The sequence below is a fragment of the Nannobrachium achirus genome (genome assembly GCF_963921795.1).
Source record: "Nannobrachium achirus genome assembly, chromosome: 13".
NCBI classification, from domain to species: Eukaryota; Metazoa; Chordata; class Actinopteri; order Myctophiformes; family Myctophidae; genus Nannobrachium; species Nannobrachium achirus.
Window position 1 is genome coordinate 25,216,222 of NC_137833.1, and position 136,129 is coordinate 25,352,350.

General features: G+C 41.7%; 4 protein-coding genes across 4 annotated transcripts; 1 reads left to right on the forward strand and 3 right to left on the reverse strand.

The window, feature by feature from the left end:
- Positions 1 to 4,825: 4,825 nt before the first annotated feature.
- Positions 4,826 to 22,151, reverse strand: actr2b (actin related protein 2b). The gene is made up of 9 exons (XM_080740349.1): positions 22,011 to 22,151; positions 18,580 to 18,690; positions 15,432 to 15,647; positions 15,178 to 15,250; positions 14,390 to 14,526; positions 13,722 to 13,871; positions 9,935 to 10,080; positions 8,374 to 8,506; positions 4,826 to 7,020 (listed from the first exon to the last, which is right to left on the reverse strand). Exons 1-9 carry the CDS (start codon positions 22,056 to 22,058, stop codon positions 6,850 to 6,852), a joined length of 1,185 nt encoding a protein of 394 aa, XP_080596475.1. The 5' UTR covers positions 22,059 to 22,151; the 3' UTR covers positions 4,826 to 6,849.
- Positions 22,152 to 29,739: 7,588 nt separating this feature from the next.
- LOC308297228 (uncharacterized protein) lies at positions 29,740 to 45,340 on the reverse strand (the record flags this gene model as incomplete). Its single annotated transcript, XM_080740644.1, has 9 exons — positions 29,740 to 29,887; positions 32,499 to 32,622; positions 33,717 to 33,803; positions 40,005 to 40,062; positions 40,728 to 40,853; positions 41,631 to 41,687; positions 43,149 to 43,272; positions 43,463 to 43,626; positions 43,778 to 45,340. 9 exons carry the CDS (start codon positions 45,338 to 45,340, stop codon positions 29,740 to 29,742), a joined length of 2,451 nt encoding a protein of 816 aa, XP_080596770.1.
- Positions 45,341 to 67,105: 21,765 nt separating this feature from the next.
- On the reverse strand, positions 67,106 to 74,518 carry lgalslb (lectin, galactoside-binding-like b; the record flags this gene model as incomplete). The annotated part of the gene is made up of 5 exons (XM_080740156.1): positions 67,106 to 67,249; positions 72,108 to 72,297; positions 73,605 to 73,693; positions 73,803 to 73,886; positions 74,486 to 74,518. 5 exons carry the CDS (start codon positions 74,516 to 74,518, stop codon positions 67,106 to 67,108), a joined length of 540 nt encoding a protein of 179 aa, XP_080596282.1.
- An 8,598-nt stretch (positions 74,519 to 83,116) lies between these two features.
- Positions 83,117 to 131,155, forward strand: abch1 (ATP-binding cassette, sub-family H, member 1). The gene is made up of 20 exons (XM_080741053.1): positions 83,117 to 83,270; positions 84,719 to 84,870; positions 87,665 to 87,824; positions 90,351 to 90,505; positions 97,910 to 98,017; positions 98,621 to 98,714; positions 106,871 to 106,945; positions 107,080 to 107,272; positions 109,188 to 109,284; positions 110,013 to 110,181; positions 111,388 to 111,488; positions 114,626 to 114,696; positions 115,291 to 115,340; positions 115,619 to 115,675; positions 115,769 to 115,839; positions 116,080 to 116,168; positions 118,148 to 118,251; positions 123,901 to 124,060; positions 124,724 to 124,828; positions 126,899 to 131,155. The coding sequence occupies exons 2-20, from the start codon at positions 84,731 to 84,733 to the stop codon at positions 127,003 to 127,005; spliced, it is 2,106 nt and encodes a 701-aa protein (XP_080597179.1). The 5' UTR covers positions 83,117 to 83,270; positions 84,719 to 84,730; the 3' UTR covers positions 127,006 to 131,155.
- Positions 131,156 to 136,129: the final 4,974 nt, after the last annotated feature.

Consider the following 136,129-nt stretch of genomic DNA (forward strand, 5'->3'; position numbering starts at 1 on the left):
CTCTTTAGCAGTGATTCCCAACCATTTTAATTTCAAGGAACACCCTGTTTGACATGCATTAGGCTACGGACCCACATTTAATGGCATTTCTATCTCGGAGACCGTTGGGGTCCATTTGGTTCCATTTGTACACTCTGAGTTACAGACCCATAAGGGTCCAATTGGTTCCTAACCATCATTTGGCTGTGGACCCCCTGGAAATCCCTAAAGAACCCCTGGGGTTCCCCGGACCCCACTTTGAGAACCAATGAGCGAGGCATCCGTGAGTATCGGGGTTGGGATGCATTAATTTACCAAAGACGTCTAAAATGGAAAACCAAAACAATACGTTCATACTCATACACACTGGGTTCATTTCAGTGAATCCATATTGCTTCGCTCAAATACAGTCATAACTACCAACAACATGGACGACAGAGACAACAGGAGACTTGATGCATAACAACGCACATTCTGTTTAATTTCACCGTTAGTCTATCATCACATTCAAAGGTAAAAATTGCAATCCACTTCTCCGTCACAGACATGCTCCCTCAGCAAAGCCTCAAATCTTAAAAAAAAAAAAACACATTACAGGATATGAAATATGTTGGATATGAAAATAGCTGTTGTAAGCTCATAACACATCTCATCGCAACACATTGTGAGCTTGTAAATCGGCTATTTAAGTATAAATCGGGCTATGCTTACATTCATCCATTGTGTACTCACTTGTCTAAAGGTGTAGTAAAAATTATTTTCTATCAATTACACACCCCCTTGAATTCATGGAGATGTTTTTGTTTTTATCGGTTATCGCATTCCTAAGCTAATAATTTGATGACCAGCTTTGACTCGATAGGAGACAACCGAGTTTCCTATTTACCGATGATCAAATTATAGTCTTAGGAATGCGACAAAGAATCGCCATGAATTCAAGACTTCGTGGGCTGTGTAACTGATAGAAAATAAGTATTTTTTTGTGTGAACTGACAATTTGACATCTGACAGACACTTCTGAAATGTCTTCATAGAAGAGAATGTACTGCACCTTGCATGATGATGGTGTTGTTTTCTGAATTCAGGATAAATGTCCCAACGAGTTCTTGTTTGTAGAATAGCGCAAATAATTGGGTACATTTGTGAGGAATTCTCTTGATGCCTCCTGATCCTATTTCCAATGTCCTTCGAGCTGGCATAAGAGACTTGACACAAGGAAAAAAAATGGCTGACCGAATTCTACTTGCTCTAGGAGCTATAGGATAGATCAGAATAAGGACCTGAGAGGCAGTACACCTTCATGATGTCACTGATTACATGATCCCACAATCAATCCTCCAGTTCTAGGCAACACAGAAGGGGGGAACCTTTTTCTTATTTCCAACAACTCCCTAAGGTATATTAATGACATTGTTCAATGTTGAAAATGAGTGGTTTTCCCCTTTAAAGGTGGCGTTATTTTATGGACTCTTAAAGCTAAGATTTCACACTGTGCCATAAAACAGACTGAGTTGAGGACTCAATAGATAAAATAACTCAAAACTACAGCATAAAATCTGTTCTTTGTGACCCGGTCAGAACATCCTGTATCCAGAGCCATTAGATGAGAATTGTAATTTTGTGCCATCAATCATACTGTACAAGCCAATATCCCTTTCTCTTCTTTTTTTCATTCACACACTGGATGTCTAAAATGACACTTCATATGCTGATAAATCAGTGGAAGGACTGTCTGTTGGAGGAAAAAAAGACAAAATACAGCCTAGAACACACTGTCTTGTTCTTGCCTTTCCCCATTCCCTCCCTCTCCCCCCCTGTCGACAGTAACATGTGATAGCTATCGAGGACGCTGAGGCGTTTCACTCAGGATGTCTCTGGAAAAGCATGTGGGCGATAATGATGGAGAGAGCGAGGGGGGGTTTAGAGGGAGAGAAAGAGAAGAAAAAGAAGGTCCCCCGAGGGCTTTGGGGGCCTGCTAAGCAGCTTGCAAACAGCATCACGGTCCACATGTGCAAACATTTAAGATAGCTCCTCTTTGTAATGGGGTCACCACACAGCCTCTCTCTCTGGAATCATACAGAACTTCCTCTGCATTCTGCACAGCTGCATTAGGTAGAACTTCCCAGCACTATGGCCCTAAACTCAGGGAGGATTCTTTTAATGTTATAATAGTGTATTGTTCTCATTCCTTCCCTGTGTCCACAAGGTACTTGATACCTACAGTATACTACTTTAGCAGCAGTTATGTCAGCGCTGATTTAAGGCAGGAGAAGGGCTCCATCATCCTTAATATGCTTATTTGGTAATTAATGACAGCTACTGACCCCTTTGTCAGTGCATGTGACTAAATGAATTATATGACATTTTTTAATCTGCATTGCTCTTCTCACATAGATGTATCCTGTTCTACACCACTGGTAATGTTGGGGTCATTGTCAGGTAACCCATGATGTACAATATAGCCATGCTTCTATATTAGTGGTGGTTTCTCTACTCTAGTAGGGCCAAGAGTAGGCTACTGCTCACTGTCTTTTCAGTCATCTAATTGGGGGCTGCCCTATTATAAATCTAGACCAGTATATTGAAAATAATTGTATTTTTCAAGACAACACTATATTCGGGCGGCCGAGCTTCTAGTTTTGATAATGCCTGACACATTGACTAGAAAAGCTCTGTATTGGGAGTTGTTTTGTTTGTTTTCCTCCCTTTATTCTGTGCTGCTTTATCGAATAATTCTTTATTCTTTATGAGAAGACCAGCTCTGTTTGGAAAGTGCATATTCTTTGTATGTATTGTGTATAGTCAATGTTAATTGTGTGGTAAACATGTTTTACCACACTGACCATTTCCAAGAGTTCTCATTTTTTGGGAACATGGAGTAGGTCAGCTAGTTTACATGAAAGTTGTCAAACCATGGGATCATCCCTTAAGACTTTGGGACACCAGTGGAATGCAGTTAGCTTACCTGGTATTAGAAAACTAGCACTAGTCTGTCTGGGTGGGTGCCTGACAACCACAGCACAGACCATAATACTGGAATGTATCTCTCTACTCCCACCATGTGGATAACACCAACACATCTGTCTCTGTGTGTGTGTGTGTGCACGTGCGCTGTAAGGCCTTTATAACACATTCACCTCCCATATGCCTGTACATGTGCATCAGTGGGGAAAAGTTGAGCTTTGTCAGACCCGTTAAGGATGGCGGAGGGGCTATAGGAGGAAGTGACAAGAGTCTAGGGACTAAAATGGAAGGAGGGCCGGAAGAGTCTGGGTGAGATCTTTTATTTCAGGCACGGAAAGAGAGCCTCTTCCTTTGGTGGCGCCAGCGCTCTCTGCCACTGTTCCATTTCCTCTTCCTCCTGAAGACTCTGGGCTCCAGACTGGGGACTCTTCATCCGTTTGTCCTCACGGTCAGGGGTGTCGCACCAAATTCTAGGGCCCTGGGAACACAAGGATTCACTGCGGGGCCCCCATGAATGTTCTTTCATAGGGGTAGGGGGGTGTTTTACCCATTTAGACTGGGAACGCATTATTTTGTGCTTTAACTATTGAAGAATAGCAGATATACACGCTCACAGCTTGTATATCTGCTCACTGCGAGCTTGTAGGTCTGCTATTTTTGAGGAATCTTGAAAATGTGTGCAAGTCTGAATATTTCAAATCCTTCTAAGATTTTATTTTTTAAAAACCTGTTTCTATGTCAGTGGTGCTCAAACGTTTTCATGTGAAGGACCCCCAAAATGATATGTATTTGGTGATATGAACTTTTCATATCGTCCCATCCCTAGCTGTGAAAGGAATGATACTGACAGGACACTGACGCCAGTATCCTGGTCAGTATACCGTCAGTATCAAGTCACATGATATAAACCCCCACCCCCAGAGCACCTCAGTGCCCCCCTACCCCCTTTAAATAATACTGCTTCCAGCACCCTGGCCACTTCTCAGTATGCCCCCTTGGGGGCTGTACTGCACCCATTGAGATCACATCTACATACAATAGATGGATATACTGTAGATCAGAGATAGCCATGTTAGATGTTACCGTTGTATTCTATACCACTTCTGACAATGCGGCACTCTGTCAACGTCACGTCACTAGGATTAACAAAAAGATTGTTTTGCCACTAAAATGTCTTCCATACCGCACTTTTGTGCAATCCCCAACTTAACACGGGGAAATAATCAAGTTCACTTATCCCTACTTTTCCAGACCAGTGCAGGAACATTGTAATTAAGTAATTCTTTTTTTTTTTTTTTTTCAAAATTTTTATCCCACGATTTTTGTAACCCATTTTTTCACCCGGTGCCAATTGCCTAAGCTGTGATCCTGGGCTCTACTCTCCCTCTGCCAACCTGGGGAGGGCCCCGAACTGAGCTCATGCTTCCTTCAATGCATGAGGAGTGAGCAGGCCGCTTCTTATCACCTGACAGGGGGAGCTTCCCCGGTTGGACGTAGCGCATGGAAGGAACACGTTATTCCAACCAGTTCCATTCCCCTCCATCAGGCGCCCCGGCTGGCCAGGGGGAGGCTTTATAGAGACCAGGATTACTGCATGTTTTTGTGAGGGTATCTACCCTAGGAGACACGGGGAGAACATGCAAACTCCACACAGAAAGGCCCTTTTGCCAACCCCACCTAGGGTGTGGGCACTGATGACGCGGAGGAGGGAACACGCCCCCAGCACCCACAGTGTCCCCCGGCGGGAATCGAACCCAGGACCTTCTAGCTGTGAGGCGACAGCACTACTGACTGCGCCACCGTGCCCCCTTAATTAAGTAATTCAATCGGAATGTTACCTGTGGGTTCAAAAACAACATGCCACACACACGCGCGCGGTTCCTTATAAATCACTTTTCTTTATTTAAATCAGCGTTAGGCAGTTATGCTATGAACAATAAAGGAAAATAAAACAAAAAGACAGCAACAGAGGAAAATAAAAACACATTAAACATGAGAGATCCAGTTAACAATAATTGCGCTTGGCACTGGATAGAAGTTCATGAAAAAAAAAAAAAGATTTTTTTAAAACAAAAAAATATACATATATCAGACTGAATAGAAGTGCCTCCAATATACATTATGCCAAACCGTTGTGAATAAAGACCAGGCAAACTTAAATACTAGTCTCAACAGCATCTCCACATCAATAAAATACCTTAATTTCTCTCCATGATGTGGTACTATAATCGACTTCCTGATCCATCGAACCTCCCTCGCTCTCTACACGTCAGTAGATCTTAAAGAATATAATAGGTGAAGTCCTATAGCATACCAGACTCCATAAAGTTGCTACAACTGCTTACAACAGTCTCATTCAGTTGAAGATCTGCAAACGGTAGCGCAAACGAGACCCAAAATAGCCCTCCGGTCCCCCTACCCCTGAACTCTTATATACTGTACCTCAAAGTACCGTCACACAAGCGATGTTCACACGAGCTTGCGTGCATGTTTGTGTGTGTGTTTATCTTATCTGTCCCTTATAAACCATCATCGCCATAATTAATTCTTCATAAAAACATGGAGGAACTTCTTTTTACCACAATGTATTGTACTCCATTTACAATGGTAGTAGTGCACAGCAACGAACAATAAAGAAAAGGTAAAAATAAAAAAAAGAATTAAATTAAAGACATCTTGAACACATATGTCCAACAGAAGGAAAAAGAAAAAGATTCCTCTCCCTGGGGAAAAAAGAAAAGAAACGATCATGATATCCTATATAAAAAGAAACGGCATATCACTCCTCATTCAATTGGAATCTGTTCTTATGCAAGTGAAAGCGGCCTGTGGCTGTTTGTGGTGCACCCTGATTGTGATACTGTGGAGGGTTACAAGCAGGACAGGAAGCTTACTTCTTTTGTCTAAGCCACAGAGGCACTGGGGAGTGGGGACATCCCAAACGTCACCAGCAAACCAAAAGGGAATAGATTAATAAGCGTAGAATACAGCCTCTGAATAACGGCTGATTAGAGTAGCTAACTAGAGTTGACTAACTCAGTGTTTCTCAAACTTTTAGATTTCAAGGAATTCTTAACCAAAGGGACCCTAACGGGTCCATTTGTTTCCATGTGAATACTGTCAAGCCAATTTATACCCCCATAAAGGAACACACAAAGTCCCTGGAATCCACTTTGAGAACCACTGGACTAACTGACCAAACAGGTAGGGTTTTAGAACCTAAAATGAAGCCAGAATCATATCTTAGCTTACCAAAGAATACAATGTCACAGCCACAGCTAAAATGTACCTGCCTTTGGCTTGCTGGCTGGCGTCTGTTTCCCACCCTGATTTATAACCCAATCAACCTGTAGTAAAAGTGAAATATGAATAGAGTGTATAGAAGACATCTCCCTTCAACGCCTAGTATCAAGGGAGGGAGGGGCTTGCACGCAACCTGCAAAGAGGATTGCTTCTCACAGGCTGGCGTGCAGGACGTCAGCCAACCTGGAACCAGGTGAGATAAGACATGGCTAAACTACACTCCATCAGAAAGGACAGAAAGAGTCAAGAGAAGGAGAGGGAGAAGAGGAGGGCAGTGATTGCATTACTTCACTGTCACCCCCCCTTCTCATGTTTTGGTAGCTACTGAGAAGTGAATAAAAGGAAAGATGGATAAGTTGATATATTCTGCGATAGGGAGAGGAGAGAATGTGTGTACTGTATATGTTGGTGTATGTGAGTGTGCATCTGTCAAAGCGTGATTTACACTTCGCTGCACGCCAGTGTCGCGCCCCGGAAATCTCAGAGCTCACAACGCGTCAGACTCGGAGTGTGACATGTTGCGAGCTTGTAGATTAGATATTTCTGGTGCGCAGCGCCTGCATGCAACCAAGAATAACTCAGGCTTCAGAGCCAGGTGGTGCTTTATCTGACAGTAACTCCTAGCTTCTCCAGCACGCGGACTCCCTTCTCCTCGTATTCCTCTCTGGTAAGCCAGAAGTTGTCCTTGTCCTTCATGATGTCCGCGAGCACTGCTCCGCCCAGGAATACCATGTGTTTACGCCTGGGAGGGTCCTCGATGCGGATCTTGAATTTCTGCAACATGGAGAGATGAAGACTTTGAGTTGATTAAAGAGAAAAGACAGAAAGGCAGTCACACAATTCTTCATTTCAAAACCACCATTTCATATTGACTCAACATCTATGCTTTCTTAATCTTGTATAAAACAAAACAAAAAATGTACGCAAACTGAAATGAATCATTTACAGTAATATAGAAAACGTTGACTTCTTTTCTAAAGCCCCATCCCTTTTAATTTGGGCTATTAATTACTTCTTAGGAGCATTTGAACTTTCCCCAAAAGGACAGTTGTCACACCAATTGTAGACCCATGTCCTTAGCGCCATCTGGTGGCTGTATGACCATGCCACATTGATTAAGGCCCACATTCAGAGGACATTGGCCATAAACAAGTTTATTTGCCTTTGCAAAGTTATGAGGATCAGGGATAACTGTGATACAGTATTCTAGTCAAGTTAATCAACTAAACAATTTCTTTAAGAGTGATCCCAAATAGCGTTAATATCCAATATTGATTAAAAAGAACCAAACAACATTAGTATTCGCTTCCAAATTAGCCAGAAGAATGAAAGTGTAGAGGTGGTGAGAGGATGGAATTGCATCCACACCATGGCAAGACCTTTGTTGGACACATGGTTCTACATTGTGATTATCATATGTGCATGGAATAAAGCTAAGTCAAATCTCACGACTGAAACATTTTGTCAGGCCAAGTTGTAATCTATTTGTGAAACAGCATGAAAGGAGTCGCCCCACACACTAGAGCTCTGTTTCTTAAACAATTGGCACAGTATGTAGAATGATTATCATGCTAAATCAGTATGTTCCTGCTGTTCTCATCCAATTGAAGAAATTGAGGCTTCAACCTTTGCTTTTATGAAATAAAACACTCTTTTATCTATTCTATTGCTAGTTTGACAACTCCTCATCTTTAATCTAAAAATAGCTATTAACCGAAAATAGGTGTGCGACATGTAATCCAAATGACTGAAATCAGTCGTGGTGACTGAGAACTTTAATTGATGTACCGGTATGTGTTTTGAAGCAGTCTATACTTATCCATTTGTGGGTCGCGGGTCCCTTAATTCTTTGTTTCCTACATTTTGTTTTGAATTATTATTATTATTATTATTATTTCAAGACATAAAAAAATGACCCCCCCAGTAAATGTAAAAAAATGATATTACATAAATCAGAAAACAAATGTTTAAGTAGTGAAAATAGATGATTTACAAGTTCACAACGCGGCACGAAGCGTCGCAAGCTTGTAGATCTCCCATTTTCACTAGTTTGGGTCCGGGGCAAAAGTCTAATTTCCCTTCTGGGTCTTGAGCTAAAAGGTTTGGGGACCTCTGCTTTGGACTCACCGAGAGCTTATCCACATCTCCTTTGAGAACCCGCTCCAGGTAGAGCTGCTTTAGTTCCCTCTCCAGCCGAGACGGCAGGCCAGGGTACATGGTGGAGCCCCCCGACAACACTATGTGTTTATAGAACTCAGACCTGAGAGAGAGAGAGCACAGATGATAAGATTATACATTCAAATACCCAAATGTAATAGTATTTTGTGTCTAAAGTGGGATGTGTGGCTGCAGGTAAAGTACATGTGTATCAGAGTACCCTGAGTGCCTTTCTGTGTCTCTATGCTAATGCTTACTGCTTAGTGGTATTTGTGTATTTGCATCGGTATTGCAGACCGCAGGCGATACAGGGGCTTCCTCCCCTGTTTTTTTGTTAACGTTTATCATTATCCAACGTAATCATGTTACAGCAATTGAAAGGATACACCATCATACAATTTCAATTAAACATCACGTATGTTAGTTGGACTCCTAAAAATATGAGTTGAAATACATACTGTATGGCTGCCACAACGAGGACGCTAATGTCACACACACACACACACACACACACACACACACACACACACACACACACACACACACACACACACACACACACACACACACACACACACACACACACACACACACACACACACACACACACACACACACACACACACACACACACACACACACACACACACACACACACACACACACACACCCCAGAAAAGGTTTGCACCAACCAAATGACTTTATGCAAATTTGAAAGAAAAGAGAGAAGTCAAATGAAATAGCCAGGAAGCTTAGATCTCATTTCTTCATTCTCTCCATCTCTCTCTCCATTTTGCCCTACCACTGTCTGGCTTTGTAAAAAATAAGTTAGAAAAGTTAAACAATGATTTGCCGTTAGTCTAGACTCCAACAACAAAATTTAGCCTGGATTTTAACTAGAAACAATCCATATAATCATTGCTGATACGACTACTCTGACAAAGCTCACTCACTACGCTGAGGAAGCTAGCACATGCTTTTATGCATTTAATGTTATCTGAATATGCTCCACGGAAATTACCCATTTTAGCACACCCTTCAGATGTCTAAACTAGAGTCTTCAATTAAAAGAACCATTGTTGTACATGGTTTCACTGTTGGGGAATCTCCCGGGCCAAAAAATAGCCGATCTACAAGCTCACAACGCGTCACGTTGCGTTGTGAGCTTGTAGATCTGCTATTTTTTTGGCAAATGTTCTGCCCCAGGATAATGGATTTTGATTATCGCGATAATATCGTAAATCGCGATTTCTTTTGTCACAATAATCGTGATATGACATTTTCATATCGTCCCACCCCTACTCTTGACCAGAGTGTGGAAAGGGAACAAACGGAGGCCACTGCGAGTTCCATCGCCAAACCACAATTTCAAACAGACTCCCACTTAGGGAGACCATTAGAGAATATTTTTAGCATGGCGTGGCTGTGGACCGCTGCTATATTAAAATATACATAGAGCAAACATTGATATGCATGTTTCTGTGCCTTATTGCCTTTGATCTGTATGTGTGTGTATGTGTGTGTGGGTTACCTGGTGTCTATGTCAGCTGCGTGGATGGTGTTGAATAGCAGTTCGGCCACGCCGACCCCTTCCACGTTGATGAGGTGGGGCTGGAACAGAGCCTCAGGCGCCTCAAAGCGCTCCCCTCCTACCTTTATCAGCCTACCATCAGGAAGCTGGAGATTGAGGTCGAGAGCAGAGGAAGGGAGGAGACAGAGGATGTGTCAGTGTAAGAGGTTAAGTTAGTGGACCATGGTTATTATAGTCAACTCAATTTAACCAATAATGAATACTAGATGTGAATTATAATTATTTTATATTACTCAATAACAATAACTAAGTGAAACTATTTTTTTACAAAACCAAATAAGATTATACAGACAATGTCCTTAGTTTTCATCGTTGTCATTTTATTTCAGGCATACATCTAGTATTTTGGGTGCACCTGACAAATACCTCATATTAAAACCAAACCTAAATGAAAGTGTAACTAGTGAAACATGCTAAGCTATTAAACATGGACTGTATTTATATCACTAACGTGCAATTCAAGGATTGAACAGGGAACCTTCTAACTAGCAAAAAGAGCGATAAAATGAGAGTTCATGTCAATAACAGAGTTAGAAAATTAAGGATCAGTACATCGTCTACTGGAATGGTTGGTTCTCAGGTCAAATGAACTCCTCCCAGAACATTTGGAAACTTTGGTCAATTATTTCTCCCCTTCAATAATATACCAATGGGTATTGTATTTTATATCACTATCATTGTCGTTGATTAGTCACCTTTACAACGACGTATAACTTTTAAGGAATGTGCAATTGTGTATGTGTAATGAGCAACACAGATAAACATGACGTGTGGGTAGCAGCCCTGGTTCCATTTCCAAACTTAGGACCGGGTCCTGTGTGGCTGGTGAAGTCAACAACCCAAGAAGACCGGTTCCTCAACCCATGTTTCACAGAGGAACCATAGGTCGTTCTTCCTGAGATTTACAGCCAAGATTTGCACAACGGTACCACAGACAGATCTCTGTCAAAGTTTCAGGACCCATTCGTAGGTGCCAGACAGTCACACACCTGTGACTGGTACACAGACTACACACCTGTAGGTGTGTGCTGGCAGGTCGCCTAAAGTGAGAGCGAATACGAACAGAAGCATATTGAGGGATTTTGCACGATTCCACGATTCCATCATTCCACGACTGCACGAGCCTTAGAAGTTATACCTCGTTGTAATTAAGGTGACTGAGCAACGATAACTATATAAAATACAATACCAATTGGTATTATTGAAGGGGGAAAATCATCTTAAAAAGTTACGTTTCCGTACTTTTTTTGAGGAGTTTATAATACACATGAGGGATCATCTAGGTGTAGCCTATATATTAAGTAGAGGCAGTGCATGTGTGTGTGTGTTTCCATAAAAAGGCTTCATTCAGCTGTGGCCAGAGGGAGGAAGTGGAAGGCAGCCCAGCCTCCACCGCACTGTGGCCACACAGGAAATGATGTCAAACTCAGTTCAGGCCCCTTCGGCCAGAGTCACATTGCCCTCCTTGTTTCACCACGCGCACCAGCGTGCACACGCTCTCACTCAAACACCCACAAATATACGCATGCACAGTACACTTCCCACCTACTCAAATGTGCAGCAGTATGACACACAGTGCAATTAGACATTATGCATTCGACAAGAGGCCAATTTATGTGCGTTGTCGAATGACCGCTTCGGGGTGACTGTGTCGATGCCACTCACATTGATACATTTTCAGTTAAAGATACATCTTTAACTTAAACCCAAGCATAAATTAGGCTTAAGCTTAAGGCAGTGACATACACAGGTGTTAGGAATTGACATTCCTCAGTCTCCTCTAGAGATAGGTATGTGCGTTTGTGAATGTGTGTGTGTGTGTGTGTGTGTCTGTGGGGGGGGGGGGGGGGGTGTAAAGAAAAAAGCAACCCTATGGAACAGAAATTCACCCTTGTTATGTTTCGGTAACAGCAAAACAGCTAGTCAGCACAGCTGTCCTGTCCTAACTCAGCAGCTTACAGAGTCAACACAGGACATGTGGTTTTCTTAACCCCCTCCCCACCCCCTCCCTCACAAATTGTCAGGTTTGGTTACTTAAAAAATACTGCCACTTTTCAAATAAAAGCCCTGAGGGAGGAGTTGGAGGAGGGGTCATTTTCCATCATGATTCTATTTTGAGCTCAACATGAATCATAATAAAAAGCCTTTTGGAAATTAAAATCCCCCTCAGGCTTGATATTGGAAATGGATTGCAATTCTTGGTAAGGAGGGGGAAAAAAGCATATCCAACCCCCAAAACAGCTGCTGAACACATCTGACCATATATGGAGGTTTCCCCTTTTCACTGGGTAAATGGGGAAGGAGAAATCTTGTGAAAAACCAAGCTGAGACATGTCATCTACAGAATGTCCATGAGAGGGCAGCAACGCAGCCTCTGCAATGGCAGAACAAACACTGTCTGATTACACCTTATCTTGTGCTTGTGCAGTGTCTAATCTTCTAAGAGGTGCTTTGGAAATACTTTTATCCAATAATTATGCATCTCTGTGTGTGTGTGTGTGTGTGTGTGTGTGTCTGTGTGTGTGTGTGTGTGTGTGTGTGTGTGTGTGTGTGTGTGTGTGTGTGTGTGTGTGTGTGTGTGCGTGTGTGTGTGCGTGTGTGTCTCAATGTAAGATGATATGCATGAATCCAAAAAGTCAGACTAACCCACACTTGCAAACTGGGCTGGCAATGGCAGACTTAAAGGAGTCATCCAGACCAAAACACATATAGGGTTAAATCTGCCTTTTATCATACCCCTTCATACCTGCTTTAGTCGATTTTTTTCATAGCTGCCCCTGTTGCTAGATTTCGGCTGCCCCTGTTGCTAGATTTCGCGGGCTCTCTCATAACTAACACAGTGGATTGTCCTTAGGCTAGTGCGGTTATTTCTTTAGCTTCAAAGTTAGTATTTTTTATTGGATTGTGTTTACACAACGTCCTGAGACCAACCACACCGCTGGTTTGACCTCACAGGCACCCTTACTTGTCAAACAGACCCCTCCCTCCCCTCCCTTTCAAGCCTCTCCTCTCCCTGCTCTGGTACAGAGCAGAAGCCGTTTGACAAGTAAGGGTGCCTGTGAGGTCAAAACAGCGGTTTGTTTGGTCTCAGGACTTTGTGTAAACACAATCCAATAAAAAAATACTAACTTTGAAGCTAAAGAAATAACTGCACTAGCCTAAGGACAATCCACTGTGTTAGTTATGAGAGAGCCCACGAAATCTAGCAACAGGGGCAGCCGAAATCTAGCAACAGGGGCAGCTATGAAAAAAATCGACTAAAGCAGGTATGAAGGGGTATGATAAAAGGCAGATTTAACCCTATATGTGTTTTGGTCTGGATGACTCCTTTAACAGGAATGTTTCTTTAAGTCCAGATTCATCAAGTCTGTAAGGGATCTAATGCAGACTAACGACTTCCAGAGAGTCAGTTTGGGTGCAGACTTGGATTTTAAGCAAAACATGATATTGTATTGACACATCCTAACTATTGGTAAAAAAAAAAAAAGAAGGCAAGGAAAAAACATTTTATGCTAACACACTAGCAATTGCAGTGACACTTAAATTGGTTATAATCAAGTGTGGTATTAAAATCATTGTACCAGTGAACTGTACGGTCATGAAACTGTACCTTTTCCTATGTAAACTTCTAATAAAGTTTTCAATCAATCAAAGTCTAGACTAGTCTAGACATTTGGATTGACATGTGCGGCTTGATGAGTGTGAGTGTTGGTGTGTGCATGCCTACCGTGTAGGACTCCACCAACACAGTGGTCTCCAGGGCAAGTTTCTGTTCCTGTTCGATGTTGTATCCTACATAGCACAGCTTCTCCTTCATCATACGCACTGTCTCAAAGTCTGCCGAGTGGTTGAAGGCGTAGCCCCTCAATAACAGTAACTGTACCAAGAGATGAGATGGCGATTAGCAGATTAATCTAACAGATCATCTAATATGCCATTACATTTGTATAAGTTAAGCAGCATTATAAACCTTCGCTAAATTTCATCAACAGTGTATAAGGGTCAGAGCAACAGTGTTCCTGTGTTCCCCGATCACATAAGAAGAAGAACAAGAAAGGCATTCTCTCGAGACAGAGTCTGTAGCTAAGAAAAAGGATCGACCTTTTCTTTGACGATGTCTAGCCAGATTGCAAGAAAGGTGACAGCAGCTAATAGAAGAGATGGAAGGAGATTTTTCTTTTCACTACTACCCAACAGATTCTTCGGATGTACCTCAAATTGATGGAGAGGTTTCTAAGAGCCAGGCCTGGTTTTAGCAGTTATAATCAACATATAAATGATTTGTTGCCACATCCCAGAGTTGGCTTGGCTCTGATATAGGCAGGCACATTGGGATTAACTGGTTGGCACGTTGGGGTGCCCCAAATTGAGTTTCATGCCTTTTGACCTTGTTACCTTGATGAGGTAGCGGGTGATGTCCCTGCCTGCGATGTCTAAACGTCGTGTCAGATGGGGAAGGCTGAAGCCTTCGTACACTGGACAGATATGCGTCACGCCGTCGCCTGAATCTACTACCACACCAGTTAGAAGACCTGAAAAGTACATTTACAATGTACACGTAAATGAGTATATTATACACACAGACAGATAGTCCCCTCAACACAAGATACGCATTTATACATGCATACAAGACAGACACACACACACACACACACACACACACACACATAAGCGCAAGCACACACATTAATATTATACACATGAACAGGTACAACAATATATACACATATACAAGTTCAATCTCAAACACCAACTAGGTGTTGGCCAGGTTGGGTGGGTAAATAAAACGTAGAAGCAAAGATAAGCTATCTAATGTAATAATTAACCAGACAGCATAAAGACATTCCAAATGATATTCAGTGTTTGTTTTATCCTACTGGAAGTGGCAAATTGGGGGTCAATAAGATGTGGAGCACAAGGAGTTTCACATAATTTGTAAAGCAGAAACATATCTTACGATAATATGAATTTTATGTAATTGTATTGTTTCATGTTATTGTCCTACAGTATGTGGCAAACCCCACCCATGTGGCACCAAGAGTAAGTTGAGACAATACAAAAAACCTTCTGATCACAAGCAATCTTGCATTGCAAAAAGAAAAAAAGAAAAATAATAATCTGATCATTGTTGTTAATAGGTCAAAGCGCTAAACATACAGCCATAAATTCATGTGTAGGCTTACCTTGAGCATACAACGTGAGCACAGCTTGTATAGCAATGTAGACGCCTGCAAACTGGTAGGTCTCGAACATCACCTGCAGAACAATGGATTTTCAAAACCAGACTGGAAAAACAATCTCTGTATTGAAACAGAGAGGGGGAATGCATAAGGAATAGACTAGATCTAAATCTCAAGTGGTATTTAATCCTTGTCCAGCAGAGCTACTATGTGAATGCAGAGATAATGAGCGTCTTACCAACTATAAGCGAACTCACCTCAATGATCTTCTCTCGGTTCTTGGTGGGGTTCATGGGCGGCTCAGTCAGCAGAATCTTGCAGTTGCGGGAGTCAATGTTGAGCTTCTCTGGGCCGAAGGTGTAGTCCCAAAGATGCTTCATGTCATCCCAGTTCCTGACAATACCGTTCTCCATTGGGTAGTTTACCTCCAGCATGGAGCGCAGCTCACTGGCCTCATCACCCACCATCAGGTCCTGGGAGTGGACAGAGCACAGCAGAGACAAGTTGGATTGATTATTGTAAAACCTTTTGGCACATTAGCCACCCTTTATACTTCATTTAGAACAACAGGGTTCTATACTATGTCTGATCCTTTCTTCCATCTACAGCCAAAGCAGTTGTCAGCCAAGGAGGGAAAGATATAGCTTAATTTGAAGTAAGTAACTTTATCCCCTTTAGCCTAATGTACACATTTAACAGGTGAAATTAATCTGAATGATTCCTCTGAAAAAAAAAAAAAAAAAAAACGTTCCCTTTTATATGAAATTACCCAGCATGCACAAGGCAGCGATTTCCATGCAGCTGACTTCAGGTGATCCATCAACTCTTGATCCTCTAGCTATAGCACAAGATTGTTTTAGCACCACCATTCAGACAGAAAAACAACAAAACAAACCAGCAACCGGCCATGCAAAACCTGGCAATGTGAACCAGCTGCAACGTAAACCATGTACACCAATTGATTAGCAGAGTGTTAGCCAGACAGCCAAGCATCTCACGTTCCACTGGGAGACATCAAAAGCCTACAGACGCCGGCCATTTTATGGGTTCACCCTGTGGGCTTTGGCACTGATAGAGTCCCAGTAACAGGCAACACGTCTGTGTGTTTTCAATAAAGGGAAGGGATGAAAAAAAAAAGGGAAAAAAACATGTGGTTTTGTCTCCTGCCTAGTGCCTTCAGATGTCTGTCTTGTATCCTGATGATGCGGACACCTCTGCTACAGTTTTAGCAGAAAACACTTTCTGAACATTTTGATTGAAAATATTATTATATTAATCTACGGTAGTTCCATTTAGGAACCTAATCAATAATGCAATGTAGTCTTAATGCATATAGTTCTTACTTGCTTAATAACCCAAGATGTAGCTAACCTGGCTTCAGTTTCCGCTACCTGAGGTCTGTGGAAGTGTAAAGTGTTATGATTATGAGGCCTAAAATAGCGTCAGCACAGAGGAAGGGGTGGTCCAGTATGTTAACAGAATGGCTAGAAGCGGCTAGAAGAGTGGAACTCATCCAAATTCTCTTTTAGCCCCTCCATCAATAACAGCTGGTCGACAATTCATCGCAGCTATTTCTGCCACACTCGCAGCCAGAGAAGAGGAAGTGCATTAGTGCAGTGTGTGTGTGTATTTCATGTCTTTATTTATGTCAGAGAAACATGAACACAGGTCTGTCAACAGGTCTGAAAGCATGATTTGTACATCTGGTACGCCCGTGTCCTGTCCACTGAATATAGCTGATCTACAAGCTCACAACGCATTCCAGCATTGTGAGCTTGTAGATCGACTATATTCGGTGCATAACTCAGGGTTGTTAAAACTTCTAGGAAAGGGTTAGCTCAAAACTAACAACACCCAAAACTTTATTCCTCCTAATTCAAACCAAAGCCGAGCTGTTGAACAAAAACAATGTGAGTGGGGGGGGAAAAAAACAGGTTACAAAAAAAGGGAAAACAACGATGGAAAGAGAGAAAGAGAGAAAGAAAGAGAGAAAGGAAGAAAGAAAGAAAGAAAGAAAGAAAGAAAGAAAGAAAGAAAAAAAAAACAGACAGACAGACAGACAAAAAATTAAAACTTTGGTAGAGGTTCAAACATGATATCAGGCAACCCGGGCATGGACAGGAGGCGCACACCAACCTGCACTTACCATCTTCTGGGGGTTCTACTTCATCATGGGGGGGTGGGGGGGAGGGGGAGGTGGACAGATATAGATAAAAATATAAAAACACAACAGAAGTAAAAGAAAAGATTGAACAGGGAGGAGACAGAGATAGGACGCATTCAAACTAAAAGGCCCCACAATAACCTCTGGTGGTGGTCCGTAGATATTGCAGGTGGTCCATGGCCATGCATTCAGAAAATCTTTTACTATTATTTTTATATCTTTTATTTATTTTTTTAACAAAATTGTAATAATTTTAATTAATTTTTTTAATTTATATTTGCTACTCTTTTTTGTTTGCATGTGAATAATATTTTTAGAGAGGACTTGGGCAGTCTTGCTTGGTCCAGAGAAATGTGTCTATATCCTACAACAATGTTGTGCTTCTTGGCAAATTATATCCCTGCTCTGCTTTGTAAACGGACACTATTGTGTCGGGCGGGTCTAAAATGGACCCACCCGACGATATAGTGGTGGTCCCCACCCAGGTTGGTGGTCCCTGGGTCAGAATCAGTTGAAAACCCCTGACCTATGCTATACTGATCAACAAGAAAACTACCAAGTCAACAATGAGCGGATCCGATGTGGGCCAAGGCCATCTCTAAAGCCCATTTCAAATGTAGTTACATGACAGTGTCACTTGTCAAATATAAATGATTTTCGGCGAGTGATATTGCCGTGCAACAAAGTAAAGATCAGGATAACTAGCAGTCCTTCACTCTTATATCGGATACCATCTGGTGAAGACTAGGGCTTCCCAATAAATCCCAAAATTACAATGTTGACTTGCATTTTCCAGAACAAAAGGCTGCATTTCTTTTTTTTTATCAAAAGGAAAGGTGGTCCCGATGACCTCCTGAACTTAAAGTTAACACTTAAAGTTACACTTCACCCATGTTCAACATTATGTTCGTATAATTGCTCCTTACTAATGCCATTTAAGATTTTAAACGTTTTATTTTCTATTGTTGCAAGAACAATGGCTTCCATTTCAGCATGCTAACTTTCCAGGAAAAGAAAGGCTGTATCTTCCATTTGCTTGGAATCCCCAATGATGATGTGCTAGGCAAATTACTGAACAATTATACTGAGATCAAGGTTGAAAATGGGTGAAGTGTTCCCTTAAGCTCCATTTAAAACTTTGTGCTACTAACTATGGCAGCAAAAATAGCCAATCTTCTACTCACAAAGAGTTTCTGTTACTGTATATCCACCAGAGTAAAATTACGGGGACCAGGCCTTACCTTGATCTCAATGTTTCCCACTTTGGCTGTGGAGCGAATGATGGGCCTCCCAACCAGCGCAGGGAAGATGTGCTCTGGGAAGTTGGAGCCTGCATAGCCACACTTGACAAACTAAGATGGAAGAGAGAATCAAACAGACAAGACATGAGGACACATGTTATGCTGTACGCTGATGAAATGCAGATTATATCAAGCTTGGGTTATCTTTTTTGTATCTGTCAAGTCTTTGTTTCATAAAAACTCACCCTAGACATTTTATTATGACCTACTTTCAATAAATTCCATGCAGGTGATTACTAAGTGTTTGAGTTTGGAAGCGCTTGTTGGAAATCACTCAACAGTCCTGCACACGGTAACTGGAACGCTCACCCCAAACCACAGTCGCCTCCGTTCTTTTTGCAGACCGCTCACCCTCAGCGGTTCTTGTATCCTTCTACCAGTAAGACTCACTAATCGGGAGATAAGCAACCGCCAGGTCGCATGTACAGTATATTGTATACACAAATTGGCCTTAGCAACCTCATCATGGTGGCGCTAGAAGAGGGGCATGTGAGAAATCAGGGGCAGAGGTTGTGGTTTGCCAGCCAAGGAGTGCGTGTGCAAAGTTTGGCATGGATAGGGGCAACGGTGCCGGAGATAAGAGTAGGGCCAAAAGTGTGACGTGACGTGACTGACAGACGGAGGGACTGACTGACTGGCGGAGGGACAGGCATAGTTTTATTGAGGATTACGTTTAGCAATACCTGGTGGCGACCGTTCTGAGGTTGGCGGATTTGACCCGGGGTGAGCGTGTTTTTGGGCGAGCGTCCTTGTATTCCTGTGTAACACCCGTTTCTAAATTGCACATAATTTAGGATGCAGCAGGAGGTTACGTTATTGAAAACGAGTGCTTCCAAACTCGAACACGTAGAAAAATAATCACCTGCATGGAATTCATTGACATAAAGTAGCTCATAGTCATAACAAGTCTACGCCTACGGTGGATTTTTATAAACTAAGATACCTTTTGGCCATGTATACTATATGTAAGGTCCTGTTTTCTTTGTATATTGTCTGACTATGTGAAGGTTCCCTAAAACTGTCAACACATCTCTCCACTACGGTCACCAATACCACTTCCTTCCTGTACAATAACCTGTATTTAAAAAGCTGCCCCCATGCACATACCTGATATGATACTTGTACGAGCCTGTTATGAATAAAACCTCTTGAATCTCAGTGGGCTTTGAATAACATTCTAGGGGCATAATCCAACAAATAACATAACCAAGTCAACTTTATTTTCAAGCAGAGAATAATAATAGAGCTGTGGGTTTTATTTAACTGCTGACTAAGGTTAATGTTTTAGTCCCCCTTACAGCACTGATTTTCTGTGAGTCAGTCACTAAATATAAACACGGGACGGTGCAAGGCTTGGACATTGGAATGACATCATTACTGATTCATTCCAATTGCTGAGAGATACAAAAATTCTTAATCTTAAAGGACACTTTACACCAGTGGTGGAAAAAGTAACTTTTACTTTTTTAAGTATCAATACTGCAATACAGAGAACGAAATACTCTGTTAAGTAAAAGTCTGGAATTCAAAATGTACTTGAGTAAAAGCACAAAGATATTGGTACCAAAATGTACTTAAAGTACCAAAAGCAAAAGTACTCATTATAGGCAGAATGTCCTATTTCAAGTAGGCCTATTCAAATGTATAAAAATCTACACGCTCACAATGCGTCGCATAGATCGGCTATTTTCAAAAGGTCGAAATGTATGTTTTGTGGTAATAATAAAAAATCTACAAAGTAACTAGGAGTAACTAAAGTTTTCATATAAATTGTAGTGGAGTAAAAGTACAATATTGGGATCCGAGATGTAGTGGGGTAGAAGTAAAATTACAATTGGAAGAAATACTCAATTAAAGTACAATTACCTCAAAACTGTACTTGAGTAAATGTATTTATAATTTACACCACTGCTTTCCACGACCCTAGTTTAATATATTCAACTTCCGTTTGCCGAGTCCAAATATTCAAGTTTTGCCACAGGGGGCATCTCATTCATTCAGAGCACTCAAGCAGAAGCGTCAATTGGGTATGGCAAGCTATGGCAGCTGCCATACCTTGGCTACAGGGGGAAATAATAAAATGTACTTTTCATTGTGCCTGTTGCTAAGGTATGGCAACATGACTGGTGTCTTGCACGGGGCGCGCGTGCAAGACACCAGTCATGTTGCCATACCTTAAACTGACGCCACTGCACTCAAGGAAGTGCTGTCTGTGTGCCTGTACACTACTTCATTGTGCTTTTCATTTAGTATGTATATCGAAATCATGCAGATCAAGGCCGTCAGTCAAAAGTCTGCAGTGACTTTGGTTATTATACAATAATAACTGACTCTGTGACCGTGAGATACGTTTGTATCAGTGCAGTTCTCACGTCGCCTTTCCTCTCCAGTTCAATATAGTGAAAGCAGTGTGCATCAAATGAAATCATAATTCTGAATGACACCGGATACGGATATGCAATGAATGGAGCACAGGAGAGCGATTGTACGTTGCTCAAATACGTGTTTCTATCACCACGTTCCATTTTTCACATTGACTACGGTCTTTAAATGTGTCTGTCTGGACATTTCGCAAACTGTGGGCTTGGTTGATAGCAGCCAGCTAGCTACCGTTAGCTACCGTGCTGTCAGCTAGCTATAGCACCGTTAACAGAACTGTCCTTACACCATCTCCACATTAATAAGCAGTTATTGCCAGTCAGGCATCAGCAGTGTGTTCTGTCTTCATCACATGGTTTAGAGTAGACTTTTTAGAGGCTGCTTAGCAAAACATCAGTTTAGTCCCTGAATGAGTGAACGTTACTCTGCTAAGCCAGTGGTTTTCAACCAGTGGTCCCCAGCTAAATGATGGAGAGTTGGTAACCAAATGGACCCCTTATAGATCTTTAACTCTTGAGTGTAAAATGAAACCAAATGTCATTTTAGGCTCTCAAGAGTTCAATTATTGTTAAATATCTGCATTACTCAATTAACATAAAATCAACACTATAGGCTATGTCTCTCCTATGCTATGGTACCAACATCATTACAGGATACAGCTTGGAATTGTGGATAGAATCTTAACCAAAGATGACAAAATAATACTACGTTTTGGGTCTGAGAGGCTAAATCTCATCGAATGGTGGTCCGTGGCTCAAATGCCGAATAAATAGTGGACCCCGACATGAAAAAAGGTTGAAAACCACTGTGCTAAAGATATAGCCACCCATTGACGCTAGCTTATAGCGTTAATGCTGACAGCATAGCTGCCGTAACACTTCCTGTTTCAGCGAAACGTTCAACAGAGCTGCACCAGTGGAAGAAAAAAACAACAACCGTTCAATATAGGGACTTTAGTGTCAGAATGTAACGGTTTATACGAATCTACTCACCCCGGTTCCGTTGTCGCAGACCACCACTTTCCTTCCCTGGCTGTCCATTTTTGCAAAAACCCAGTGGCCACCGACCGAACCTCCCTCAACTTTCTTCAGGCAAGCCGGAAGACACACCTACCCTACCAGCCACCAACAACCCTGCCGAACCGAAGGAAGGGAGGGGAGCTTTTTCGTTTCGGCAGTCTATTATAGATCCCATGGGCCAAAGGGACGGTCACGCTGTGATTGGGTTGTTGGTTGTCGCCGGGCAACCAGATCCTGAGTTCGATGGGATCAGACATCAACAAGTATGGGTTGGTGGGTTGGTTGGTTGTTGGTTGATTGATTGATTGATTGATTGATTGATTAATTGATTGATTTTCCATTATGGTCATGGGTATTCAATTCATCAACATAGCATTTTAAAAAGAAATAACATACTACAAACTAATACCATGGGAATGCCCATTGCCCATATTTGGTAATGCCCATATATGGGCATGTTTTGACAGAACATTGTTGACTATCATGCAGGGGTCTCCATATATGGGTAACTGGTCCAATATACATCACTGGCCAGATGGCCAAGAATTGGCGCAACCTCGCCCTTTAGGGAGAGGTCGCATGTCGCCCTGAGGTGTCTTACTAGCGTTATAGACCACCTTAGAGACTCACACAATATGTCCATATAATATTGATGACATCAGGGATCTCCATATTTATGGGGCATACAAGGGACAAGGACGGAATGTGATGTCATAATGTGATGTCACAACTATGTGATGTCATAGGTCAGCTACAGACATTGAGGCTACCCTCTGAGTCTGAGGTGACGGTTTTCATTGTTACCTGCAACCTACGATCGCAACAAAACACTAAAGGAGAAAGGGAAAAACGTCAGCAGTGACTTACCTCCTTAGCTCCTTTCTACTGTATATGGGAAATTGCCTCCCCTCAGGCTAGTTTTGAAAGAAACAAGTGATTACATTTTTTTAATGAATGGTGTCAGGGGGCATTCCACATTTTGGTGGCAGATTAGTAGAATATATTTTCCTATGTTTGTTCTATTTGTGTAGTAGTACCAGATCGTCACTCCCTCTAGTATTGTGGTTCTGGGTGTCACTCACTTTAGAGAAGTGAAGTCAGGTAGGCCTCTGAGGGTATTGAGGGCACTGCCCCTTTGACTATCAAACTAGCAAAGTGTGTTGGGATTAAGTGGGTCATGGGCTTTAGGCCGAGAAGTAGTCGGATCAATCATTTGTTTGTTTCGGGAGGTCTGAACTGAAGCTCAGTTGTTATAGTGACATTGAGATAGATGTTAGAGAACCAAGAGGTGCATTGTCAAAGTGGCATTGAATGAGGACAGAGGAGGCAAATTCCATTATGAAATTGAAATATATACTGTACATGTATGCATGCAACACACTTGATTTAATTGACTGTGTATAACCAATGAATTAACAAGACTATACGTCTACGGCCCCTTGCGGCTGTGCTACTCCTTACACCCAACCAGATTAAAGTGCCATTAACCAACCAAATGCCACCCTGGCACCTGGTGGGGTAGCCTGGCACCTGGGTGGGGTAGCCTAGAGGAAAAGCCTAAATCACATCATTGTCCAGGAGCATGAAGGTGCACAGCAAATTAACCGTGTTCCTTTGAATTCCAGATCCTGTGACCAGACATCCTTATCAATTAAACAGGCAATCACTTAGAAAAGCCTTTTATTTAACTTTATATCTCTAAAAGTCTAAATCATTGAGGTTAAGATTTCTAGACATGCTTAATCATTTAAAGACCAAGCAGTCCATCTGCTTATGTTTACCCAGGTGTTTTTGAGTCAGGTTTATGGTTGCCTTATGTTCAGTAAGTTCTCAAGTGTTACACCATTGCACCCTCTTCTGGCCCAATGCAGTGTCTGCACAATAAAAAGGAGCTCAATCAAGGTATTTCAGAACCAGCATTGAGATAATTGTTTAGATCTCTCAATGGTTTGGTGCATTTCTTATGACTTATAGACTGAAGTTTCACATTATTACTCGGGTCCAAGGGGAGAACATGCAATCAACATTTTTGTGTTAACCCCAACCCATGACACTTTACATATGCAATTTCTTCCATGAAGTACATTTTCATCAGGAAATGCAATGCACAATTCAAAATAGTTAATTTTCTTATGCATTTTAAGTAGGTTTGATCATATCCCAAATTGTAATATGGTAGAAATATTGTGATATCACAGAAGTATCATGCATCTCAATATTATGGGAAATCAGCCCATGGCAGCTTAAGATACAGTTACAGTTTCTCAGTTTTTCAATTAAATTGAATTGAAGCCGACTGATGGACATACCGTTATTGTTTTTAGTTTTAGTTTGAGGTATACAGTAGTTACAACACATCCAGTTTGTTTTTAAAGTGTCTTTTTATGGTGTTGTTCATTTGTGGTGCAAGGTGAGCAGCAAAGTCCAACAGTCTGTTATCAAGGACCAGGTTTTCTTTGTCTGTATCATGGTCTGGTTCTTCTACCTGCATTATCCTGCAAACATTGGGTGGGATGTCTACCGTTTTCCCATAGCTCTTTGTAACCTCATAGCTGGCGGTCTGGTCAACCATCCTGGGGTTGATGATTAGCTTGTGGATACGGTAGTCATACTCCAGAAGAGGCACCCTGTAGACTTGCCTGAAGATGTCCACTCCCGGCATGTGGCTCCTTTCTGGCCTGTTGGACTGGCTTGCGTTTCTGGGTCCATCGTCAAACAACAAAAAGAGATGGGTCTCCACTTGAAACACAGAGGCTTCTGGATGCTTACCCTGCAGTTCCTCCATGAGCGTCCGCAGAGAAGTGTGGTTGTAGGGGATTAGCAACTGGTCCACATCAGCCAGAAGGACATACTGAGAAGTGTACCTGTTCCGGTAAATGCACTCATTCATGACACTCAGCTCACCATTGAGGTTAATCTCCCCACGCAATACCTGTGACCACCATGGCACAATCTCCAGAGTTCCCTCATCCACATAGTGCTGGAGAACCTTGTAGAAGTCCTGGCCACAGGTGGTGAGATAGAGAACAACCTTCTGTACTCCCAAAAGTTTGTACACCTCCATTGTCTGGATGAACTGAATGGCGTTGTTGTAGTCTCCATACACAGAGTTCATGCAGACGGTGAAGAAGACAGGGAAGTCCTTCTCCCTTGTCTCCTGGTGCTGTATTGCCAGAAATGGTCCTCCCACCACATGTCCATCATGGTGGTGGGTGGCCAGCAGCACATGCGTGGCGTTGCACTGCGGCACCGTAGGGCAAAGCACATCCCCAGCGATGTACTTGAAACCATAGTCAACACTATGCTTCCTGACGGCTCCTTTACAAATCTGTAATTCACGCTCCGGGCAACAGAACACACAATCAAGTCTCATTGGCTCCTCCGTGTTGATGACAGCAAGGACACGTGTGGATCCACCCATTCTGTGATCTCTGTAGGCAGCCATCATTAGATGTTCTGAACCCTCAACCTGTGTTAGGAGATCCTGCGTTGTATGGCCAGGGCAGTCATAGAGGTGCTGTGGAAACCCATGTGCAAGTTCATAGAACAGATATACTGCCGAGATGCATAGGGAGAAGACCAGAGTGGCTTTAAAGTTTGTCCACATCTCCTGTGTAGGTGAGTCCATGTTTACTGGATCTGGATTAGCCCCTTGTACTCTATAACAAGAGAGAAAACAAAATATGAAATCTCTGGCTCTGATGTTGGCTGTTAAGGACTTGCTTTAATGCATGAACTTATCTCACATGAAAGGAAAAAAAAATCTAAAAGAAAGTGTACCGTTATTACCTTCCCTAAAGCATTAAGCATTATTTGATTGTCATGTACAACCATAGCTATTGGACTTGGTTCTTACATTCTGCCAGTACTACGAATCATTTTCCCAGTCAGTCTCCACTTGGTCTGTCAGCACCAGATGACACTTATCCTCACCATCTATCAGAGATTTAGGGACAACAGCAAATAATGGTTGCTGTTGCCCAAAATCTCTGACTAAAAAATCTAAAAATCAATGAAGAAAAAAAAAAGGCTAGGAAAATCAGTTTGGGTAAATTGGGGAATTATACAAATACAGGGCATAACTAAATACATACATGTAAACTGGATGCCCATGGATTGAATGGATGTCATGTCATTGATTGTTTGAACATGAACATATCTGTTAAATGTATTAAGTCTGCACAATTGTAATATGCTCCCACTTGCTTTTTGGAGCTGTGTGCAGCTCCCTATACGTGGCTGTGTGGGTCTGTCTGTGTGTGTGTGTGTGTGTGTGTATGTAGCCTGACTTCGGCGCGTAACTAGTGCCGCACCATTTACGCCACTCGTGCAATATATACATCAAAATGTGCGGCTCGGCCGGGAATGGTGTTCTATTACCTTTCGTTCCGATCCGCCTTACCATGCCGACGTAATCGGCAAAAAACGACGCTTAATTGTCCCCATTGACTTATAATGGGACAATGCAAGAAATCACTTTCAAGTATTTTTCTCTCGTAAACCATAGGAGCTACAGTTTCAAACCTCGGAGAGGAGATTCATAATGATTTTAAGAATTAATCGAAAAATAATTACATCACTCGGCCTCATGGTGGCGCTATAACGGCCCACTTTACGTTTTGCCCCGTAACTCTTGAACCGTAGATCGGAAAATTAAAATTCTTTTTTCCCTGGATTCCTTGGGTCAAGACCCCATATAGGCCACGCCCATTTGCGCCAGGATAGATTTTCCGCCATCTTGAATTTTCTCCAAAACACACTTTTTGCTCCTTTTCCTACATATTTTCTTCAAATGTCACAAAAATCGGTACACATGATCTACACACACACACACACACACACACACACACACACACACACACACAGCTCCACTTCACACGGGTGTGATTTTTTCTTATGTTTCACAGATACATTTCAAAACATCAAATCTTAGCATATTACAAGTGTGCAAACTTTATAACTGTGTTGATCTTCTGTTTGCCCTGCACATGGAAAGTTAGTTGGATGTGCATGACTACCTCCCTTATCTCATCTATTTCTGCTCTGTATGAATCTGTGAATACTGGTTTTTGTTTCTGTTATATATCAGTGGTGTGTGTGTGTGTGTGTGTGTGTGTGTGTGCGTGTGTGTGTGTGTGTGTGTGTGTGTGTGTGTGTGTGTGCGTGCGTGTGTGTGCGTGTGTGTGTGTGTGTGTGGTTGTGTAGTAGAACAAAAAAATCACACCCGTGTGAAGTGGAGCTGTGTGCGTGTGTGTGTGTGTGTGTGTGTGTGTGTGTGTGTGTGTGTGTGTGTGTGTGTGTGTGTAGATCATGTGTACCGATTTTTGTGACATTTGAAGAAAATATGTAGGAAAAGGAGCAAAAAGTGTGTTTTGGAGAAAATTCAAGATGGCGGAAAATCTATCCTGGCGCAAATGGGCGTGGCCTATATGGGGAGATGCGTCTTGACCCAAGGAATCCAGGGAAAAAAGAATTTTAATTCTCCGATCTACGGTTCAAGAGTTACGGGGCAAAACGTAAAGTGGGCCGTTATAGCACCACCATGAGGCCGAGTGATGTAATTATTTTTCGATTCATTCTTAAAATCATTATGAATCTCCTCTCTGAGGTTTGAAACTGTAGCTCCTATGGTTTACGAGAGAAAAATACTTGAAAGTGATTTCTTTCATTGTCCCATTATAAGTTTTGCCGATTACGTCGGCATGGTAAGGCGGATCGGAACGAAAGGTATAATAGAACACCATTCCCGGCCGAGCCGCACATTTTGATGTATATATTGCGCGAGTGGCGTAAATGGTGCGGCACTAGTTACGCGCCGAAGTCAGGCTAGTCAGGCTACATACAGACACACAGACAGACACACACACACACACACACACACAGACCCACACAGCCACGTATAGGGAGCTGCACACAGCTCCAAAAAGTATCTGTGTAGAGCTGTGAGACTATGGTACCCCTAACTACTGTAGCTTACAGTAAGTCAAATAGCGGAACACAGGACTTTCTTAAGTAGACAGTTATTAAATGACCTTACCTGTTATATCTTCCTCATCAAATCCAAAACCTTCTTTTAAATTCAGCAAGTAAACAACAAGAACAGTTATGTTTCAAAGAGATAGAAACTTGACAGTTGGTACTGATTTGCCCCTCAACTCTCACTGTCTGGAGCACAGTAACAATCTGGTTTAGTCACTAAAGTGAGATAAAATATTGTTATTTAACACATTATGCATCTTCACGTCACTCCACCACCTACAGTATGCAGAATTCCTGTCCTAGTGTAAAACTCAAGGTGAAATACTACTGTATATATGTGCACACATCCTATTCAGATATCCTGCTCAACCTGTTGAGCTAGGTGTCATTGTGTTTAGGCTGAAGGCACTGAAGGATTTTTCTTTCTTCGAAAGTCATGTTTTGCTACTCATACGCGGTTTCCTTTAATCCAGATTTTAACAGATTGCCCAAATAAGATTCAACAAGCAAAACACATTTATCAATGGAAAAATATGAAGGATATGGTAATAGTCCTCTATACCAAAATAGACTGAACTCCAATTCTTAATTCAACTAGATACTAAAACAGCTCTATTATTTACTTTTGCAGACTAGAGTATGAAGCTATGAACACTGCTCACCTAGCTGGTTGAAGCCTATGCTGCGTGAAGGGCCCGTTAGGCACCACTTTTGTTGGCTTAACCACAGCGACTTACGCAAGGAAATCACATACATCAAATGTAGAGAGACTTTGTACTGTAGTGCCTCAGTAAACTAGCATCGCGACTTCGCGAGTAAACCAAGAACCTAGCATCTGTCTAAATAACCATGTCTTTGTCCCTTTTAAAAGATTGTCTAGAAATTGAATATAACTTAAATTGTTCAAAACAAAAACATTCATTTGAAATCTCCTTTACCAGTAAGTTAAGATAATGTTTTTTGTTGTTTTCTTTTTTTGTTCCCATTATATTTGACAATAAGTTGAACATTTCTAAATGTGTAACATTTCTAAATGGCTTTAGATCTACAGTATATGTTTTGGTATGACTCCATCGATCTGTTCAGCCGATGAACTTCAAACTTGTCATGTGTATTACAAAGGACCCGAGGATGTCGCAGCGCGAGCTCGTAGATCTACTATTTTTGGCTAATGTTGATGGAAGCCATTCACCTTCATTTTGCTTATTGTTCAAGTGAAGAAGGGGGACTATTGCTAATTGGGATCAGATCTAACTTTTTAAATTTCATGTTTTGCCAAGGCATGAGAGAGAACATTATTTGCACAAAAACAGTCACATGTCCAAGAGAGAGAAGAAATTACAGACTATAATTATTTCCTGTGTCTTCAATGGTGCTCCAGTATTACCAGTTTAATAAATGAGAGTAAGTAGTAGTAAGTACATTCCATTAACCATTAAAATGATCATATAATGACTGTAAATCAGTAAGCTATACATAATAAATAAATACAATAATTTAATAAATATAATACAATAAATAAAACAGCTAGCTGTACAGAAAGACAGACAGATCGATACATACATTCAAATTCAGTATATGATATTATTGTAGGTATTCCATGTGACCAATATATCTAACCGCAAAGCCTTGACGTTATAGGTCAGATAACTCTACAAAGAGATTTTTTTGGAGAAAAAAAAAGTAATATTTGAATTGTGTGTATGAGCATGCACGTACAGTATCAAACTAATGTCTGAGTACTGAGTTCCTTGGACACAATGAAAACACTGGGAAACGTGAGGACCTTGGCCCGCATGAAGGACAGGTTAGGCAGGACGTGGACCACCTTGACAGCCTCTTCACTCAGCTCTTTATCCTGCTGAGATTTCCTGCCACCACGACACGCACGCACACGCACACACACACACACACACACACACACACACACACACACACACACACACACACACACACACACACACACACACACACACACACACACACGTTGTGAGCTAAATGCTGACAGTCCTCGTCATAAACTGCATGCATGGCGAGCGAGTATCAAACACAGGGCGGAAATAATGCTCTCATTTGACTCAATGAGGCTGTCCTAATCAACTGCAAGCGCCTCTTTCACCCAGTGCATTGATAGAGCCTTGACTCCTTTAATACAGCACCCAATGGTTGTCTCTTCTAGTGTTGTAGTCGAGTTGACCTAAAGCGAGTCCAAGTCAAGGCCAAGTTCGATGGGGGTCGAGACCAAGTCGAGACCGCGAGACCAGATAAATAATTAAAATAAAATAAAATAAAAATAAAATCCTCATTTCATAGGTATTGTGGAGACAGACACGGAACACACAGGGAGATGGCATGTAGCAAATGGTCTGGTTGGCCATTAATCTAATCTAATCTGACCTTGTGTTGAGATTATAGAGTTGAAGTGGAATCAGATGGCTTGAGATGTTGGGGGGGTGGTCAGACCTAGTGGTCAGTGGGTATTATCCCTTGCATTTGTATGTTAAATATTACTCTGATGCACTTTGAAAGCAAAATGAAGAAAATAGATCTATATAATGTCATGGGGTTCTCAGGAGACAATTTGAAAAGTTTACCGTTACTGCTATTATTTGCCAGATTTACACATTTTCCGGGCTATTGCTTTACTTACTAAACCATTTACACACATAATCCAGTCATTAATTCATGAAAAGCGCCAGACAGCTCTCTTATAATGTTAGTGTGAATGGGCTCCTCATAATATGGGTATAATACAATTATTTCATTGCATTGTAGTGACTCTTGACTCAAGTGGGGAAGAGTCCAGAGTCCCTTAGTCCGAGACCAAGTCAAGGCAGAGTAAAATCATGGGCGAGACCAAGACGAGACCAAGTCAATGAAAATTCTGACTTGAGACCTGACTCGAGTCGAGTCATTGACTCGAGCACTACAGTACAACACTAAATGTCAGAGAAGTCTACAGTATATGGAAACTAAAAGCTCTGCTAACTACACCCAACTGGGCCAAAGTAGTTTGAACTGACCTACTTTGCCTTCCTAACAGCCACACTCCTGCTAGTGGGGCTAAAACAAGTATTTCTTTATACTTATTATTAGTGCAGATGTTTATATTTATATTATATATTTACCATTAACATTACATTATGTGTACCATCATTTTAAAACTGGACTAGAGTAAAGGCCATTGGCTGATCAAAAGCGGTTGGGTCCTTCTGTTGGGGAGCATGAATATGCTCAAATATTTTGGGATGTTGAAAACCAGGCAGTGTGGCATCCACCCACTAATTTTTAGATGTCTTGTGTGAAACGGCCTAAAGGTGGTGCTAGAGGAAAGGCCATGCACTAGCCTTCATGTGTAAACCCAATGGTAATCCAACCTACAGATTTTCAGATGTTGTTTGGGAGCTCTTATAGTACAAATAAATAAACGTTTTAATTTGGTTACAAACAAGTGTACCCAAAATGAAAACAGACACATCGACAGTGATCTCGACTGGTCTGTCCATTTTTACTTGATGCAATGCCTCGACGGCAGACAGCCTCAACGCACAGCGATATTCCATTTTTACAGACAGATGCTGTTAGGACAAGGTGTACAATGTTAAGTCTGTACAGGACACCCATTAAGACCTGAGGCTGATTCTACAAATGTCTTCTAAACCAGGGGTTTTCAAAGAGGGGTGCCGTGACGGCAGTCTAGGGGTGCCGCGAGATAATTTGACACTTGAAAAAAGAAATAGTATCATTTTAAACTTTACAAGTACAAAGTTATTTTCAGTCAGTTCTAACCAAAATGGCTATTATCTCAATGTTTTCCTCGCAACATAATCACTAAAATATCGTCACTGTCGTGCAGAAACCTCGTATCTCCAAGTTTCAAATGTGTTTTGGTAAAGCAAAGACCTGCTACATCATACAAGACTGTCGCACAAAACTAGTGAAAACAGCCGATCTACAAGCACACAACGCCTCAGATGCGAGGCGTTGTGTGCTTATAGATCTGCTGTTTTCACTAGTTTAGTACATTTTATAGATGATAAATACAAAACAAACGGTTTTGGACACAAGGTTTACACCCGACAACGACGATATGTTATAAATATAAGGTGCTGGGAGTGAAAATTACAATGTAGGGGTGCCTTGAATTAAAAAAGAATATTTATGGGGTTCCCTGAGACAAAAAAGTTTGGAAACCCCTGCTCTAAACAGTTTTCTGAAAAAAAACATATGTTGCTATATTAGTGGTTCTTAAACTTTTCATGTATTTGACTGTGGACCCCTCAAAATATTTGTGTTCCAGGGACCCCGCAGATGCAAAGATTTGAGTTGAAAATGTTCATTTAAAATAATATATATATATTCAAAGATTTGGTTAAAATCGAAAATGAAACAGATGCTTTACCGGTTTTAATGGGTTAAGAAAAGACTTAAATTAAAAGTTCAAATGAATAAACCACCTCTGTGAGCAGAATACAACCTCACCTCACTGAAGTGCATGTCTGTCCTGCGGTGGACATGAGACGATTGTAGGAGTCCTCGAGGTCACTGGTGCTGATGGTGGTTTCCAACTTGGAGATGGTCAGCTCATAGATTTCAGGGTCCACTCCTTCGTGTGTGCATGTAAAAACAAAGTGCAATCACTATATGTCAATCTGTATATGCCAACATGCTGCACATGCATTACATCCTTTTTCCCGACCAGCTCCAATGTTGCCATTACTGTGGAAGAAGAAATGCCTTAAAGGAGTAGTTCACCCCCAAAATGACCTTTATTTTCTATCGATTACTCACCCCATGGAGACTTGAGTTCAATAATTATTTTTGTGTTTTTGTCGCATTCCTATGCCAATAATTCATTTATAATAAAGATTTCCACCATTGATTCCGGGATGGAGACTGAAATGCATTTGGGTCTCCATCCGAAATCAATGGGCCTACAAAGAGTCTCCTCAGATTATCGGCTTAGGAATGCGACAAAAAAAAAAAAAAAAAAAAAAAGAGAAAGAAAACAAAGAAAGAAATTATATACATATACATTCATACAAACAAACACACACACACACACACACACACACACACACACACACACACACACACACACACACACACACACACACACACACACACACACACACACACACACACACACACACACACACACACACACACACACACACACACACACATTCAGAGTAAATATAATAATAAGATTAGAATACTTGGTAAGCTATACCTTTTAAAGGGATATCTCACCCCCCAAGAAACTTCTATCGATTACTCACCGCATGGAGACTTGAATTCATGGATATGTATTTTTATTTTTTGTCACATTCCTAAGCCAATGATTTGATGGCCAGCAGTGATTCCCTATAGAGACACAAATAAAAAGAGCCTGCTTTGTTCCTTATGGAGACACAAAGAGTCTCCTCAAATTATTGGCTTAGGAATGCTACAAAAACAAAGAAATATCCATGAATTCTAGTCTTCAAGGGGTGATTAATCGATCAAATGCATTGTGGGGGTGAACTATCCCCTTAAGGCTCAGTCATTTACAACTTTACAATTCTCAAAACAAGGTATTCTGTAAACGAAGGAATCTTTAGACAACACATAAAGCTGACAAATGGAATTCCAATTGGTTAAGGTCCAGAATAATTCCCGAAGACCAACGATTACACGTTGAAGTCCCCCAATGCTAACCTGGTGGAGGGCTGTTACTTCGGCTGCTGTTACTAGAACTGCTTTCCTCCGTCGGACCAAAGTAATCCAGGTTCAATGCAGGGCAGCCTGTGCTAGCAACAGTAGCAAGGAAGACAGGAGTGAGGAGAATCAATATGAAAAATGTCCCCGTATACCATGGGCAATCAACTCCACATAATAATTGAGTCTTTGTTTAGACAGCAGGAACAATAAGATGGAAACAAGTGAAGGGCAAACAGAGGAAAAAAGTTCTGGAAAGTTTAAATTCCAGTTCATCAGGCATTCATATGCATTCAGAACTGACCATCTCTGGGCATGAGTTTATTTAATTTGAGCTCACCCCTTAGTTAATCCCTTAAGAAACCCTAACAGTGGCTGTGTAGATAGAAAATATATAGAATCACACATTACTGGAATGGAAAATCTAAATAATGCACCAATGTAAAAAAACATACGTAGCATCTGTGCACAATGGACATGCAAACAGCATTCATTTATCTAAACAACGGTGCAATTTTCACTTGATGAACGAGGAGGTTGCAGCATTGGCCAGGGTGTTGTAAGCACAGGAGGATCAGACATCAGCCTGTGTTTGCTGCTCTAAGTGAATGAGAAGACGTGTAGGGCTGGATCATATCCTGCAGGCAGGGGGATGCCACACCCTTGGTTGCCGCGACCGCAGTTTTCCCGGTGAACCTGAGCGCAACGGTGGGGTGAGGCGAGGGGCAAGGAGGGTCGCGAGCTTATGAGAAACAACTTGACCTTAAAACCTGGTGAAAAGAGTTGCGTGCATTAGCGCAAGATGACTATAAAGGAAATCATTAAATGGAAAACATTAAATTTACTTTCTCAAAAGCCTACTAGGCCTTAAAACCTGTTGAAAATAGCTGCGTGCATTAGCGCAAGATTAGATGAGGATAAAGGAAATCATTAAATGGAAAACATTAAATTAACTTCAGAAAAGGCTTCTAAGCCTACACTATCCTACTAGTAAAGTGTAAAACTAGTGGAACCGCGATCTTGCTACACGTGAATAATTGTGGTTGTAAACAATAACACAGACAATATAAATCCTTAGTCATGGCCCCAAATAACTTTTAAATATCTTGCAATTGGCGACGAGTCTCTTATGAAATCGTGTCTCTCGTGCCTCTCATTCTCAATACATAAAGCTATATAACCTCACATCATCGGCAATAGTCAGTGGTGTGTGTTCCCCACACTCCCGCGCCCCCACTGTTGCGCTCAGGTTCACCGGGAAAACTGCGGTCGCTTGGCACCAGTACCATGTACTGGTACTGTAGATCCTCACCAGTGGAATGGGCACAGAAGTTTGGGAGGTTGAAGACGTGACATGAGGTGGCATTCTGGATCAGTAATCACGCTGGAGATGACTGACACTTGGATAAGGAGCTGAGCAGACTCATTGGAAGGGTACACCAGATATAAAATGTTAAATACTACTGTTGGATAGGGCCAAAATACATTTCTGATCTTGTACCATATCATGAACCATCCAGACCACTCAGGTCATCTGAGAAAGGCCTGCTTTCTGTCCCTAGAACCAAAAAGAAATTTGGGAAAGCAGCATTTTGTTTTTATGCACATAAAACATATCTGGGAAAAAAAAGAAAGAAAGAAACTGCAGGTCTGCTGCTCATTCCCTTTAAAACTAAAGACCTCTCTGTTTGCTGCTGCCTTCGAGTTATTTTTCATTTTCTCTTTTCTTTTCCGCACAGTAACTGCATCTATACATTTTTATTTTATGCATCTTAATGTCATTTTATAATTGTTTACTTTGCTTGATGTTCTCTGTAAAGCACATTGAATACACATTGAATAGCTTTGTTGTTTAAATGTGCCATAGAAATAAAACTGCCTTGCCTTGCCTACCTCCGGCTGCCATAATTTAGTTTAAGGATTTTATTCCCAAATTCTGTTCAAATAATCTAGTATTTCTAGTGTTTTGCAATTTGTAATAATGCAAACCAATCTGTTAAAATGACTCAAAATATCATAATAGCTAAACTCTAAGTACATTACTTTTATACCAGGAGTCATTTTGTAAGTAACTAACCCTGGTGCCTTTCAAGACGAGTACTTACTGTATCCACTAACTAATGGATCAAAAATGTTGTTTAGATGTTAGAGAGGAAGAGAGAGAAAGTTGGTTGCTGGGAATAAATGCACCATACCAAGTAAGAATCCTCCAATTGAACACTGACTTATACCAGATGTAACGTTTTGATGAATTTGTTTTCTTTTGACTTGATTCAACACAATGCAATGATATCATGTTAGTTAGCAGATCTATTGCAGACATACTGGCCATTTTACTGTTGGTAATACTGTATATCCTCCCACAACAAAGTAAATCCGGCATTATTAACCAGAGCAAATCTTAAGAGATGTTTCAGTTTTGTTTTGTCCAGGTCAGCATTAGTTCATTTCAAGGTTTTGGTTTCTTGTTGGACAGTTCCTCCTTGTGAAACAATGACCAGTGACAACTGCAAACATTATTATTTTCTTTTTCTTTTATTGCTACAATCACCAGTAGCAGAAGAGCAATCCACTGTTGTTCACCAAACATGTATTTATTCAATTTTGCAACTCTTGCATCCTTCTATTACATGCTCAGTGTTTTCCATGTAGATAATCTTTAAGGCTGATAGTTGTTTTGATGGAGTAAACAAGGAAAACTGTAAAGTTAATCAATATTAGCATTAATTAATCACCCGTTCAAATTTAGGAACAACGTGAAGCTGTAGGTCACAGTTGAAAAAGCAACCACAGGTCAAAAGAGAACAAGTCAATTTGCATTTGGAGGTAACAATATGAGTAATGGGGAAAACAGGGCTTTATAATCAGCAGTCTATAAAGAGAGTCAATTTAAGTGAAACATTAGTGCATTGGGCTGCCCATGTTTCACTGTGGATTCAGGTATACTGTATTACTAATTAGTAATTACTAAAAGTAAGAATGAACTGAAACTGACAGAGATAAATAAACAAACACATAGCTACGTTCTGCACTTTTATGCCATCAGTAAATAAATCAAAATGTTCCATATTAGAAGCAGTTGCCTTCAAGTGAAATAAATTCATACTGTAAAGGAAGATCTACAATGAGAACAATTCTCAGTGTGGTTATTGTAAAATAATTTACCATGTGGAGTGGACCTAGAAGGCATTCTACTGTATTTCCAATAACTGTTCAGTTATTCTGCTTATACTGTAACCACTTGCAAACAATTGAAATTCAAGTAGTTTTTATATATATTGGGGCAATATGCTCTATAAATATATAGAAATAGTGTTTCACAAGATTCTAATACATGTTACTTTACTACTCCTGCAAGTAAAGTGGTAGAAGCCATAGTTACCAAGATCATTCTAGAATAATACCGAGTCAGTCAGCTGACTAAAGGCCTGTCCATATTATCTACGTCGAAACCTCAGAAATGTTCGGAGAGTTGCGACTTTCCGACGTGCAAATTTCCGAACTCTTATTCGGTGTAATGCTTCTCAGAAGTCGCGAGTGACGTCATTTTGTAGTCGAACCGGACCTTTCTGCTGAAAAGTTCGGTTTCTGTGCTTCCCCTTACTCCCCAAAAAGGTTTAAAGTTATAATGAAATCTATGTTGTTTAAAGGACAGTTTGTGGCCAACATTAGCTTAAATAACTGATAGCTTAATACAACGTGTATATTAAAGTCATACTGCGTATCATTTGTTTCAGTAGTCTGTTTTAGCAGACTATGCCCTTGTCATTACAGTATTGTCTATAAAGAAGGAACACTGGGTAAGGAATGCTGTAGGGTCCTAGCGCCTGAGGATATTTTATATGTGTATGTTTGGATGTGTAACAACACATCATCAGAAAGAGTATTTACTGCATAAATACTGTAAAATACATAAACAATTGTACATTTCATAAATAAATACATTTGCTTCCAGCGCCCACATCGCTTTGGGTTGAGTGTCGGGGGCCGATATGCTCAAATAAAAATAATTTGTTTGTGTTTTTTGGAGAAGTTGTCAAAAAACACATTTATGTGGAATGGTTGCTGTGAAAACTATACCAGTGAAAGATTATATCAAAAATAACCTTTGTTTAATTGAAAAGGTTACACAGTGTGACTTAGAATGCATTAAAACTGAAATGATCAGAAAATAATGTTATCCCTCTGGCCATTCTCTGTGGCCGTGGTATAATACTCATTAATTGTGATGTTAATTTCTTTTCTCCAAGCTTCTTAGTTTATCTTTAACAAAAGGGGCCACAAACTCTAGAGGGCACTGTGTGAGGCTCGAGCAAGTAAATACATTAATACATTTCCTGAAACTTTCTATTGTAACAAAATAAAATCCAAACAATAAATAAATACATATCCAATAACTCAGCATTACACAAATTTCCTATGGCTTGACAATATATCTGGCAAACTGCCACCAATACTGAATGACCTTTGACCCTTGCTCTACAAGGTGAGAGAGAAGTCTCTGGTTTAAAAAAAATCACACTCGTGTGAACTGAGCGGTGGAGGCTGCGTGTGTGTGTGTGCATGCGTGCGTGCGTGCGTGTGTGTGTGTATGTCTGTGTGTGTGTGTGAATGTGAGTGTGAGTGTGTCTGGCCTGAACAACAGCACTAGCCTAGCTGAGCTAGACATCCCAGCCATGTTAAAACAAGGAGGGAATGATACTGCAGTTAGCTAGCTGCATTAGAATATAGGCTGGCCCCAGGCTACAACAGCGCCCCTCCCTTAACATGTGTGGTCAGAAAAGGTATTGCAGGCTACATACAGACAGACAGACAGACAGACACGCACGCATACCCACACACACGGCCACGTATAGGAGACGGTGTGACCACCGCTCAAAAAAAGACAAAGGAGAGGGAAATTAATGAAGAAAGGTCCTCTCCACAGTGTTTCTGCTTCTCCTTCTGAAAGACAGATGAGGTAGCAGGTATTTGTCTGAGGTTCTTCTCAACAGGATTATCTCCAGTGCATAAGCTTCCAAATGAATGCATGTACATCAGTGCTTCTGACGCACTGGGTTCAGACTGGGATCAGAATGTTGCAGCAACAATGAAGTAGGAGGAACCAATATGAAAGAAATTATCAATTTTAAGTTGTTCTTTGCCTGCGTCTGTGGCCTATCAACCTACTCTTTCGATCCCGACCCACCGGGTGAGAACAATGGCACAAAAGCACTTGCAAAGATGCATCGTTGTTATATTTTACTGGCAACGTGTCAGTATGCATACTGGGCACTTCCCAGTTCTGAGTAGGGCTGCCACGATTATCGATTATCTTATTATTATTGCTTCTTTTTTTCCCCTCCCGATTCATCAAATCATCAAGAAGCGCATTTTATATATTAGTCTGATTAACCCTCAATAGGTGATCTACACTACGTGTTGTGATCACATATACTTTTTTTGTGGTTAAATCGAATAGTTTGATTTTTGGATTCTTTATAAAGCAGCAACCAAAACACAGATACCCCAATAAAACTGGGAAATGATAAATATTTAGATAAATACAGAGATTTAAAAAATTAAGACCTGGAAGACTTTCATCACAGAGAAATGAAAGCGTGAAAAGAAAAAGAGGGAAGAAAACAATAATGTTTCCAGTTTCCTCCATCTTGGAGCAATGTTATGGGCACTGACTCTTTTGATTTTGGATTCCACGTGCATCTCCATTTCCTCCTAGTGTTGGTTCTTATGCTCAGTCCAGACTAAAGATTCACAAAAGCAATCAGTGCCAACCACTTACAACAGAACCCTAAAACTTTGCGATTGCCATTTCTGCAGCAAATATTAGCCTAAGTCGCTAAACAGTCTGGGCTGAGTGACACACAGTAAAAGACACAAGGAGCAGTTTACTGTTTCCATAGCACGTCAACCTGTTATAGTATATTGAATATACTGTATTATATGCTCAACATCTTGTATGACAATACAAGATGTACATTTTCCAAAGTACTAGGCCAACACATTTGTGCCTTTTGAGCTAGGCTGATCTAAACCTTAACAGTGGGGGGAACATTTTTCATCTCTGCTGTTTTCTTGCCTACACTGACTCACTAGGTGGGCTAAAAGGTACAAAAGACAGAAGTAGAGACAGAAATAGAGACAATTCCAGAGTCAAAGGGGGATTAAAGAAGAGCCCAGAGGAGAAGAGTCCAGAGCAGGCACCATCAAGTAGAGGAAACCAGGTTGGTGGTTGAAACAGAGTCTATTTCCACCCCCAGAAGAGAGGGGATCGGCGGGGGGACATACCGTCCTGAGAACTGCTAAGGCCAGGGCTGCTCAAGTTCAGCTGGCTGGAAGACAGCACCTGGGGTGGAATAAAAATTTGGATTTGAGTGTTTGAAGTTAAAACAGTTAATCATCAAGACAAATATATTTGATTAATTTTCATTAAACTATATCATATCTACCCAAAAGAAATTGCACAATTCGTTTAAGTTAACTCACAAACATTTGGAGTAACAGCAGCTTTGGGGTCAACACCCCATATGGGTCCTAATAACATTCTTAACCATGGATTTGATTCTGGACAATGAGCTGTGTCACAACAAGTCTATTAGATTATTTTGAATTAGTTTGACACCCTAGATTAATCTAACCTGTCTCTTCTGACTGTCTTCATCCAAGGGAATGATTTTATCTCCCTAACACTGTAGGACACCTTATTCATCTCCTTCATCATACAATATGTGCATGTGTGCGTCAGCCAAGAATTCTAGCACAATATCAGAAACAACTGTTAGCTTTCTCTGTGTATGTCATGGTAAGTTCCTTAAGCAACAAAATGGCTTGTGGTGTTATTTCAGACTGCCTTTCCGCTTCAGCTATGCAGATAAGCCAAAGATATAGCTTCAGGTTGCATTGATTGTCAGCTGCCTTATCAGAACAAGCTTATCAGCCCTTTTCTTCCTTTCATCACTCCTTTTACCCGGGTCAAATTAAATAAAGACTGGCAATCATAGGTCAAATTACCCGAGTTGATTCTGTTGAAATGCCTGGTCGGGCAGGGGACCCCAGGGGTTCTTGTCCCATGGCTGTGACTGCTGTGTGCAGTGACTCAGTAGCTGGTACAGAATCTTTGGTTGGCTCTAGCATTCCCTGATAAGAGATACAGAGAGTATTTTTTTGCTTTTATTGTGATGTATATATTGTTTTGAATGTAAAAATAAAAATAAACATATTGTTTAAAAAAAAAAGAGAGATACAGAGAGTTTAGTTTTGCTTGGCTCATTGGTTCTAATTTGCAGTCCTGGGGAATACATCAGTTTTCCATTTTATTTGGTTCTGTAGCTAAACTGCATTCATTTGAGGCCAGATCTCAATTAGTCCCAGATTAGATGGCTCGAATAGAAACTAGCAGTGCTGTGGGAGCCTAGAATTGAGAGTTGAGAACCACTTATGATTAAGCTGAAATTTATTTGGAACTTATTTCCTAGAGTTTGTTTTGTTTTCTACATATTTTTTCTTGTTATAAGGGCTTCAAAACTCAAAACCAGTTTAACACACATTCCCCTATCTTGGTGCGGATTGAAACTGCAAGGAAAAAGCGCAGTTTCGATCCTACACAGATAATCTTCTGGTTAAAAAGGTTCAGTTTTAACCTGAATAAGATCTATGTAGGAGAAGCATATTTAGATGTAATTGTAATCATGGCGCAATATAGATGGGAGTTGCAACCCCTTTCTTCATAGTAGTAGTAGTGTGCACACATAGCTGATCAGATACAACCACACAAATGCAATGTCCCTGGTTTGATTACAGCTGGAGACCTGATTCACCTCCATTGAGTCATTGTGCTGCCAGTGCAGCAGAATGATTCAAGTGCTGGGCATATAGTTAAATTTAGTCTACATTTCTGTAAGATCGCTTACTCACCAGGTTTGATGCAAAGGCAGGCACAATCAGCGGCTGCTTTTTCTCACCAGCAAATACCTGTCACAAGACAGAGGAGCACTCCATCAAAGCAACTTCTTAAAAAGCAATAACGTCAGCTGACTAGCGGTGGGCAAAACCGTTCATCAACGAATAATTTCATGTTCACGGTAATGATACGTTAAAAATGATTCGTTCACGTTCACCGTTCATAGCACGATCGTCCTGTGAAAAACAATATCACAGGAGTGTTTTTATTACGTCACGCGTACAGCCCGCCCTCCCGTCCTGTGTGCCGGGGGCTGTTAGGGGGAGGGGACGGGGGGTGTGAACAAAAGCGTGAACGTAACAGTTTAAGGAAATGAACAAATCGTTCAGGATTCATTTTTGTGATTCATTCTTATGAACGAATCACTTGGCCTGGAGAGGGAGTACACAACCACATGCCTGCTTAGATATACATCTGTCACAAGCTGCTTCTTTTCACCTGACCTGTGTTTGTAACGCAAGCAGGGGTACTTGCTATGTCTCTCGCTCTTTGCTCAACTGGCACCCGACCATTTACCCCTATGCTACTGGGATACCCCAAATCATTGCATTGGGGTTTTCATTTCTGTATTATTGCGACCGTAAGGTCGCAGTTTAGTATGAAAACCTCCACCGGCCGTCCGTCGGTCACACGTGCGGTCGACCGCACGTCACACGTGCGGTCGACGTGTGATGAGGTCACGATGAGTCATCTATGCCCAAATATAGATTTCTAGGTCAGATGGCCCATATAGTTTGTGATGTCAAACCTAGCAACCCAATATAAACAAACCTGATGTCAGACCTGAAGTATCCTTTTATACCCATATATGGAGATACAGAGATCTCCATATATGGGCATATTAGAAAGCCCATATATGGGCATATACGGATGACATCAGGGATATCCATATATGGGCATAAAAGGGACAAGGGCTTACAGTTAAGAGATCTCCATATATGGGCATATCAGAAAGCCCATATATGTTCATATACTGATGACATCAGGAATATCCATATATGGGCATAAAAGGGACAAGGACTTACAGTTAAGAGATCTCCATATATGGGCATAAAGGGACAAGGACTGTTACAGTAGATATAGAGATGTCCATATATGGGCATAAATGAACAAGGACTGACAAACACTGAGATCTCCATATAACCTATGGGAATATAAGGGACGAGGACTGTCAGCTTGTAGACCTATTTTCTAAATATTGTTGTACATTAAAAACTTGAAATGGGTCGTTCTGCATAGTACTTGGGATTTGTTGATGTAAATGTTCACATAGAGTGTAATAATTGGTAAAACAAACTTTTGGCCTATTTGTGGAGATAAGCGACCAACGGTCGCTTATCTCCCGATTAGGGAGTCTTACTGGTAGTAAAGAAACGTTACGACAAAATGGGGCAGATGTAATATCAGGTTTGATTGACAGTCTGCTGTACAGTCTACTGTAATAAGCCGTTTATATGTTGCACAACACTCACAATGTTCCTGGTTTCAACGCCCAGGCACCTGAGTAGAGTCCTATTACTATGGGAACCACCCCACTGGAACTTGAGGGCCAGGGCACTATGGACGTCCTGATGTTGACACACGCCCCATTGCACCCTGGGAAATTAAGGAATTGAGAGAGTATTTAAAAAATGGAAAGGCTAATAAACAAGTGTTTAAAGTTGTTTTACTTGGCTAACAAGAGAGTGCCCTTTACAAATTGGCACTCAGGCATAGTTGTGGTTGCACTGCATAGATTTTGAGTGTCAATTTAGCTCAGATTTAAATGAATACTGTGTTCCCTGACCTGCTCTGCTCCTCATCTTCAGATTGGCTGTCATGGGTCTGCAGCAGAATGCTGAGGCTGGGGACATCCTCCTCGTCCTCAACCCCACCCTCCTCTCCCACCAGGCCCAGTGCTTCTGGGAAACTGGCCTGTAGAAGTTTTTGTACACGACTGGACAGAGAGACCTTGGTAGAGATCAAACAAGAGCAGCAGTAGTAAAATACACAAAGCGAAGGCAATGCATTCAAATGATTACCAGCGGTGGCTCTCTCAACAATGCAGAACACTGACAAATTCAAAGGTTTGGCTAGTAGTTGAGTAGTCAACTTCTCCCACCTGCGAGCTATTCCTTCTGGAGGACACACCTCCTCCCTGTCCATCCTGCTCCACCTCAGTGGTCGTCTCAGACAGCGTGGGGGTGCCATCATCCTCAAACCGTGCCCACGTCTTGCCCTCCGTCTGAGCCCTCGGGTCTCTGAACTCTGCCCAGCATGCCTCTCCATCGCCTTCTGTGGGTGCAGAGCAGAAGTCCGCAAAGCTGTCGCTTGGCGGGATGTTTGCCTGAATCTGTTTCCCTGCACCAGCTGTTTCCACACGCTCCTGGTCCCTGCAACCCCCAGAAGAGCCCTCTTTGTCTGTCAAGACTGCATCCTCATCTGCCACAGTCTCTGATTGGTTGGGGTTGGCAGGGCTTTCCTGTCCCATGGATTCCGATGGGTCCAAATGAGGAAGATCCTGGACTGCCTCTGACTGGTTGGGTTTTGATGATTCGTGGCTGGAAAAGGAGACACTGCATCTAAAGTTTATTGCATCCTCGTAGTCCTCATCTTCATTTTCATCTTCTCCGTCCGTCTCCTGGGCGAGTGCCTCCCTCACCTGACGATCACACGCGGGAGACGAGAAGGCTGAGTGAAAGTCTTCTGGAGGACCCTCTGGTGACACAACATCACAGAACGAGGCAAAGTCTTCACTAACAGACTCACACAGGCTGGCTGTGGGAGGAAGGGTAGAGACACTCTCCTCTTCTTCTGTCCTCTCATCCCCTGACTCTGTCTCCTCCTCTGCCTCCTCCTCCTCCTGTGGATGGCTTAGAGAGAGGCTGAGGCTGGGCCTCCTCTCTCTGTTACTATCCCCTGGTTCAGCAAGCTCCTCCTCCTCAGTGGGTGGGGTGGGAACGGCAGTGGGGTCCTGAGGCTGGTGATCCTGAGATGATTGAACGGGCTTGGTATCCCTTTGCTCACAGTGCTTGGCCTTAGTGCAATCGTCTTCTTCTGGAGCTGCACAAAGAGACCCAGGGTCCTTTGCGACCTCCTGTCCTGTACCCCTTGGCAATTCACCACCCAAGTCTTCAGTGAGGTTTGTCCCTCCCGCCCTGCTTTTCCAGGGCTCTGTGCCACCTGCAGGAGAGAAGCCACAGCACCAGGGGTTCACCGCGTGCTCGGCAAAAGCAGTGAAGTCGGCAAAACCCGGATCTCCCTCCCCTGGGGAGCAGTCGTCTGGGAAAGAAGCTGTATCGCTCCCACTGTTTGAGTCGCCAGAGTCAGTTGAGTCCCTCTCAGGATAACCATTAGCGAGGCAGGGAGGAGGCTCTGCATCACAGTGCTGCACTCGAGTCCCCATCTGACCCCTGCCAATCGCAGAGACCACCGTGGATGCAGGTTGCGATTGTTCGACTGGGTGATTAAAGCTAGCATTGGGTGGATGGGTAGCGGGGCTTGTGGTCGATGGACGAGGTTGGCTGAGGCTGGAGGGAGAATTGGGTGAATCGACGAAGCAGGAAACCCCCAAAGAGAACCCCCCAAAGTCTCCAAACTCGTCCTCCTCTGCCCCAACCTCCTCATCGTCGTCATTCAGCGGAGGGGGAGAGGTGGAGTGCAGGGGCATGACATCAGGCTCCATGGGCTGTCCTCGCAGGGCACTGAGGCCTCACGCACCTGGCAGACGAAAACAACAGTCAGAGAGACACGCACGCACCTGGCAGACGAAAACAACAGTCAGAGAGACACGCATATATATATATATGTGTGTGTGTGTGTGTGTGTGTGTGTGTGTGTGTGTGTGTGTGTGTGTGTGTATAAACAGTAAACACACACACACACGCTTAGTTTTCATAGGTTGTGGGGACATTACATAGACTTCCATTCATTTCCTGTGGCCTTACCCTAACCTCTATCCCTAAACCTAACCCCTAACCCTAACCCTAACCGTAACCGTTGTGGGGACCTACTATTTTGGTCCCCACAATGTCTATTTCTCCAATTCTACTATACTTGTGGGGACATTTGGTCCTCACAAAGTAATATAAACCTGTCGACACACACACACACACACACACACACTGACAAGGGTAGTTAGGCACCTTGCAATGGAAAAAGTGCCCAGCGCTGCCCTACACCCCAGTAAACCGATCTAAGAAACATTATCTGCCTGCATTGTGCAGTTCAGGTAGACAACACAGCAAGTCCATTTAAGAAGACACTGGAATAACACCACCAACCGGTGACAAATGACGCATTTGATGCTGTCAATCCGCATACATTGTAGATAATATGATTATCCATGCATTATTACACAATAAATTAACGCTGCATATTTCATGATTGGTGATTAATCGGTAATTGATTTATTGATTGAATACTTTATTAGAAGTGTGCATAGGAATGGAACGCGCTACGTGAAGTTCAGCCTCGTCTTTAGGTTTCTAGACTCAGTCTACACCAGCCGATAAAACAACAACGGTAGCTTTAATTGAAAGTGACATTCAACCTGGCTGCCTAATTAAGAGTAGTTTAAGTTGATTCATGATAATTAACATTACACACGTGGAAAAAAAACAATACAACGTTATTATCTCGCGTTTAGAGAGCACTGGGATAACGTTAGCTAATGGTGTTAGCTCTACTATAGCTAGCTAGCTTAAATAGCCGCACACGTTATAGGCGATTATTCTTCAAGGGAAAAAGGTCATTTAAAAACGTCTGGCAAAACTTTGGAAGTTACCAACGCACATTGAGCTCGGCCGGCCGTCACCTCTTGTCACCGCTACAGTAGCTCGCTTTCCATCAGCTCACCTCATCCTCCAGCTGGGCTGGTTGCGTTACAGTTGACAAACAGCAGCAAGCACGTCACTAGGTTACAGCGAGCTTACATCCCATAGGCTGAACAGTGTGTGTGTGTGTGTGTGTGTGTGTGTGTGTGTGAGAGAGTAGAGAAAACTCATATTACAGCAGCGTTTCTCAAACTTTCCCCAGTCAAAAAAATCCTATAGGATATTGAAAATTTCCTATAAGAATCCTATTGATTTTTTCTTATAGGATTATAATCCTAAAAGAAAATATCCAATAGGATTTGTTCCAAAACTTTATAGGATTCTTAATGGGATTTTCAATAGGATTTTCGATCAGAATCCTATAGGATATTTTGGCCAGGGTTGTACATTTCAAGGTCTCCCCATAACTCTGACAGTGTACAATTTATGGAACAAAAAGGACCAGTTAGGGTTCATTTGGTTCCATTTCTGTCAGAATTACAGACTTGTGGGTCCATTTAGACCCCCACAAAAGTCCATGAAATCCACTTTGAGAAAAACTGTACTGTATTACACTAAATATGTGAAATTGGAAATGAGTCATGACGTAACCAAAACTAAAGATAAGCAGACAAAATAGAATAGAAAATGGGAATAGAACAAAAAATAAAATGTAAGCTGACAATATTGTCCTGACCAGAAAATGTATTATTACTGAGCAAACGTTTATCAGTTGCACTCCACCCCCAAATGAAACATGTATTGATTTGGGTTTATATCCCCTGATGGAAGGTCAGATGTGGATGTAGGTATAGGTGGCTCAGGGGTTGTCATGACTCATATCCAGTTCTGATGATGTTACGGGGCAAGAGGGTTTACTAAAGTGCTATCTATTGTTCATGATCTATTACCCATTTACTATTAACAAACATTTAACAAGTTATAACTGTTTATGAATTATATAACTATGAGTGATAGTAATTCTAAAGCTTTAAAAGTAAAGCTTTAAAAGTAAAGGAAGCTATCACATCAAGTGAGACTAAACTAAACTTCCAACAATGTAAATGTTTTTGTATGTTGTAAAAGATCATATTTTATTCAGTCAAATACTTAAATTGCAAGGTTGTAAGAATACTTTAGAAAACATGGAAAAGAGCAGCAGTACAAGCTTATAATGCTTGTCTTATATATTATTTTTACAAATAAATACGTGGATTTAAACAAAATAAATGAATAAAACGAAAACACTCACCTGTGAGATACGGATTCACTAAGCTCAAATGTCACTGATGAAGTTTTGCCAATTAAAAGCAACAACAAAACAATAGCCACTCGATAAAGAAAAACAAACAGTATTATCCCCAATTCATTTGGTGAATAATGTTCCCCCAAATTCATTTTACAAACAACATTGGCAAACAAATGCTGTAAGTACATTTTCAAAATCACCACTGAATACATTTCATACTTCATACCGCAGGTTTTGTTTCAGTCAACGAGATTCGTATTGTGATTCCAAGTCCAGTGTTAATTTAACTCGAGTGTATAAACGGATACATTAACTGAGTATTTTACTCTATATCAATAAACTATTGTACTGTAACAATAAAAGTAAACATATAGACACACAAAGAAGACACACCTAGTGTGAACTGTGAAGTAAGCGGTGCTATTTCATTACGCGTCCCGCTGGTCAATCACAGCACGTCCTGCGAAGCTTGGCCAATGGGAGAACAAACCTTTTCCATTTGAGCCTACATCTAGGCCAGATGTAGGCCACGCATCAGAGCCCAGACATTTTTTGGAAACCGGACAAAGCTTGAGCTTAGTTCCTTCCAGGAGCACCGCTCAAAAAAAAAACATCAATTATGTCAGATCGGGATCCACACAGGCATGGTTCAGGACATCAGCCATCTATGATGTCAGTCGTCTCGGACGTATCTATGATTTATGACTCCAAATGTGAGCATGGTTTCAGCACAATCGCAGACACAGACCCATTATTATAAGATTAAAGTTAAATATTTCAAAAAGCATAAAACATGTGAAACACAAGCATGAGGGTTCCTACAAAGTTTGGCACTGATGATTGGTCCAGTGATTTGTGAGATTAGCTTACCAGCAGCAGACACACACATTACCTCTTTTAGTCAGCTACCCTCTTGCAGAGCTTTGCCGTAAACATTAGTTCAAACATTATTTTAGTTCAGTGGTCCTCAACCTGTGGGTTGGGACCCCCAGAGGGTTCCCCAAATTATTTCGGGGGGGTCCCCAGATGTTTAGCTAAATGTTAACATTGTTTTCTCACTCAACAGTAAACATACCAACATACAGTACAGGGTATCTGCACATTTCTAAAGTGACAATTTAAGGCCTCTAAAGACCTTTTTAGTACCTCTGGTCAAACATTGGTCAAACTGTCAAATATTACAAGTAAAAATTGTAAAAATAGCAGATCTACATGCTCACAACGCCTCGCAACCTCTTTTCACAATGGAATAGATCGAGTCAAACTAAATGTAACGCCAACTCTGACAATTCCAAGTGCTTGTGCAGGGTGTGGGGTCCCCAGTTCAAATATGATTATTTTGGGGGTTCGCGGCCTGAAATGGTTGAGAACCACTGGGTTTAGTGCACTATCTTGCGTGTCCCCTCATGTGAACCTTAAGGTTTGAGGTGTTAGAAAACGATTTCCCGCAGACTAGGCAAGCGTGCGGTTTGACACCTGTGTGCAACCGCATGTGAACATTGCGGTTCGAGCGCTCGGAAAACAATTTGCCGCAAACAGGGCACGAGTGCGGCTTGACCCCGGTGTGAATTTTCATGTGAGCAGTGAGGCTGTGGCTGTGAGTGAACACTTTACCACAGACAGCACACGAGTGGGGTTTTACGCCAGTGTGGATTCTATAGTGTACGGTCCACTGGTCTCTACGAGCAAACTCCTTGACGCATTTGGGACATTTGAAGGGCTTCTTTGAAGGGTGACTCTCCTCCACGTGCTTCTTCAGGTCCGAGTCTCTGTGAAACTGCTTTCGGCAAAAACGGCAAACCTTTTGCTCCATGCAGAAAGCGTCGCTGTCAAATGTCACCAAGCTCTGTCCTTCACTCTCATTGCGTTTGTTTGCAACGTCACGGTTTGTGGCCACAGTTACAGAGGTATGAGGAGGGAACGCTTCGTTTGTTGCCGAGTTAACAAATCCATTTGTCACACTGTTGGAAATACTGTTCACAGAATCTGGAATTATGCTGAAGTCCACCTGTTCCTCTTTTACTTGTGAGGGCTGTTGAACAACCGTATCATCCTGACTGGACATCATCTCCTGCCAAGGGTTCAGCTGTTGTAAAGGAAGCAGCTCCTCAGCGACTGGCTGGGAATCTGACAGAGAGAGCAGTGAACAATTACTGATTATGAAGATATAATGTAACAACAACATCAACAAAAAACTGAGAACGTCACCATATTAGTCCAAAACACCAACTCATTCCATTCTTTGATCTGGAGTTTTTAAGTTTTAAAGCTGCAATCCAGAACTTGACTTAAATTAAATGAACGAAACGTTATTTCAACCAGTCTGTAGTAGTTGGTTAATGCAATAGTTGGAGGTTGTCTCCCAACTCTTCCAGTTATAGTGTTGGTTGGATAGGACACCTACTGGTTGACAAGTAGTAAGTATCATCATCAATAGTAAGTCCATATTTTGGAATACCCATATATGGGCATACTGTGTCAGTGAGTTCAAAGAGAAGCACGCACATCCCAAACAAAGTAGTAGGTCTACCGGGTGCTGGACAAAAATATGTACATAGGAAGGAGAGGATGTCCGCACACTGGTTAGTCGCTCCCAGGAGTAGTTCTTTATTTATAAAAAATAAAATCATGACAACGTTTCGACCCCCTTCGGGGTCTTCATCAGGTCTGAGCCCAGACCTGATGCTGGCTTCTTCCTTCTTCCCAAGCCGCAGGGAGCCCCTTAAAAAACCCTGAACAGAAGTACTGCCGCTCAATCTTCTATTTATTTATAAACATGTTTAAAAAAAGCAATGCACCAAATGATATCAGCACGTATTGGAGCGCTCGGTACGAGCGGACGATACGTGTACAACGTACGATTTGGGGCCGGCGACTTACATTCATGAAGCTGTAGGGAGAAGTCCTCCATTCATTTGCGTGGAGCCAAACGGGGGAAACAGCGATAAAAAAAAAGCACCCGAAAGTACATTACGTCCTCTATCCACGCACAGCGATCTAAACACATGTAATCCACTCATTGTGAAGCCTTGATTTCGTCTTTCGTCTGATCGAAAAAGACTCAGAGAAACGGTGGGCTAACGGCTCCAGCCAGTATACAAAGCCACGTAATGGCGCCTGTGCATTTCTGCTGGCACCAGTTGCAGATGACGTCACATGATCACTTCAACATTAACCCCTCACACGGAGCCTTAGAGAGACAGAGAACGACCCACGACCGTTTTTTTTTTAAATTATCATTAATTTCATTTTTAATGACCTAGTACGGGAAAAGACGGGCGGCTAATTGAGCCGACCGGACAAGTACGGGCAAGTACGGCCGGCTTGCAAAGTGTTAAAGGAGACGTTCACCCAAAGAAATACTTCTTTTGTATAAATTACACACACCATGAAGCCTTAAATTCATGGAGATTTTGTTTTTGTCCCATTCCTACCAATTACTGGCGGAATTCCTAGATTCCGCCAGTAATCAAATTATTGGCTTAAGAATGCGAGAAAAGAAATAGGCTTTATATGATGTGTAAATGACAGAAATAAGTCATTTTTGGGGTGAACTACTGGAAACAAGCACAGCTTTTCGTGTTATCCTTTAAGCATTACTTGCACTTGCTTTGATAATAAAGTAAAACAAACAACAACTAATTCCAGTGATCTGATAGGAAAATAATGTGTACTGTTAAATGCTTGTTTTACAGTACCTGTAAGCGGTTCCTCTTTAACTTGTTGTGGGGACTGTTGAATAGCTTTATCCTGATCATGACTGGGCATCAGCTGCTGCCTAGGGTTCAGCTGTTGTAAAGGAAGCATATCCTCATAGACAGGTGGATACTGGAAATCTGATGGAGAAAGAAATAATTACTGACTTATGGACATGTACTGTAATGCGGTAATATCATATTAGTCCATGAAACAACTAATTGCAGTAAAATCAAAAATGTAAAGTAAACTGAAATGGGTGTAATGTTTACAAGAGAGCCTTTCTAAACGGTTCTGGGCGATGTCTTTCATTTAGTTTAGTTTATTAGCACATTGTTATAAAAAAAAATGAACAATACATATCATGGAAACAAAATACTGACCAAAAATCAAACTCGCCAAATCACGAGCAGGGTTGTCAACATTTGACTTTTCAGTCAGGAAAATCCAGAAGATTTTTTTCTAGGGGGTGCGCGGAACTCCCAAGCCGGGGTCTGGTGGTCCTCCCCCCAAACTTTCTTAACAGATATATATATGTTCCTGTGTTCTGTTGAATTTTGTGCATGTTTGATACTTTTATCAGGCTTGCTTTACTAGCATGGGTACAATTTCAGCCTTAAAATGCCAAATGTAGGTGTACAGATTTGATGACTGAAGCAAAGTTAGACATCCTTAATTAATAATGACTTCTCATTTGGGGGTCCTCCCCCAGAAAATAATTAACATATCCTGGCAAAGCCAGGAGCATTGACAAGGCTGCCCAATGAGTGTGGACAATTTGGCGAGTTGGATCTTTGGCGAAGTGACCTGATAGTACCTAAAGGAAGAAGCCAGCAGGCTTATTTGGAATCCTTTCCTTATTGGAAGAGGTCATTAATTAACAGATTTAAAAGGTCAATAAGAACAATACAAAAGAATACAACAAGGGGAGCAACTGTGCAATAAATAAATAGAAACAGAGAAACTGCACATAAGTAAATAGACAAAAAACAAAACAATAACAATGATCCACTGGCCATCTATAATTGGCCCAGTCTATATCACGTAAACAAATGGATGAATAACCATTCAAATACCTGTTCTCCACATCTGTGCGTGAGGCTGTAATGTGCTCAGCTGTTGTATCTCTTGTTTCAGCAGGACGACCTCCCTCTTGGACTGAACTACTACGTCCTGATATTCAGAGATGGTTTTCTCAACCAGAACAAAGATCTCCTCAACGGCCGCTGTCAGCCGTTCCTGCATGAGCATCCTAAGTTGTTTTGTTCCTGACATTTTGCAGCAGCTACACCACTCTCAGATCAAATCTCAATTGCATTCGTGTTGGACTATATTCTAATCTAAACCGGACGATAAACACTTTGATTTGGTTTTGCTTCCGGTTATGCAAACCTGAAAACTTTGTCGCTACTGCCATCTGCTGGAATTAATGATTGTTCTTGCACCAGAAGATTAGAAAGCAACCTAGTAATGTTATTGTCACTATTTATCTTTATTAACCTAATATTAGACCTATAAAGCAAACAAAGCACTAACTACTAGTCCTTCACAATTTTAGCTAGAAACCCTGTTCCAACTCTACAATGTTTAGATTAGATTTTACATTTAGATTTTAGAACCTTTTGAGATATTTAACTTTCAATCGCAAACAATTAAAATACTCATTTCTATAAAGAAATATTTTAAATGACACATTTCCACTTCTAAAAATGGATAAAAACAACATCATCAAATTCCAACCACCTGATTTAAACTTTGTTTTGAAAGGACTTTTCCTCTAAAGGTTGACATGCAGTAGATCAATAATTGAGATTGTAATATGAAACAGTTTGGATATTGTAATATCATGGCATGTTATAACTTAAGTGTTATTTTTGAGGTTTTAAAGCAGCACTATGTAACTTTCCTTTCCTACCCCAGATTTGAACCTGCTTCATTGATTAATTGAAGCCTTTATAAGAGGTTTGATTGGGAGAAGGTACAGGACAGAACAGTTCACTGGTACAGGGTCAACTAAAAGGATAAACACCACAAGAAAGCTTTTGGGCTTGTTTCAGTTGGGGTCCCTTTTTACAACTCATACACATACAACATTAATAAAAAACAAAAAAAAACAAAAAAATAAAACACAGTACTATGCAAAACATATCATAAAATAAATGGTATTTTATTTACCATAAACCACCCCAATTGTATAAAAGATATTGTATTAACATACTCCACAATACAGATCACATCACACATTGACAGGGAAGAGAAAATAAAGGACAGACATAGAACAGAGAACAGGTCAAGTAAAAAAGTAAAGTCAAATCATCATATATAGTCATAAGTCCAAAATTCATATGTTTTGTGGAAAGCATCAATAGTCCCCACAATATCGGTTAGAGGTATTTTGTCAAATACATCATATTTGATTTTGTACAAACTGTATCTCCCAGCCCTACGTTTCACACCCTTTGAGATGATTGCTGCTGTGGGTAACCATTTTGCCACAATTCTTGCAAAAGTGCATTCTTCTAATGTGATGCTTAAGGGCTACATCAGTGGCAAACTTTTTCCCACACGTAGGGCAAGATGATTTGAAAACTTTGTGCACTTCCATGTGAACATTAAGGCTTGAGACCAGAGCAAACAATTTCCCGCAAACAGGGCAAGCATGAGGCTTGAAGCCAGGGTGAATTTTCATGTGAACAATGAGGCCTTGGCGTTGAGGGAACAATTTACCACAGACAGCACAGGAGTGAGGCCCTAAAGCAGAGTGAGAGTGGTAGTGCGCAGTCCACTGGTCCCTACGAGCAAATTCCCTGCCACATTTGGTACATTCATAGGGTTTCTGTTCTTTGTGACCCATCTTCACATGCTTTACCAGTTCTGAGTGTGTGCAAAACTGCTTTTGGCAAAACCGACAAATCCTTTTGCACAAAACATCACCGTCTAAGATCATCGAGCTCTGTTCTTCACACTCGTTGTTTTTATTTGCAACAGCATCATGGTTTGTGGCCACAGTTATAGAGGTATAAGGAGGGAACACCGCACTGTCACTGTTTGTTTCTGAGTTAACAAATCCATGTGTCACACTGTTGGAAATACTGGTCACAGAGTCTGGAATAATGCTGAAGTCCACCTGTTCCTCTTTTACTTGTGAGGGCTGTTGAACAACCGTATCATCCTGACTGGACATCATCTCCTGCAAAGGGTTCAGCTCCTCAGAGACTGGCTTGGAATCTGACAGAGAGATTAGTGAACAATTACTGACTATGAAGATGTAATGTAACAACAATCAACAAAAAATTGAAAACGTCATCATGATTACGACCGAAGGTCGCAGTTTACTGTGAGAAACGTCACAGCTTGCCAATATGGAGTTCCCTGATGTCATCATCAATATTAATGATGCTAGAGAGATCCTTGATGCCAGGGGGAACAAATCCCTTTTATGCCCACATATGGAGTTCCCTGATGTCATCAATATTAATGATGCCCTGTTAAGAGATCCCTGTGATGCCAGGGGGAACAAATCCCTTTTATGCCCATATGGAGATCCCTGTGATGCCAGGGGAACAAATCCTCTTTATGCCCATATATGGAGATCATTGATGTGTCACATCCCTGATGTCCACATCATTGTGGCGCGACCTCACCCTTTTTAAGGCGAGGTCGATGTTGCCCTGAGGCGTCTTAATTGTTAGTCCATTACACCAACTCATTCCAGTGATGGTAAAACTTCAAATGTGTTAAAGCGGAATTTATTTGAATGATAAAAATGTACAATTTTTAACTAATCTGTCTGGTAGCTTGTCTACACAGTGATACTCTTCTATTGAGATGTGTAAACACTAGTGTCTGTTGGGTAGGAGGAGTAGGTTGACAAGTAGTAGCCTGAAGCTCATGAGAAAGTTATAGATTGCAGCTGTTAAACGTTACGTGTATGTCTGTGATCATGTAAGCTTCTGTGTCCCTGTGTATAAGTTTGCACAATTCTCTCTGCTGGTGTCTGGAGCCAGATCCCAATATAACGTCCCTGCCTCAACACGAATGTAGTATCAATTTATCAGATTAAATGTTACTGTAGTGAAGTGTTAGCCTGGCGGAGCCCGACGTCATCTGCGTTCACTCACTCATTCCTTGTTATACTGTGGAAGGAATGAACACAGATAACGTCGGGCCCCGCCAGGCTAGTGAAGTGTCCCACTCCCAGTTACATTGTGCCTGGCTGCTCACGTCTTTCAGCTCCGTGGCTGTGTACAGGCGGTGCACACTAAAAGAGTTCTCTGCCCTCCTGAGGAAAATACAGAAAATGTATTTTCTGTTTTAAATAAAGAGCTTTAATTAATGAATGGATGAATAACCATTCATACCTATTTTGCATAGCTGTACGCGAGGCGTTAATGTACTCAGCTGTTGTATCTCTTGTTTCAGCAGGACGACCTCCCTCTTGGACTGAACTACTTCGTCCTGATATTCAGAGATGGTTTTCTCAACCAGAACAAAGATCTCCTCAACGGCCGCTGTCAGCCGTTCCTGCATGAGCATCCTAAGTTGTTTTGTTCCTGACATTTTGGAGCAGTTAGTTAGTTAGCTACTCTCAGTTGTACATTACCATATTCTAAACCAGACGATAAACAATTTGATTTGTTTTTTGCTTCCGGGTTATGCAAACCTGAAACGTTGTCGCTATTGCCATCTGCTGGAATGAATGATTGTTCTTGCGCCAGAAGATTCACCACAGACAAGTTCAGTACATAAAATGGATTTAACACAAAAGCAAATAATATTACAAACTCATCATAGCTCTTTGTACCGATAAAATAATAATAATAATAATGTTATTATTTTATCGTCAAGTATTATTATTGTGTGCTCACCAAGGTGAAATAGTCTTCAATCAATCAATCAATCAAACCGGTTTCCATTTAGTTCTAAATGTGTCCTGTCCAGGGAGGTGTTTTTTTAAGTTGCTGTATGTTTGTCAACTTTTTTTAATGTAGTCTACTATTCACACAGAGAATTATAGTTGTCTATTTCGTTTAATTTTAATACGTACTTCAAATGAACCTTTCATATCCTGAGGTTTTCTTGGGTGAACCTCTCCAACCAATTTACAATATTGCCGATTCTCAATGAATGTTGGTGGAGAAACAAAACTGAAGTGCAGTTACAGAAACGTTATTTTTAACAAGCTAGGAACATGTAACAGATACAATGCAAATTAAATAATATTACATTCAAGGTGAAGCCTTGATCAAACCTTTGCCATCAGGGTCTCAAGTCTTTGGAATGACTTGAGATCAGATTGGTGGTCTCTCCTAAAAACTCAGCTTTTATTTTGTTACTTTTCAAGAACTGGCTTGTTTTTATAGCAAAGTATTTTTCATCAAAAACATTGGACACCAGTTCCTTTGGTGTATTATTTGTTACTATACTTTTCCATGAGCATGATGTGCATGAAATGTGCATTTAACCTTTTTTAGGGAATCTAGTCTTATCAACAATGAATAAGCCTATTAAGTATCTCACATCAGTCATCCTCAACATGCATCTCTCAAGGTTCTGTATACATCCAATAGTATTATGCAAGTGTGCCAGAGAGTCAGTATTATAATCCAAAAGAACATACAGTGCCAGAGTCAAAGCAGGAGTCAGTAATCCAAGAGAACAGAACAGACGGTACAGGTCTTAAGCTCTCATATGGGGGTCAAGCATGGTTGTGGAGCCTGATGGCTACTGGCACAAACATAGATGGGCACAAAGGACTGCCCAAGTCACTGTGTGGTGTGTGGAGGGGGATGAGTCAGTGGCTCAATGTGCTCCTCAGCTACCATACCAGGGAAAAAAAGCAGGTTACGAAAAAGTATATTGCATGTTGAGAACAAATATATGTACTGTATATACTGTATACACACAGTACTGTATTTACTGAAATAAAAAACACTATTGTTTGTGATCTTGATTGGACAGGAAAAAAAGGAATTAACATTACTTTTAACACAATTGTCTCCTCTCTAATTGTTTGCAGACTATCCTTTTGAGACTATTCTGACATTTCACAAGTTTCCTCTTTATTGGGGTGTTGAAACATGTTTTATAGAACATGTAGATTTTAAAATGGAAAGGTTCTACTTACAACCTACTTGTAATATCACAGTTTCTGATCAGCTCAAAGGCGCACGTCTACAGGCTCACTACTCGTGGGCATGGTGACTGTTGTGGTATTGGTCTACAACTGCTTTGGCAAAATAGCAATTAGAAATAGTTAATTCTAAATAATAATCACTGGGAATTAATATAGAGCATTATTTATTTGTATAAATAGTTTTTCCGTCGACACACCCAACAGAATACCAGGTTTCGAATTGAGGATGAGATCAGCCCTACTGTATTTTGTATACTCTCGATAATTGGAGAAAGAGAGTCAGGATGCCTGATGGTCTGAACGACCGAAACGTTGTAATACATTTATTGTGAGTGAAGACTGTGTGCGGGACTCTTTCTCCAATTCTCAACGCCACTGTTCCACCAAGTCAACGCACCTGTCCTTGTAGGTGTGCAAAAGGCCTTCTCCTCCTCTAAGTATACTCTCGATATAAAGGTGGTCACAGTAACAGCGTGAGCAGATTGTGGCTGGGTCAGTGACCTTGATACACACTACTTCTCATATAACTCCTGGAAAGAGAGACAGTCTGGGTTGACACTAAGGTATCAGAGGCACTTGCCCGTCGGGCAAGTACAGGTCATGTTCTACTTGCCCAAAGGTCGTGCCCACTTGCTCGAAAAGTAAATCGTCCATTATAAAATGATAGGTACGATTTTAATTACCCCTCAATTCAAGTTAACACAAATTTCTTTACTTGCTGGGCTGTGCGATAAAAAATATCATACCTCAATACCTCAGGAAGAGAGATCTGACGAGGAGACAGATTAACCTGCATACCTCAATACCTCCAAATCCAAATAACTACACTACATGGCTATGATTGAATATGTCTATTGTTTCACACTTGTTATTTTATATTTTTAATTGTAGCAACAGTAAAAACAGCACATTATAGGTCAACGGGGCTCTTTTTTTAGATTTTAGATTCCACAGACCAGAAGATGCGCACTGGCCACGTTCAGGTGTTTAGACAGATATCTCGTATTGTGTTTATAGACGGTTGCGTCTCCTCTCAAATGAGTCGGGCAACCTGAAAGCAAACTTCACCTGCCCGAAAGTCAAAAGCCTTAGTGTCAATGCCAGTGGTCACCTCCCAAAATATGCTGGGCCGTCTCCACCGCTCTCTTTCCGTTCAAGAGCAGTGTCCAACAGGATGCTCTCCATGGTGTCATTTTATTGATGCTGAAATTCACGTGTCGTAGCAGCAACAGCAGTAAAAAAAAAAACACACACACACAAATTACAATATAAAATAAAATATAGAATATTAATATAGCCTATAGCCTAATACCTAATGTAATGTAATGTATAAACTTGACCTCTATGTTAGCACTATTCGTTGTAATTTGACAAATTTCCCTCAGGGCCAAATAAATTAATCTTGAATCTTGAACCTCCAGCTACATGTCATTGTTACACCTGTGCTCTCGCAAACAGTTATTTACAGACGCTCTTTTGCTATAACATTTGCCACACACCCTACAACAATAAGGCTTTTCGCCAGTGTGGACTCTCTTATGTATGGAAAGATATGAGCTTTGAGCAAATGATTTCCCACACAAAGGACAACCAAAGGGCCTTTCTCCTGTATGAATCCTTACGTGCATAACCAAGTTGTCCCTACGCAGAAACGCCTTACCACATTCGTGACACTTGAACGGTTTCTCACCCTCATGAGTCCCCTCCATGTGTCTTATGAGGTCAATGTCCTTCTTAAAACAAGCACAGCACACATGGCAAAACCTGACTTCTGGGTGCGTTTGTAGATGATCCGTTAAAACGTTTTTGGACCCACACTGCTTTCCGCACACGTCACAAATGGTATCCACGGACACCTTGGCGGATATAAGATATTCAAAGGCGGCTGGAACAGAACTGTCATCTTGATAAGAGCCAGCTTGACTTTGATGCAGTGGACTCGAAACCAGCTGAGATCCAAGTGCAGTGCTGGAATACTCTGAAGAGAGGGACTGATTGTCAGCAGTTACTACTGACTGGTCATAATGACTTTTCACGGTAGGGGCCTCATCCTCAACTCTTGGGATCATGACTTCCTTTATTTCCTCTTTGATCTGTTCTTGGAGTATGTGATCTCTTACCACCTGATGCTCCTCCAAGCAGGTATTCCAATTATCGTCTTCTTTGTTAATTAGTGCGATGATGGGACAGTCTGAAGATGGCGTCTGATTGTCAGCAGTTACTACTGTTTGGTCATGAGGACTATAAATGCTATGTGATGCCTCATATTCCAGTCTTGGGGTGATGACTTCCATTGCTTCCTCTTTGATCTGTGATTGACGTTGATGTTGCTTGTTTTGAAGTGGGAACAGGACATCTGTGTTGTGGTCTTGGTTTGGCTCTGATAAGAAATAGAAATTGGCATTATTTCAATTCAAGTACCTATTCATAATCTGGTCACCCTTGTCCCTAATGTAATGTTTTTCGTGGGTTGTGTTGGCATATATAACTAGCTTTCCGTTGCTTTTTTAGTTAAAAATCTGTGATTTGGGGCGGTGTATATACAAGTATAAAAAAACAAGGCTTCTGTCTCTAACTTTCTAACAATTACAAATTGTCCTCTCTTTGTGCCATTCTGAAACTAAATGTGCTGCTGCTATCTTACCCATGGTTGCCTTGTAAAAATCGGACACAAATAATTGTTGGTCTCAGCCACTTATTAGGAAGGCTTGAGAAGAGATGGGTATGGGTTCAATATAACTGTAGCCTATTATAGCCTACATACTACAGTAGGCCTACAGACATTTTAGGTCTGAAAATGTGATATAAATACATGATAGATATGCCTATACATTACAGACAGTATACCTAAAATCTAGATTGATAATGACACACACACACACACACACACACACACACACACACACACAGCCTATAAGCAAAATTTGCTTACAGGCTGCACATTATTCAATACAGACCTGTTGTGCACATATCAGTTTTCAGTGAATTCAGTTCCTCTCGTAACTCGATGATCTCACTCTTCAAACGAACAACTTCCTCTCGAAACTCCGCGATGGTTTGTTCAACAAGCCCAAAGATCTCATCAGCAGCCACGGCAAGTCGTTCAGTGACGAGCGCTCTCAGCAGCTGTACCTCAGACATTCTGAAGGATCAACAAGGAGACTGACAGGCACACACTCACAGATCTTTCTTTCCTGGTTGCTCTGAAGAAGGTGCTTCTCGCTTTACTTCGCCCAATCTTTAAGTAAACGGATCAGCATTTGTATTCCAGTCTTCCAGATTGCCGTTTAGGAACAGTTTGGATGAATATCTGAATAAGTTCTGCTTGTTTGTCTGTTTTCTCCACTGTTTTCATTGTGCACAATGTCTTCCGTAGTGCATTTTCCCTTTCCCACGTTGGACGTCCACCATTTTTGCACCACTGACACCTGCTGGATAGGATGTTCACTGCTCAAGTAGTAGTAGTGTAGCCTAATGAAATATCAATCCCCCCCCCCCCCCCCCAACTTAGTTAAAATCATTACTTATTTAAGTATCCTTCGTACACCACTGAGTTCACTGGTTAAATGGTTTGAACTTTTTAAAATCTGCCTTTATCACAGGAAATCAAAATACGTCTTTGCACACCTGTGGAGTAGCATACCGCTGCTCATCATACACTGCAAAAGCATCTTTATTGAGAAAGTGAAGACAGACGTTTTTATTGCCACAAGCACGGTCCTTCATAATGATTTAATTATAGATAAAGTGAACAATAAAAACTGCCAGGCACGTATGTATTACCAAGTCACCTATTTATTATACCTGGCCTCTTAATTTTTGTTGATGTGAGAGCATGCTTTGCTTTCATGCCAAAGATTTGGCATTCACAGGGTTCAGAAGGAAAGGCATTGAAAAGAAACCAATTCCAAGATGAGAAGTTTATTGGTCTGTAAAGTAGCTGTTTTTACAAAAGCACAAGAACAAAAAGGCTTTAGTAGCGATAACACAATCGTAGAATGGACTGCCTTCATTTAAACATCACATTAGTGCACAGTCAATGAGACCAAAACTATTTCAAAGTAACAGAACTGGAGCCCTTGTGGATCAATCTACATACCATAGTGATGTTTGGAGATTCAAATCAATTCCAATCAAAACCTGAATGTAAAAATAAGAAATAAAATAAAGATATGTTGTGAAGGTGAAAAAAAGGAAATAAAATGGAAAAGAGACTAATTTACACCAACCAAATCCGAACATTACTTAATCAGAAACACTTTTAAAAGTGATTTACCTAGATCAAAACCATGGGTTAGGCCTAATCATATCAAAGTCAATTCATAAACCGACAAAATCAGTGAGTCAATTTGGCAAGTGAAATTTTGGCCAAAATAAAGGAGGCACTGTCTTTCAAGAGAGGCTATTATAGGGCTACTGGACTTAGTAACTTGAGGGCTGGCCATTGGAAAACTAACATAATGAAAGCATATCTCATTATGTAAATGTTAGATGTGTTTACCAACTGTGAATTGCACACATGCCATCTGTTTTACTGAAGATAAAAACAGATGGCAGAATCAACTTCCTCCATAAAAAAGAAGATAGTTCGAAAGACCTTTTTAAGAAGCTAACATTTTTCATGCTTTGATAATGTTTGATTCATTGCCTCAAAGCCGAAATTTGAAAAAGATTCAATACCCAGCCCTATAAATTAATACATATGGAAATGATAGTGATATAATACAAATTACAAAGAGATCTACAGTACACAGAGGACACTTTATAGTTTTCTTTCCAAAGACATCATGGTGTACCCGCAATAACAGTGTGAGTAAGCACTTTTAAATATTAATTTAGCTGGTCCACTGGTTTAAGTACCTATGTATTCCTGTTCTGTATGTCAGCGTAGCAATATTCAAAGAATTTGCACAGGTTAATTAGTAAAATGTGGTACCTTAAGTAGGCTACTAATCTGTAATTACATTTGTACATATAGGAAAATAAGACCTAACCACAAAGAAACATTGGTGTTAAAATAAGGGAAGAGCACATGCTTGACTGAATAAAAAATGTCTATTTGATATTACAAAATGTCCAGGTAGTAGTTTCATAACACATGCATAACTAAATTAATTCTGTTACACCCAAACCACCCCAAGTAAAAACTGAGTTCAGAAATATGTACATCCAAAGTGAAGGCAAGATTAACAAAATTGACCAAGGCTTTCTCTCTGAATCAGTCTTTCCCACTAGCCGGTTGGAAGCCCAGTGGGTTGTGTAATGTTTTAGGTCATGAGCAAAGAACATAATAGTAAAAAAAAAAAAAATAGATTAATGTTCCAATCCAGACCCTAGAATTTTAAAAAGATGTGTTTCCAACACAACAGGTGGGAAGAAAGAAGTGTATCCAAATTAGCAAAAGAAGAGATGTCAATTTCACTGCCCAGGTCGTTTAAATATCAACTTACAATTGGGAACTAATAACATTCAGTTTTTCAGTTCTAAATAAGAAAACAATTACATTTTCTGGAGCAAATACATCCATCCATCAGAATGTCCTGGAAATGGGATCATGGGGAGATCAGGGGCTGTTTTTACATCATCTAAAGAATAATTACATTTTAAGAGGGTTTCCATTGCACAAATGCCATACTGTACCTACACTAGGCATACTATGGGTAAACATCTCATCATCCTTTCGCTTTCCATTGGAGACCGAAATAATTTCTTTAGAATAATTCTGAACATCATCATGCTTCTATTGAACTGTAACTGAATTGTTACCAGAAATAGTGCATAGATATGCCATACTGTGTAGGTAGGCTACAGTATAGCACAGTTATGTTCACAATGGAAAGAAATACACCACACATGCACCCACAATTCTCTACATTCTCCATATGAGAACCCTGCAAACAGGTCCTCTCTGGAACAAGCCTTTGGAATCAGGAAGTTGCCATGTGTTATCTCCCTCCCCCATTCTTCCTAACAGCACAAGTGCAAGACCATATGTTTTGACCTATTAACCACTATTAGCCAGCATTTAAATGGCACACAAACGGAAGCCAAAAAAAGAATTCTTTGCGACACAGAAATGGTATCATTGTCAATGTTAAACAATTTCCACTGCCAAGTGCCAAGTGCCAATGATACATGCAGGTAATTGAGTAGGTCTACAGGTTTTCAATGTGGGGGCCCCAGGAAAGTATAAAAATAAAAATATATATGTAGTTTCAATTCAAATTCAATTCATAGGATTATTGTGCCAGTTTAAACACTTTTGACCTGGAATCCCTATTTTGAGCATGTCATTATTGCAAAAAATCTAAAAGCATTTTCAAACATCATTTTTTAATTGTAACACATTGTGAACTTGTATTTGGGGGTCCTTAGCATGGAAATGTTTGTGAACCCCTTACATCATATAATGGCAACAGACATATGTTATTCAGCTGTCAATGGCAAGAACGGCAGCACAAGAGATAGCAGCCACAATACTGTTGTAGATGGCATTGGTCCACAAATGATCTAACTCGACTGCATCCTTTCCGTTTGTGTTCAAACTTTAAGTAAACAAGTGCCAGTCATGCAAAAAGGAGCACTCTTTAGTTTAGAAAGACCCTGTCTGACCAGTCCAGAAAACGAACAGTCAAGATGACTATATTGATATGTCAACAGTAACAAGTAAACATATAAAAACCTACTTCTACTTCTTAGTGAATATTGTAGTCATATCAATACCGGTAACAGGATGATAAAAACAATGTTCTCTGTAATAATTTGCTCAAATATCAAAAGCAGACTTCGTTAACATAAGTTATAGCACCCATCAGTCACAGAGTGCCCTGTGGCTGTCCGTCTGTTCTTTTCAGCGCTGAGGAGCTTACAGGGTCAAGTTCACAGGCAAAGCACCTCCATAGGAAAGCACATGTCTCTCAACAGAAATGGCTTAATCCAAACTTGCAGCAGCTACAAAGTGGTGAGCAACACTCACCAGCACATTGTGATCAGTACTACTGAGGCAATACTGGTGTAACACTGAAGATAAGCGGCCTTAAACATGAACCATACCATTTGCTCCCTTTTTCAAAAGCAAAATGTGAGTCATACCATATTGTCTCTATCTTCTAAATAGTTTCAGCACAACTGTTTGCCTCTTCGTTTGCAGTGACTGGGAATGGAAAGGTGGTGGGCACACATAAGTAAGCCTGCCCCGAACACAACAGAGGTCTTTGATGGGTCACAATAGCCCTCCTCCTGCTACAGCGCTTTGTTCAGCCTCTAAGGTTCTAGCGTGAGATTTTTAAGTGGGAAGAAGACACGAGACAGTGTCTGATGTTGGCACGAGACTGACCTTTGTAGGTGGCAGTTTTGCTTAGTCATGTTCTGGGGTCACTATCAGTATTGTTACTCACTGCTACTCGTTCATTCAAATCAGATTTTTTACACTCACGTGTCAAATGAACCCTCCGTATTTCTCTGATTGTGTAGCAGCACCAGAATTATCTTATTTGTTTGTCTTTTTTATTTTACTGGAGGTTAAATAAAATGTAAACACATTTAAAGCCACACATGAACATAAAATATAAACTTCACAGACACTCAATCTATAACACTAAACTGCAACTGTTGATGCTGTGTATCAATAAACTAGATAGAAAACCTGCCCAAAGTTTAGATAAATTTGAATTTAGGTAAAGTTTGGTGGCTGTCTATTGAACCCAAGTTCAATGGACAGGTGGCACCCTCTTGAGAGGTTTTCGCTATTCCGTTCAATGGGGTGACGTCGTGTTCTCTTTCTATATAGATGATTATAACCTCTGCAAAATCGTAACATAATTAACTCTAATTGCTACCTCATTTTGGTCTAGATACATAGGTACATTTGTGTGGAAAGGCTATGTAGACACAAATAACAGTATACATGAATAACAGGACTGAGACTGGACTACAACAGAAATAGCTTTGCAAACAAATATTAACACATAATATATTCGTGCATCACTATGAGTCTGCTAATAATACTTCCATGAAAACATGAATGTAAATTCAAAGTACCATCTGGGCCTCAACAGCTAGTACTGTTGTAAGAGCAATCTTTTCAAAATCGTGTTTTAGTTAGACATGAAGCTTTTGTGAAACTATTATAATGAGTCTTTTGGTTTGTGTTATCTTGCTCTGTCCACCAGGGACAGCTGAAAATGGCAAAACAAACTTGGTCAGAGACAACACTCCAAATGAAGCATCATGAGCCACACAGCTCAACTATGCACGCCTCTAGATGTAATTAATTAATAAGTAGCATATCTTCGGTACAGTTCTGATTAGGTTAAAAAGGACTGTGCAATGACCACAAATGTGGGCAACTTGTTAAAATGTCTGCACCACAAACAATTTTGATTCAGACCAATTGCTAACGCACACTGCTAACTTCTCCACTTTCCCTGCTTCTCAATGTAAACAAATCTCAAAACGTGCATCGTACATTCTATTTACTAGCTCTACATAAGTCAGTGCACAACACCTAACTAGCTACAGGGGAGGAATGGCTGCAATGAACAGTAAATGTTGTGCAAATGACAACAGTATACTCCACAAGACTGCTACATTGTCATGATTTCACAAATCCATTATATGTATTGAGGCTGTGGAGTCATGTTCGAAACGTGTTACTATGACAACTACAAACCCAAGCAAGGGATGCGAGGTGCATGGGGTCTGGTGGGAGACATGGCGATACCCCAGCATATAGAGAAGAGGGGGGTAAATAGCACCTGAATCATAATACTGCACTGACTTTTACAAGCCAAGAACAGTCATATGCATTTCCTATCTCAGGTGCAGTTAAGAGACATCTAAAGGCAAATGCAGAGCCTGTTACACTGCTACCCACATATTTTTATTTAATGGGAAAAGGTTTATGCTTTATCAGGTTCCATCAAATTATTGTTTTACAATTGTTGGGAGTACAAGTTATAATGTCCAATCTGCTGTTTTTGTTTTAAACTAATTTACATACATACTGTAGTTGCAGGTTATATGATTGCTTTTATGTTTCACACTTTTCCAATTTGAAAACTATTTCTCTGGCTTAAACTATATATTACTGTTGTAATACTACTTACTGTATTTGACAGCCTCTGTCTCAGTAAAACTCCACAAGTGAGTAAGGAACCCTAGATAAAAGAAAAATAGCCTGCTATTATTATATTGTGAGCTCCCTGGTCCAACAAAACTGTAACTAGACAAAGAAACTTCCAGCAACAAAGCAACATTTTGCGCTGCTGCAACAACAAATCAGGTCCAGACCTGTGAAAAAAATAACGAAAATAAATCTAACCCTGGTTAATAACAGAATTGAGCATGAAAGAAAAAAGGGAAAGAGGGGACGATTATTCAAACTTGTCAAACAGACCCAATGTGAACTGCTACTGTACGATTCTTTGTCGTAGTGTTGAGTGATGGGTAGTGGATGATGATGATGATGAGTTTATGTGTGAGTGTGTTCCAACTGTGGTTAAGTCCTTGCTTCTTTTTCCCACACACAGCCACAGCGGCAGCTGGATGTAGGGGTTAACCAAGCTTGGTGATGTGTAGTCCTCCGTCTATCCTTATTGTGTCGATAGACACCAAAGATTTTACTTTGTGATAAAAGTCAAAGAGCTGGTGTCCGTCAACAAATATTCGAAACCTCGTGTGCTCGCAGTGGATCTCAATCTGGAAGGAGGAGGGAGGGAGTGTGAGAGATGAATAGAATTAATATAGGATTAAATGAATACCGTAATACACATTCACAATTCATATGCATTCAGTTCGATTCCCGATCCGGTCGACCTTTGCTTCATGTCGCTCCCCATCTCTCCCCCCGTTTCCTGTCAGTCTACTGTCCTATCGAATAAAGGCATAAAAGCCCCAAAAAACGAAATCTTTAAGATCATTCAGGTTCTGACCGCTAAAAAGCAAAAAACTAAAATAAAAAAATAAAAAATAAAACTTGAATGCAACAGGACACAGATGTAGAGGAGGATGCATCCGCATGTGGTGAGAGAAGGGAATCGCCATATCTCAGTGCATCATGGATCAGAATCTAAGAGGCACTTGGTTTAATCCAGCACAGCCTTAATCTCTCATAACACCCCATCCCCAAGTCTGTGATACAATGATGACTGGGCTGACCATGCTTCAAAACCCAGCACACAAACAGACTGCCTGCCTGCCTGCCTGTCTGTCTGTATGTGTGTACAGTATGTGTACAGTACATACCATGTGTGGGTGGACAGGTGTGTACTGTGTACATGCTTGTGATGGCTAAGAACAGCATATCAGCCATCACTGTACATGGAGACTATTGTTCACTCTATTCTTAACCTCTGTTCTTTTTTCTTCACAAAGAATTTGACACACGTGTCAGGGGGTCAGACATCAGCATATCCTTTGTGTTGAGTGTCGAAAACGCTGCCTTTCAAAAATGGCAAATGACATTTGACATGTCCAACTTTGTGGTGTCAGCGAAAACAGGACAGAGAAAAATGTATGAAGAATTTGTTGGCAAAATGCTGTAGGTACTATCCATTTAAAAAGAAAAAGACTGTGTGTACATATATCCACTTTTGAAAATAAATATTTACATTTCAAAGAATGTTCCAGTCTGTACACACGTAACGATTTTGTCAAGCGATGACAACAAAGATATACTATATGTATTACCCTTTTAAATAGTGACATAATTGAAAGAGTATAGATTAAAAGCCACAAATTCAAATGTAGGATATCCCTTTCTGGGACAAAACCCTCTAGTATATTTATAGTCAACCAGCATGACAAATACCTCCTTTCATCTCTGAATTATTAGAGCATAATATGACTTCACAGAGCAGAAATTCCCTCAGGTATCATGCAAATTACACATCAGGCATACTGTACATGCTCTTGCCCCCAACACACACACACACACACACACACACACACACACACACACACACACACACACACACACACACGCGCGCGCGCACACACACACACACACACACACACACACACACACACACACACACACACACACACACCCCTCAGCACACACAGCTCGTAATGAAATGATTGTCTTATGACGCAAAAATAAGCTTACGGTTAGTAAACAAATGCTGTGTGGTTAATAACAGCTTTCTTTGAATGGCTTATAGTTCTGGGATGCAGGAGCATTTGCTCGTCCAGGCATTATGGATCTGAAACCTTGCGCTACAAAGTGCTAGTTGTGTTGTGTGTAATGCCGGTGAGTTAGAAACTGAAGCATAATATGTCAATGTTAACAACATGTGAATGAAGAAAAACACCCTAGTGGATAGTTGAAACCATCCTATAAATATGAGCTTCAATCCCCAGTGTGTTCAGCCATCTATTATATCCTGTGCAGTAGTTATTCCCTATGGATTACTCCTTAATCTGTAGTAGTAAGCCTTCTTTCTAAATGCTTGAAATGTAAACATGTAATGGAAATATTCCACTCTGGTGACCAGTAAGACTCCCTAATCGGGAGATAAGCGACCGTCAGGTCGCAGCGTGATTTTAGGGCAAAATGTGTAGGAGCAGTGTCCAAAAATGTGGTTCAAAAAATCTGCCTTATGGTGGCGCTATATGAGACATCCATATTGATGAGATGAGTGTAGACATACTGTGTACCGATTTGCGTGATTTTAGGGCAAAATCTGTAGGAGCAGAGTCCAAAAATGTGTTTGAAAAAATCGGCCTGATGGTGGCGCTATATGGGACAGATCCATGTTGATGACATGAGTGTAGACATAGTGTGTACCGATTTGTGTGATTTTAGGGCAAAATCTGTAGGAGCAGTGTCCAAAAATGTGTTTTGCAAGAATCTGCCTCATGGTGGCGCTAGAAGAGGGCCATGTGAGAAATGAGGGGTGGGGTCTCCGCGTTGCCTTGGCGGACGAATAGGTACCGGCCCCGGCTCTCCCGGACGCTCCTAGCCCGAGTTATGGCATTTTATGTGAGCTGCAGTGGAGGGGGTCCTCCACTGGGGGCGCCACCACTTTGGCATCCGTTCTGGACACACACATGAAGAACTCAGTAAAGAAGCACTGGCATGTCCTCTCCAGTGACCCGAATGTTGGACATGTTTTTAGAGAGACTCCTATTTTTGCGCACAAACGTGCGAAAAGTGTTAGAGACTCCCTAGTAAGGGCAGATGTATACGTCCCACCTAAACACTTTTTATCTGATTTAACTACTGGGAATTTTCCCTGCTACAACTGTGTTCACTGCAACGCGATGATCAGAAGTGATCATATCCTACATCCTCATTCAGGGAAGAAAATTAATGTAAAGAGTGTGATTACTTGCAAAACGAAGTTTGTGGTATACTTATTAAAATGCCCATGCGGCCTGTGCTATGTAGGAAAAACCAAAAGAGAACTTAAAATCAGGATATCAGAACATAAAAGTAATATTAGGAACAGTGATGTGAAATCGCCTGTAGCGAGGCATTTTAACTCGGTGGGACACAAAATCTGTGACTTAAGGTTCCAAGGTATAGAGGTGATTCTCCCTCTAAAAAGAGGAGGGGATCGTGATAAATTACTCCTTCAGAGAGAGGCATGGTGGATCCACACCCTCCAAACTGAGCATCCGAGTAAAGGGGCTCAATGAAGAGCTACTGTTGGGATGTTTTTTGTGAAATTTACAAGACTTGATGCTTGAAATTCTTAATTTCTAAAAAATACTGAATTTTGTGGACTTTCTGGTTTACGTAGTTCCTCTCTCTGAAGGAAGTGTGAGTAACACTTAAGTGTGTCTTTAAAGTTTTCTATTTTTCTATTTTTCGACCTGTATAGGTTTTTGAGTCAGTATGAGTCTGTCGTTATATTGGGGTCCCTGACCTGCACAGACAATGGTATTGGGTTGAAAACTTGTTTTTTAAAAATGGAATTAATGTTTTTCTTATTTCTTGTATATTTTTTCTCTTGTTTTTTCTCTTGTTTAATATGACCCCGTGGTATATTTAAAAACATGTATAAAGAAAGAAAATGTTGGGAACTACTTGTACATTGAAGAAAATGAAATTTGTTTCACTCGGACCGTTCTGTGTGTGACACCAAGGTCCCCTTTATAAGTGACACAATGTGTATATGTCTTCAGTTTACACGCTGAGGAAGGCCTGCTGGCCGAAACGTCCGTATGTTCTGACGGCTGCTGGGGGTGATACCCTTTAATAAACAAGAAGAATTCATTCTAAAGTGAGTGCTGGCGTCCTTGTTCTACGTTCAATATTTGCCTGAGCCGTGCACCCTAGACGAATGTTTATATGAACCACGTTGCTGACGAGTGCTCCTCTTCTCTCTTCCTAAAGTATCCGTTCTGGAGCACCAGGAGTCGGTGGTCCCCGGGAATTCCCCGTGAGCAGCCCCGTTGGGGTGGTCATTTGGTCATTTTTGCACATTTGGTCATTTTTTACATCTGGGGGTCCCCCAGATGATGGAGCTCCGGGGGTCCATGGAGGTTGTAGTTTGGCAGGCAAGGAGTGTGTGTGCAAAATTTGGCATGGATCGGGGCAACGGTTGCGGAGATATGAGCAGGGCAATAGTGTGACGTGTGAGGTGTGACAGACAGACTGACGGACGGACGGACGGACGGACGGACGGACGGACGGACGGACGGACGGACGGACTGACTGACTCACAGTTTGTGGAGGTTTTGATAGTAACTTTCAGCATCCCTGGCTGCTATCAATCTCTGCATTTAAACTTGCATTTTTGTTAACAATCATATTGTCTTTACTGCCAAACTTTATTAGTGTGTCTGCCCCCATGTAAAACAATAACCATTTCAGGGAAATCTGACAACATACTGTAAATGTAATCTAACATGTGATATAGTTAAATATGTCTAAATGTCTTCTGACTAGAGATTAACCGATTGCAAAATTCTTGGCCGATACCGATCCACCGGTTTTATGAAGGTCTGACCTGCCAAAACCGATTTTTCCGATACCGATTTCTTTAGCTAAGAACTAGAAAATAGGGTTGCTCCAATACCCTTTTTTTCAGGCCAAGTAGGCCTACAAGACATACTTCAATTTGAGTACCAATAAGCTAGAAGAACACTAATGCCAAATCAATCACAATAGTACAATATCCAAAATCACAGACAATATCCAGTCTAATATGACCGTCTGGACTAGCCAAGAGGAAAGCAGGTGACGCATGCTTTTTTTCCCCCTTCTTTTTGGAGACGACATTGACACAGGATTATGGAATATATCCTTACATTGCAAAGGTAATCAGCACCATCTGTACTCTGTAGGCTGCCACTAAGTAGACTGGCTGCTACTTGCTAATGTTTACTTTAGTCAGAGGACCAGAGCATCATACTCTCTGGTTTTGATACTGGCCGATTCCGATTTCCATCCATACTTCTGATCAAGTTATTGTGCTCCAACTTGGTTACTCACTGACATTTTGGAGAATGATACAAATACCTGACATGTAAATGGGAATACAAAAAATAACAAATAATTCAAAGTTCAAATAAATGCAGCAATATAAGATGGTATAACATGGTTTACCCTGAAGGGCTGATCAGGGATGAAGGGGAAGTAATCAGTGGAGGCCTCCTCCTGAGTCCATTTCCCTGAGACACGGGCGTTGCGCACAAACTGGCGACCAGCGAATCGTGCGGTAAGTTTCAGTGCCACGTCATGTAGAGGCTCCTCCTCCTTCTCTGTGCCACGCCCACACGTCAGGCTGACATCAAAGCTGAGTGAAGAAAGACCAAAATGATTGGGGGCAGTATTGGTAAATTGTTGTTGTCGGGTGGAAACCTTGTATGTCCAAAACCGCTCGTTTTGTATTTATCATTTGAAAAATTATTTAAAAAAGTAAAAATAGCTGATCTACAAGCACACAACGCCTGACACTGCAAGGCGTTGCTTTGTTTGGGCGATGAAGCAGGACTTTACTTTACGAAAAGAAAGAAAAAAAAACAATTTTTTTTTTTACTTGGAGATACAAGGTTTGTGCCCGACAGTATGATGGCATGCATACGATAAGATGCAGAACTGTGGTTCTTAATTGGTTTCACACTGGGAACTGCGTTTTACATTAACTACAAACTTAGAATTTAAAGAAAATTACAATATTCTTCTATGATCTTTGCCTATGAATCTGCCACAACAACTTGTGACCCACTTTTGGGTCCTGACCCACCTGCTGAGAAACATCAATAGGGAAATGAGCCATAGCTAGTCCAGGATAAGTCAAAAACATAATTTTCCTAGCGCTGTGTAAGAGCAAAGTGATTGCTGGTTAATTATGAACAATCCGTGTATAGGCAACTTTTGCTTAACCACTTAAGCACTACTGTGTATAACTTTGTTGTACAGCAATATTATATATTATAATGATATACCGGTATACAACAGTAATATAAAAAAAATAGCTGATCTACAAGTTTTTGTTTATAGATCTTTTTGACCTTATTGTAATAAACAAATGTGGGAAAAGGTTTGCTTTTTAAACACAAACATCCTGTGTGCATACAACACTGCAGGCAACAGGACATTTGGCACACAGCAGTTGGAACAGTCAGAACTAGGAGTTGATGAGGTCATGGAGGAGGTTTCTTCCAAGTTGGACCCAAAAGTTTCCATGTAGGGTGGTCAGGAGTCAGGACACACCCAAAACAAGTCTAGTTGACTGGGTCCTTTTGGGCTGTTGGCAAGAGGGAACGCCCTGCTTATGCAAAAAGCCAGTGCCACCATTCTTCTTCAACGCCCGCCTACGCATTGCTGTGCTGTGCTGCTCTGCCTGTCCCAGTCTCCCAGACAGTTCCAGCTGCAGCAGATGTGTTGTTGAACTCTGCCTAGGGGTTGACAGCTCTTCTACAATAGAGCTACTATACAATGGACCTGGGCTGATACATGAATAATTATTCATACAATCAGAAGGCACAATAGGCTTTTTGCATCATTTGTAGCCTACAAATAAAACAAAGCTGTTATTCTTTTCCCCCCAGGTCATAATGGCAGGCTTGCAGTGTAATGCTGTGAAAGGCGTATGCCTACCTGGCGGGCTCCAGGTCAACAATGCCCATGACAATGATCTTTTTCCCTGGCCGCATGCCTCCACGGATGCGTCCGCTGAATGGCACCGTCTAGCGGAATGCAAAAATTGGGCCATAACGCACAGACCGGGTTAATTAAGCATAGATCAAGCTGGGCTAAATATAAATACTGAATAACAAATCTGTATTCAATTCTTACCAGGAGACGCGAAATATCGTCCTTGTCGGGTGAGATAAGGCCAGCAGGGCCGAGGGAGTCGTTGAGATTCTCATCTTGCACATTCTCCTCCAAGACCAGTGAGAAAAGGGGACATTGAATGAACGTTATTTATTTATTAGTCAAGCACGACCTGGTCGGTCTACCCGGTACAGAATACGTGTGTTTATTAAACATTGTGGCCTGGCCTCACGTGTGGCACGATATAGCCTACTGAAGGTGGGATTTTACATTCATAGCCTACAGTAGATTGGCAAATACCCGCTCATGATGTTCGGAATAAGCACAACGCCTTCAACTGATAATTATCAATTATCCCAGCAGGTTCAAACCAGGCCGTTTCGTGCAGTGGCTCCACGTGTAAAACGCACACGCACAGCATCTACTCACTGAGTGATCGGCATTACAGTGTGTATATATTGATATATTCGACCACCAGAAACATAGCTAGCCTATTGAATTTCCTCCTCGCCCAGATGAAAGGGTACCGCGTCGGCTCGGCGTGCGCCCTGTCTGCCGTCTGTCTCGCATTTTCAACAATAAACCTTGCGCGCAACATTTGCACACACATACACAAAAACATTTACGCGCAAAACATTACCTACTATAAGACATCCAATTAAAACCCCGGCGGTTTTGTTCCAATAAATAAATAGAATACTCACTATTGCGTCCCTTTCCTCTGCCTGCACCGCCATCTTGAACAGAATACCATAGGATGCTTATCAGATGGGGCTGTCCTGCCGTGGAATGTGTCAGCGTCGTGGCACTGACAGGGGGCTCCTCCGCTCTTCCACGACGTTCAGATGTACAGTTGACAGTTGTACACAACACTGGCCTGCCGGCAAGCTCTCTCCCGTGTGCTGACGTGTGCTGATAATAATTACGGGGCTAAAAAGCTTAATGCCCGTCTGTCTGTAGGAGTTGCTAGACAGACACATCTTATACCCCCCATCCAGGCAATAAGGCAAAGCTGTTGTGTCCGTTTAAGCTTGATCTCTGCGGGGGTGCATCATAGTCCAGCCTTGACTCAACTATTTCAAAACGATTCAGCAGGTGGTCATCATTCTAATATTCAAAGTAAAGTAGTAAACCTACTTTAAAGCGATTAAGGTAGGCTACATACAGCATTCGGTAGCCTTAAGTGAACACTTCAGAAACTGAATTGCCATGCATTATAGGCAAAACTATTGGAAGTAAGTTCCAATAGTTTTGGCTAAACTATTTGGCGCGCACACACACACACACACACGCGCACGCACGCACACACACACACACACACACACACACACACACACACACACACACACACACACACACACACACACACACACACACACACACACACTCTCTCTCTCTCTCTCTCTCTCTCTCTCTCTCTCTCTCTCTCTCTCTCTCTCTCTCTCTCTGTAATTATCGTAGGCCTATATTGTTAGTACAGATCCATCTAAAAATAGAATATTGTGTAAAAAGCATGCAAATGGCATAACAACCCAAATCATAACTGACTGCAGAAACTTCCCACTGGACTTCAAGCAACTCTGACGTCAGAAGGTTGACATTTCTCTATTATAAATCCTTGTTTTGAGTGGTTTGTGTAATATTGTAATATTTTGAAATATGGACTTTTGATATTCATGAGAGCTCTGTAGGCCTATGCCATAAAAAAATCTAACTTTTAACAAAAAAGGTTTGGAATAATTCTCTGCATGTGCAATGTATCTATGAAAGTTTCAATAAATGTAACCTTTACACAATATTCTCAATATTCAATTTTTTAGATAGATCTTAAATAGACAAGCAACTGTTGCATCAACAAATTGGTTCTTAAAATGTTCAGATATCATTCTAGGCCTAATTCTGCTTCAGAATTTGGACTCCACTCAAAAGAACAGTTGAAAATTGTTCAAAGAAGTTGGAAGTGTAATTGATGCACAGTAGGCTACAACAAACTAACTGACTGACTGACTGACTGACTGACTGACTGACTGACTGACTGACTGACTGACTGATAAAACATAAATGTGCCTATTATCTATTACTCCTAACAACACTCATAGTTTTGTGAAGCTTTAAAAAAGCAGTGAGTTGGGCACGGGAGAAAATTATATTATTTTTGTTTCATCTAGCCATATTTTACTATTCTTCTGCATTTTATTTTCCTTTACTTTTTCCTCAAGATGAATTAACCTAATTCATCCATTCTTAATGACCAGACGTCTAGCCTATCACACTGGATGATTGATGGTGTCTGTCATGGGATAAGGAAATGTAACCGCACAGCATGAAGCACTGAGCAGCATGACACTTAGGCCTACCTGAGTCATTTACTGCATGGGTGGTTGCATTAGTTTAAGAAGTACAGTGGTTCTCGAGCTTTTCAGGCAGTGATCCCCAAAATAATCATATCTGACCCGGGGACCCTGACAAGCACTTGGAATTGAGTTTAGGCATAAAGTTTTGTTTGACTCGGTTTCAGATAACAGTTTGCATGCACAATGATGGAATCTATAAATCATATTCCATATGGATAAACAGTTTTCCCCAATCATAATAAAATACTCCACACAAGAAATGAGACCACACAGCGTAATTCCGTTTTGTGTTGAAGTTTAGTCAGAGTTCAAATTGTACAGCAAGTACAGTAGAGCATTTTTCACCCATAGTATCTCTGAGTACAAAGCATAATAATTTCACATTATGTCACCAGTCACCACCACTCCAGCAATAAGATGTCATGTGGGTACAATAATATATTATTGTTATAACCAATATAAGCACCAGGCAGGCAGTTAGAAGGAGAATGAGGAACTGAATATAGATTGGCCTCCCTTTTAGATGTAAAAAAAAAAAACTATAACCACATTTGAAGGAAGGTTGGAGTACTAGGGGAAACGCCAAGCACAACATGTTGAGCTAGAAGAGAGGAGATTTCTGCTCTTCTAGTGTGTGTGTGTGTGTGTGTGTGTGTGTGTGTGTGTGTGTGTGTGTGTGTGTGTGTGTGTGTGTGTGTGTGTGTGTGTGTGTGTGTGTGTGTGTGTGTGTGTGTGTGTGTGTGCTGTAGGGACCTCCAGGGAGAGAGAAGGAGGGGACTTCTACATGGAAGAGGAGGGCTGTGATTTTCCCTGGAGAGAGCAAGACATGAGAGAAAACAGTAACAGAGAGAGAGAGAGAATGTTTGCCTGTATATGTTGGTTTTGTCATGTCATGTCATGTCATGTCATGTCATGTCATGTCATGTCATGTCATGTCATGTCATGTCACACCAATACAAGTGGCCTAAATCAGCCATGTCAGTTAATTTAGGTAACATTTTAAATTTATCACAAGCAATATTTATATATTATATAATAATTATAAGGTTATGTAACTCTATGAATAAGGTACATTATCCGGTGCCTCCATCTAGTGGCTGCCAAGGAAATTACAGCTATTGCAGCATTACCATACCATTACTCTGTTCATCTGACAATACTAGTCTGTGCAAGCATGTATCTCTATCTAACCTAATGTTAAAGAATGTTTTAAATATGAGGAAAAAAATGATATAACTTTTTTGTAGAAACATCAAATTCCTATAGGCCTGAAACTATCCACTCAAAAGAACAGTTGAAAATTGTTCAAAGAAGTTGGAAGTGTAATTGATGCACAGTAGGCTACAACAAACTAACTGACTGACTGACTGACTGACTGACTGACTGACTGACTGACTGATAAAACATAAATGTGCCTATTATCTATTACTCCTAACAACACTCATAGTTTTGTGAAGCTTTAAAAAAGCAGTGAGTTGGGCACGGGAGAAAATTATATTATTTTTGTTTCATCTAGCCATATTTTACTATTCTTCTGCATTTTATTTTCCTTTACTTTTTCCTCAAGATGAATTAACCTAATTCATCCATTCTTAATGACCAGACGTCTAGCCTATCACACTGGATGATTGATGGTGTCTGTCATGGGATAAGGAAATGTAACCGCACAGCATGAAGCACTGAGCAGCATGACACTTAGGCCTACCTGAGTCATTTACTGCATGGGTGGTTGCATTAGTTTAAGAAGTACAGTGGTTCTCGAGCTTTTCAGGCAGTGATCCCCAAAATAATCATATCTGACCCGGGGACCCTGACAAGCACTTGGAATTGAGTTTAGGCATAAAGTTTTGTTTGACTCGGTTTCAGATAACAGTTTGCATGCACAATGATGGAATCTATAAATCATATTCCATATGGATAAACAGTTTTCCCCAATCATAATAAAATACTCCACACAAGAAATGAGACCACACAGCGTAATTCCGTTTTGTGTTGAAGTTTAGTCAGAGTTCAAATTGTACAGCAAGTACAGTAGAGCATTTTTCACCCATAGTATCTCTGAGTACAAAGCATAATAATTTCACATATAGTTGAGTGTACACAGCATAGAAGACTTTCATTGGCCAATAGAAAATAACAATGTAGAACATAACAATAGATATCAGATGTTTTCATGTTGTCGTGGGCCCAGTAAAGAGAAGGACAAGGCCAGATATGGATTGGCATTATCAATTCGTTATCCAGTGTCCTGGGCATTTTGACCTGATTGGCATCTCTCAGCGTCATTCTCCTGCGTTAGTTATTTGTTCAAAACATCATGGCATTGACTTTTAACACTGAAAATGATATCTATACCATATTAAACATTTTAATCTTATCACACAACATGGGGCGTTGTGACTATGTGAGCAGAGCTAGGCCTATAGCCAATGTTTGACCAGTTTTTATAGAACTATTTTGTTTGTTGATGAACTTTTGATGCAGTATAGGACTAATGGTCTGAGGTATTGAGGTATTACAATTGTTAAGGCATACTTCACGGTCAATCATGTGGGGGACCCCACTGGGGTCCCAACCCACAGGTTGAGAACCGCTGAGTTAGTAGACCGCTGGCCCTATATAGCCTACATGGATGCAGCCACAGGTTAAAACCAAAGCCATAGTCTAGCCTAGGCTATATGCACATTTTCGCATTTGTGGATTTAGGCTAGCTAGGCGATGTGAGAATAGAGAATGGTAATCCCCACAGGCGAATGCATTATAGGGCACCACTATCTCAAATGTAGAGATTGACCGAGTTCAGTGGCCATTAAGTGCGCATCTTCCATCACTGTACGGAGGAGCGCGCAGCGTCAGACGGCCGCCCCGTCCCCTCCGCAGCCATGGCGGCGGACGCAGTTGGTCATGATGCGACTACTGGAGCCCTTGAATGCACGGAGATGGACGAACGGGTAAGAGCAAAAAGGGTGGTTCTGGTCTGGAGTAGTGATGTCTGTGTTGATGCTGATGGGCTGAAAGATGCTGCTGCTGCAGCAAACGACGGGGATGCACTGCAGGCCGGTGCACGAGGATGCAGCAGTGCAGTAGAGAAGAACGTCCGATCTCTCTCTTTTTAAAAAAAAAACATTTCTCTATCACGAGGAAAGCAAGCTGAAATTCGGGCATTGTTTTTGACAGATTACAGATTTGCCGCAAGAACGCGCGCTTTATAGCCGTACACCGGTGCACGCACTGCAGCGTTTGATGAACCCTTCATCAATCATTGAAGAAAAGGAGAAGTGAAGTGTTTAAGCTTCATTATAGTTGCGCATACCGAACATAACAGATCTACAAGCTCACAAGTCACAACAGGTCACTCATAACTCAAACGCGAAGCGTTACGTGAGCCTGTAGATCGGCTCTGTTCGGTGCGAGCATAGGGTGCGAGACACAGCAACCGCTATCATCAGGCTGCAAGCAAATATAGGGTATGGTAGCGGTAGCCTATTATTCATGACAGCTTTTCAGTGGCGCTAGGGTGATCATTGGCACATAGCCTATATAGGTCTACACATACTGTAGATTATAAATAGCTCACAACTGTTTCACCGCTGGTAGCCTACTGTCATCCCAGTTCCCTCTTTTGCTGAATGCTGAATCGATTCTAGATTGTGAGCAGTCCTCGTTTCAGCGGCAGCAGTGAGTGACGCAAGTTGGCAACTTGGCAGGCGGTCAGTAGACACTGTCATTGGAGCAGACTTGCTCGGTTTACCTGTCAAGCGAGCAGTGGCATCAGTTCAGAAAAGGCTAAGGTATGGCAACATGACTGGCGCGCGTGCAAGACACCAGTCATGTTGCCATACCTTTGCAACAGGCACGATAAAAAGTACATTTTATTATTTCCCCCTGTAGCCAAGGTATGGCAGCTGCCATAGCTTGCCATACCCAATTGACGCCTCTTCAAGCGAGCGTTTACCATGTCAAGCAGCGCAAATAAGGATCGAAATGTATGTCAAGTCGGACGAGTGTAACTTCCGGTGCCAGTACTTTTTCTAAATTAAATGTGGGTTGATAATTAAAGGAGCACTTCAGCCATTTTCAGACGTAGGCCTATCTTTATACAGGCTAATTGGTCACTCACTCCGCACTAGTAATGCTCATTATACACGGGTCATTAATATGTCCGTACAAATGTGACAGTTGCAAAGACATGGCCTGGCCTTGACCAATGACCATGGCAAATCTTAGATTTTCTGTTTGACACACCATAGACCTAATGTTCTTATTTTTTATCATAAGACCCAGTTATGGAATGTCAAGTTTCCAGGTTCTCTTCAGAATATGTATGACAGTGACACTGATTTACGATGACATGGCATTTCTGAAACATTTCATTTAAGGACCCCCGGCCGTATAAAACCAAATGGACCTGTAGTTTTTATTGGTGATACCGTGTTTTTAATTGTTGCCAAGTATAAAGTATCAGTAGTATGTTACTGGTGAGCACGTTTCTGAACTGTCTACAGCAGGGGTCTTCAACAGGGGGTCCGGTACTCAGAGTTACTACAGGGGGTCCTCCAAATCTGTAAAAACTGTAGCCAAAAAATAGCAGATCTACAAGCTCACAACGGTGTTGTGAGCTTGTAGATCGGCTATTTACACCGGTTTGGTGTAGAGGGGAAAAAGAGCAGACTAAGTAGGCTACAGAGTAAAAGGTCAAATAATGCCGGCTCAAGTGCATGGTTAAATATCTGAAAACCAAAAATCCAAAACACTCTGATTGTGCTGTCAAACGATGAAACTATATGGAATATATGAAAAGGTTGTGGGGGTCCCTGCTTCATCTCTCTCTCTCTCAACTAAGGGGTCCTTGGCCTGTAAACGTTGAAGACCCCTGGTCTACAGCCCACCAATGAGACACAGTCTATATAATCTTATAATTTCTTATTTGGAAATGGGTAAAGTGCTCCTTTAAATTAGCCTATACTGTCTCTTCAGAACAAGGTTTGTCTGTTTCTGCTTACCTAATATCCAACTCATTTGGGTGGGTCCAATGTGCAATTCAGTTGTACATAGCATCTTTTCTAGCTTGGTTCAGACCCTGAATCACCCCTTTAAAATTTTGTTTTGACGATGGTCATTATTGAATAATGGAGTGAAACGAAATGTCAATTCAGGCTGAGTGTCAGGCTACATCTTTTCTGGACTTTGTGAATTAGTATTCAAAATTTGCAACACTTTTCCTACAGGATTAAGAACACTCTTAGGCTATTAATGATGATAATCCACCAATCAGGGGTCATCATCGCCATGCTGTCTTGATGGACATTTTTGTCAAAATGTAAAATTTCTGACATACAAAATGAGTGCCCTGAATGACCACAACAGGTTGTAACTCTGAGAGTGTTAAAAAAATTGAACCAAATGCCCCTTAAAGGGGAAGACCACCCATTTTAAATATTGAACTATGTCATTAATATACCTTAGAGGAGTTGTGTGGAAATAGAAAAAAAGTTCCCCCCATTCTGTGTTGCCTAGAACCGGAGGATTGATTTGGGGGTGTGTATTGTAAAGTACAACTTGATGACATCACACCGTTGTACTTTACGATACAAACCCTAAAAATCAATCTTCCAGTTCTAGGCAACACAGAAGGGGGGGAACTTTTTTTCTATTTCCACACAACTCCTCTAAGTTATATTAATGACATAGTTCAATAATTCAATACCCATTTCAATAATTGAAAATGGGTGGTCTTCCCCTTTAAGGGAGATAAGGGGGTCATAGCAAATAAGTGTCACAAATATTCGGAAGAAAACCTAGAGACTTGACATTCAGTAATTAGGTCTTATGATCAAAATATGAACATTCTAATGGTGCGTAAAACAGAAAATCTAGGCTAGTCTTTGCCACGGACACATTTGTCCGTACTGACATATCAAACATATAATTTTCCAAATGTCTGTCTGAGTGAGTGTCTGTCTGTCTGTCTGTCTGTCACAGCGTTTCTCCTCAGTGGCTGGAGCAATTGATCTGAAATCGCATCACCATTAGCATATGAACACACCTGACATAACTGTGAAGCCCGTTTGTCACTTTCACAAGTCATATGCTGTATATTAGCATTTTTATGGTGTATCTACCTATCTATTCTGCATCTAGCTTGAGGCATATCTATTCTGCATCTAGCATGAGGCAACATGTTTAACCAGCTGTGTGTGTGTGTGTGTGTGTGTGTGTGTGTGTGTGTGTGTGTGTGTGTGTGTGTGTGTGTGTGTGTGTGTGTGCGCGCGCGCGCGCGCCGCGGGGTTGTCTGGCCCCGTTACAGATTTTGTCCAAAAATCATGCAGATCGGTACACACTACACAGTATCTCTGTAGCCATTAAACCAAACGGGTATTTCTTACATTGATGCTCCTACATATGCAAGCACCAGTTAAAGTTACTTTCCATCCCTCATATAGTCTACTGTGTGCACAGTGCACATCCCATAACCCACACACTGCACATAATTTCGGAGCTCATATCTTTGAACGGGTAAGGGCTAGTTGATGTAAAACAGTCTTACTTGATTTTATTTTGAAATCCTTGGACAGGAAGTCACATACTTATGCTCGTCCTACTTGACACTGGTTTTGTGGTTTATTTACGCGGTTTTGACGGAGCTTTCAGTTTACAACCTAAAAGTGTGTAGATAGATGTAGACCAAGGGCTATAGCCAGAGGCGCTTTCTTCTGTTTTCCAAATGATTGTTTCTTAGTTTACGCTGGCCATGATATTCGGCACGGTGTTGTCGTGTTAAGATAAGAAAGAAGACCATATCTGACATGTGTGAAGCTTTTAGCAGACAGATGCAGAGGCAGAAGGAGGAGGAGGAGGCGGGTCTGTTGTGCAGACAGGTCAGGTGCATCGTGCATGTACATAATATCTTCGGCATGCAGACAGAGGATCGATCCCTTCTCTACATTGCGCGTCCGAATTAATTCCTAGAAGAACTGAACCTGTTCTACCACTTCACAAGTGCACTGGTTAAATTGTATCGTCAGCTGTGGTCCCGAGCAGTAGTTCATTCCCTTTATATACCCACGACGAGTAGGCTACACACAGCAAAGACTCTCCATCCCTCACAATCTTCTCGACCAAATCGCCTTTGCGGGTAAGTTTTGGTCAGTCTCACTCTCTCCAAGTTATTCCCAAGGCTACATAATGGTTGTCTCTCTAATCTCTCTGTCTATATAGCCATGTCAGATCAGGGGTACACAGTACAGTAGCATTGCTGTCATATGACCGTCTTGTGACCCAAAGCAGAAGTGGCTTTGCAATCTTCTTGAAAGATTATCTGAACTGATTATAATATTTAGCCTGTCTGTCACTCAAAAGAAGTTTATGGCTGGACCTGACCTGGAGCAGGAGCAGAGCAGAGGTGGGAAAGGTTGGATAGCCTGCCTTTTGATGACAATCAGACACAACATTTTGAGCAAGTTTGAGAATTCTGAGATCATTTCAGCCAATAAGAATTCATACAGTCAGTGCATTATGTCTTACATTTATGGCTATGGGTGATGAGTCTTGCATTTTCTGACATCGTCCTTGATAGAAATAACTTACTGACCAGGCTGAACATGCTAGTAAATCCTCAAAAGGTAACAAAGTAGATACAGTTCCACCCCAGGCTGGACAATACATTAATATTGAGACTAATGTCTAAAACTATTAAGTGGTTGTTTATCCTCCTTTTGCAGACATCAATTTTAATAGCTTACACAAATCCATATACATTGATGATGAATTTGTATTAGTTCTAACATAATATATGGCATGATAATGTAGGCTATAGTGCCAAAGGGCCAGATTACTTGAAGCTTTCCCTCAAATCTCCCGCTTGGGAAATAAAAGATGCCGGATTAAGAGAGGGAGGCGAAGGGCAGAGAACAGGGAAGCCTGTGGAAGGAGCCTGAGATTAGAGATTACGGGTCAGTGGGTTGTTTTCCGACCCAGATTCCTTTCTGGTGCAGTTAACTGATGGTGAACATAATGTAAAAACCTTTAGAGGGGAAATGATGGCTGACACGCCATTGACACCTGTGACAAATCGTATCCAGTTATAGTCTCCCTTCATAGAGAATCCAATCCATAGTGATTACTTTAATGTGTCGCTTCAGGTACACACATCAATGCATTTTTAGGCCACCACACCTGTGTTGAACACATGAACACAGCGTGTTCATGTGAAATTCAAGTTATTATATAAGAGTTATGAACACAATATTTTCGCTGTGAAGAATTATCCATCACCACCAATGCTTTTGCATTAGAAGGAATTTACCAAAAGTTAAAATGTTATTAAGAAGAGTTCTTGAAGATCACCAAAGCCTTGTATTTTATGTACATATTTATTATTATTTATTTTATCTACTACACTGCAAAATCATGTGTTAATTTAACTCTGAGAGTATAATAATTTACTCTTTACAGTCTCTGAGTGTCACTGAGTCTGAGTCACTCAGGATTTTTCAGTGTTTGCCAAAAATGCTCAATTGTGCAAAGGCCTCGTTTATCATTTATGAATATTTGTGTACAAAACAAATATTTCTCCACTGCCAGTTGAAGGGGGACATGAAGACAGATTTGGAGGCTCCGCCTGTTGCGTCACCTGGACTGGAGGGTTCGGCGATCCGGTGCCGAGATGTGTGCCGGTCCTACGGTAAACTGAAGATCATCAACAACCTCAACTTGACGGTGCCACAGGGCCACATGTGAGTGGGTCATACTATTGATATTGATAACTCGTCATTCTTGTGATTGTGAGATGTCTTTTTGTTTTGTTTTGCAAAACAAACAAATCCCTAAGGAGTAAGGAGTAATCCTTACTCCTTAGGGATTTGTTTGTTTTGCAGCTCTGTCCAGGTGATGTGCTGCAATGCACACCACTGTCTTGGCCAGTGTTTCCCAGAGAATAGGTTCTCAGCATAGAAAATGGAAATGTGACTGTCAACACAGTCATGCCTTTGTCATTGAGCCTTCACTTCTCAAAAAACAAATGACATTGCAGTGCTTCTTTCATTTTGTTGTTCGTTTTGGAGATCTGGGAGTTGTGGTTTTGCCTACAGTTTTGTCTCATGGCGCTCTCTCTCCCTCTCTGGTCTTTCGTTCCATTGAATGTGCACACACACACACACACACACACCATCATAGCCATGGAAAATACCATTTCCTCAAGGAATCAGAAAAATGTCCCAATAAGACATTGTTTGTCTGGTTTTACCATCCAGACAAACCCCCAGGTTCTCATGTGGAGTAAAGTGTGTGTGTGTGTGTGTGTGTGTGTGTGTGTGTGTGTGTGTGTGTGTGTGTGTGTGTGTGTGTGTGTGTGTGTGTGTGTGTGTGTGTGCGCACACGTGTGCGTGTGCGTGTGTGTTACAGTATGAGGGTGATTTATGCGCAGTGGCATTTCACAGATTTCACTTCTGTCACGGTGTCACAATCACACATACCTACACATACCTACAGGCCCAGGTCTGAACAACAACAAGATAAAATGAAACAAGCCCCTCGGGCAACTGTGAGTTAGCGAAACAAAATAAAGCCTGAAGCGGTGGTTTAGATTTTATACGTTAATCTATTAAGCATTCAGCTGACTGTTACAACAACAAAACAATGCGACGCCAACCAAGGTTACCATCCCAAGAGAGAGGGTATTGGGTAATAATGCCAACCTGAGTTTTAATTTAAGTAGTCTCTCTTTGAATCTGTGTCTCTCTGACTCACACGTACACACACACACGCGTGCGTGCACGCATGCACACACACACACACACACACACACACACACACACACACACACACATACAAAAAGTGATGTGAAACCTTCTCATTCTCAGATGAAGGTTTCTATGTTTTGGTACATTTTCATAATTGTTCTCTGTTCTCTCTCTGTCCTTCTCTCTCTCTCTCTCCCTCCCTCTCTCTCTCTCTCTCTCTCTCTCTCTCTCTCTCTCTCTCTCTCTCCACTATTCTTCACCATGACCCCACCCTGCATCATCTGCCTAAGTGCTTCACCACATCCTAGACGTAGGGTATCTAACTACTTTGTCACTGGATGCGAGCATATACAATTACATGAGGTGTTTACCCACCTCCAACATCTGCTTAGCACTTTCCATAAGCACCTGTTTTACGCATACTCTTTTTTTATAATTCAAATGTTTTTTATTTTTTATTCTTAATACAAAAAGTGGTAATGGGTGGTACAGTGCAGCACAACAACAGTGACAAATATATATACAGTCAGTCCAAGATAATACAAAAATAAAAATACAAAAGAAATAAAAGTAGGAACCTCTTCATATCTTCAAATAAGTGTCATATACGTTAGAAAACTATCCCATATCTCTTTCATCTTTCCCATACCATTCACTCTTCCCAGCATGTACTCATACGATGTCGATGTGATTTTGATCATCTCCTCGTTCCACTCTTTAAAAACAGGGGTTCTTGGGGCTTTCCAGTTCCGCAGCAGGATTCTGGCTGCTGTGATGTTTTACGCATACTCAAACCTTTATATCTCTGTTGCTCACCAAAAAATAGCTCCAAACCTTTGAGCTTGTAGATTGGGTATTACAACAAAGTGTACAGTATAAAGCCCTTCACTGTGTCCTTGTCTGCCCACTGGGACCGCAGTCTGTAAGAATTGTAGATATGAACATGATAGCCTATTTTGCTTCAGAGCTCAGGAATTTAGCTGCGTTTCTTATCTTATCCATGAAGGGCAAGGGCTCAGTGTTACAACATCCTGACAACCTAGAGGTGTGTATTGTTGACCCTCAAAATTACACACTGCAGCATCAATGTATTACATTATATTATGCATAGAAAGGCCGGGCGATATTAGGAAAAGCTTCGATATTCGATAACGTTGTGAATACCTCGATATTGATATTACTCACGATATTAGTCAAAACAATTGCATTATATATTTTTTTTGTTTTTTTTTCTGCTTTAAGTCCACTGCCTGCCTAACCCAGATAATGAATAGCATATCCATGCATGCACACTGCACAGTACACATAGAGAAAATAAATTAAATGCTTTATTTCTATTTTCCAACAATGGTTTTATTGAAATAACCACACCTGGTCACAGATGGACTTTTTTGCATGTGCTACGTGCATGCATAGTGTGTCTGCTAATTAATTTGACACTTACACCAATACCTCATTTCAAGCCGTCTTCGTCGATATGTATACCTTGCATGTTGATAACTCGATATCGATACATTTTTGATATATTGCCCAGCCTTAAGAAAGATGCATCAGCTGTGATATCCACCGTGTTAAGTGACACGGAAGTAGGGTCATTATTTATATGTATTTATTCTTTCACATCTGTAATCCAGGAAGTGAAACAAGGAAGTGAAACAAGCTCAGTTTGTTGATATGCTATTTTCTCCTTGCTGCTTTCCCCACAATACGGATGCTGCAGTTACAGTGGTTAAAAATATTTGTATTGTTTTTGTTTAACCACTTAATCCTTTTATCTTCTTTTTGGCAGCTATGGTCTGCTGGGCCCGAGCGGATGTGGAAAGACGACACTGCTGAAATGCATTGTGGGAACTCTGAAGATCTCACGGGGTCACATCAGTGTGTTGGGGAAGCCGCCTGGATTTCCAGGTCATCAGGTGCCAGGGAAGATGGTGGGATACATGCCACAAGTAAGCAACACATATTAACTAACAAATCTGCTTCCACCTGGCTCTGAATTACTTGTTACATTACCTACACTACAGCGTGCTGCAGAATCCTGAGTGTTAAAGGGCCACTTCACCAAATTTCAACCTTTGGACCTCACTAATGCTCTTCATAAGATGGTAACACTTCTGTCTATTTGGTCTGTGGAAAGTTCAGAAACCTGGCTGCCAGTGGCATAAATAAATACATAATAATACAAATAAAAAAGTTGACCCTGATCCACTATTGGCTATGTTTGGACATGTTACCTTCAATCCTTCTATTAAATCATCCGAAGGCCGAGCGATCTCCCTTTGCACATTGTTGGCTAAACGTCTAATTTTACAACAATGGAAATCTGAATCTAGCCCTTCATTCAAGCAATGGCTCAGAGACCTGGGCAACGTGCTCCATATGGAGAGAATTCGGTACTCAATTATTAAGAAGGACGATCTCTTTATGAAAATATGGCAGCCTCTGCTGGATAGGTGGTCAGTCTCCTGTGACAGAGCCCGTGACCGGGGGTGTCCCCTCAAATGCCTGAGAACAGTCTGGGTTTTATTTCCCTGAATCCCGCTTATATTATTAGCTAAGGTTTTCTTTCCTGGATGCTGTCAACAACTACTTTTACTTTTATTGTTCTCTCTTTGGCTGATTTTTTTGTCTTTTTGTTTTGGTCTGTCTTTGTCTTTTTGTCTGTTTTTTCTTGTGTTTCCTATGTAAAAGGGGAAACTGACTTTTTGACCTGTGTTGTACTTTGCTACTTACCCCCAATAAAAACTATATTAAAATAAAAATAAAACAAATAAAAAAGTTGAAATCTTGTTTGAAATGACCAAACCTGCCCATTAATGTCAAGGGCTGAAGTGGCCCTTTAAAGTCCATGCTGCGTTGTTTATATCAGTGCCTCACCTAATAGGCATTGTACTACTGCCACCCTTTCGCAGATAATTGAACTGTTTTATATGTACACACTTTTACCAGGCCAAATGTAGGAGTAATTTAGTTGTTATTTCCATTTGGCTCATGTAAAGAAGTTGAGAAGAAGTTTCTCAGCCCTGTTTACAGTTGTAAACATGCTGCCTGGTACAGTAACAGCTTTCTAAAGTTGTCCATGGAGCAGACACATTAGAGCAATTTGTCACCAAGTACCTCGCTCAAGAGCTCCTCAATTTCAGTCTTTCTTGACACTGTGGACATACCGGTACTCTGTACTGGCTGGGCTTCCAAGAAACTTCCAAGATATGGAGCCTTCGAAAGAGAAATGAGTCTCTGCTATGCAAGAAATTCTAGGCATTGTGGTTTTCTAAACATTGTGGTTGATGACACACAGGGCCATCAAGTCTTATACAGGCATTGACACTAAGGCTTGCCCACCTGCCCCTGGCAGGTAAATAAAACCTTCGGGCAGGTGAAGTTTGCTTTCAGGTTGCCCGACCGGGCAAGTGCTCGTTTCAACCACCTATAAACACAACAAGACACATCTGCCCAAGCGCGCTCTGTCTTCAGGTCTGTGGAATGTAAAATAAGAGCACTGATTACCTATAATGTGCCGTTTTTACTGTTGCTACACTTAAAAATGTAAAATAACAAGTGTGAAACCATAGATATATTCAATCATAGCTATGTAGATATTTGGTATTTGGATTTGTAAGTACTGAGGTACAGTATGACATTTCTATCGCACAGCCCCAGAAAGTAAAGAAATATTAAGTGTTAAATTGAGCTGTAATTAAAATTGCACCTAGCATTTTATAATGGCCGATTTACTTTTCGGGCAAGTAGGCATGACCTTTGGGCAAGTAGAACATGACCTGTACTTGACCGACGGGCAAGTGCCTCTGAGATTTTAGTGTCAACCCCTGTTATAGATATCTTTTGGGCTTTTTCCTGCCTTTATTCATAGTCCACAGTGAATAGAGAATCAGGGAGTGACATTCAGCCATGGTCCGTCAGGCTCAGGAATTAAACTCAGGACTCACTCTCAGGCATCAGAGCCTGTTGTGGTACGCACCTTAACCAGTCAGGAAAAGGCATCCCTGTATCGTGTCTTACATTGGGTTTCAGTTTTCCTTTTCCTGTCCAACTGGATCGAGTGTCGATGGTAATACACATGGTTAATTCCAGTACATAATCCTAAGCATCATGCTAGTGCCAAGGGGAAGTGGTTTGTGACCTAGAACAGAAAGAGGTCTGTAAGGTGACACGTCACCTGTTCTCGGGGTGTGACTGATTTGCAGCTGTATCACAGTTAACTGTCCCCTTGGCTTGTGTTGCCTGTTTTTGTTATTTCAAGTATTTCCTTTCTAGGAGATACTTTCCTTTCTAGGAAATATTGGAAATGCTGATAACTGATGTTATTTGTTGATACCTTGTAGACATGATAAGACGTGATTTGTGACACAGATCTGAATGTTTCAAACACTCACCATACTCGGCCCACTCACAAAACTCCACTGTGGGTTCAATGCTGTATCTATCAATTCAAACTCCACCACTGTGTTGTGTAGGACCTGGCGCTGTACAACGAATTCACCATCAGCGACACTTTGACCTTCTTCGGCCGCATCCACGGCCTGACGTCCAAGGACACGCAGGCGCGCATCGACTTCCTCGTTGACTTCCTGGATCTACCTCAGAAGAACAGGCTCGTCCGAAATCTCAGGTAACGCACACACCTGGACTGAACATCCAACCTTATAGAGGTCCTGAAGGAGTGAGTTACATCTGGGTATGTACTGTAGTTGATGCTGTTGTTCACTGCAACTTAGTTGGACAGTGTCTTGTTGAGCAGTTTGAAACACATGATGTAGCTGTGATATGATGATGAAAGGAGCCCCAGCGTCTCTGATGTATGGATTGATGACTGCATGGACTGAAACAATATTTCTTTGTATTGTGTGCTGTGAATCATGTGTGGTAAGTGAGCCAGTGTTTTCCCAGGATGCTGACATACGGAGGCAGTGACCCATGGTCATTAGTGTTACTGTCAATTAAAGCCTCACACACACACAAGATACACACAAACTCGCTCTTCTCTTCTGTTGTCATGCTGGCATATTTCTGAAACCCAGTTTCCACAAAACGATCTAAATTATGTGGACATAACTCACAAACTGGGTTTCACTTTCCAAGAAGCTTACAACATAAGGAGCCTTCTAGAAATACAGAGAAACGTCGCTACTCATTTGTTCAAATGTCATGCCAGCTATGCAAGAAATTCTCGGCATTGTGGTTTCTAAACATTGTGGTTTCAGGTTATAAGCTGACATTTCACTTGACTAAACAGACTTTATCGATATGGCTTACACTGTTATCGTGTTCAGTGCTGCTGTTGCCTTTTGTCCAGGTGTGTCATGAGTTCACTTTCAATTCAATCAAATCAGGAAATAGAACCACAAAATGAAAGAGACGTTTTACCATGCATGTCAAATACAAACCCAGGATATGGCTAGTCACATGCATAGCACATGACCTGTTTGAGCTACCATGGCAGCCATACTCTACGTTTTGTTTCTGACAGAAATGTTTAATTCTGTGAGAATCATGATCAGACTTATTAACTTCAAACTTGGTGTCTTGGTTAATATCAGGGTTCTTACAATCATGTGAAAGTCAGTAAATTTGCAAATACAATTTCCTAGAAAGAATATTGTGCATCTTCAGGACCACTGTAGGGACTGTGGAATTACTGTGACGTTTCTGTGAAGTTGTCTGCCTCACATTCTCACCAGTGTTAAAACACATGTTTTTCAGTTGCTGATAGGGCCTGCAACTATTATTATTTTTATTTGAGAGACAGGTGTACAGCAGATACGTGCGACACAGCACGTAACAATTTTCCCACTCCCCCACCCACCGACAAACAAACAAAACAAGCGATTATTTTCTTAGCGATTATTCTGTTGATTACTTTTTTCATGAATCGAGTATATATTATCTATTGCGACCGTAGGTCGCACTTTACTATCAAAACCACCACAAAGTGTAAGTAACGTCCGTCCGTCCGTCCGTCCGTCCGTCCGTCCGTCCGTCCGTCCCTCCGTCTGTCTGTCAGTCTGTCTGTCTGTCACACCTCACACGTCACACTTTTTCCCTGCTTATATCTCCGCAACCGTTGCCCCGATCCATGCCAAATTTTGCACACACGTTCCTTGGCTGCCAAACTACAACCTCCAAGGACCCCCGGAGCTCCAGGGACCCCCAGGTCCCTGGGGGACCCCCAGATGTAAAAAATGACCAAATGCGCAAACATGACCAAATGACCACCCCAACGGGGCTGCTCACGGGGAATTCCCGGGGACCACCGACTCCTGGTGCTCCAGAACGGATGCAAAAGTGGTGGCGCCCCCAGTGGAGGACCCCCTACACTGCAGCTCACATAAAATGCCGTAACTCCGGCTAGGAGCGACCGGGACAGCCGGGGCCGGTACCTATTCGTCCGCCTTGCCGGCGCGGAGACCCCACCCCTCATTTCTCACATGGCCCTCTTCTAGCGCCACCATGAGGCCGATTCTTGCAAAACACATTTTTGGACACTGCTCCTACAATTTTCGCCCTAAAATCACGCAAATCGGTACACAGTATGTCTACACTCATCCCATCAACAATATCACTTACAGCAAACACCTTTTAAGCGGTGAAGGACACAGGTGGTGGGCGGAGCAGGGGGGAGAGGGGGGTGTGGTACATTATTGCATCATCTGCGGCTTGACCTCAAACCACAAAGGCTTTTGGGAAATTCTGATGACCGGTCAGGGGTCAGCAAAACCATGACCTGGGCTGGGCCTCTGATGGGAAGAGGGCCGCCTGACACACTGACTGGACTCTGTCTCAACTCTGTGAGGGCGTGGGAGCAGTGCTGCCAGATTTAGCAAGAGAGAAGTAAGAAAACCAGATCTACAAAAAAAACATTTTTACTACTTGAACCCTGTATACTATTAGAAAATAACTAATCTACAAGCTCACAACGTGTCACATTGCAATGTGTTGTGAGCTTGTACATTGGCTATTTAAAAAGATAATTGCGACCGTAGGTCGCATTTACTATCAAAACCTGCACAAAGTGTGAGTGAGTCCGTCAGTCCGTCCGTCAGTCTGTCTGTCACACCTCACACGTCACACTTTTTCCCTGCTTATATCTCCGCAACCGTTGCCCCGATCCATGCCAAATTTTGCACACACGTTCCTTGGCTGCCAAACTACAACCTCCAAGGACCCCCAGAGCTCCAGGGACCCCCAGGTCCCTGGGGGACCCCCAGATGTAAAAAATGACCAAATGCGCAAACATGACCAAATGACCACCCCAACGGGGCTGCTCACGGGGAATTCCCGGGGACCACCGACTCCTGGTGCTCCAGAACGGATGCAAAAGTGGTGGCGCCCCCAGTGGAGGACCCCCTACACTGCAGCTCACATAAAATGCCGTAACTCCGGCTAGGAGCGACCGGGACAGCCGGGGCCGGTACCTATTCGTCCGCCTTGCCGACGCGGAGACCCCACCCCTCATTTCTCACATGGCCCTCTTCTAGCGCCACCATGAGGCCGATTCTTGCAAAACACATTTTTGGACACTGCTCCTACAATTTTCGCCCTAAAATCACGCAAATCGGTACACAGTATGTCTACACTCATCCCATCAACATGAATCTGTCCCATATAGCGCCACCTCCAGGCCGATTTTTAAAAACACATTTTTGGACACTGCTCCTACAGATTTTGCCCTAAAATCACGAAAATCACTACACAGTATGTCTACACTCATGTCATCAACATGGATCAGGAAGATTTTGGCAAAACACATTTTTGCCCTATTTGCGGAGATAAGTGACCTACGGTCGCTTATCTCCCGATTAGGGAGCCTTACTGGTATATATATATATATATATATATATATATATATATATATATATATATATATATATATATATATTCAAGTTTACATTAGTGAACTTGTAGTTTTGCTATTAACGCTATTTCTTTATTTTAAAGGAAAAAAAAGCCCCCCAAAATTGTTATTAACACATATGGTGCCAACCCCGAGTTTCCCGAGTTTGTTTTCAAATAGACCGCTGTGCCAACCCCGAGTTTCCCGAGTTTGGCCTTAATTACTTAATTAGGTTAATTACACTCTCACCCATCTTGTTACAAAGTTTGTTGCTTCTGTGATAAAAAATAAGTCAGAAATCACATATTCAACAAGTAATGTGACCAAAAACAAAGACAAATGCTTCCCATGAACCACAATATTGCTAAACCATGGCTCAAATGGCTCAAATATGAAATTCATAATAACTCGCTATGACGAAATGCTTTTCAGTGCGTCCAGGCCATAGAGTATATATAAAAGGTCCAGGCTAGTCAATTTCACCTTTATTACACACGATGGCGCCATTGTCAGATTAGTGTACCCCCTGCCAGTGGTGCAGTGGTGATTCAATGTTTGGGGGGTCGCGAACGTCGCTCAACACCTACTATACAGGTCTATTGATATGCCAATAGGCTCGTTTCTTTGTTAAAACAGTTGTCGAGGTGTGAACTTGGGGGGGTGCGAGACCCCGGCTCAAAAAAGATATGGGTCGTCGGGGGCGCGCGACCCAAGACCACAGCAACACTGCCCCCTGCTGAAGTGAAACCAATGGACTGAAGCAAGCCAGCCAGGGTGTGTGTTTGTGACACACTATCTACTTGTGTTGTGATCATCACCCACCAACAACTCTAGTCTGCCTGCCTATCGTTACATTATTCTGCAGCTTCATCATCACATCAAACAAACGAGTGGGTCGCTGTAATTTCTACTTCACCATCAAAGATGGCGACGCTGCGCTACAACAGCAGCGGGACTATCCATTTTACTCATCATCATCATGATCACCGTTTGAGCGCTGCTCAATCAACTCCAACGGTGCAGACTGCTCCAAACGGCAAACGGTGATAGTTCGCTGGGTAAGTGGCTCAAACGTGCTGGCTGCGGTGCCGCCGCCGCGTCGCCGGGCCGGTTCTCCCCGTCCCCGATCAACTCCAAACGGGCAGTCTTCTCCAAGCGGCGTCGCGGTGCCGGGCCGGTTCGGTTCTCTAGACGCCGATCAACTCCAAGCGGGCAGGCTCTTCCAAACGGTGACGCGGAGCCGGGCCGGTTCGGTTCCAAACGCCGTGATACGGCTCCTTCGCAGGTCGCCGTCAAGTCGTCCTGGTCAACGTACCACGATGTCCCGATCACGCACCGTGATGTCCCGGTCCTCACGCTGCTTAGCCGTCGGCCGGACCGATTGTCCGCACGCCGTGATGTCCTGGTTCCTCCTGGTCCACTCCAAACGATTGTGGTTCATCATCACCTCAGTAACCTTACCTCAGTAACTAAAAACCTGCCCACGCTAGCCGGAACAGCGGCCCGTCGGGATAGTGAGCGGACCCCCACAAGAATTAGTCGGTCGCGGTGACAAACAACATATTCTTCATCATCATCATCATCATCATCATCATCACAACACACTCTAGTCTATCACGGGCTGCTGTGAATGTCCTGTTAGTGGGTCACTGTGACAAAAAAACGTGTTCTATTTCATTACAACAATGTCACCTCCTTCAAAGACGGTGGCGCTAACAACAGCAGCTGGTCGCGGTGGTGCGCGGAACCAGTCGCTAACGCGAGTCCATTCAGCTCTCAGAAGTCGCAGTCTAAAACAGCCGATCTACAAGCACACAACGCCAGCCGATCTACAAGCACACAACGCCTCGCATGGGGAGGCGTTGTGTAGTCCCCTGACTGACTCGGTGAAGAGTGGAAACCACAGCGAGATCGAAGGCACACATCCCATTCCCAGAGACCCAGACCACAACTTTCCAGTGAGTTTGTATTTTATATATATATAGCCTATATAATCGTCAGATGAATCAATTTATTTTTTATAATCTAAATCGCTCTGGGTAGGATAAATGTGTCTGCTAAAACTTTTAGGCTAAAGGTGTAAATTGATTTGTGTTTTTTTTCCTCCCATCTGGGAGGGGGAGAGAGAGAGAGGGCTGGAGGGATAGATAAATGTGTTTATTGTGTGTGTGTGTGTGTGTGTGTGTGTGTGTGTGTGTGTGTGTGTGTGTGTGTGTGTGTGTGTGTGTGTGTGTGTGTGTGTGAGAGAGAGAGAAAGAAAGAAAGAAAGGGAGGGAGGATAAAGCTCCATTGAATTGACTGTGTGATTGATTGTGTGAGAGAGGGTTAGAGAGAAATGTATTGTGTGTGTGTGTGTGTGTGTGTGTGTGTGTGTGTGTGTGTGTGTGTGTGTGTGTGTGTGTGTGTGTGTGTGTGTGTGTGTGTGTGTGTGTGTGTGTGTGAGAGTGAGTGAGAGAGTGAGAATGTATTGTGTGTGAGAGAAAGAGGAAGGAGGAAGAGAGAGAGAGAAAAAGTATTTATTGTTGTGTGTGTGTGTGAGAGAGAGAGGGAGGGGAGAGAGAAATAGTGTGTGTGTGTGTGTGTGCGTGCGTGCGTGCGTGCGTGTGTGTGAGACACATTGTATTGTATTGTAAATGGATTTTATTTTTCTATATTTATAGGTAGTGGTTCGTGCAGAGGAGCCTGCTGACTTCCCTTTGGAGAACTGAAAACTTTCCTTGGCCTGCCTGCTGTTTCTGACCGGCCTCATCTCAACTCACACGTGCACGCACGCAGCCTCTGAACTGTGAACATGCACATGCACACGCACACGAGCATGCATGCAGACTCTGAACTGTGAACGTGCACACGTACAGGCGCACGCATGCACGCGCGCAGACACACAATGTGAGAAACAATGTGAACAAGCCAGAGAAACACTGAACTAGCAAGAATACACTTGATTGAAAACGGTAAAGAAACAAAATAAAAAACACTTATTTGTCTTATTCTTTTGTATTTCTTTGAAGGAAAAATACTGTAAATACAATATTGAAGTCATTGAAATCAAAGCTAAAAAGATCAAGTGAGTTTTCAGCCTGATACAGTATCATTCACTAAAAGCTGTTTTTCTCAAAACAAGGTCTAAAAAGGGGTCATTTTTGGCCGTTTTTTTTTTTTTGTCTGGCCTATAAATACAGAAGCGAACATCGTAGAAACATGGTTCTTGGACCGGGTGAAACTAGAGAATCTCCTCTTTCATTCGATGTGTTGTGTGATTTTGTCACGATAAAACTGAATGCGGAGGCTGTCTTCGAAGTTGGTCAAAAACATGGCAAGAGCACAGTACAGACAGAAATAAGCCATGGCAACAGATGTGTTAAGAAAACAACTATATAATCAATTAATCGATTACATTGATTAGCTCAATTAAGTGTTGCACCCCTAGTGGCAAGCCTTTTTGTTATGAACCTTAAGCTAAACGTTGAGGAAAATATATGCCTGTCAATATATGCCTCATCAGCAAAAATCTGTGAAACATGGCAGTTATGTATTGAATGGTGATGATCAGCCTTAAATCCTCATGGTGAGCCACAGAGTGCTGTTCAGGCAGTCCTCTCTGCTCACAAAGGCCTTTCTGTTCCCACTGAGAGTTATTATGCCCCAGTCTAGGGGTGGCTGAGACACGACATGAATACCTTCCTCAGCTTCCTGCCTTCCCCAAGTCCCAAGTAGCCATACGAACAGAGGGTGTAACTCGCAGCAAGAATCAAGTATTTATTTACAAAAAAAATTATGTAATAAAATAGTAATAGCAATGAATAAAGTGAATAACATAAAGGTTGAAAATCAAGTGATAGGCTGAAGATGACAACCAAACAACTAAACGAACAATCGAAGTGTGGTGGTGTTGTTGTCAGGCAGGTTCATCTTGCCGCTTTCGCCTCTGTTTTCTTCGGTCATAGCCTCTGGGTGGATGGCTGACCCTGCTTTTTTTTTTTTTACTTGTGTTTGTTTCTTTTGTGGTGTGAATGTCTGTACTGTACATGCATCTATGGACATGCACAATAAGAACACCTGCAATACCTTACCTTCATTGTGTGTGTGTGTGTGTGTGTGTGTGTGTGTGTGTGTGTGTGTGTGTGTGTGTGTGTGTGTGTGTGTGTGTGTGTGTGTGTGTGTGTGTGTGTGTGTGTTCCACAGTGGGGGTCAGAGACGGAGGGTTTCTCTGGGAGCAGCCTTGCTACAAAATCCACAGCTACTCATTCTTGATGAGCCCACGGTGGGAGTGGACCCTGTGCTCAGGTCTAAGTATGTACACACGCACGCACGCACGCACGCACGCACGCACGCACGCACGCACGCACACACACACACACACACACACACACACGCACACACGCGCACACACACACACACACACACACACACACACACACACACACACAGTTGATCATCACACACAGTCAATCAAGTCGATTTGTCCTACTCTTTGAACCAATTCTGCATTATGTGTCCTTACAATAATTATTATAAATCATATAATCCTTAATGCTTACTTATATCCTGCACGTCTCAGACATAAAAGCAGCATTTTGATCCAATCCCTTTGAGTCAGGACCACAGTGGAACAAAGCCCGGTCAAATGACCTGCTTGGCTGCTTAATACTTTTGACTTTGGCTAATGTCATTACAGGGAGGGCTGACTATAATTTGTTACTTTGGGTCTTGCTCCTTTATCCTTTCCACAAATGCTCTTGTGGGCCAGTTACAGATACAGAGTAACAGGATTCGTCGCAGCCAGTATAGACAATTCTAGATGAATATTTCATATCCAGCAATTCACATTCTAACACTCACAAATCGGCATATAAATGGCATTTTGAACCCTGTACTGTATTTCTGTGTTTGTAGGATCTGGCAGCATCTGGTGGAGATTGTAAAGACAGGAAAGGTGTCTGTCATCATCACCACTCATTACATAGAGGAGGCCAGGCAAGCCAATGTGGTGAGCTGATAAAGACTGCACACTAGTTGACCCACACACTTGTGTCACTTACTTGCACACATTCATAAGAAACCATGTAGACTTATGCCTAATTTATACATTGTTGTACGACTGTGTTACTTGCCGAAAACAACTGCTAGATATATTTGTCGTGGTTATGCTGAAGTCAAACCCTCTATCAAAGCATCCTGTCTATGTCTGTCTCTCTGTGTATGCAGCCAGTAAGCCAAGGAAGCACCTACAGTATATGTATAATGTATGTTCAAATGTTTTGTTGAAAATAAATTGAGTGACGCAGTCGTATGTCAATGTATAATTTAGGCTTAAATCAGAATCACAATCAACTTCATTGTCACTCCACAGATTTACAGAAGTAAAAAAGTGCAAGTTCCCATCGTATCACACACTCTCACAGACTCCTTATCTCCCACACACAAAAAACAAACACACACACACCCCCACGGTCAACACAACTATGCATCACATCCATATTAGTATTTCTCATTGGGCAGCTTTGAGGTCCCCTACAAACAATGGGTCATTTGTCAACTTCCCCATGTCAATGTTTATTAGATGTGACATTCTGGACAAAGACTCAATCTGAGTCACACCGAAAGAGATAGAGATGGAATACTGCTACAGTAAATGCTTTGTGTGGACAACTCACTGCTGTGCATATTTTTGGGCACCGATGAAACATTATTTTAGATGACTCAGAGGCAGTATAACTAATTGTCTCTTTCATTTAATAAAGCATGCTGACTGGTCTATTTTAACTTAGTTTAGGTTCAGAAAAGTAAAAAACTAAAGAAAAGAAAAGAACAACAATGTTGTGTATCACCAAAGACTGACACCATGTAGAGAAATATTTGCAACTTGCACTGACACCCACCATGGTACCACTTAACAATACTAGTGGAGTGCATTAGTTGAGCCATGTGGCTCATGCCTCATGGCCTGTCATTTGGGATCTGGTAGTGTGTTTGGTTTGGTGTTTTCAGCAACCCCTGTGGACGGTTTTGCAAACAGAGTAACTGTGTGGCTCAAGTAAATTGAAGACAAGAGTCAATAAAAGACATGTTACAGACTATGTATCTATCAATATTATAGCCAAATTAATGAAATTATACATGACTTTACAGATGTACATTCAGCAGAAAGTTTTGTAGCTTAGTAGCTGCCTTAACATACTTTAACATACGTTGGATTCCACATTCTTTCAGTAGTAATCTCCTTCCTAGATGATTTAGTTTGCCTAACTGCTTTATGTTTTAAACCCACTAACGACTGTATTATTACATTATTTTGAAGATTAGGCCTCTCTGAGCCGCAATTGTTTTTTCAGAAAATCATTCAAGTCATTGATAAGTAAAACTGAAAAATCTTTAGAAAAATGTAGCCTCAAAACCTTTTTGTTTTGTTTTTAATTCTTAAATTGCAGTCATGTGCCCCATAACTGTCTACCAATGCAATTAAAACACATTTTGGGGTATTTTGCATAGTTAAATATAAGCCTGCATCAAGTTATTTACTTAGGAGTTAAGAATTACAGCACAGTAAGTGCTGTAATTATGGGGAATTTAAGATACTAGAGTCGGCGACCTGGCCAACTCGGAACAATGTAAATAGGGAATGAATGCCCCGCCCTTTAATGCAAACCCCATTATACCTGTTTTTTACCTGGTCATATAGGACCCGTTTTGACCATCTGTCTGCCTGTGTCCATTTATGCCCATATATGGAGATATTTGTATCTGTCTGTCTGTCTGTCGGCGTCCATTTTATGTCCATATATGGAGATCACTGCAGTTATAGTTCTGGGTCCATTTTATGCCCATATATGGAGATATCTGTCTATCTGCGTCCATTTTATGCCCATATATGGAGTATCTGTCTGTGCCTCCAACTGTGTTGCAGACACAGTGCCGGTTCCCCCTTTAATGCAAACCTCATTATACCTGTTGTCATAGGACCCGTTTTGAACATCTGTTTGCCTGTGTCCATTTATGCCCATATATGGAGATATCTGTATCTGTCTGTCTGTCTGTCTGTCTGTCGGCGTCCATTTTATGTCCATATATGGAGATCACTGCAGTTATAGTTCTGGGTCCATTTTATGCCCATATATGGAGATATCTGTCTATCTGCGTCCATTTTATGCCCATATATGGAGTATCTGTCTGTGCCTCCAATCTGTCTGTCTGTCTGTCTGTCTGTCTGTCTGTCTGTCGGCGTCCATTTTATGTCCATATATGGAGATCACTGCAGTTATAGTTCTGGGTCCATTTTATGCCCATATATGGAGATATCTGTCTATCTGCGTCCATTTTATGCCCATATATGGAGTATCTGTCTGTGCCTCCAACTGTGTTGCAGACACAGTGCCGGTTCCCCCTTTAATGCAAACCTCATTATACCTGTTGTCATAGGACCCGTTTTGAACATCTGTTTGCCTGTGTCCATTTATGCCCATATATGGAGATATCTGTATCTGTCTGTCTGTCTGTCTGTCGGCGTCCATTTTATGTCCATATATGGAGATCACTGCAGTTATAGTTCTGGGTCCATTTTATGCCCATATATGGAGATATCTGTCTATCTGCGTCCATTTTATGCCCATATATGGAGTATCTGTCTGTGCCTCCAACTGTGTTGCAGACACAGTGCCGGTTCCCCCTTTAATGCAAACCTCATTATACCTGTTGTCATAGGACCCGTTTTGAACATCTGTTTGCCTGTGTCCATTTATGCCCATATATGGAGATATCTGTATCTGTCTGTCTGCGTCCATTTTATGCCCATATATGGAGATCTTTGACCATCTGTTTGCCTCTGTCCATTTATGTCCATATATGGAGATATCTGGCTATCTGCGTCCATTTTATGCCCATATATGTCTGGGTCCATTTTATGCCCATATATGGAGATATCTGTCTATCTGCGTCCATTTTATGCCCATATATGGAGTATCTGTCTGTGCCTCCAACTGTGTTGCAGACACAGTGCCGGTTCCCCCTTTAATGCAAACCTCATTATACCTGTTGTCATAGGACCCGTTTTGAACATCTGTTTGCCTGTGTCCATTTATGCCCATATATGGAGATATCTGTATCTGTCTGTCTGTCTGTCTGTCGGCGTCCATTTTATGTCCATATATGGAGATCACTGCAGTTATAGTTCTGGGTCCATTTTATGCCCATATATGGAGATATCTGTCTATCTGCGTCCATTTTATGCCCATATATGGAGTATCTGTCTGTGCCTCCAACTGTGTTGCAGACACAGTGCCGGTTCCCCCTTTAATGCAAACCTCATTATACCTGTTGTCATAGGACCCGTTTTGAACATCTGTTTGCCTGTGTCCATTTATGCCCATATATGGAGATATCTGTATCTGTCTGTCTGCGTCCATTTTATGCCCATATATGGAGATCTTTGACCATCTGTTTGCCTCTGTCCATTTATGTCCATATATGGAGATATCTGGCTATCTGCGTCCATTTTATGCCCATATATGGATATATGGAGATCACTGCAGTTATAGTTCTGGGTCCATTTTATGCCCATATATGGAGATATCTGTCTATGGAGAACGCGCGTGCCCGTGGGACGAACGGTTCTCGAGATACGCGGATTACCTACATACATACACACTCACAGATATTTTTTGTTGACTCATGTGGCGTACGTGATGTCAGAGCCTTTTATGAAGTGATGTCACAATGAGTCAGAGCTTTCGCCGATTTCCTCAGAAACAGCCTGATGTCAACAATCAACCCCGCATAAGGAGATTCCGAACGTTTCGCGCCGGTTCGGGAAAACCGCGCGTCGGGTCGGGTCGAGACCCGGCACTGCACTCCGTGCCGCGGCGGGGAACGCGCGTGCCGAATCTGAAGCCGGTGGGACGAACGGTTCTCGAGATACGCGGATTACAAACACACACACACGCACGCAGAGACTTCTCGCATTTATAGATAGACTAGAAGCTGGGCCGCCCTTCGGGCGGCCCAGCGTCTAGTCGGCGACCTGGCCAACTCGGGAACGATGTAAATAGAGAATGAATGCCCCGCCCTTTAATGCAAACCCCATTATACCTGTTGTCATAGGACCTGTTTTGACCATCTGTTTGCCTGTGTCCATTTATGCCCATATATGGAGATATCTGTATCTGTCTGTCTGTCGGCGTCCATTTTATGTCCATATATGGAGATCACTGCAGATATAGTTCTGGGTCCATTTTATGCCCATATGCCCATATATGGAGATATCTGTCTATTTGCGTCCATTTTATGCCTGCCCCACCCTTTAATGCAAACCCCAATATACCTGTTGTCATAGGACCCGTTTTGACCATCTGTTAGCCTTTGTCCCCACCCTTTAATGCAAACCCCAATATACCTGTTGTCATAGGACCCGTTTTGACCATCTGTTTGCCTTCTGTTAGCCTTTGTCCCCACCCTTTAATGCAAACCCCAATATACCTGTTGTCATGTTGGCGACCTGGCCAACTCGGGAACGATGTAAATAGAGAATGAATGCCCCGCCCTTTAATGCAAACCCCATTATACCTGTTGTCATAGGACCTGTTTTGACCATCTGTTTGCCTGTGTCCATTTATGCCCATATATGGAGATATCTGTATCTGTCTGTCTGTCGGCGTCCATTTTATGTCCATATATGGAGATCACTGCAGATATAGTTCTGGGTCCATTTTATGCCCATATGCCCATATATGGAGATATCTGTCTATTTGCGTCCATTTTATGCCTGCCCCACCCTTTAATGCAAACCCCAATATACCTGTTGTCATAGGACCCGTTTTGACCATCTGTTAGCCTTTGTCCCCACCCTTTAATGCAAACCCCAATATACCTGTTGTCATAGGACCCGTTTTGACCATCTGTTTGCCTTCTGTTAGCCTTTGTCCCCACCCTTTAATGCAAACCCCAATATACCTGTTGTCATGTTGTCATAGGACCCGTTTTGACCATCTGTTTGCCTTCTGTTAGCCTTTGTCCCCACCCTTTAATGCAAACCCCAATATATGGAGATCTCTGCACACACAGTACCGGTTGCGGAAAACTCTGATGTCAGACATCAGCTCCGCATTCGGGGATTCATTTTATGCCCATATCTGGAGAACGCGCGTGCCGGTGGGAAGAACGGTTCTCGAGATTCACATACATACATACACATTCACAGAGATTTTTTGTTGACTCCTGGCGTACGTGATGTCAGAGCCTTTTATGAAGTGATGTCACAATGAGTCAGCGATTGTGCCGATTTCCTCAGGAACAGCCTGATGTTAACAATCAGCTCCGCGTAAGGAGATTCCGAACGTTTCGCGCCGCTTCGGGAAAACTGCATGCCGAGTCGGGCCGAGGCCCGGCACTGCACTCCGCGCCGCAGCGGGGAACGCGCGTGCCGAATCTGAAGCCGGTGGGACGAACGGTTCTCGAGATACGCGGATTACAAACAAACAAACAAACAAACAAACAGACAGAGATTTGTCGCATTTATAGATAGATGTGTAAAAGATAAGGTAAACCTGTTAGTGATCCCTGGAGGAAATGCAGGTGTCATGGCAGGATTAGCAGTGAGAGTGAAATACAGGCGAGGAGCAGCTTATAGAGTAAGAATCAAGAACCAAACCAACCAAAACCAACCAAACCAGAGTGCTTCACATTTTAATTGTAGCCGATCCCGAGTATACTCGCGAAAAATACGTGAGTATTTAGAGTGACGATCCCGCGTATACTCGCGAAATATACTGTATATACAGTAAAGCTGGCAAGGGCTACGTACCGTCCGTTGGAAAGTGCTGGCACGCTTGGACTCGCCGATTCATCATCATCGCGCATCCACGTTACACAATAGTGATCCCTTAACATGGAAGCCAACGGTCTTTCTCATCTTTGATGTCCATTTTGTCCAAAAAACGCTTTTGATGCCAAGGATGGCATTGGATTCTCGCTAAAATAGTACAAGCTGAAAGGCATCGATCCGCCATTACTGTTTACCCTCTGGACGGCAAGACTTCCGTCAAGTAAGGAAACATCGTCAAGTAAGGAATTGTGAGCGCAATCTACTTCCGGCCTTCAAAATAAGAGACTGGCCGCGGACGGAGCAGGCGAACGGCAGCTTGGACTTTTAACCCGTTCATGTCTGGGGCACTAAATGGGTTAAGTGAATTTAGTTGTTAAGTGTCATGACACTGCTCAAGGGCTGTGATATCTAGGGTAGAGAGCCGAAGCACAATAAGCAATAATGCAGAATAACTGTTTATTATGCGGTGTGCAAGTCAGAAAAACCAGTTTGTGTCTGTGTGTTCATGGGTGGACAGTATGATGTGATGCATGTGATGTTGTAAACTGCTGGAACCAAAATGTGGTCCAAAACCAAAATGCTTTCCTAATCGGAGGCCTTAGGGTTTTTTTTTTCGTGCTAATCAGTCTAAAAGCGCCAACTTTTGCACAGATGTAGCCCAGGGCTTGCTCTAATGATTTAGCTAGGGCGCCCGAGTCGGCGACCTTCCGGGTCGCCACAGCGGCCAAATCAAGTTAGGCTCCCATCGACTTTCTATACAGGAGGAAAATACACAGAAAAACATTTTTCTGGGTATTTAAGTAGACATGAAATGAAATGGTCCCAGAAAACGCCCACAAAACTGTGAAAAGTGATGACTCATCACTTTTCATCACTAAACCATAGTTTTCTGTGGCCATTTATAGCCCAAGGAATGTTTTTGTGCAAAACAAATGCTTGCAATGGATTCAGCATCATGACAAACTCCTAGTTAGACCCCTCACATCCTACTTAAAGGTGATACACCATGCATTTAAAAAGTATTTATGTCATATTGTGTATGTCCCAAAAACGTTTTTCAAAAGGTTTGAGGCTAAATTACCACTCCTGAATAGAGAGCCTCTCTCATTTTTGAATGGCTCTCAGAGCATTTCAGCTGCAGTACCACCTTTGGCCTGAACTGCACTAAATCATTAGAGCATGCCTTGGGCTACATCTGTGCAAAATGTGGCGCTTTTTAGACTGATTAGCACGAAATTACCATTCTATCTCCCTAAGGCCCCCGACTATCCTGGTTGCAATAACAAAAACATTATAAAGCCTTGGGAGTCAGAGTGTTCAGGTGGTCGCAGACCCAGTCTAGTGTAGGGAGGCTACCTGCCAGGAGCCAAATAAGAAAGATATGGTGATCCACATGACCTACCGGTAATTTATCCTCCTGGAACCTGCGTATTGTCTGTGTAACCTTGTGACTCCACTGTTCAAAACAAGGTTCACACATCTTTGTTGTGTGCCATTGTTGTGGAAATAGCAGATCTGCAACTGCAAGCTCACAAAGCTTTGCAGCACCACGTGCAACTTATAGGTGTAGTCCCAGACTCCCAGGTATGCTATGGTATTCCTCCTGTGTCAAAGTAAAACTCGTCTTACAGGCTTCTTCCATTCAGCTGACCAAATAATGTTCCCATCATTTAGGGTCCAAATGAAGGGTTAGGCAACCATTTAGCTACTACTACAATAACATGACAATCATTCAGGTGTGGAGGGAACAACAGAAGGCTGAGTCAGCTTGAGGTATTGCTTCATCTGTATGTGTTTGGTTTTGTTGCTCTTGAGACTACAACGCATGCCAACCCAGTCGCCAACTGTGTCATCAGTTAACGTAGGGCACAACAATACTTTACACACTATTGCTGAGGAATGGCTGGTTGTACTGATTTGCCATATTCAAACTGTAGATTCTTTGCTATCCAAACCACATAATATTTTGATCATCAGCTAAAAAAAACACATCTCTGTTGCAAATGTTGTTTGCTTGTTATGATGTCTTTGCATGCTTGGCTGCATCTCTATTGTCAGATTTTTTTGTTTAACCACTTTCAGCCTGACGCAGCTACCTTTTTTGGGTGTGTCATTAATATGTTCAGAAATGTTCAAAAATAACTAAAATAACAGATCTACAACATCACAGTGCGTTGAATCACAAATGCTTGTTTTCACTATTCATGGTACGGTGAAGAGTTAAGTGGTTAAAGATTTTCAGGCATCCAATATTATGGGGTCCTGGAGCCCCATAATACCAAACAGCTCCCCTACTCGCTCAGTTCTGAATGCATCTGTTATTCCTGCAGGTGGGACTCATGCGGAATGGACATTTGTTGGCAGAGGGACCTCCAGACGCTTTGATGAAGCAGCACAATGCATCAGTGAGTACCGCTTGGAAAATATCTCCTTTTGTCATGTCTTTTAGAAAATGTTTCCTCCCCACAGAAAAAGAACAAGGATAAGCCCACGTTATCATGCTACTAATCAAGATGGCCGATGTTAACGCTTGTTGCAGACCCTTGAGAATGCCTTCCTGCAGCTGTGTGAGACGTCTGACCAGATCCACGCCAAACATGGCTCCAGTCCCCCGGGACCCAACTTGGGCACAGTGATAGAAAACAGCCTGTCATTTGAAAGTGGGCGCGATGAGAGTCGGCCAATCCTGGGGACTGGGACGGTACCAACGGAGGAAGAGCCCAAATATTCAGGTAGGTTATTTGAACGAATAATCAGTCACAGGTCATACTGTGATCTTTTAAACTACATCTAGACTTCAGAGTCTAATGTGGGACACAAAAGGTTTAAACTAGGTATTCAAGTTATGTCAGATGGTTGCATTGTTGTTGTCATGGTTGCTTAAAACCACAAAACCACCATGAGTTTCCGTGCTGCATGTTCTTAACTTTCCCCTTTCTACCCTCAGCGCCTTCTGTGCTACAAATCCTACTTCCTCATCTTTCTCTTCTAGTCTTCACTGTGGTATTGAATGCCTCTAATATATATTTTTAAAAATAAATTTTTTAGGCTTTTTCTGCCTTTAATACAGTAGGCTGACAGGAAACGGGGAGAGAGATGGGGGGGTGACACGCGCAGCAAAGGTCATCAGGATCGGGACTTGAACCTGCAGCGCTGCAAGGGCTGGATTACCAGCCTAGGTGCCTGGACCACTACCCTGTGGCCCAGGCTGAATGCCTCCAAGAAACTACCACACCTCATGTGACATCATGACCGTTGACCGAGTGACCTTAAAAGGTCAAACTTGTTTTTCCAAGGTGGATCAATGCACCAAAAAGCCAGAACGTGCTTGTTTTGTTTACAGCAGGCATGGTTTATCATGCCTGACAATGCTTTATAAAATATCTTCTTTCGTTGGGTGCGTTATAATCAAAGTCCTGTCCGGTGGACATGCAAGGATGTTTGTCTAAAACCCAGAGACTTGTGGACTTGTATACCTACTGTATGGGGAACGACATAAAGAAGACAAATTGTTTCTAATTGGGTTAGTTGGCCATAATTATAGGTCTAAGGCAGTGTTGGGAAAGTTCACTTTCAAAATGAACTAGTTCAAGTTCAAGTTCAAAACTTCTAAAATTAACTAGTTCATTTCATAGTTCATAATTCTACATTTTGAACTAAAGTTCATGGTTCCCCAAAATGAACTAACTTAGTTCTTTTTAGTTCTTTTTTTAACCATAATATTTTTATACTTTTGGCTATTCAAAATAAAAATAAAAAGTTTAGACGTTGCTGCAAGCTATTATTTGTCAAAAATATTGACACAGCCCATATAGAACCACAAACAGCAATACTTTCATCCAACTTAACATTGAAGTGCCCACAATATTTAGGTGCCCAGTGCCCAGTCTTCCTGCACCCTTATTGTGAAGGGCTGAAGGCAGAAGTTTCTAAACCTTGCGCACAGCATGTTTCCGCGTTGGTTAAAATAGCTGATCTACAAGCTCACGTTGTCTCGTGGATGCGACGCGTTGTGAGCTTGCAGATCAGCTATTTTCGCCGTGCAACACACATACGACCTATAGTCAGGCTTTACTTGCGAGTTGCGACTGCGAGACGTAACGAGGAGGAGATTCACAGTGCTTCATGTGATGAAGCACCCAGCTGCAGAGTGCAGACAGCACCGCATATCAACGTTCGCGAGGAGCTGCGTGCAGTGAGTGCTATTGGAGCTTGTGAATGAAAAGAGAGACGAGAGGACAGACGACCGCGGAGGCGCGGACCGCGGCATGAACGGCCAACGAACGCCGTTCACGGGCGTCAGAATGAACGCGTTCGACAATATCGTTCATCAAGCGAAAACAAAGAACGTTCAGTTCACGTTCCCCCAAAATATGAACGTGTTCATGAACGATCGTTCATTGAACGCGTTCAGGTACAACACTGGTCTAAGAAGGCAAGTATGTGCTACAAATTAACTAGGAAATACGTTTGTGCTCTTAGTTTGAGGGTAAATATAGTGCTGTACTATGTACTTGATAGTCGAGTCGAAGATAGACAGACGGAAGATACAAGGTTCTGTGCCGGATTGGAACCTGGCACCTGGGGATGCTGTATAATTTTGTGTTCTTACCTTCTGCCTGTGTGTGTGCCTGTGTTTGTCTACAGCGGACTGGAAGGTTCGAGCCAGACACGTGCTGCCGAAATGGAGGAACATCTCAGCCCTGATGATCAAAACCCTGGTGCGGATGAAGAGGATGCCAGGGTGAGGATGCTGATATGTTTTGTTTTAGACAAGAAATAAACCTGTTCAAGCTACATTCCTATCTATGCACTCCGTCACAAATTCCATATGTATGTTGGGAAATGAATGACCACCCCCCTTGGGTCAGGTGACGTGGATACAGTATTATTTTAATTCCTCTGTTCAATAAATGTATATTTCCAGTATTTTTTCTCACCCCCAAATCAACCCTAAAGAAGCTTTACAGTGCCACTTTCTTTGCTCTATCTTTACCTTTATTTAGTATTCCATCATCTTTGACTACGTTTGATCCTCCAGAACTCTCTGAGGTCTGCACCATCTCATCTTACAGAGATCCCTGTACATATTAGCATGGAATATGGAATGGCACGGAGAGTACGCTTGGTTATGTTGTGCAGAACAAGATGACACCAGGCAGTATTATATGACAAAGTTCTGAAGTGTAATACACACATTTATAGAATACAATATTGGACAAATGACGCGACCAGAAGATATGGGACAAGGACAAGAACAGAACGGATAGGAATAGAACATGAATAATGTATCATGGTGCACAGACCTCAGTCTCAGGTGAAGTAGTTGATAGTCGTCATATCACGAGTATCAATTATGCTTACGTAGATGAGTGATTCACCACATGTGTGCACTGGGTCAAGCAGATAAAGATAATGATCTCAAGACATTGTACGGTACATTTTGTTGTGTGTCCATGATGTCTTGTGCAGATCCTTGGCTTTCCAGTTCTTGCTGCCAGTCATCCAGATCTCTCTGATGTGTCTGTGTATCGGTGGAGACCCCAGGGGGATCCAGGTGGCCGTGGTTAACAATGAAACCTCCAGCTCTTCCTACAGCCGCTCGCTGCTCTCCTTCCTGGATAACTCCAGTGTGGAACAGGTAATGTGGAACATGTAGTTAGAGAACTGTCTGGCTCAGCTCTGACTGCCAGACCGCCAGGCCCTGCAATAACACAATGGAGAGAAAGTGAAATGGAATGGAATGTGTCTCACAAATAGGTCTACTGTAGCACACTGGTTGGCTATTCAAAAGTATGAGATATGAGAAGCTCAAAATGCGTCACTTCGTGCCATGCTATGAGATTGTAGATCTGCAATTTTTGAAAAATCATGAACATACTTTGAATCTTTGAATGTATATATTTTTTTTATCTCAAATCAAATCATATTTTGTGAGACTTGCATGGGAGGCCACGTGGAGGCTATCGTGTTCTCCCCCAAATTATTTATGAAAAGGCTTGATAAAAATTCTAGCTCAGCAGGTATTTTAAATAGTATACAATAGTGGCAAACTTTGGCAAAAATAATCCATGGACGTCGCCATTTTGCGCACTCGCGAGTCAGCGCAACCACATTCTATAGGGGCACATGTTTGAGTGTAACAACGGACCGTTCACAGCGCTGAAACACGACTCCTCTCTGTGCTGTGATATGCGCAGACCTGAATGCTGAAACTAGTGCAATTGCAGAAAATACCTTAAATTAAAAAATAAACTGTGATTCATTGTTCTGGCACCATATTAAAATGCCACCAAAGACGAGTTTGGGCCTGCTGCTGGGGAACAGAACATAGCAAGCCTATTTTCTAAACCCAAGTCAAAATGTACTGCTAATGATGATGTCCCCATTCCTGCCCCAACCTGTGCTCAGTCTACTGATTTGGAATTGTGTTTATTTCATTCAGACACATTGTCTACACATATTTCTGAATATAACCATATTATAACCATATAAGATGAAACACTAACACTAAACACTAAAAATGACACGTTTAATTTTGACATTTTTGTGGGACATAAAATGTCCCTGGGACCCATCTAAAAGACCACCTTTGGGTCCCAGCCAGGACCCATTACATTGAAAACCTAGCAACATCACTGGTACCGGTAATGTATCTTATGATTATGATATCATGTAATATATTTGAATGTATCACACAGCTTTACACATACACAGTAAAATACTGTAAGATTGACACTGAAGGTATAAAAATGTATCTGTAGCGGTCAATGTTTCCGTTAAATTGACCCTCTGGATTTTGCTCTGTACGATTTAACTATGACAACGTTTGACTTATGCGTTCCAGGTGCCTTTGTCCCATTCAGAGGCTTTCGCAGGGATTTATAATGGAGAGTACTGGGGTGTCATCGGCTTTGGCCAGAACTTCACCAGCTACCTTACTAGGAGGTGAGAGAATGTCTCCTCTGCTTTGCATGATGCTGTGTTCAACATTAAAACAAGGCAACCTAGGGGTGGGCATAGTTGGGCCATTTTTGGGCAAAATGACATACACCGACAGACAAAAAGCCTTATTACAATCGTTTTAAAATCACTTTGCGTGGTTCAACTAACCAGTTAAGTCAGTCAGATAGCAGCATAATTGAACCCATGTTATAGAGTAGTGGTTTTCAACCAGCGGTCCGGGGACCACCAGTGGTCCTTGAGGGGGTTCCAGTTGGTCCCAAGCTAAATGATGGAGAGTTGCTAACCAAATGGACCCTTATAAATCTTTAACTCTTGAGACTGTAAAATGCTTTCATTTTATGCTCTCAAGAGTTAAATTATCATCTTAATACTTAATAAAATATTTTTTTATTTTGGTCAACGTTTGACTGTTATCTCTCCTATGGATACCACATCAATACAGTATGGAATTGGTGACAAAATCTTATCCAACGTTTGGGTCTGAGAGGCTAAATCTCATCAAATGGTGGTCCGTGGCTCAAATGCCCTATGAATAATGGACCTTGATGTGGGAAAAGGTTGAAATCCACTGTTATAAAGGATGAAAAACCAATGGCAAAGCAGTCTGCATTTTGTATCACAATGGGAGCTGTTATATAAGAAATATTGCATATATTCAAAAGAAAACGGTCAGTCCACATTCCTTAGCATTTTCTTTTCTTTGAGGCAGACATCAAAGAAAAGGCACAAATGACTGGTGGGAATTCACCCTCAGCCAACGGGGACACATGGAACTAGAAACAAGGGGTCTGAGCCAATACACCATAGTAAGTGGGCGTGTGTAGTTCGACTCCATAAATACATAACATCGTTCAGATGCGGACAGGGTAATCTGGGTTCCCAGAAGCTTTTCTCTTTTTTCGCCACTAGCAGACAGGGTAACAGACAGTTATCTTGGTCATTAATAGCAATGCTATCAGCATCGCAAAGTAATGAGTTCTTATCTATCTTTAGTCTGTTGACAAGCCAAGAGTGCTACATATGTGCAAGTTTATATAGTCTCAGCAGGTGAAAAAGGATGTTTAGATTTGGTTTGCTGATTATCTGTTAGTGTTTCTGATGGAAATCTACACTCTGCATGTAATGTAGCCTGCAGTAAAACCCCTTCGACATATTGTGACATGACAGGTCTTGTCTTGAATTGACTAGAGTTGTCTCAACATGCCTTGACTTGTTCTCGACATTGTCATGACTGGATTTAACTGTTGTGGAGTTGACCTCTCTCCAGTCCTCACCCGATCTTGATCTTTTGTCTCCTCTAATCTCATTTCCTCTCCTCTGGCCTCCTCTCCTTTCTTCTTCCATTGCATGGGTCTTCCTCATCCTCAGAATTATATATACCGGTAACTCTGTGGTCTTCGCCATGAAAGAACCAAGTTTCATTCATGCTTCCTCGTTGCATTTTGATCATTCCATGGAGTAGGGCGAGGCTGATGTAGCTGATAAGCAACTTCAGATAATAATAGTAGTAGTAGTAGTAGTAGTAGTAGTAGTAGTAGTAGTGTGTGTGTGTGTGTGTGTGTGTGTGTGTGTGTGTGTGTGTGTGTGTGTGTATTTCTAAGAGTATTTTGTTTTTCCTTATTATTTCTGTCACATTGTCAATTTCTTACTTTCTTTCTTTCTATCATTCTTTCTGTTTTCTTCTGTCCCACCCTACAGTATCTCTCCCACTCTTCTCTGTTCTGTACATCAAAGCATTCACAAAAACATCATGTGATTATAAGTGTATCCTGAGACGAATGGTATATGAATCACATTGTGTGTGTGTGTGTGTGTGTGTGTGTGTGTGTGTGTGTGTGTGTGTGTGTGTGTGTGTGTGTGTGTGTGTGTGTGTGTGTGTGTGTGTGTGTGTTTGCTCGCGTGCACACACAGCGTGCGTGTGATTTGCCGGGTAGAAAGTCTGGTCCTGCCTGTCCCTAACCCACCTGGGCAGATTGTGCACAACAATCACATGCTCACGTTTGACACTTTTCCTACATTACACAACACAACATAGTGACATACATACAATGTATGTTGTGCTGTCCCCCCCCCCCCCCCCCCCCCCCCACACACACACACACACACACACACACACAACGTTCTCTGCTGTACTGTATGTGTCAACATTTGGGTATTTTTGTATTGTCAGTTTGTCACATGTACTTACAATACATCACTGACAACACTGCAGGCAGGTATATTCTTGTACTTACAGTAGAGCTTCCACAACAGTGAATAACAATAACAATCATTTTGTCCCCTTAAGTTTTTTTGCGGGGTGCAGTATTTAATAATTAGACTTACATGGAATGGTCTCTCTACTCACTCAGCTATGGTTGCCCTAAAAATACAAAATATTAAAAATAAAGTAAAGTAGCAACAAAAAGAAGTGCAAATGACTATACTAACTATAGTATATACCAGGGGTTCCCAAACTTATTTGTCTCAGGGCACCCCATGAATATTTTTTTAATCCGAGGCAACCCTACATTATAATTTTCACTCCCAGCACCTTATATTTATAGCATATTGTCGTTGTCGGGTGGAAACCTTGTATGTCCAAAACCGTTCGTTTTGTATTCATCATCCATAAAATGTACTAAACTAGTGAAAACAGCAGATCTACAAGCTTGTAGATCGGCTGTTTTCACTAGTTTTGTGCAACAGTCTTGTATGATGAAGCAGGGCTTTGCTTTACCAAAAGACGTACACATTTGAAACTTGGAGATACGAGGTTTCTGCCCGACAGTGACAATATTTTAGTGATTATGGTGCGAGGAAAACGTTGAGATAATAGCCATTTTGGTTAGAACTGACTGAAAATAACTTTGTACTTCAATTTATACTAAATAATATTTTTTCAAGTGTCCAAATACATTTAAAAAATTATCAAATGATCTCGCGGCACCCCTGGACTGCTGTCACGGCACCCCAGGGTGCCCCGTCACCCACTTTGAAAACCCCTGGTATATACTATACTTACTATATTTTACAAAAACAGAATCAAAATAATAACAGAATTAAACAGGTATGGATACAGGTGTTTGAATGTGACTTGTGAGAACCTTGTTTCTGAGAAATATGTCTGTGTTGCACAGAATGATGCAGAGGCAGGTTTCCAGAGAAATAGTGGAAGGAGGATCAGTACACGTGTGGTTGGATCACACCAGTAAGTACTACAGAAATTGTTATGGTTTCAAGCATTCCTCTACTATAGTGCCTTTGCTGTTCCATTAAATTAGGCTTCTTCAGCCTGAGGTCAATTCCATTTGACAACCCATGGTACAATATAGACCACGAAGTCTTGACGTCACTGCCGCTAGAGGGTGCTATCCCCCCAGTTCCCATTGTTATTTTTTGTGTTGAAATCCCCCCAAAAACTAAACTTCCGGGTTTTAAATAGCTTTCATCGGAAATGTAGTCGTTTCTAGCATTCATTTCCATCTTCAGTTGATGCTTCATATCCATATGAGTAAAATCGCCTGAGTGGTTTGTTTATTTTTCGAACACAGTTCTTATATTGCATGCACACTTGTAATGTTGCCAAACTGCCCAGTGGGGATTTCAACACAAACAAATAACAATGGAAACCGCAGAGATAGCGCCCTCTAGCGGTAGTGATGTCAGGACTTCAGCGGTCTATAGAACTATAGACACATAGAAGAATAGAAGTCAAAACTGTTTAAAATGTCTTTGCTTTATTAATGTGGTGATTGTGAGGAACTGATGCTGCTAGTGATCATTAACTATATGTTTTTTATAGATCCACAAATTGCCGTTATGCTCCAGAAGAAACTCTACGAAGCCTTTCAGGTACAGAAATGTTTCTAATGAAAAAAAGAAAACCAAGGCACTTGTCTAAATGTTAAAAAGCTTTTAATAAGTATTGGCTAAAACATAATTGAAAAAAAGTTAAAAATGGGATCACCCCGGCATTTTGGCTCTTTGAGCCTTCCTCAGGGTATGTTTCTGCTGTGTTTGTTAGCTGAACTTGCCTGGTTACATAAGGCTTCAACCTGTTGTATGCTACACAAATTCCCATGCAAACAATATATTGTTGTATTCTCTGTGTCATCCTATCTTACCCGTAGGCTTTTGTGGATCATAAGTTGGGCAGTATGGCCTACCTGGTTGCATTACCTATCCTGGTAAAAAATACATTTATATATTCTATATATTTGTTATACTACTTAAGTGCTAGTTTGTTCATATTTTTGCCAATGTCACATATATTATTCCAGTTTGAGGACCCTATATATGGCAGCCAGGAAACTGACTTCACTGCATTTGTGACGCCAGGAGCTGTACTCAGGTCAGTATTTCGGCTGAGGATTTGGCCACTTAAAGCGTTGGTTTGCATGCCATGTCGCGTGTTGGAAATTTGCAAGCTTGTGTTGCTGCCATGATACACATTATTCGATTTTTTTTCTTTTTTTTTATGTTATATATGTTGTATAATTATGGACAAATACAGTACAGTCTATCACTTTATCATACATTCTTCTCTTGTTTTGTTTCAAACTCTCCATCTGTCCCCTCTCTCCCAAACCAGTATTACCTTCTACCTGGCTGTTGGGCTGACAGCGCTCTCCTTTGTTCTGGAGAGGAAGGAGGGGCTTCTCGACAGGTGCTTTGTTGCAGGTGAGTGAGGTCAAGGTTCAGAGTGCATCCCAAAGTGGCTTCAATTCACCCTTTGTCAAGTCCCGCCCGTTGTCCCGCCCCTCTTCACACCCATTGGTTGCTGTGTCTTGGTGGGACACTCGGTGGGGCACTCCATCCACTACCATTTTAATTCAGTTGCTTCGTATTGTTGTTCTGTGTTCAATTCTAATTTCAAACTTGGTCTCAGTAAAATGGAGCTGCTCAGTGGCAGTATAGTGACTCCGCATGTTTTTCAATGTTTTTTTTCCTCCAAAATGATGTTTTAGCAAATTCAACATAAAAAAGGAAGAAACAGGACAAGGCAGATAGAGCCTGCTGGTTGGTCAGTCAGGGACCAACCAGAAGGCTAACAAAGGGTGAATTGCTGAAGCAAGGATTTCCAAGTGGTCAACTCTTGTTCTGCAAGTTGGGCCCTTTAATTTACTTTTTTATTTGGACGGGACAAATTGATTGATTGATTGAAGTATTTATTAGAAGTTTGCATAGGAAAAGGTACAGTTTCATGACAGTACAGTTCACTGGTACAAGGTCAACTAAAAAGATAAGCTCAGGAGAGCCCTGGCTTATTTACATTGAGATCCTTTTAACATATTAATGAACAACATTAATATCATCAAGAAGCCCATTTCCATCTGTAGTCCCCTCCCATACATAAAAACAGGCAACATTGCAAGAGACACAGTAGAATAGAGAACGTACATAAAGAAGAACAGTGAATAACAGTAACAGCCGGTTTGGGCCTCAACATGAACAAGTGTATACTTGTACACCACACAAATGTCCCCATGATTTCTCAAAACAGTGGGCCCAAACCCAGAATGAGGGTGTCCCAGGGGGGGGGGGTATGCACTGGGTGAGAAATCTTCATTGAAATGAGTGAGTGGGGATTTTGTGTTCGTCATCTAGATCACTGATTCTCAACCCTCACCCTATGAGCACTAAGAGTTGAGGAATTACATTTTGTATAACACAGTTCTATTGTGAAAATAGCAGATCTACATGCTCACAACGCCTCGCAACACAAGCCGTTGTGAGCATGTAGATCGGCTATTTTCACTATTTCTGCCTCTGATATTTGACAATTTGGTCAATGTTTAATTTGTCATTTTAGAGGCTTTAAAGAGTACTTAAATTGTCACTGGGGGTCCCGACCCACAGGTTGATAAACACTGCTCTAGATAAAATTTAGCTCAATGATTGTCATGAGAAATGGACTTTTTATATCTCTGTGCCATCCTGCCACTCTTCCAAAGTGATGACGTCCCACCAATGGTGGGCCACCATGTGTATCCAATGTGCTGGCTACTCACTGAGCATTCTGTCACAAGACCTCTCCATGAGGCAGCATGTATGACCTCATCTCTAAGCGCTGTTTTCAGGAATCACCAGTAGGGGGAGTGCTAGGATCACAGCACCACAACCACAACAAGTGTTCATGAAATACTCTACTTATTACTCTGTACAGTTTCTCTGTTTGATGCAATGATCCAGAATTATATTCTCTCTCTCTCTCTCTCTCTCTCTCTCTCTCTCTCTCTCTCTCTCTCTCTCTCTCTCTCTCTCTCTCCTCTCTCTCCCCTGTGTGTTCTATACAACTCGCCCTCTGTGTTTGTTTACCCTACATCTTTTTCTCTTTTTTTTACAAAAGTACAAAAGGACCCCTATGCAAACAAGCCATTGCGCTTTCTCGTGGTCTTTAATCATTTTAGTTGACCGTGTATCTGAAGTGAACTGTACTATTCCTATGCACACTTTTGATGAAGTATTCAATCAATCAATCAATCAATCAATCAATCAATCAATTTTTCATTCTTTGAATGTGTGTGTGTGTGTGTGTGTGTGTGTGTGTGTGTGTGTGTGTGTGTGTGTGTGTGTGTGTGTGTGTGTGTGTGTGTGTGTGTGTGTGTGTGTGTGTGTGTGTGTGCGCGCCTGTGTGTGTGCCTGTGTGTGTGTCTCAGGTGTGAGTTCTATGGAGACCATGTTGGCTCACCTCTTCTCTCAGCTGTTTGTCATCAGTGTCCAGATCATTCTGCTGCTTCTCTTCATCCTTCTCGTCTTCAAGGTGTCTCACGCACACACACACACACACACACACACACACACACACACAGTGTGTTTGCAAAAAGTACAGATGTACAATTATAGAACAATGCTAAAAGGATAGCACATTGTAGTCCTTCTACTGTCTATTCTTAACCATGTTATTATAGACAGATTCTTTTTTTTTTTACAATTATGCATAATATTGAGTATGGGTTTATGAAAAAGAAAACACATAAAAAGTTGAAATTTGATTTCTGCCCAAGAGCAGCTGTATGTGATTGAAGCTGTAAATAGACAATGACGTATGGTATTATGGTCCTTTAATACAGGGGCGCAAGAGGCATTTTAAAAGTGAAGGGGACATATCTGTGAGGTATGTGCGCGCGCACAGCGCGCGCGAAAAATTTTGGGGTATCCCCCCCACTTTTGGTGATATCCCCCCCACTGCCTGCCTGCTTGTCACTATCGCGTAGCATTAATTAAACTCATTCAGAACAGCTGAGCTGAGCTGCCGACTGCACTGCACTGGTGGGACTGTGCCTCTAGAGGGCAGTAATACGCCTTGAAATGAGAACTACTCAGTGTGTACAGTATAATCGATCATATTTGCGGCTTTTTCTTGGACCTGAACACTGGGGGCTGGGGCGTCACTAGCAATTCTGGGCCTCTAGGCCAGAAATCTGTATGGGCCCCCCCATGCAAGCGGAGAACCGGCCAACCGGGAACACTTTGTTACTGTTTGAATGACATGTCTCACAATGATACGGTAGCCGTGATCGCCTCAGCAATCATGTTCACCTTATTTGTCAAATTGTAACACCATTTACCATGTTTTCTCACTCTTTTAGTTTTACTATTGTAGCCTAAGCAGGCTATAAACAAACATGTGGTACCTGGTGTAACAATTTGACAATGCTAGCTCTTGAAACAAAGTCCAGGAATTCTAGCTTGATCTAACCATGATCACTACACATAATCATCCATTACATGCACACTCAGATACAGCTACTGTATTATTAATGCAGTATAATCCACCCATGAAATAGAAAGTGCAGACCACCATCATCACCAGCAAGTGAATGAGACACCAGAACTCTGACTTGAGCCCAGCCTCCCATGCAAGCCAATATAAAACAGTATAACAATAAAACACTACATTGTATTTTTAGTAGCAGCTTAAATATGTGCAGGTGTTGTGCAGAATATACAATCACTAATCAATAGCAGCAGTGCTCAAGCAAATGCACATGAGGAGTGAAGCATATAGGCTATACATAGGAAATAGAATAGGAGGAAAAATAAGCAGTATAGGACTATTCAGATTGGGTGAAGTATGAAAATGATTAGCCTACATGCAAAAATGAGTCTGCATGCAATCAGAACTTTGGCTAGTTAGCTAAGCTATGGAAAACAAGGGTTGGCTATAATGATCTGAGAATACATCTACTGTATAACAGGCTAGATCATATAAGGCTATATGAGAATGGCATAACATGACATTCTTGTGTGTACTGTGTGTATGCACATTGTTTTAACAGCAAAGTCAGTCAGTGCGTTTAATCTACAGCAAGATCCTGTGAACATTTTGGGAGTTCACAAAACAATAATACTGTGACTGACTGAAACAAAAATATTGTGATGCCTAGATTGTTAATATTGTATGACATAATCATATGACTACTAGATAGATGATGATGGGATATTATACAATTATTGTTATTACTAGGGACATCCAGCAGTTTAGTTTCTAGTATCTCCATCTATCTTCAGCGGCCAAACTGAGGCGCTCAAACACAAACACTCTAACATTAATCCTCACACTACTTGACACTATTACCATACTTTAGATAACTAGTCATTGTTGCAACAAACCAAACCATTTTTCACTTTTCACAATTTGGGAACCTACATACATTCATAACGTGATGTGATTGTGATCAACTGATCATGTCACTAGTTTGGGAGTGCTTCCTTCCAGAACTTAGCAAACAGGTGTTTCGTTCGAAACACTTGCGTTTACGTTATCCATGCTTATTGCTTAATGGTGTTGGATAAAGAAGGAAGAAGGAAGAGGGGAGAAGATTTTCTGTTGCATGCTTACCCACAGACATCAGCTGCTTCCTTGAATGTAAACAGTCAAGCTCTCCTCTCAGTTTACAGTAATGAAACATGCTGCTCTATGTTACATTACGTCTTTTTTTCTCTCTCTCCCTGTCTCTGTTCAATGCGTGTTGTGTGTGGAAGAAGTTGTGTGTGGAAGAAGCCGGGGGAGGGTGGAGCGAACCTGAAAGTTGATCTTATGGTTTGCAGTCTTTTTTTTTTTTTTTTTTTCCCTGGCTCTGTTCAATGCATGCTGTTGTGTGCTGAAGAAGCTGCTTTACAGTCAGGACCGGGGGAGGGTGGGGCGAACAGAACCTGAGAGTTGATATTATGTTTGCAGGACCAATGAAAAGACTTTTCCATTTACTTCAGATGATCATAATTATCCTTTATAGCACACCTAAGTTTCACAACCATAACATGATGCAAGCGGACACACAAACCGCAAAGCTACTATAGGTCTCAAAACAACGTGAAAGCAGGAGAAACCATTTTAGCTTTATAAGGGGTGAGTATATAATATAGGAACCCTCAATTATTTAAATTGTATCGCTCATTGGTTTTATTCCAGCAGTAATTTTAAGTTTTTAGACACAATAAACATAATAATAATAATTATTATTATTGGGGGAAAAAGAGTTTTAATCCAGACTTTTTGACTGGGGGGGATATCCCCTCCACCCAAAAAAAGTGGAGGTGTTAATCCCCCCCGTCCCCTCCTATCTATTGCGCTCATGCTTTAATACATTACGTTACTTCTTTATGGAGACAGACAATGGTGACACAGCTTTGAAATGGAAGCATATGTGAGAGATGGTTTCAGTTCATTCTTTGGCGTGCAATGTGTAGATGGAGACATTAGTTCTAGAACCACCACACCTTTTATAGTAATCTTTAGGCGCCGTCCAAACATTTGCGACAGCTATCGTGTCCGTATCGTCTGAGAATGAGGGGCGGAGGGTGGGTCCAATTCATTCTCAATGAAGGTCACATGTTTTTTTGTCTCTTGCAAATCTCTTGGCCAAAAGGCAGCCTTCAGTTGAGCAAGAGACACGGCAACGACATGAAACCACGTGACTTAGATAGAGAATGCATTGGACCACCCCCTCCTCCCCTCATTCTCAAACGATACGGAGAAGATGTCTCACGCTTATATGTGATTGCGGCCCCATTGTCCCAGAATGGGAGTCAGTTTGAAAACAACAACAAGAACAACATATGACCATGTAACACAAAACGACACGATCACAAAGACAAAACATGAGGTCTTCACTGTACACAGAAAACCATCCTATCGACGGGGGCGACTCGGGCGAGGCATTGTGTTTGGCTTTGAAGTTGCACAGGGCAGGTATGACATAGTATAAACTAATAAATATACAAAGGAATGACTTGCATATTTAATCACTTTATTCTTTATACATTTATAGTGGAAATAGCCGATCTACAAGCTCACAACTCATCGCATTGCGATGCGTTTACGATTATGTAGGCTAATAATTGTGACAGGCCTAACAAGGCAGTTTGTTTAATGGCTGAGGGGACAAAACTCCTGCTTTCCACTTCAGGGTTCTGTATCTTCGCCCCGATGGGATGAGGTTGAAGTACCCATACAGTTGATGAACAGTGTTATTTTGTTATTGAAAGTGCTAAGCGTGTGATGGCCTTATTGTTCATATCAGCAAGTGTGGGTTTGGGAAGTCCCATGATCCTGGAAGCAATACACAGGTAATACTGTAAAGTTTGTTTCTGTCAGGCATGAACAGTGTAGTGAAAATACATACGGAACCATACAACAGGACATTAACGTGTTGATAACTGGCACAACTTCAACAACGGAAGAAGGAACTAGTTCAAGAACTTGATGATAGTTCATGAAACTCTGCACATTGCATTGTTCTCAAAGCACGCTTGTGGCGTCAGTGACGTCTTAAACGTTTAACCAATTAAAACCAGGAAAGCATCTTTATAAATATTTTTGATTTTATACCTTTATACTTTGTGCCGTGTTGTGAGCTTGTACATCTGCTATTTTTTTTGGGGGGAGAAAAAAGTAAGTGTTGAGAACTAGTCATTTAGAAGGCATTTTGTAGAATCGGCCTCAGGTCGTAATGGGTTAATTAGAGGTCGTTGGGGTCAGGGTTACAATCTGCAGGTGGAAACACTGGTACATGTTCAACTGTATTGATTACCAATAGGCACGTTCTGTATATGCAAACAGTAGCAGAAACTAGTGGGTATGGATTTGTGTGTGTGTGTGTGTGTGTGTGTGTGTGTGTGTGTGTGTGTGTGTGTGTGTGTGTGTGTGTGTGTGTGTGTGTGTGTGTGTGTGTGTGTGTGTGTGTGTGTGTGTGTGTGTGTGTGTGTGTGTGTGTGTGTGTGCGTGCGCGCGCGCGCGCGCGCGCGTGCGTGCGTGCGTGCGTGCGTGCGCGAGAGCGCGAGAGTGCGAGAGAGGTAGGGAGTGTGAGTTAATTAAGGTGCTGAAGTCCAAAGAGACCTTGTACCATAAATCACTTCCTGAGTCTCCCGTATCCAAGGATCACTCTGGGATCGCCACGACAACAGCCCATGATTGCTGTGGCAACCAAGTGGTCATGTGGCCTCCCAGTGCCGCTCTATTTTTGCACGTTGTCAAGGGAGACGGATAGTGCTTCTTACACTTACACGCACACACATACACACACATGCACAAACGCACACACACACATTTGCACTCACACACTTAGACGAGCACACATGCCACACCAAACTTACTCAAATACAAACACTCAAAACCCCACTCAGCGACACTTGCAAACTCTTTCACCGGTGTACCTGAAGAATGTAAGCAGTAAAACCCAGAATATTCATTTAACTGAGTGGATTTGGCCGTGTAAATAAATAGAGCAGAGCTATTATATGAGTTGTCATGGCCTCATTTCACCTCTCACTATCAGTAGAAATTATCAGCGCATGTGAGGAGGGCTTTTCATTTCCTGTGGTGTTTTTGGCGGAAGATCTGTGAAGACTTGTGTGAATGTTTGGGGAGTGCTTTATTTTCTCTCACTTTCAAAGTGTACCGCAGTGATTAACCGGCATTAAAATGATCTCTCCCCCCCTGTCAATTGCCACTAGCGGCCTAACGGTAAGGTCAACGCAAATGTCACTGGATGCGTTGGATGCAGCTCAAAGTGAACGTTACACAGGTATCTAGTTTGTCGCCTTCTGACATTCCTAGCCCATGTTATTAGATAAGAAAATCACCGAAAGTATCCGTCTTCAAGATGTTTGGCCATTATCTCTGGAACGGAAAGTCCAATCTGCGCCTTGCGACACCTTTTCAGGTTTTTCATGGTTGTTCGGGCGGGCCCAGTAGAGCCCAGTTAGGGCTGGGCCTTAATTTTCAGGCCCATTGAGAACTCTACAGAGAACGCGAAGTAATGTACAGTACGGTACTTATAAAGTGCATTTCAGTAGTTTGAAAGATTTACGATTAAAAAAGCACTATATAAATGCAGTCAATTTACCATAATTCCTTTATTTCTCCTATCCCACCCCTATTCCCTCACCTTTCTCTGCCTCCCTGTAGATTCCCAATGAAGGCTCCATAGTGCTGGTGGTAGCTCTGATTGTGCTGCAGGGAGTCACAGGGATCTCCTTTGGCCTGGTCATCTCTGCTGCCATCGACGACGAGCAGAACGCCAACCAGGCAGCACTGGGCATCTTCTACCCCAACCTCATCATTAGTGGTACAGCTATACAGTATACTTATACATCAGTGGTTCTCAACCCCTTCAGGCCCTGACAAGCACTGGGAATTGTGGGCACTACATTTTGTTTGACTCAGTTCCACAGATCAGTACTGTGCTACTCACAACGCTTGTATATGTGCTATTTAGAAAATGTTTGCCTCTTTCTTATATTATTTACATATTGGCCAAGATTTGACACGTTTTTTAGGAGCCTATAGTTTGTTGATTGTTTTTTATGCAGAAATGTTTTATTTTATCTGATCAAACTAACGTGTATGGGAAATTGTAACCAGCAATGTAAATATCGTCACTGTCGGGCAGAAACCTTGTATCTCCCAAGTTTCAAATGTGTATGTTTTTTCACGAAATAAAGCCCTGCTTCATCATACAAGGCCGTCGCACAGGTAGTGAAAACAGCAGATCTACAAGCACACACCGCCTCGTGCTTGTAGATCGTCTGTTTTCTCTAGTTTAAATAATTTTTAAAATGGTAAATGCAAAAGGAAGAGTTTTGGACATACAAGGTTTCCACCCGACAACGACGATATACTGTGTTAGTCTTAGCCAAAGGGCTAAAAAAAGACAATACCACTGGTATGTTCCTTTGATACCGTATATCAGTCAAGACAAGGCAGCCATCTTGTTTCCTGGCCCCTCTAGGTATCATCTGGCCTGTGGAGTGTATCCCTTATCCTCTCCGGTACCTCAGCCTGGCCCTCCCTCAGACCTACGCCTCTGAAGCCCTGCGCTGTATCATGTACCGAGGTAACACACACACACACACACACACACACACACACACACACACACACACACAGCAAAACACACATTCACACACGTTACACAACACTGGGTTACACAACACGAGAAACTGTATATCCTGTCGGTACGCCAGCCACCATGTGCTTTGCTCACATGATCCACGCACACACACAAACATTTACACAGGGGACAGTGCACACATAAACACACACACACAGTATGTATGTGTATGTATACACACACACACACACATGTACTGGCAAATGTACCAGCTCACAAGTGATGCACTCATACATGTACACAAACATACGACACACGCACACGCAGACGCACACACACACACACACACCCACACACACACACACACACACACACACACACACACACACACACACACACACACACACACACACACACAGGCTCCGGGCTCTAAATCATTCAGAAGCCCCAGATACACTGAAGATCAGCTCAGTGGATGATGGACAGATACTTGTTTCTCTTCTCTGGCCACGTCTCATTCTTTCTTCTTTATCTCTTCATCTCACTTCCTTCCTGTCTCTCTCTCTCTCTCTCTCTCTCCCTCTCTCTCTCTCTCTCTCTCTCTCTCTCTCTCTCTCTCTCTTTCTCTCTCTCTCTCTCGCTATCTCTTTTTTTCAGTTGTCATGTACCTTTCTCTATCCACTTTCTCAGTTATCTCTCTCTCTGGCCACCTCTCATTCTTTCTCCTTTATCTCTTAATCGTTCTTCCTTCCTCTCTCTCTCTCTCTCTCTCTCTCTCTCTCTCTCTCTCTCTCTCTCTCTCTCTCTCTCTCTCTCTCTCTCTCTCGCTATCTCTTTTTCCACCTCCCATCAGTTGTTATTTTACCTTTCTCTGTTATCTCTCTCTTCTTGCTCATCATTTCTTGATGATAATAAGGGCTGACAGCATCTCCTTGAGCCTCCTCCCGTGTCACTTGATAGACAGTGTCAGATAGGACCTCATACGCAGCAGTACAACAGTAGGTGAAAGAGATGATGTTGGCAGACAGTGTCCAAATTCAACTGCAAGGTTGAAAGTAGGTACTTTATTCAAAACAAAACACAGAGCCTGGCACAACAATCCACTGGCTCCAACCTATATGTTGTTTTCCGGAACAGCATCTGTGTCACATTAGTTGTTATGTGTAACAACATAAAAAAGAAAATATGTTTTTCAGAAAACTTAGGTTATGATTTAGAAGCCGAATGTTAAGTGACATTACAGTAATATGTCACTTAATATGTCACTTATAATGAGCCCAAACAAAAGCAACCCGCAAAATATTTACAAGCGACATTAAAGTAAAACAAGCCCATAGTCGCTTATAATAAGCAGACCTGGCAACACACTGGCACACACAAATCAGCGCAAGAACAATGTTCTTTCAGCCGACTAGAGTTTGTGCTTAGTCTGTGTCAATTAAATGCCACAGACTGCCAGTCTGAAGGAGTTGGAAAGAGTCTCTTGTTGTCTGTTTGGTGGAGAGCCACCTTAAGTCTTGACCTACATCATTTACTGCATTTGCCGCGGATGCCGCTCCTCACTCCAGGGGGCTGTTGTAGCGCTCGCGATATGCTCATGTTGATGCCCCTCCCAGCTCACCTTGATTTGCACACCACTCCCTCTGCGCTCCGCTCAGGCTCGCTGCTCAGTAGCCAAAATAAATAATAACAAAATACTATAATATATAAATGTATTTTGCTGCGTGTCCGAAACACTTTCTCCTTTGCCTCAAGCGTTCCCATCACCGTAAAGAACCTTGATGGAAAGCTAGCCTACTATGTTGCAAAAGATGCCATCTAAGTTTCCTTTTTATGTAGGCATTGTCTTATTAAATCCTGTGGTTTAATGATTAATCACCAGATTCAACAATTTGAGAGAGGGGCGACTGGCAAGGAGAGTGTGGTTCATTCAGACAAAATCTGTCTCACTTGCATTTCAAATCGTATCCTTTGACTGGCTGGTGATATAACTTAACTGACACAAGGTATTTATAAACATACTTGTGTAGATTACAAGTATGAGATGACATTACAAGAGATTCTCTCCCACAGGTTGGGGTCTGACGCGGATGATGGTGTGGCGAGGCTTCGCCGTCACAATTGGCTGGAACACCTTCTTCCTCGTCCTGGCCACTGTCATCCTCAAGCTGAGAACGTGACAGTCTTGCACCAGCGACCGCCTCGAACCGCTCGAAAAGCTGCCAGGGCGAGGCCCAGGCTTCACACTTTGGCCTACGCCTTGCTGTCATCTGTGGATGTATTTGGGATGGAGGGAGATCCCTTTACCCTGATGGACTGATGCATCCCAGTCTCCTCTGCTGAATGATAAGATGTGGACACACACACACACACACACACACACACACACACACACACACACACACACACACACACACACACACACACACACATACACACACAAACACCAGCTGCCTGACCCTGCAACAATTGCGTTGGCCTATTCTCGCTAGAGAAACTTTCAAAACCCTGCATGTAGAAGCGCACGCGACAGAATCGATACTAAGAATAGCATCTGATCCGTGTAGCTTTTCTATCTGCAGCGTGTTGAAAACTTTGACCCTCTCGTCTTGAATAGGCTGTGCGCCAAAGTCAGGATCACTTTTAGTTCCAATAACCTGCAAACAAGAACAATTCAGAACATTGCCAGTATGGGTTCATTGCTGGTCCCTGGATTATCATATATTCTACAGTACCTTATATTTGAATTGTAGAAAGCTGTAATGTACTGAAAATTGTTGTGTAGTTGTGAATTATATGCAAGAGTTACAAAGCGTTTTCATATATAAACGCAGAAAGAAGTATGTTCCTCTGTAAGAAAAGATATGGTCCGTTTTCTGAACCCTTCTGCATTTCCCTGTTGCCTGCTGCCTAGAAGGAAGATAATGAGGAGAGTACTGTGTTGTCAGAGCACAACACTACAGTTTGTATGAATTGGGTGTCAGAACATTCTCCCAAGGTGTTTCGTGCCTCAGTACTCCACCTAGCCAGATCTCTTGTTTCTCTGGACTCCCACTTAGACTGTAGCTGCCTGCTTGTTATCGGGTGCATCCCAAGTCTTTTAAATTGCATCCACTTTTCCCCTCACTTGAGTATTTTCTTTCCATGCGAGAGAAGAAAGAAGGAAATATGTTTTACTGAAATGAGGCGATGTCCATTTCTGATTACAGTGGCACTACTAACTGTACTGTATCTGCCAACAGTGTCTGTCATTACTGTTATACACAAACACTAGTCCCCAGACCCTGCATTCATGACTCTGTTTAGAACATTTATTGTTATACTATATATCAAAGAGCCTAAAATAACGAGCACTTACGCATACTGTTTCTCTGCCATCACCTTCAAATTTGCCTGTTGTAGGGGTGAAGTAATTCATGTAATGTAGGTAGGCTGCTCTTGCGTAAACCCACGCTCATAGCTTCTCAGAGATCCCTTTTCACTCCTCCACCCTCGTTTGAAGGAACGCAGAGTGAGGAAATATCAAATAAGAGACTTGAGATGTACCCATAATCTGTACTTTATTTGTACTTTCTGTTTCCTATAGTGCAGGAAGTGGTAACCATGTCACGATTGGTTACCAGGTGCTGTGTACCAAACTGTATTAGCCTGCGGAGTAGCTTGTTGCTTCTGGTTGTAGTGAGTGACGTTATTCTCGGTAACTGGTGATTTATTTTGTGTGTGCCTGTGCCTATACCTCCCGTGAGAGCTGGGGGAGAGGGGTTGTTGTCGACTTCATTGATGTGGGGTCTTTTATTTTGTCATGTGTCAAAAGTGTCAGTTCCACTGCTCTTGTATTGCTTGTTAAGATAATCAGCTTGTGAATCCTCTCTGGACTCCCCACTTGTACCCCACTGTGCTGGACGGAGTGGGTGGACAGCTGGGTAGATTCTAGGGACATATTAAAATGTTATCATGCTCTTCAAGCTGTCTGTACCCAAATGCTAGTTTTATACTGGATGGTAATGTAGAATTCACTCAATAGCTACTTCTGATGATTTAGCACAGAAAATGCAGGCTGACTGTAAGGCCCATTTATATTCTACGATAATAACTATATGTGTACGGATTCTTCTGTCCGTTCTCAGCATTCATTTTGTCCGTCTGTGTGCGCATTTTCTGTACAGTAAGTTACGATACAGAAATTACATATTATGAACAAGTTCAATAATGCAAAGTATATGAGCAATGCCAATTGGATTCTGTGGGAGTATAAATGGGCCTTTACTGTAGCTTCAGCATGTCATGGAGAGATGTTTGTTTAGAGATTGATATTTTTGCCTATAACAGAGAAAAGAAGTACAATGCCTTCTTCTCATAGCAAAACACATAAAACATCCCACCCAGTGTGAGTGGTTCCTTAGCCTATACCATACCATGGTACACAGTATCCCTTCAAACACTTCAAGGCTGCTCAACAGCACCACTTGAAGGTTGGTCACCCTGCGGTATTGCGGCTGTTGAGGCCATACTGCTACGGACAGACAGACATATGGACAGACATACAAGCGCAGTCAGTTGTTGGAGCGGTTGGTGCCGCTCAAAATAGATTTTCTATGAGAGAGGTGCCTTGATTTCTTTATTTATTTATTTTGTATTACGAAATAGCCTATGGATCTGTATAAGGGGCCCAGCTCTCTTAACTGACAACGCAAATTGTCCAGGCTTATATTGTTAATGAGAATGACTGACATATAGTAGGCCTACAGTCCTTAGATCACTAATCTGTCCAGCTTTCATATTGTGCCATTCAGTCCCAGTAGGGAATGATGAAGATTTACATGCATTTGAAAAAGAAAAGCAGTTTTAGTTTTTTCATACTGCAGATACTTGTATCATGTATAAATGTGAAACTAGTAAACTACGTACATACTGTACTGTACTGTACTGTACTGTACTGTACTGTACTGTACTGTACTGTATACAACATGTTATTTAGGGTAATTTTGCAAAGTGATGTCAATAAGAAGTAGTAGACTTTGAAAGTTCTTTCATGGCTGGTCCAGGAGCCATATTATAGAAAATTGACCACCATGGTAATTGTCAATATTTTTTCATAAAAGTTGAAATTGTATTTTTTGTTTTATTATATATATATAATAATCTAACACACAAACAAATTACTTATGTTGTATTGCTTGGACATTTTGTCTTTGTTGCTGTTGCCGCACATTTTAAGGGAGATTATCATGGGGGGAAAGAAAATGTACATCTCTGAGAAATGTAATTCTCTCTTTCTGGATGTAATCCTCCTTGAGCACAAACAAGCAAGGATTGTCACTAGAGCCACATAGCTACAGAGTTGAGTACACTTTGCCTGTAGTTCTCAGAAGCAGCATGCCTTTCTGTTTAACCGTGTACATTAAACAACTGATGATAGCCAATATGATCGAGAACACAAATATTTTTTTTTCTTTTGGTGGCTGTATGGTTTTAATTAATCTGACAAACTGTAGGAAATATATTCTTCCCGAGGGAATCAGCTCTGTGCCTCAGCTTTTATTTTAGTTTTCTGGTCATACAGTACATGAGTTTTAGGTGTAGCTGCTGTTATAAAAGGTTTGGAAGGTATGGACAGTGCTGGCTATAGCAGTAACTGAATGAATGCATCGTTGCAAAGAGTGCGACATAGAAGGACAATCACCGGTACAAATAACTCTCGATTTAAAAGATGGACAATGGCTGGTAACTAATATAGCTGATGCTTAAAGGGATATGTCACTTTCTCATAATACCCTCCTAATACGTGAGCAGGCCGTATTTTTTCAATAACTTATTAATTTATTTTTAATAATTCTTGGAACAAAATAAATACAATAAAGAATTATTAAAAATAATTGAAAAAAGTTATTAAAAAAACACAGCTGCTCACGTATTAGGAGCGTAGTAAAAATAATGTCTGTTTTTAATTAATCTATCATGGTTAAAATGGAGTTTGAAGTTACAATGAGTGTGTATGGGGAGAAGCCCTGGAGGAGGAGGGCCTGGTAACATTAACATCAAATATCTAAATATCGAATCAAGCAAACTGTTCAGGGTGTTCATAAAAGCCTGATTAGATGATAAAATGACCAAACTTTCTTTTTTTTAAGTGAAATATCCCTTTAACTGTTGAAAGCCTTTTGACAGCATTCATGACATTGCCATAATAAACTTCAGTGCAGGTTACTGCAGCGGGATGTTTAGCGCCCATCAGTCTACTGGGATAAAGTCTGTAACTCCAATCTACCTCCTCGTCCGTAATCCCCCAAAGGGCACGTTGAAGCATAATACTGTATCTGTATATTAAAACACCTGTATTGTAAAATGTATGCACTGTGATAGCACATACGCTTTGATGACTGTATTGTCTTTTGAAACAATAAACCCTCATGGGAAATATGTGTCTTTACCTTGTTTCTTAAAGTCCCGAGTTGAACACACAGGACTTGGCACTGGATTGTTTTGTCCTCCTACAGTACAGTAGCTCAACCAGTCAGTGCACAATCCTGATATTTAATCAGATGATCTGTGTCACCTGTCATTCCCTCAGTGATGTAAAGTAACTAAGTACATTTACTCAAGTACTGTACTTTTTTTACTTTTTTTTTTTACTACAGTGTTATGGATGTTTTACTTTACTGAAGTATTCGCCACATAGCTAGCTACAGAGTTGGGTACACTTGGCCTGTAGTTCTCAAAAGCAGCATGCATTTTTTGGTTGTATAAAGTCAGTATTTCCAATTTTCAATACGTTTACTTTTAGTCCACTACATCTCAGGAAGGACATTGTACTTTTACTCTAACTAACCCTAACCCTACAATTTTATGAAAGCTACCTATGAGAGTGTATTCCCGATTCCTCCAATGCATTTCAATGAGAATGGAGCGTTTTTTGCAGAAATCCTCTACTGGCAGGAAACCACTCCATTCCCAATGAAATACATTGGCGGGTTCGGAAATCCACTCCCATAGGTAGTTTGGTGTGACCATAGCGTAACAGAGGGTATTTCTACATTGCAGTATTGATACTTTTACTTTGGAAAAAGTACTTTTTCCACCACTGGTTCTATCCTACTCTGGACTTAGACAATATTGTTACAGTGTTGCATAACGTTGGAGTTTTTGCTCAACATGTGCCTGTAAAATCCCACAGGACACAGCAGTGATTATGAAATTCACCAGGAATAAAGAATTAAAAAAAGCAAAAAGGCATTATGCTCTAAGGGCATGAGAGACAGATTTATTGAATGACATCATGCTAGCTCACATCCTTGCAGACCCTACTGTATTGCTCGTCACCATGGCAATGATGACATCGCTGCGTTGAGTAGCCTGAAGTCTATATTTCTTTGTCTCAACAGCAATGGGGAAGTTTGTGTGTGTGTGTGTGTGTGTGTGTGTGTGTGTGTGTGTGTGTGTGTGTGTGTGTGTGTGTGTGTGTGTAAAATCAAATGTAAAAACTGGGGAGGGGGGGCAAAAATGTTTGTACCATACAGTATATACTTTATGCAAAATGTTGTACATGTGTGTATGTGGAGCTATGTATGTGGGCGCTTACGTGTGTGTGCGTGTGTGTGTGTGTGTGTGTGTGTGTGTGTGTGTGTGTGTGTGTGTGCTTGCGTGCGTGCGTGCGTGCGTGTATGTGTGGATTAGAAAAGCCCATTGATCTGGGGTGCATGCAGAGATCACACACATGGCTGCCAGCTTGCTTCGAACAAACAGGTATCTTCTAACTTCAATCTGCTTCTACTCTCTCCCATATCCACACACTGGTGAAATTGACATTTTACTGTGTATCCATTTAAAACCCACTATTAACATTTTATCAACAGGCTACTCAGCTATGGTGTAAGTTAAAGTAACTAAATACATTTACTACAAGTACTGTACTCAAGTACAATTTTAAGGTACTGTTACTTTACTGGAGTAGTTCCATATTTAGATCATTTACTTCTACTCTACTACATCTCAGAGGCAAATCATGTACTCTTTACTCTACCACAATTATTTGAAAACGTATTACTAGTTACAGCACTTACTAAATCCTGTAAAATGTATTTGTACATGGTGGTATTGCTACTTTTACTTAGGTAAGGAAATCTGAGTACTTCTTCCACCACTGCACTGCCACTCAGTAAGGGAGCTTGGCTATGTTTACTCAAGGCACCTGACCTGAAACGCTGAAGACACCTAAAGACAAGTCTTCAAATAAATAACCACTTTGGATTCATGAGTGGCGCATGCAGTGTGTGTTTATTTACAATGTGTGCATGCACGGCACGCATGCATATGCTTGTGCTGCGTACATGCATGTAAGATAATAAGATGAACCTTTATTGATCCCCAGAGGGCAATTCAGGTGTCATAGCAGCAACAGCAACAAGGCTGAAACACAGGAGAGACATTTGTCACTGTCGGGCAGAAACCTTGTATCTCCAAGTTTGACATTTTTGAAGTTTTTTCATAAAGTAAAGCCCTGCTTCATCATACAAGACTGTCACACAAGACTAGTGAAAATAGCAGATATACAAGCACACAACACCTTAAAATGATAAATACAAAACCAACAGTTTTGGACATGCAAGGTTTCCACCCGACACCGACAATATACGGTACTTTATGTCCATCAGAAGGCACAATATTGTGTCAGAGCATGCAATGATATTTTAAGGTTATGCAAATAGTTTTAGGAGAGAAAGTATTACAATTATATTCTAAAACAATGCTTTTGCTAACTTAAAGCTATTAAACCTTTGCTTGCAGAAGACAGAATTACTTAATTCACTAATGAGTAGGCTACTTATTAAGGAATTATTGTTGACTGTTGTATGAATGTTTTTCCAGTAAGGGTTATTTCACTCACAGGGCTTCTCATTTGCTATCTATACATACAGACCTATCTAGTCAAATGTCCTGTTTGGGGTCAATAAGGTTTAACCATTATTCAACGATTAAATCAAGTTTATGGTGCAATGCGGTCAATTTACAGACTGTATATATACTTAAAATTCAGCCCACAGTTTAGCTAGAGGATGTTACATAATGTACAGTATATGTTGCAATAATGTTTCCAGTGCTAGGTGTTATAGGCCGATGTCTGACTGCAGTGGGAGCACAATCAACATTAACAATAGCTATATATTTTTACTTTGAATAACTTGATGTCATATGCATGTGTGTGTGTGTGTGTGTGTGTGTGTGTGTGTGTGTGTGTGTGTGTGTGTGTGTGTGTGTGTGTATGTGTGTGTGTGTGTGTGTGTGTGTGTGTGTGTGTGTGTGTGTGTGTGTGTGTGTGTGTGTGTGTGTGTGTGTGTGTGTGTGCGCGGCGCGCGCGCGTGTGTGTGCATGTGGAATGTGGACACAATATCAACATGATCAGCAATTTTTCAACACCTGTCAGATAAATAGGCTATGTCCTCAAGTAGGCCTACACACACACACACACACACACACACACACACACACACACACACACACACACACACACACACACACACACACACACACACACACACTTTGAACACACATGTGATTCATCTGGTCCAGTCGGTCCCGTTGTGCCCAGCAGCACAGTTTGTGATATGCTAAACATTCTGTAAACATTACCCGGCGCATGGTTACCGTCACCATGGCAGCGTGACAACAGAAGTCGACCCGGCCCCCTCAACCCCGGGACGCTGGTGTTGTTTAATGTTTGGTTAAGCATGAGCACCGCATGTTTCTAGCCTCTCCTCTCTGCACTCTCGACGAGCCTTGTGCACGACCAGAGGAGCGCGAACCCAGCTGTTGCTATGTTTTGGTGTTATCACACAACAACAACAGGAGGATAAAATTCTCCCTAGAACAGTCTGCCCTTAGCACAATTCCACACAGTTCATGCTGTCCGCTTGTTCACATCACATGGGCGAAGGGGAGAGACCAGAACAGATGCTTGGTGAGATTAACGGGCCTTCCCGTTGCGTCAAGCAAATTCATCAAGTCACGAGTAGAGGTCGAGGGGGTCAGGTCAAATGCAGGACACATGGGGCACAACTCCAAAATTTGATCCCCAGTGTGACCAGTTTAAAAGTGTGACACTTAGTGTGACGAATCAAGGTGTCAATGGCTTAGTATAACACTATCAGTGGCTGCACCGGACTATTGCAGGTTTTCATTATTGCTGTCTATTTAGCCGGGCAAATTCGGACAAAACTTTGCTGTATGAATTACTGAGATTTACCAAGTCTGATCGTGTGCAAATGTCAGCGTTAAATGAAAGCTACGGATGTTACTGTGTACACATTACACAAGTTGCAGGCTACTGTTGCCAACACAACACCCAACAGTCAATGTTCTTATCGACAGCCATTCCAGTCAACCCTTAGCAAGTCATTGAACTTGTTCACCTTAAAGTGTTCACTGAACTGATCAACACCTGCCTGGGGTCATGGTGCCAGACCATAACAATGAATAGAAAAAAGATCTGAAAGCTCCTGCTGGAAATGTAGACTGTACTGCACCTAAATGCCTGAAATATGAACGTAAACACTGAGCAACAAAGAAAACAAAAAAAACATTGTTTTGAAACACTTCAAATAGAACAGGTTTGAAGTTGTTATTGAAGCTGCTCTCCGGAGTACATCTAGTTCAAGTTCAAGATCTGTTTTACTGCCAAACAGCCAGGCTCAGCAGATGAAAAATCACACTCACATTCACTGCACACAAACCTAAGACATAACAAAGTGCAACGGTAGCGCAGTCAGTGGTGGAAGAAGTGTTCAGATTTGTTACATAAGTCAAAGTAGCAACAGCACAGTGTATAGAAGGTCTGAAAGCTCACAAAGCGTTGCAACCACAGTATGAAACAGGGTTCAAGTGGTTAATGTCTGTTTGTTAATAATAATCTGTCATTTTGTAACTAAAGTTTTAAACATTGTAGTGGAGTAAAAAGTACATTATTTAACTCTGACATGTGGTGGAGTAGAAGAATTTAACTATACTTTTATAAAGTAAAAGTACCTGAGAATTTAGTACAGTACAGTACAGTACTTGAGTAAATGTACTACCTTCCAACATTGGCACAGTTACAATAAAAACCCAGGTTCACAGAATCATACACTTACAGTATGTGTACATTACATTTAAGGACCCTCATGCACACACACACATGGGCATGTACTTTGAGTATAGCCATGTACCTGAAACGCTCTAAAATATGGCTGCAGAGAAATGTAATTTGACCACTTGGACCACATGTCTCCCGAGTTGCATTTGTCATCATTTCCTGACTCTTCACACAGAAGT

Bases quoted from the DNA above. Each gene is read 5' to 3' on its own strand.
- actr2b (XM_080740349.1), bottom strand. From the start codon at position 22,058: ATGGACAGCCAGGGAAGGAAAGTGGTGGTCTGCGACAACGGAACCGGG. The intron at 15,648-18,579 runs GTAAGGCCTGGT...GTCCACTCCCAG, and splicing joins TGGGAAACATTGAGATCAAG to GACCTGATGGTGGGTGATGA. The intron at 8,507-9,934 runs GTAACCCACACA...TCTCTCTCTCAG, and splicing joins GCAGCTGACATAGACACCAG to GTCTGAGTTCTATAAACACA.
- abch1 (XM_080741053.1), top strand. From the start codon at position 84,731: ATGAAGACAGATTTGGAGGCTCCGCCTGTTGCGTCACCTGGACTGGAG. The intron at 106,946-107,079 runs GTGAGTACCGCT...CGCTTGTTGCAG, and splicing joins TGAAGCAGCACAATGCATCA to ACCCTTGAGAATGCCTTCCT. The intron at 115,341-115,618 runs GTACAGAAATGT...TCTTACCCGTAG, and splicing joins AACTCTACGAAGCCTTTCAG to GCTTTTGTGGATCATAAGTT.